The sequence below is a fragment of the Mustela nigripes genome, chromosome 4 (genome assembly GCF_022355385.1).
Source record: "Mustela nigripes isolate SB6536 chromosome 4, MUSNIG.SB6536, whole genome shotgun sequence".
Lineage (NCBI taxonomy): Eukaryota > Metazoa > Chordata > Mammalia > Carnivora > Mustelidae > Mustela > Mustela nigripes.
The window spans coordinates 82,335,506-82,479,684 of NC_081560.1; the positions used below are offsets into that span (position 1 = coordinate 82,335,506).

Sequence of the window (144,179 nt, forward strand, 5' to 3'; positions counted from 1 at the left end):
CCTCCATAATACCCACCACTCTTATTTCTAATGCAAGGCTCATTGCCTTGGTGGCTGCTTTCCCTATAGTTACCCCTTTAACATTCATTTATTACTTTGTCCCCAAAGCTCCTTTCTTATTTTCATTTTTATTATTGCGTCCTAGTGCCTTCACTTGCCTAGGGACTGTGAGATCCCCTTCTGTATACTTAGAACATCTCTCAGTCTTCCTTTCCCTCGCTTAAAGTATGCCTCACTCTGGGCAAAATTCTGTTCTCCCAACACAGATTTGTGGCCCTCCTTGTGATCTCTTTGCCTTTGCTTCCAAAGCCTACGCCCCCTATTAATAGCTCACTTGCACATAAAAGGATAGTTTCCAAAGTCCAAGTGGGATTTTGCATTTGGGTACGTGCCAACAGAGCAAAGAGTCATTGATCACGTTGCTTTCAGGTTTTGTTAAGTAAGCCTCTTGACTGCGTGCATGTTATTAGTCACATTGAACAGTCTGGTCTGATTACCTCAACCTTGAAATTTCTCTCTTTTAGGGTCTTTTTTTTTTTTTAAGATTTTATTTATTTGACAGAGAGAGAGATCACAAGTAGGCAGAGAGGCAGGCAGAGATGGGGAAGGAGGCTCCCTGCTGAGCAGAGAGCCCAATGCAGGGCTCCATCCCAGGACCCTGAGATCATGACCCAAGCTGAAGGCAGAGGCTTAACCCATTGAGCCACCCAGGCGCCCCTCTCTTTTAGGGTCTTATTTTCTTGTTTTTCCAAGAACCTCAGATCCTCCTAATCCCTTTAAATTTGGAATATGGGCAGGGATAAACGGACTTTTATAGTTTGGAACAAATGACTATGAAAACTTTCCTGCACATCTGTGCTACTTTTTGGGTTAGCAGTTGAGCACAATTTCTCCTCTTTGAGCTTCCGCTAATGTCTTCCCTGTCCTCCCCACCCCCACCGCCACCGCCCCCGCCTCACCCCCACCCCCGTGGGTGCAACCACCGGTTGTAACAGCTGGAAGCCTGGGAACTTCGTTGTCTAGAAGTTCTACCAGGAGTTTCCACTTTAGGTTCCACGAACCAGAAACACCTGCTTGAGTCTTGGAGGCAAGAAAAGCAGCAGAAGCCACATTACTGCTCTCCGGCATCGGTGGGCATACGTCCGGGCATCAGCAGGGATCCTACCCGGGCCTCTGGGCATTTTCCTATCTCACCTTGCACAGAGTGGTCCCGCCCGGGGGTTTCACAGCATCCTCAGCATCACCTGGGGACTTGCAGCAATGCCAGTTCTTAGACCACTCTCCAGTCTTACGCATTCAGAAGCTGCGGAGGTAAGTGTCTCACCGCGTCCCCCGAGCTGATTTTATATACCTGTTGACTGAGAAAAGAGGCAGAACTGAAAGAAAACAAAAGCACTTATTTAGGGTCTTAGAATTCTAAATCAGGGAGCAAAGCTTGGGGAGCAATGCAAATTATGTCCCACTAAGGGAACAAAAGTCCGTGAGTTTTTCTTAAAAGATTGAGAGAAAGAGAGACCACACAGGCAATGGGGCGGGGAGAGAGAGAAGCAGACGCTCAGCTGAGCAGGGACCCCCGACCCCCAATGCGGGAGCTTGATCTCAGGACCCTGGGATCATGACCTGAGCAAAGGCAGATGCTTAACCCCCTGAGACACTCAAAGCACCCTAAAAGTCAGTGGTTTTTAAAGACAAAAAGGGAATGCTTGTGTCCCTGGTTTACAGAGCCTACAGAGTCCTTGAAGTATTTGCACTTTGGCCCAGGTCAGAAGTTCATTATTTACCTGGTGATGACTAGCTTAAGGCCCACCTCATTAATAGCCTCCCAGATGATTTTTTAAAACCCCTTACCATGGACAACTCTATTTTTTACTTCACCTTTCATAGATCAACGTTGAGAAGTGTTGAAGTAGTGATCCCAGGGTCCTGGGGCAGAGCCCATATTGGGTTCCTTGCTCAGTGGGGAGCCAGCTTCTCCCTCCCTCCCTTCCCCCTCTTTCTCTCTCTTGCATGAATAAATTTTTAAAAATTAAAAAAAGGGGGGTTGATTATAAGAATTACCAGGAGTGATTATGAAAACTATAGTTTCCTTGGGACTACCACATACCTCCCCATAAATAAGACTCTTCCCAAAAAGGGCCGGTGAATGTGTACCTTTCCAGGTATCCCCAGGTGATTGATTGTCAGGTGCGAGAAGTTGATCATTATTGCTCGGTGGCTTTTCTGGTGTCTTGTATAAATAGCATTCCCTCTTTCCTTGTAGTTGTAAAGGAAAGGGGAAGCCATTACGTTTTCATGAAAAAGCTGTCACTTGGTTGGGAAAGTGTGCTCATTCAGCATAAAACCCCTTTCTGAAACTTACCATTCTATAGTTCTCTGCATTTCTCAGTACCAACCAAGACTGACCTGCGTCGTCAGCACAGTGATCGCACCATCCCTGCTCAAACTGCAGACACCTGGGCTCCATTCAGTCCTAGTGAATTGTCTCTCTGGGCCTGGGGCGTGTTTAACAAACACAGCAGCACACTAACGTTTGAGAGCCACCGAGCAGTTTTTCCATTGTTGACACAGACACCACACCAGAGTGTATCACCAGCCGTGCTCTGTATGCTACAAGGGCACATATGACAGAGGGACATCTATAGATTCCCGGTGTTAGCTCTGGGCCTCTCTTTCCTCGTGGGTCAGTGAGGGTGTGGAAAGAGATTGTCTCTAACTTCTCTAAAGTGATACAATTAGGTTGTGTCTTATCAACCTATAAACAGCCACTTCAAGGAACCATATGATAGGGTTTTCCATAGGTCTCTTACTTGATAATGTCATTTACTGCATTAGCTAGAGGAAAATATTTAAATTTTATTGCCCCTTGTTGGCACGGAGCAAAGGAGAAAGAGAAGAATGCTCTGAATACTTGTTCATATTTTGATCCATTTCTTACAAATTTTTCTTCTTTTCCTCAAAATACTTAAAATAATGATTGCATTCTTGGACAGTCTTAAAAAATGACTGAATTAGATTATACTTCCAAATGAAAATATTGCTTACTTAAACATCAAAAAATAGGTAATATCCAAAGTATTCCATTTTTTTCTTGTACTTGTATGGTTTTAATAGTGAATGTTTTATTATAAAAATATAGCCTATACTGAGGCCCCTGGGTGGCTCAGTCAGTTAAGCATTCAGCTCTTGATTTCAGCTCAGTCATGATCTTAGGGTCAAGGGATTGAGCCTCCTATAGGGCTCTACTCTCAGCGGGGAGTCTGTGCCCCTGCCCCACATGCATGGGCACACTCATGTGTGTGAACTCACTCTCTCCCAAATACATAAACTTAAAATATAGATACATAAAATCTATACTAATATTCAGTAGTGATTGACTAATATTCTTAGTGATTGACAGGACTAAATATTTAACCATGCTGGCTTTTGATTGTTTTGAGTTAAAACATGTCATAAGTAATGATGCATGATCTACATGCTTATGATGAAACTAAGCCTGTGTTGGGAACCTGTCTAGTACCCTATCTTCCATTAGTGTTTAGCAAATGTTTCTTCAGTAGTGAGTAGTTACCCCACAAATTACTTCTGACACAAATGATTACTGAAAACATATTTTGCATGATTTGAAAAAAAGTGAAAGTCTATCTGTGGGCTTACAGATGCTTTGGTTTTCTTTGCCTATGATTTTATTGTATGTTAAACTAATTTCTCATTGCCCTGAAATGCAGAAATGGCTCTAAATAATTGAGAGTTCTTAAGGGCATGGGAGTGACAACTGTCAGATTGCAGAAACCACATTCTTGCTTTTGGAATGGAATTTTGGCAGGTGCAGGAACCATCTTATTAAGGAAAGGTTTATCAGGAAAAATTTGGGTGAAGGTAAAATTGAGAAACCATCTAAACTTAATTAAAATTTCCTGTTGTTTAGGGGTGCTTGTGTGACTCAGTTAAGCATCTGACTCTTGATTTTGGGTCAGGTCATGATCTCAAGGTGGTGGGATTGAGCCCTGAGTAGGGCTTCATGCTCAGAAGGGAGTCTGCTTGAGATTCTCTCTCTCTTTCTGCCCCTTCACTGCTTACACACATTAACAGACACACACACACACACTCTCTCTCTCTCTCTTTCAACAAATAAAATCTTTAAAAAATTCTCGTTTGTTTGATGACTTAATCAGAAATGATAAATAAGCATAGCGGAAGGGAAAAAACCAAAGAGAGGGAGGTAAATTATAAGAGACTCTTAGCTATAGAGAACAAACTGAGGGTTGCTAGAGGGAAGGTGGGTGGAGGGATGCACTAAATGGGTGGTGGGTACTAGGGAGGGCACTTGTGATGAGCACTGGGTGTTAAATGTAAGTGAGGAATCACTAAATTCTCCTGAAACCAATATCACACTGTATGTTAACTAACTAGAATTTGAATTAAAATTTGAAGGAAAAAAAAAAAGGTTGCTTTGGTGGCTTTTCTTGTCAGTTGTTAAGATGTTCCCCAAAGCTAATTTAGGAGTCACCTTATTTCTGGAATATTCCAGTCTAAGTAGGTAAAGTGCTAAGAGTTAATGACAATGAAAGGGCAAAGCCATGGCCAACAGTCATGGTCCAATAAAGCCAAGTCTATTCTCCTTCAGGGCTCAGTTCAGGATCCATCTGTTTAGCCAGATTTTTTCCTAATTGAGAAGAAGTCAGTTCCTTAATTTTTTTTTTTTTTTAATTTTTTTATTTTTATAAACATATATTTTTATCCCCAGGGGTACAGGTCTGTGAATCACCAGGTTTACACACTTCACAGTTCCTTAATTTTAAAAATTGCATCATTTCATTTTATTTTGATGGCTTTACTTTTATATGTATAGTTCCTGTGATATTTAATATTGGTATATTTTTAGAAATAAAAGACTATAATGATTTGTTTTTAGCCTTTGAGCAGATTTCATTGTTAAAAATAATAGTGATGCAAGGAAATATATAGTTTGTACAAAACGTGCCAAACTTATTTTAAAACTCCTATTTTGGGGGCACCTGGGTGGATCAGTGGGTTAAGCCTCTGCCTTTGGCTCAGGTCATGATCTCAGGGTCTGGGATCGAGCCCCACATCGGGCTCTCTGCTCCGAAGGGAGCCTGCTTCCTTCCCCCTCTCTCTCTGCCTGCCTCTCTGCCTACTTGTGATCTCTGTCAAATAAATAATAAAATCTTAAAAAAAGAAAAGAAAAGAAAAAACTTGTATTTTTAATAAATTACTCTATCGAAATTCTTTGCTGTATGTAAGACTTTATTCTGAAATAATAATTATTAAGACTTTATTCTGAAACAAAAGATTCCATATACATAAATTAATAAAAGAACAAAGCAATAAAACTTAGTTCCTCCAGGAAAAAAAATATTCTTCTAAAAAAATCTCATTTCCAAAATGATTGCCTAAGACTAGTGGTTCTCAAAGTCTGGTCTCTGGACCAGCATCCCTTTTGTACTTGTTAGAAATGCAGATTCTCAGGTGCCACCCACACCTACCAACTCAGAAACTCAGAGTAGAGCATATCCGTCTGAGTTTTGACAAGCTCCCCCATAAAATTCTGATGCCTGTTACAGTTTGAGAAGAACTATCTTAGACTATGGAATGTAAATTAACTAAGATAGGTCTGAATTTCTGGGTAGACTCATTGGTTCTCTGACTCTCAGTCCTGCCTACTGATACCATTCAAGACTGTTCTCAAGACCCCAGTTCAGAGCAATGGAATCAAAATTTCAGCCTCAGCATCAGTATTTTTAAAAGTTCTTCGGGGTTTCAAATGAGCAGCAGGACTGAGAAACACTGTGATGAGTTACGTGTACTTATTCCATAGGTCAAGCATGGGCTGTATCTGCAGCATAGACTAATGTGTGGTTAATCCTGCTGCCCTTTACTGTTGACCCTACTTGCTTGCTTTTCCTCCTGATCCCATTAGCTGAACCTACAGAGATCTGAAGAGAGCATGGATTGGCTGCCGGAGTAGCTTACATGAGTTGCTCCTATTTGCGGAACTTTTATGTTTGACTTAAAAATTAGCCAGCTGTCCTTGCTTTTTGTCTTAACCCTTTCAATCAGTTTTCCACAGTATAGTCAACATTATCTTTCTAAAACAAATCTGATCATGTCCAAACCCTTTCTCACATTGATTTTTATTTTAATTCCAGTATAGTTAACATACAGTGTGACATTAGTTTCAGGTGTACAATATAGTGATTCAACAATTCTCTACATTACTCAGTGCTCAGTGTGATAAGTGTACTCTAATCCCCTTCACCTATTCCCCCCAGACCCCTACCCCCTTTCTTCTGGTAATCATCAGTTTGTTCTCTGCAATTAAGAGTCTGTTTCTTGGTTTATCCCCTTCTCCCCACCTCTCCTTCCCCCCCCCCCCTCCCCCCCCCCCCCCCCGTCTTATTTCTTAAATTCCACATATAAGTAAAAGACTATGGTATTTGTCTTTCTCTGACTTATTTGGTTGGCATTATACTCTCCAACTCTATCCATGTTCTTGTAAATGCTAAGATTTCATTCTTTTTATGGCTGAATAAAATTCCACTGCACATATAAAACACCTTTTTATCCATCCATCAGTGGACACTTGGGCTCTTTCCATAACTTGGCTGTACCAGTCTGCATTCCCACAAATAGAGCAAAAGGGTTTTTCTCCACATCATCACCAACACTTGTGTCTTATGTTTTTGATTTTAGCCTTTCTGACAGTTGTGAGGTGATAGGTCATTGTAGTTTTGATTTGCATTTCCCTGACGGTGAGTGATATTGAGCATCTTTTCATGAGTATTTTGGCCGTCTAGATGTCTTCTTTGGAAAAACGTCTGGCCACGTCTTCTGCCCTTTTTTAATTGGATTATTTTTTGAGTGTTGAGCTTTATAAATTCTTTATATATTTTAGATACTAGCCCTTTATCAGGTGTATCATCTGAAAATACTTCACCCAATTTTTTATGTTGTCTTTTAGTTTTGTTGATTGTTTACTTCACTGTACAGAAGCTTTTTATTTTGATGTGATCCCAATACTTTATTTTTGCTTTTATTTCTTCGGTCTTAGGAGACCCATCTAGAAAAATGTTGCTAGCCCTGATGTTAGAGAAATTTCTGACTGTTTGTTCTCTGTAAGGATGTTTATGGTTTCATATCTCATATATAGGTCTTTAATCCATTCTGAGTTTATATTTTTGTGTATTATCTAAGAAAGTGGTCCAGTTTCATTCTTTTGTGTATGGCTGTTCAGTTTTCCCACCATCATTTGTTGAAGAGACGGTCTTTTTCCCATTGCATATTCTTTTCTCCTTTGTCAAAAGTTAATTGGCCATAAAATTTTGGGTTTATTTTTGGGTTTTCTATTCTTTTTAAAAATTTTTTTTTTAATTTATTTGACAGAGATCACAAGTAGGCAGAGGCAGGCAGAGAGAGAGGAGGGAAAGCAGGCTCCCTGCTGAGCAGAGAGCCCAATGTGGGGCTCGATCCCAGAACCCTGGGAACATGACCTGAGCTGAAAGCAGAGGCTTTAACCCACTGAGCCACCCAGGCCCCCCGTGGGTTTTCTATTCTGTTCTATTGACCTATATGTCTATTTTTATGCCAGTGCCATATTGCTTTGATTACTACAGCTTTGTAATATAACTCGAAGTCTAGAATGGTGATACCTCCAGTTTTGTCTCTCTTTTTATAGATTGCTTTGGCTCTTCTGGATCTTTTGTAGTCACATACTAATTTTAGAATTGTTCTAAGCCTGTGAAAAATGTTTTCAGTATTTTGATGGGGATTTCATTAAATGTGTAGACTGCTTTGAGTAGTATAGACATTTTAACAATATTTCTTCCATTCCATGAGTAATTCCCGTCCAAACTCTTAAAAATGGTTTGCTAGGCTGTGCCTAAGTTCTTGCTTCCTCTATCCACCATTCTCTTCCCCAAATTCCTCCTGTGCTGCAGACATACTAAATGTTTAATCTCTTAGAAAACATGCTGGGTTCAAACTAACTTTTCTCCTATCAGCAGATCACATGCTATTCTCTCTACTTTGAACAATGCTCTCTGATGGGTTGTCACCTCACCATCACGCATTCATCCAAGTCTTTGATACGATGTCTTTCAAGAAAACTGACATTGAAGCTTGGGATAACACTCTGAGGTTCCTTAGAATCTGCTTATAGTACTTTGGTATCTAGCTTGCTTACTTATCTCAAATTCCCAGTGGACTGGAAAATTAAAAAAGGTATTGTTCATATATTTATCATTAAATTTTTATTCCTACATCTGGCACAGAGCCTACACACAATCACACACAGTGTTTTCAATAAACTTTTATTAAGTAAATGAAAAAATGATTTTAAAGCAACTTAAAGATTGCGAACACAACCAAATAGCAAATTAGAAATAGACAAGAAATACAGCAAAGAAAAAACAAAAAGGTAATATAGAGTCAGAGTGAAAGTTGTGCATTAGCTGCAGTGATGGACCTAGGATCCAGATGGCAGACCTCCCATGTAAATGGCCTTGTTCCTATACCAGCATGACACATTAACCCTTTTCTCTTCACCTTCCATGAAAATACTATCTTTTGGCAAAACACTTCAGAGATGCCATTGTCTCTTAAAGCAAGTCCACATCTCTCCTACTTGTCAGTATTTCCCATACTTTGTTCCTCAAGCACTAGATCTGTAAAATTTTTAATAAATCTGTCCTATAAAACTGTTCCATGGTCAAATATGTTTGGGAGGTACTAGTTTAAATTAAGCTGTTTTCTTTAGTATAGGCACATTCAGAATGTTTATTATGCTTAAGTACTTTGTAAATCTCAAAAAAAATTTTTTTGAGAGACCGCTTACAGAATTAATTGTTGATATACTGAAACAATTTGAGAAACACTGGCTTAAAAGTATGAGTAAATTTTTCACTCCAAAAAGTTCAGAGAAAAAAGAGAAGGAGGTGTTGCAGAGAGATTGCCTCCATCCCTTAGGAATCTGATCAATTATTTTCTGAACTATGTGAACTTTGTGAGCTCAAAGCAAACATCTACATATAAAAATAGGGACCTATATATATATTTTTTCAAGGCTATTAAAAAGTATGCATTAAGTGTATGCAGCATACAATATGATAAGTATAGGATATTGATCTTTCTATAACTACACACTCTTGTGGAACATACAATTCACTTTGGGCAAAGATGTTCTGCCTTGCAAGGACTATAAATATATACCCGTTCAGAGAAAAAGCTAGCAATATGTCAGCTAAAATGGATAAGGAAAATAAAGATTTAGGAGAGACCTTAATTGGCCCTAAGAGAGAATAGTATGAGACCTTTTTGGAGTCTTGGAACTTGGGGTTGAGTTTATATTGAATACAGTGGAATGAGGCACCATTCATTTCCAAAGTTAGATTTTGGGGGTCAGTGAGTAGCTTTAGTAGGTATCTTTACTCTGTGAGCGCATTTATACTTTTCTTAGGAGAAAAGGTGCTGACGCTTTGACTGGGATCTCAAGGAATGAAACCCTAATTGACTGACCAGAGTGGAACCAGGTGAGTGAATCTCGATTATTCTCAGGCCTGAGTTCCTCAGAAAGAAACTCCTCTCAGTAAGGGAGGCTGAGCCAGGAACAAACACTTGAATTTGCCAAGATCTCATTTATCAGAAGAAAGTTATCTTTTCAGGCACATTGTCCTCTTAACTTTTTAACTGTTCTAAGCAGTCATTCTGCCACTGAGGGAAAATTTAGAGACCAACAATTTGAGAGGTTCATGTCCTAACCATTTCAAGTTTCTTTTATACATGGAGACATGGAAGTGTTCAGTGTAGGATCCCTAACTTGGTTTATCTTAGAGGGGCTTAGTGGACTGTGTGTGTGTGTGTCCACACATGCATGCACATGTGTTTACACTTCATCACTATTTCCACTGAGGAAATATTCCTCTTTCTTTCATGGTGATTCTGAGGCGGCCTGTCAATCACAAAATCCCACCCTCTCCTAGTCACGGGGTTTGGCCTAGCTCCTCAGGATAACCTATCCAGGCAATGAGTATGATAATCTGACAGGTAGACCTGCACATCTTAGTCCTTCATGAGATTAGCTAGATATCAGGAACAAGAGAGGCTCTCTTTCTTTTAGTTCATGAACTATGGAGATAAGGAGCTGAGGCTGACCATATTCCTCTTTCCTGTCCCATAGAAAGGCTTCCATAACAATGAAGTTGTCATGTAGAAGGAAGCAGAGCCCAGAAATAGGGAAACCGAGTCCGACAACTTAGTTGGAGACCCTAGATCTAAATGCTCTCAAAGTCTACCTCATGCTTTTACTTCTCAGGTGCATGAATCAATATTTACTTATTTATTCACTTACTTAAGCTAGCTTGAATTTCCTTTTGGTTTCTTTTAGAGAGAGGCTTTTACTAATAGACCTTTTCACAAGGAGGAGGCAGGAAGTGGCAGAAGTTTTCATCAGGACATTGGGGAGCATGGCACTGGGGATTTAGGAAGAGGTGTCTGATGTACATATGAGCCACAGACTTGAACTCCTAGGGCTTCCAACAAAGTGGGCTGTGATGGGTTATGTCCTGTTGTACCAGGGAAGAACTGCCATTGGTCTCTGGCACTGTCACATGGGCCATGCTCAACTAAGGGCAAAAAGGGGTTTGGAAATGGAGTTTGACCTCTAGGACCCTTACTTGAGGTATCGTTCCCTTGGAGTCTGAAGGGTGAGTCCAAGGACAAATATTTCATAATTTACCTAAAGCAAATGTTGGAAATTTCTAGAAAAACAGAAGTCCATACAAATATTGTAATTTCCGTAAACAAAATTGGTTTAAGTTACAGTTTTAAGTAGAACCTCAGATGATTTATATAGAGAAAGAAGTGAGGAGAGGTTATTCTAAAGAGAAGGAAAACAATAAAATCTTGACATTCATACAACTGTGAGAACCACAGACTGATAAGACAAGATGACCGTTTTGGAGGGGGTCATGAGAAATAAGGCTGGTTCACTCTAGGAAGGCTGGATTATGGTGCAGCTTCTCAGAAGTTTAAATCAGACTTAGTATCAAATAGGGGAGAAGAGAAGGGTTTTTATATCACCAAATGGTATGAATTTAGCCTCACCTGTTTCATTTGCTTGCAACATAAATATAATCACACTTATTTTCTAGTTAGTTGTTTGAGTTTTCAAGTTTCCTTCTACAGTATAAGTTCCTCTCTTTACTTTTTTTGACATGTTCTGCTACACACCCACCCCAACCCCACAACAAATTGTTGAGGAACCAAAGGGCTTACTCAATACGAAGGAAATCAGTTCTGCTTCCACGTATCACACAGGGAGAGAGATCTGTAAGGTCAGACTGGCCCATGTCCACCACTGGTTTGGTCATGGGCATCTCCCACTGTCAGATGCTTCTTGTCACTTCATAAGTGCCCTTGCAGGTCCACATACCTGCCCAGGATGGAGTGGTGACCAGTTTTCAGCTTCAATGGTCTAGATCATTGAAATACTTATTTTCACAGACACTTCCCCAAAACAGGTCCCCGTATACCACAGTAGCGGGGTCTGAATTCTCACTGTTTCACAAGAAAGCTGGAGTACAGGGATGTTCTTTGAGGGTAAACTCAAAATTCCACATGCTCTGCCTCCCAGCAGCTGATCATAGAGTACATTTTGCTGCCCTGCTGCAAATTGGTTACAGGTTGAATGATGCCAAGTGCTCTTGGTGATGTGAATAAACCGCAAGTTTTATAAGATGCTGGTAGGCGTACAAATTGCTACACCCACCTCAAAAAACAATTTCACATTTGGTAGAGTTCAAGATGTGACTGTGCTTATCCTAGGTAATTCTGCTTGGAGATGTGACTATGCTTGTACTCCCTAATTCTCCTTCCTAAGGATCAGCTCAAGACAAGCATGCTCATGGCAGTATTGATGAAAGACGGGAAAATGACCAAAATGTTTAGCAAAGAAGAGTACGTAAATTGATACTGTCCTACAGTGGATTAAAAATCGTGAAAATGAACAAGAGCTACACACGTCAACATTCATAAACCTCAAACAAGTTTGAGCAACAACACAAAAGCAAGTCCTAAAAGAATACGTGCAATCTGACGTCATATATGACATACCATTTCAAAAATATGAAAAACTGAGCAATATATAAACACGAGGTACATGTGTGCTAATTCAATAAAGTAATGCAAAGATTAGTAAATACCAACTTCAGGATCCAGGTTAGCTCTGGAGAGGATGGAGCGCGCCATGGTCAGAGTTAGCCATATGGGGGACTCCAAAGATATTAACTTTATATAACCCAGGTGACGCAAGTATGGGTTTTATTCTTCTTTAAACCATAGACTATGCTCAATGTTTCGTGCATACCTATCTACATACAAACATTCATAATTTAAAAAAAAAAAAAAAAAAAAACTAAAAGGATCATTTAAGTGGGCTCTGTAGCTCCAGAAGTACAAGACCAGTCAGAAAATCTTCTTGGCTCCCTGTCTTGCAAAACTCTATGGCAGTGAAGGATCATTTGCATAAGAACCCCAGGGGCTTTCTGGGAGTGGAAAAGACCAAAATACCAATTCCTCCTTAGCTGTTCTCTGCAAACAACCACAAATACTTGTGATCAGATCACAAGACTCTGGGAGAGTCTCCTCACACAAAAGCCTTCCTGTGGATGATGACCACTCACCTCTCCCAGCACTTTAACCTCCAGGTTTCTCCTTCTCCAGACCTCTAGGTCTCCTCCAGACCATGGCTCTAGCGTGCAGCCTCCCAAGTAGCCATGTACTCTGCATTTGTTCAATGTTTGTTCCCTTCCTGCTCTTCTCCTCTCTTTCTTCACCTTTCCCATTCCTTTTTAAAATTAAAACCTTCACTCTCTATTTGCCAAATTCTTAAAGCACATACTAATAGAGAAGAAATGGGGTGAGAAAAGGACAAAAAGAATAATAAATTTTTCCCCAAATATGTTCTAAATATACTCATTGTGTCCTTGTAGGTGTTTGAAAGCAACAGAGCCTTCCTTATTAGGGAAGTATAGCAAATGTAAAGAATTTGCATCAGGACTTATCAGTGTCTTTAAAACTCTAAGGGGAGGATCTGGTATGCTATTCATTTCCAAATTTGACCAAAAACATCCCTTCTTTTCTACCTGTCTTTCTTGAATAATAATATGTCCTGTGGAGAAATTATGGGAAATACTGAGTTGGAATTATGACCAATACTGTTCTCATAGTAAAAGGAAAAGAAGTCAAATATTTTCTACATGAAATATTAGTAATAAAATATTTTAATTCTCCTGGATTCTTTGTTGCTAGGTGGATAGCAAATTTTCTATGGTAAATACTATAGTTTAGTGAATATTTTCTCAACATAATCACCTTAAAAAAAACTTACATCAAGCTTTCTCCCCCAATACTGAATGAGTATCTGTTCTACATTAGGTACTATCTTAGTGCTGGAAACACAATTGTGAAAAACATAGACCTAACTACTGTCCTCATGGAGCTTCTATGTAAGAAAAATAAATAGTTAGAAAGTAATCCTCTCTTAAACACACTTAAAGTAAAATAAGGAATACAATTTGAAGGCAAATTTAATGTGATATTTTTAGCCCCCAATATATTTTTTAAATTATTATGACTCTACTCAAGTAACTATTAAAAGTAAAAACTATTGCATAGGGAATAAAAAGTCATCCTGTCATAAAAATTGATTTAGAACTTTTGATTTACTTGGTCCCTGCTCAAACATCTCTCTTTTGTTAATAGGAGCACATTGCGCCATAGGACAGTAATACCTTCATCCATCCAGGCTTTTAATTATTGTCTTTGCCTTTTATTACCTGAAGTTCTAGCAAATGTACTCAAATCCACTGTGAAGGCAAATTACTGATGCCACTGAGAATATGAGAATTAACACAACTGATGAAAATAATGATAGAAAAATACTATAATCAAATCTGATACAGAAAAGATCTGGCAGAATAAGAAATGTTAACAAAGAAAAATAATTATAAGAATGATACCAAAATGAATTATTCAGGGGTAAATTATTAAGAGAGATGCTTGAGAAATAGTGTAAGCCCTCTAGTATTCAGAATACCTTTTTGAGATCATCCTGTAAAAGCCAACTATGAAGGTAATCAGACTCTTTTTTTTTTCCAATTTTTAACTTTTTTCTTTTAATTTAATTTTTTTTTCAGTGTTTCAAGATTCATTGTTTATGCTCCACACCCAGTGCTCCACGCAATCCGGGCCCTCCTTAATACCCATCACCAGTCTCACCAACCTCCCAGCCCCCTCCCCTCCAAAACCCTCAGTGTGTTTCTCAGAGTCCACGGTCTCTCGTGGTTTGTCTCCCCCTCCAATTTCCCCCAACTCCCTTCTGTCTTCTTTACTTATTTGGAAAAGTACTATGCCGAAAGTATATATTGTTTTACTCTTTGTTCAACAAATTAGAGCACAGTTGAAATGCAATCTAAATCTTGTTAAATATAAGCTATGTTTTTTTATTCAGAATCTTAAATTTCATCTGTCAGGAACACATCCAGTCAACTTAATCATTATTTATTACTCATTTTTCTTCCTGTTTTAAAAGGATTCACTTCAAAAGCCTTTTCCACTGTCTATTATTCTCATATGATGATTTCCTACACTGGTATTCTTCTCGTTTAAACATAAGTCTAAAAGTCACACTGAAGTTTAGAGCCCTATTTTCTCAGTAAGTGAGTTCCTAATTCTAGTTTTGGAAATTGTAGTTAGATGACTTAGCCATGTGCCTGAGGTTGCTAAAATATTGAACTTTTCATTTTTAATAGGATGGTATTTGGCTCCAAGTACTATGCTCTTGCCACCAAAGCAATGAAAACAATAAGTCTCTGCAGTAGGCAGAATAATGGCTCCCCAAAGATGTCTATGGTCTAATCCCTGGAATCAGTGGATACATTATACAGTGTACAGAACTTTGCAGATGAGATTATGTCAAGGATCTTCACATAGGAGAGAGTATCCTAGTTTACCCAGGTGGGCCCAATGTAGTCATAAGGTTCCTTAGGGAGGCAGAAGGGTCAAAATATTTAAATAGAGGCCAAAGTCAGAGAGGAGAGGTTGGGCTGCAGGGAGCAGGGGCCTGTGAGGCAAGAAACACAGGTACTTTCTAAAAGCTTGAAAGGTAAGCAAATAGCTTGTCCCCTAGAGCTTCCAAGTGACATGCAGTCCCATGGACCAATCAATGTTAGACTTCTGACTCCAAACCCGTAGAACAGTTTGTATTACTTGAACCCACTAAAATTTGGTGGTAATTTTCTGCAGCAAAAGGAAACCAGTACAGTCTTGTTTAGATTTTTTTTTTTTTTCCTGTTTTCTGTTCTGAAAATGCAAGGAAAACTTAGCTTTCCCCTATCCAGGTCCCTTTTAGGAGACACTTGGCAAGGAACAGAGAAATGGCTTTCATTTTCTGTTTTGTTTTTGTTTGTTTTGTTTTTTTAAGATTTTATTTATTTGACAGGGAATACAAGTAGGCAGAGAGGCAGAGCGAGGAAGGGAAGTAGGCTCCCCGCTAAGCAGAGAGCCTGATGTAGGGCTAGATCCCAGAACCCTGGCATCACGACCCAAGCTGAAGGCAGAGGCCCTAACCCACTGAGCCACTCAGGCGCCCCTTTCTAACTGTTCTTAATGGATCAGTTCAAAAGTTTTTCCTCCATGAGGCCTTAAGCCCATCCCCTGGCCTCTCATGCCAGGATGCTTTTATTTCAAGGGACCATAGGTCCATTCTGAAGGTGCAATGGGTGAAATTAATGACTATGCTGGGGAAAGAGGGATAAACTAGAACTGTCCTAGGACAGGTGGTCACCCAGCTTCTATTTCCACCACAGTGCTCACCGCACTTTTGAATTACACTTTTGAACGACAATTAAGCACTTGTCTATCCCGCCACTACTCGCCCCTCTCACCACCAGTCCTTTTGTCGGAGATAAGGGAAGTTTTCCTCTTTCTCTGTTCTCCGTGATGTATTTATCAGCATCATAACCCTCGATGTCCTGATCATTATAATAGCTACAACTCCCATCATACTCACTACGTGTTGGACACACTGTGTGGTAAGTCAGCCCTGGCAACAGCTGGGCAGGATGTCACTGATGTTCTCCTCAGTTTATAGAACTATTATCGAGGCAGGGAGAAGCTAGGCAATATGCTCAAGGTCACACAGTGGGAAATGGCAGAACCAGGAGGCAGGTGTAGATGGCTGGCTTCTTTATCGCTCTTGACTCCCCAAGTAGGACTTTTCACCAACACAGTATATGTAGTCATTTGAAAGGTGAAGGACACAGAATTTGGCACAAATACAACCCTAATTCTAATTGTTAATAGAAAAAAGAGTTTGGGCAACAAAGAATTTCAATGTAATAATTTGTGTTCTATCCAAAGCTCTATGGCATGGGGCACCTCGGTGGCTCAGTCAGTTTAGTGTCTGCCTTCAGCTCAGGTCATGATCCTGGAGTCCCAGGATCAAGTCCCATGGAGGGCTCCCTGCTCAGCAGGGAGAGTGCTTCTCCCTCTGTCACCCTGCTCATGCTTTCTTTCTCTCTCTCACTCTCTCTCAAATAAATAAATAAAATATATTTTTTTAAAAACCTCCATGGCAAATTAAAATAGCTATCCATACAGATGTTGCCCCTGATGTTTTAAGAAGTCAATTGAAATTATTAGAATTGACTTGGGGAAATAGGAGTCACTAGAAGGAACATATGAATTTTTATTTTCCAGTTAAGATACATAAGTGACATACAGCACTGTAAAAGCATATAGCATAATGATTCAATTTACCTATATTGTGAAATGGCTAACAACTTAAAATAAGTTTAGTTAATTTCCATCATTTCATATTTACCATGTTTTTTAAATTAAAACTTTTTTTTTTCTTTGCCATGACAATTCCTAGGATCTGCTCTTCTAACAACTATCAAACATACAGCAGTGTTGACTATAGTCATTATGTTGCACATTAAATTCCCTGTAATTATGTATTTTATTTTTTCTTTAAGGATTTTATTTATTTATTTGACAGAGAGATCACAAGTAGGCAGAGAGGCAGGCAGAGAGAGAGGGGAGATCATGAACAGAGATCAAGACCTGAGCTAAAGACAGAGGCTTAATCCACTGAGCCACCCAGGCACCCCTGTAATTATGTATCCTTCTAATGAGTTGGAAGTTTCTACCTTCTGACCATGTACATCTAACTCCCCTTCCCTTCCCTGCTCATCTCTAGTAACAAGTCTGATCTCTTTTTCAAATGTTTTTCTTTTTCAAGATTCTACATGTAAGTAAGATCACAAGGTATTTGCCTTTCTCTTTTTTTTCCCCTTCTAACTTATTTCACTAATCATAACCTCAAGGTTATGTCACAAATGGCAGGATTTCTTTCTTTTTTATGGTTGAATAATACACCATTGCGATGTGTGTGTGTGTTTGTGTGTATGCGCGCGCGCACGAGCACATGTGTATGCGCACTTGCCAACCACATTGTGTTTATCCATGCACCCATCGGTGGCTGCTTAGATTGATTCCATGTCTTGAGTACTGTAAATAATACTGCTATGAACATAGGGCTCCAGACATTTCTTTCACATGGTGTTTTCATTTCCTTCAGATATATTTCCAGAAGTAGACTTTCTGGATCATATGGTAGTTCAATACTTAATTGTTGAGAAAACTCCATGTTGTTTTTCATAGTGTTTGTTTAATTTGCAGTCCCACCAGCAATGCACCGAGGTTAGCTTTTTACCCCATCTTTGCCAGCATTTTTCTTCTTGAAAATAGCCATTCTAACTGTTGTAAGAAGATATCTTGTCATGGTTTTAATTTGTTTTTCCCTCATAATTAGTAATGTTGAGCACCTTTTCATGTACCTGTTGATCATTTACATATCTTCTTTGAAAAACAAGTCTATTCAGGTCCTTGCCCATTTTAATTGGATTACTGGGGGAGGTTAATGAGTTGTATGAATTCTTGATATATTTTGGGTCTCATCTATCAGTTCCATGGTTTGCAAATATGTTTTCTCATTAGGTAGGTTGTATTTTCATTTTGTTGATGGATATTTTTGCTTTGCAAAAACTTTTTAGTTTGTTATAGTTCCACTCATTAATTTTTTTTTTAATTTTGTTGCTTGTGCGATATTAAAATCTTTGCCACCATTGATGTCAAGGAGATTACTGTATGTTTTCTTCTGAAAGTTTTATGGTTCTAGATCTCATATTCAAGTCGTCAATCCATTTTGAGTTAATTTTTGTGAGTCATATAAGATAGTTGAGTTTCATTCTTTTACATATGAATATCTAGTTTATTGACAAGACTATATTTTTTATGGAGTATTCTTGGCTCTCTTGTCCTATATTAGTAGTCTTTATATGCATGTGTTTATTTCCAGGCTCCATTCTGTTCCTCAGATGTATGTGTCTGTTTTTATGCAAGTACATGAAATTTTGATTACTGTAGCTTTATATTATAACTTGAAATCAGGAAGAGTGATGCCTCCTGTTTTGTTCTTTGTCAGGATTGTTTTGGCTCTTTGGGGTCTTTGGAGTTCTAGAAAAATTTTAGGGTTTTTTTTTCCACTTTTGTAAAAAATGTCACTGTAATCTTGAGGGGGATTGCATTAAATCATAGATGGGTTTGGGCAACATGGACATTTTAACAGAATTAATACTTTTTAACAGAATTAATAGTTTGATCTATGAACATTTATTTCCATTTATCTGTGTCTTCTTTAATTTCTTTCATCAATGTCCTATAGTTTTCATGTAGCAAACTTTTATGTTTGTGGTTAAATTTATTCCTAAGTATTTTGTAGCTCTTGATGCTAGTATAAGTGGGATTATTTTCTTTACTTATTTTTCAAATAGTTTGTTAGTATATAAAAATGCTACTACTTTTTGTATGTTAATTTTGTATCCTGCAACTTTTGGAATTTGTAGATTAAATCTAACAGTTTTTTGGTGCAGTCTTCTTGGATTTTCTATATATAAAATCATGTCATCTACAAATAGACAGGTTTACTACTTCTTTTCCAGTTCATTTTCTTGCCTAGTTTCTCTGGATAGGATTTCCAGTACTATGTTGGATGGGAATGGAGAATGGGGATTCTTGTCTTGTTCCTAATCTTACAGAAAATATTCTAGCCTTTCACCATTAAGTATAGCATTAGCTGTGGGCTTATAAATATAGCTTTTTTTATTTGAGACACATTTACTTTTTACCTGATTTGTTAAAAGTTTTTATCACGAATTGATGTTAAATTTTATCAGATGTCTTTTCTGCATCTGAAATAATCATATGGTTCTTTTCTTTTATTCTATTAATGATGCATCACATTGATATATCTATGTTGAACAATCCTTGTATCCCAGGGATAAATCCTATTCGATCATGATGAATAATTCTTTAAATGTGCTACTGAATTGGGTCTGCTAGTATTTTATTGATAATTTTTGCATCTGTATTCATTAGGGATAGTGGACTGTAGTTTGTTTTTTCTTCCTAGTGATGTCATTTTCTGGCTTTAGTATCAGGATCCCTCACTCTAAGTCTGTGTGTCTTTCAGGCTAAAGTGGTCTCTTGTAGGCAGCATATAACCGGATCTTGTTTTTTATCCATTCAAACATTCTGTGTCTTTTGACTAGAGAATTTAATCCATTTATGTTTAAAGTAAATGCTGATGGTTAAGGACTTCTATTGCCATTTTATTAATAGTTTTCTGGCTTTTCTAGATCTGTCGTAGATTTGTTGTTTCTTATTTCTTGTTATGCTGCCTTTTTTGTGTGTTTTCATGTCTCTTGGGTATCAGTATGTTTTAATTAATTTTTCATGTTCTTTTGTGTAATTGTTACAGGTTTTTGCCTTGTGGTTATCATGAGGATATTTATATAAAATATCTTATAATACTTTCGGGGCACCTGGGTGACTCAGTCGTTAAGCATCTGCCTTTGGCTCAAGTCATGATCACAGAGTCCTGAGATCGAGTCTAGCATCAGGATCCCTGCTCAGTGGGAAGCCTGCTTCTCCCACTCCCCGTGCTTCTGTTCCCTCTCTCACTGTCTCACTCTATCAAATAAATAAAATCTTTAAAAAAATTATAATACTTTATTTTAAACTGATAATTTAGATAGCATCCCTAAACTTTATACTTTAAATTTTCTTCCCCCTTACCTTTTAAATTATTGACATTACTGTATTCATGTTTTTATGTTGTGAATCCAGTAACAGATAATTGTAGTTATACAATTAGTACAAATGTACAAATTTGTACTATTAGTACAAATATTTGTATTATTTGTGCTATTTGTACTATTAGTACAAATAGTACAAATGTACTATTCTTACATTTGTTTTTCAACTTTGAAACTGAGTTATAATAAGTGAATTATGCACCACCAATACTGTAATGCATAATCTAATATGACTATATACTTAATACCAGTGAATTTATGCTACCTTCTTATATTTTTATGATGTTAATCAGTATCCTTTTATTTCTACTCAAAGAATTCCCTTTAGCATTTCTATAAGGCAGATTTATTGGTAATGAATTCCCTCAGCTTTTGTTTGTTCAGGAAAGTTTATCTTTCCTTCATTTCTGAAGAACATCTTTGCCAGCTATAGAGTTCTTAGTTGACAGGAGGTTCCCCCCCCCCTTTAAATTTTTAAAAATATCATCTCATTCTCTCCTGACCTAATAGTTTCTGTTGAGGAATCCATCAATACTCTTATGGAGATTCCCTTATATGTGACTTGTCTCTTTCTTGCAGCTTTCAAAATCCTTTCTTTGTCTTTTGACAATTCAGTTATACTATGTCTTGGTGTAGCACTATTAAGATCCAACCTACTGGGGGTTCTTTGGGCCTCATGAATCTGGATGTCCATTTCTCTTCCCAGGTTCAAGTAGTTTTCAGCCATTATTGCTTTAAATATACTTTTTGTCTCTTATGCTTTTTCCTTCCAGAATTCCCATAATGCATATATTGTTTCTTTTGGATTGTGTTCTATAAGTCCTGTAAGCTTTCTTTATTCTGTTTCACTCTATTTTCTTTTTGACCATCTAATTGGAAAATTTCAAATGTTCTGTCTTTGAGGTCACCAATTCTTTCTTCTTCATGGTCAAGTCTCCTTTTGAAGTTCTCTTCAGTCTTTCAGTTAAGTCATTACTTTTTAGCTCCAGGATTTCTGTTTGGCTCCTTTCTTTTTCTTTGATGGTTTCTATACTTCACTAAACTTCTTTAATATCATTTTGAATTCCTTGTCTGATTGTTCATAGATTTCCATTACTTTAGGGTTAGTTATTGAAGCTTTATTAGTTGCTTTGGAATTTTCATGTTTATGTGCTTTTTTATAATCCTTGATTCCTTATGTTTGTATCAGTTCATTTGAGTAAGCCATCTCCTCATCCAGACTTTACAGATTCACTATGGCAGAGACCATTCTTCACCAGTCAGCTCAGCTTGGGCTTCTGGATGTGTCCACTTATAAAGCCCTTGGGGGAAGTGGAGCTTGTTATCAGTGTCTATTTATAAGTGAGGACATTGCCCATGTTCTGAGGTGGGGGAGGTAGAGTTACTGCTGGCGGATATTGCCCATGTTCTGAGGTGGGGGAGGTAGAGTTACTGCTGGCTGAGAAGAGTTGGATAAAACTCCTGGCTTTGTTCCCTGCCCAAGCAAGGCTGTAGGACAGTCTCCACAATGGCCTGGGTTCTCTAGGTTGGGCTTACTAGATGGTCAGGATTGGGAATTATATTGAATAATAGGTGGGGATACAAATTATCCTCCCTGCCCTGGTGGGGCAGCAGAAGAGGCCCTCAAGGGCCTGCATGGCTCTTTGTTTGGGAAACTGAACCAGGCAAGATTCTGTGCTGAATTCCCTGGTATTGAGGCCACCGGTTTTGCTTGGGGAAAAATCTTGATCTGTGCTTTCTGTTCAAGTACCCATGTAAACATGGATGTTTGGTGGACTTTGCAGCTTCTGTGTGCAATATTGACATTCAGTGGTTGAGTGGGCTGAAGGCTATATTTGGCTATGAGTGGGGCTACAAATTACTTTTCCTGACTGGGCAGAGTAGGAAAACTGGTTCCAAGGCCAGAAAGGCTCTTTGTGGTCTTGACTCAAGTTGACCTGTGCCCCAAGTTCTCTGGATGACCAGGGACACTGGATTTGCTCTGTAAGCAATCAGTCTGCCTCCTGGACTCTGCTCAAGTATTGTTGGGCTATATAATGTTTGAGATGTTTTTGGCCAAGCTTTCTGGTAAACCAGTTCTAGGAGCTACACTTAGCTGTGGGTTGGGCTATGACTCAGCTCTAGGGCCAGCAAGACCTTTATTTGAAGACCCAAATCAGGCAGACATGCATCTTGTTACATGACTGTCTTGGCTCTGCAGATTAGCAGAGCTGTTGGCTGAGACTACAGCTCAGCTCCTGTATGTATGAACTTAGTCTCTCAAGATCCAAACATTGGTTAGTGCATTCTGAGAAAGGTTATTATATATATATGTGCTTATGTATGCTTTTCAATTGACCTTGACAATAACTAAACAAAAGGCATTTTTTTGCCCAAAGTTCAAGAAAAATGACACTTCTTCAGAAAATAAGGAATAGGCCTATTAGATAAACTCTTTTGCCAAATTTGAGAAAAATCATGTTGATCTAGAACCCTGGGCTGGGACTGCAAGCCAAGTGTGTGAAGTCCTTTGCTGCTTAGTAAACAGAGTGACTGTGATTTTGATTATCCACACACTTATGCAAAAACAAAAATAAAAACAGTAACAACCACAAAAAATAGGCCTAAAATATGAAGTTAGTCTCTGAGAGATTAGATCTCAGGATTGATACTGCTGTTTCTTTGTGGAACAGTACTTCTTCCAATGTGAACCACAGTGATTTAAGTAAAAGTAAGTTCATTCTACTGATTTAGTGACATAAAGGGTAGAAACACACGGAATTACCAGAATGAAGTTAAAACTTGTATTCATGTGTGCATGATGATTTGATTAAAAAATTTATTCTTTAAAACATTATATTGTTTGATATAAAAATAGGGAGATAAATTTACTTGATTCTTAATGCCTTTATTGGATATATAAAGATTTAATCAAGCTACAATTAAGTTTATATAAAAATAGGGGTTTTTTCTTCCTAATTGTTAAAGCAACTTAAATAAGGTTTAATCATTTGGGCTCTTCCAAAACTTAAAAAATATACCTAGATATTGTTCTAAAATGCCTAGTGTCTTGATGGTTTCAGCTAATGACAAATGAACTTATTCCCATATTCTGATACTGCTAACTTTTATTTGGTGCATGTTGTGCCACATAGAAAACTGTGGTGTTTCTCATGGGGTGACTTATACATGTATATTCTAAAGAGGAGTGTAGCTAAAATATGCACATATGTATAATAACCTTTCTCAGATTGATGCTATTGAACTAATGAGCTTGAATCCTGAGGGAAGTTTGAGAATCTAGAAAGCTTCAATTGTATAGATAAACAGATGTGATTTTATTAAAACTTTGAGAAAAGATGCGATCTTCTTGCTGACTTTTGTCTTTATCAAAGAACAAAATATGCATCAAAGGCATTGGAATATTTGATATGCTATTATGATTTTAGTCCTGCAGAATATGAAATTCCTGTCCTCCTCTGCAGCTCCAGGGAAGCAACTCTTTCTGAAAAAAGTTCAGAAGCTTTTTTAATGCATGACTGTGCTCAGCCCAGTTCTGTAGGAGGTGTGGAGGAAGAAAGGAATTTGGCTAAGGGAACTGAAACATATTAAAAAACAAAACACAATAACAACATTAAAAAACAACAACAGCAACATATCTTGTGATTTGGCTAAAGAACAGTAAAGAGATGGGTTTGTAAACCAGGGCTTAGTAATTTTCCGGTACCCTGATGGGTCTACTTCTACTCCATGTATTGGAACTAAAAATAACAACAGAGCTAATTTAAAAATTCAGTTTTAGAGTATGGATTTTTAAAGTGTGTATTGCTCTCTCTTATTACAGCTGACATATTTGAAGTGAGAATGAGCTAGGCCCCCTCCGCCCACAGTAAAAGGCCATACTACATCAAACCATACCATTTCAGAACTGGAATAGTCTTCACATCTAAGCTTTTTATCTATGGTATATGCTTCTCTAAAAAGTTGGGAACTTTCCCATGGAATGCAAATCAAGTTGTGGAAGAAAAAAAGTGTTTTACTTTTCAAGTAGAAATATAATTCTAGATGCTTGAATATTTTATATATTGCAGTACCCTCATGAACAATGTAAGAAGAGGTAGAATTCTAAAGATACATTTCATTTAACCCATTGTATCCAAAATGTTAGTTTAACATGTGCATTCTTTTTTGTATAAGCTGTGTGTGTGTGTGTTGCTCCTACTGCCCATCTCAGTTTGGACCAGCTATATTTCACGTGCTCTGTAATCACATATGGGTCATAGCTGCTGCGTTAGCACAGATCCAGTGTTGGGAAAACAGTGGATTAACATGCTAGGCTTCTCTTCCTGCCTTTCCACACTAGACACATTGCCATTTGTATGCTAGTGTGCACCATGCACACTTAGTAATGTCTGCTTAGGCAACAGCATCGGAGATACGCTGCTGTATACCTGTGGCACTCAGGGAAAACATCTTTATGCCACCGCATTTTGAAAACACGGTCAACAAATGATCTGAGGCCCTGAATTTTAGCTTTCTCTGTCACCTTACAAGTGGTCAGCATTCTACCAGATACTTAATCTTTCTTCATTTGTCTCCTTATCTGAAAAAATGGAACTTTAATCAGTAACTTTGCAGGACTCTTCTAAGGACTAAATGAAAGCATCAGTAATGCCCTGTAAATGCCTGTTACTTCAGGCACTGAGTAGATATCATATCTATGCATTTTTAATATATACTTAACATGTTAGAGGAGATATTATCTGTAGTATATTTAAAACTATGTACAGGTTTATGGTCTTGAATGAATCTTATTACATTAGTAAAATTTTTCAAGGGACTCCGTTTGGAACTCTGTTGTTTTAAATCTACACATAGAAGTCTTAGGTGCAGAAGATTAAAGGTGGTGGTCTTAGAAGAAAGGGTCCCACTATAGTGGCTCCAAGTTTTCCCATCTAGCTTCAGTCATTAATTATTAGACTTTAGATAAGCTTCCTTTTGAAGAACAGATGCACGGTTAAAATTAATTGGTACTCTACTGTAATAGAGAATTTTGGAATGGAATAAAATGTATGCCCAAGCCTGCACAAACATTCTATTCATTAGAATTAATTAATTAATTAACTAGTTGATAGAATTAATTAAAGCTGTCTTGCTTGAGAAATGGTCACTTATATTGACAGGTATTTATCTTTTTTATTAAAAACAAATAAACAAAAAGACCTATGCTGTTCTGTAGTAGAATGCTAAAAAGTGAGTCCAGCACAAATTAGATGAATGAATTTGCTGCCAGGATGGTTTGCATTCCACAGGCTACAGATTACTGATTCACATTTTCTTTCTCCATTCATCCATGGAGAAGCTTAGATTTCTTCCATCAACACTTGTTATTTCTTGTCTTTTTGATAATAACCATCATGGTTTTGATTTGCACTTCCCTGATAATTAATGATGTTGAGCACCTTTTCTCAGACCCATCGGCCATCCATATGTCATCTTCAGGAAAATCTCTATTCAGATCCTCTGCCCACTTGTTTAGTTGGATTGTATTTTTGCTATTGAGCTGTAGGAGCTCTTTATTTATTTGCAAATATTTTCTCCCATTATGTAGATTGTCTTTTCTTCTTGTTGATGGTTTCCTTTGCTGTGCAGAGCTTTATAGTTGGATGTAGCCTTACCTGTCAACCTCTGCTTTTGTTGCCTTTGCTCTTGGTGTCCGATCTAAAAAGTCATTAAGGCCAAAGTCAAGTTACTTACTGCCTATGTTTTCTTCTAGGAGTTGTATGGTTTCAGTCGTACGTTCAGGTCTTTCATTCATTTTCAGTTACTTTTTGTGTATAGTGTAAAATGGTGGTTCCGTTTCATCCTTTTTGCATGTAGCTATCCAGTTTTCCCAACATTATCTATTACAGAGACTGTCCTTTCTCTGTCATGTATTCTTGTCTCCTTTATTGTGTGTTAATTGACCATATATGTATGGGTTTATTTCTGGGCTCCCTGTTCTGTTCCTCAGATCTGTTTGTCTATTTTCATGTCAATACCACACTGTTTTGATTACTGTAGCTTTGTAATGTAGTTGGAAATTAGGCAGCATGATGCCTCCAGCTTTGTTGTTCTTTCTTAAGATTGCTTTGGCTATTTGGAGTCTTTTGTGGTTTTATGCAAATTTTAGGATTGTTCATTCTCTTTCTGTGAAAAATGCTTTTGGTATTTTGATAGGGATTGCACTGAATCTGTAGATTACTTTGGATAATCATTCTATTTTATTTGAGTCTTCTTCAATTTGTTTGATCAGTGTCACAGTGTTCAGTGGGCCTCTTTGCTTCAATTTATTCCTAGGTATTTTATCCTTTTTGATGCAATTATAAATGGGATTGTTTTCTTAATTTCATTCTCATAGTTTGTTATTAGTGTATACAAATGAATAGAAATGCAACAGACTTTTGTATGATTTTGTATCCTGCAATTTTACCAAATTTATTAGTTCAATCAGGCAGCAGTTTTTAAAGTGTGAAAATATATACAGTTCTGTGGGACTACAAGTCTGAAGTCTTACTGGCCACCACAGCCAGGTGTCCAAGAGGTGTCCTCTGGGTGGCAGTGGCAAAAGTTAGGTACCAAATGACTGGATAAGCTCCTTTCCAGGAAATACTGATGACCTGGAGTGAGGCAGAAAGAGAATGCATAGAGGGACGGTCCACTGCCCTGGCTCCCTAGAGAGCAGCTCAGTAGAGCCCTAGAAGTGTGCTATATTAGGAGCCTGTCTCTTAGGCTGAGGCTTCAGGAAAAGTAAATAGGCACTTCCAGAAAGACTGTTTTTCAGTCTGTTGTTGGTGTCATACCCCGAGGGTGGTAACTAGCTGAGAACTGTTTCTCCATTTTTTTTAACTCCCATGAAACCCACGAAAGCAAGCTCTCTTGGGCTACCAGAGACAAGGAATCAAGGGGCAACCCCGGGTGACAGTCACAGAAACTGGGACACCAGACACACGTACAAGCTCCCCTCTAGAAGACTCTGTCACTCAAGAGCAAAGCAGAGAGAGAGCACAGAGACAGTGCCAGCTCTTCAGGGTCACTGGAGAGGCTTACGGCTGGCCCTCAGATGTGTGTTCAATTAGCCAGACTCTCGGGCTGGGGGTATGACGAACTAGGGGGCCTCTTTCACAGAGGTACTGAGGGCCTCAGTCTATGGCCTCGTGCAGTGCTCTAGGGGCAGTAGCCAGTTAAGAACACTTCCTCTGTTCCTCTCCTGTGTGAAGCATGAGCATAATAAGCCCCCTGGTCACCAGAGCAAGGTGTTCTGGAGCTGTTCTCTGGGCAGCAGCCATTAAAGTCAGGGCACCAGATGAGGGTATAAACTCCTTTGCAGGAGACAACAACAAGCTGGAGTGAGGCAGAGGGAGGGCACAAAGATGGTGCCTACTGGCTTCCATCTCCAGAGAGCAATTCAGTAAGATGAATGTTGACTTAGATGCCTACCCTCAGGCTGATGCTTTAAGATAAGCAAACAAGCCTCTTTCATAAAAGTCTGGGCACTTTTCAGTCAGCTGTCTGCGCACCGGGTACTGGTGGATGAGTCTGTGCACTTGAGAGCCCTTTAAGAAGTGTGTTCTCCGTTCACTATAGTCTGGTGGGTTTCATGGATGCAAGCCCCTCTGGCTTTCAAAGCTGGATGTTTTGGGGGCTCATCACTCAGGTGCAGGTGTTAGAAGTTGTGGTGCTCAATGTCAGGTTAGTTTTTCACAAAGAAGTATGGGGTTTTGAGATTTTTCCTTGTTGTGGGTAGACCTGCTAGGAATGGGTTTTATGGTGAGATTGTGACTTCATCTCTCCTACCCACTTGAGTATGGGGTATTTTCCCCTCATTCACTCAGTGTTTAGGAGTTGCACAGCTCGTTTTTGGGGTTTTACTGTTTTGTTCTGTATTTTTGTGTTTTGTTTTGAGGAAATTGTTCCATATGTAGCTATAAATTCAGTGTGTCTGTGAAAGATGAGCTCAAGATCTTCCTATGTTGCCATCATGACCTGGAACCCAGTACTATTTAATATAATAAAAATTAAGGAGAGAATTGTCTGGAAATAGTTTTAACTTCACACCTATTTTTATTTCAAAAGTAAGGAAAGGATTGAAGCTGTACTGAGGAGTTGCACAGAAAATAATTAAAATTCGAGAGTGCCTAACATAAAATTCTAGGTAGTATCTAATCTTCCAAATGGCTTACTTTAAGACTAGCTTTACAGTGAAATTGTACAAACATCTCTCAATTTAGTAAAAATGAACTCCAAAATTGCAGATCTAATTAAAAAAAGAAAGTCCTGGTAAGATAGGGAATGCGAATATAGCGTATGCAGGAATAAAATTAATTTTAAGAATCTGTTCAAAGACACTGCCGTTGGAAGAGCTTTGGCCTTAATTCTTAGGTTATCGACAGTCCTGGTCTGTCTTACTCTGCTTTCTTTTAGGTGAGGTGCTAAGCAATCCAGGGGAAACAGCACCACTTTCTTTAAAAGTGGCACTTATCACCTGCTAAAATGGTCATCAAATCAGTCTCTATCTTCTGTACATGCTTTGCTCAACACTACTGTCTCCATTTTCATCAATGAAACCATGCATTTTTAATTTAAAGAACTGTCTCTTGGCAATGGAAGTGTTTGCACTCACTGTTGGTATGGAGCTTAGGAAGACAGCCAGTAAATCAGGGAAGCTGGAACGATCTGTCCTTCAAAATGGTCCTGAGAAGATTTATTACATGGAATGCCTGTGTCCCAGGGCGGGGCTCTTCAGCCCCGCTCTGTGTGCTGCCAGCAGCTTCCTGCCTGTGCACATTTGGGTGTTTCTGTACTTGATGAAATGTGTTTCACAACTTTTAATGTAACTAAAAAATCCAAGTAAATAATAGAAATCACAACAGACACCAAAGCAAGCGGTACTGGTTAAAGGAAAAATGCCTGGGAAACAGGCCAATGGAGTTGTGAAATCTAAAACTCGTGATATAGAAGGGCATTTTAACTATTAAGATAGGGTTTGGGAAAGCAACTAACAAGAAAAAAACTTCCCAAACTTCCCAAATCAACTTTAAAATAACCTAAATCTCTCGTATTTTTGGTTACATGAAAACAAGACGTGGATCCTGAAGTTGAATTAAAAAAAGATACATTTTCAGTCCTGCTTCACTTGTTCCAGTCTATCAATATCCATGTGAGACACTCAGAGGTTTTCACTATGAAGATGAATCACAGTGGTTATATTGCTTCTGAGGCATTTCATCTAAGGCTCATAGCAACAAGCACTGGTCAACACTGATTATGATTTTAAAGGCACCACCAAATTAAATATTCTTTATAATCAGATAACAGAGACATTGATTGTCCCGTGCCAGGCTCACTTCTCAGAGCTTCATATGCATTGTGAACTTATTAAATACTGATAACCATTAAGATTAGTGGTCTGATTAGTTAATCTCTATTTTTTTCAGGTGATAAAAAGGGAATAGATAAAGATTAAATAAATTGCCCAAGGTTACCCAAGGAATAAGAAATAGAGCCAAGATTTGAAGCCAGACTGGATGCCAGAGCCTAGGCCCCCATCACCATTCTCTACTGGCCTCTAAGAAAGCACACTGAGCAGTGAAAATAGTAACAGCTATAACATTGATGACGTTATTAATTAAATTCATTTACACAAGGCATCACGGTTGGTTCAGAAGATCATACATGAAGTAAAACATCTAAAACTGTTCATACTCTTAAGTAGCTTCAAATCTAATGAATGTTAAGATACCATAAATAGGTTGGGTATAAGATATAACAGGTATCATATTTAAGTTTTTGTTGAGATATATTTGACATATAGTATTAGTTTCAGGTATGCAATATAATTTGATATTTGTGTATATATTGTGAAATGATCACCCAATAAGTTTAGTTGACATCTATCACCTCACAGAGTTACAGAACTTTTTTCGTGATGAAAAATTTAAAGATTTACTCTCTCAGACTTTCAAATATGCAATACTGTATTCATTATCATTGTCATGCTGCACATGATCTCTCCATAACATATTTTATAACTGGAAGTTTGTACGTGTTAACTTCTTTTGCTCATTTTGCCCACCACTCTGTTCTGGCAACCACCAATCTGTTCTATCAGTGAGCTTCTTTGTTTCTCCCTCCCTTCCTTCCTTCCTTATCTTTCTTTCTCCTTTCCTTTTTTCCTTTCTTCATTTCCTCCTCTCCCCTCCCCTCTTCTCTCCTTCTTTCCTTTCTTTTAGGTTTACTTATTCATTTGAGAGGTGGGGTGAGGGGGCAGAGAAAGGGAGAGCACACGCAGGGGGAGGGGCGGAGGGAGAGAATCTCAAGCAGACTCCCTGCTGAGGGTAAAGTCCGATGCAGGGCTGGATCCTGCAACCCACCAGATCATGACCTAAGCTGAAAGGAAGAATTGGATGCTTAACTGATTGAGCCAGTGAGGGGCCCCAGTTTCTTTTTTCTTACCTTTTTATTTTTTTTAATCAACATATAAATGAGATCATATAGTATTTGGTCTTTTACTCTTATTTTACTTAGCATAGTGTTCTCAGGGTCCATCAATGTTGTTGCAAAATGCTAGATTTCATTCTTTTTATGGCTGAAAAATATTCATTATGTATATGTATGTGGATATAGATACACACATATATATACACACACACATTTTCTTGATGCACTCATCTGTTGCTAGACACTTAGATTGTTTTCATATCTTGCATATCTTGAATACTGTAAATAATGTTGCAATGAACATGGGGAGATATATATATATATCTTTTTAATTACTGTCTTTGTTTTCTTCAGAAGTGAAATTGCTGGATGATGTTATAGCTCTATTTTTTAAATTTTTTGGAGGAACTTCTATACTTGTTCTCAATAGTGGCTGCACAAATTTACATTCTCTACCAGGAATGCACAAGTCTTCTCTTTTTTCCCCACATTCCCACCAACTCTTATTATTTCTTGTCTTTTTGATAATGGCCATTCTAACAGGTATGATGCAATAGCTTATTGTGATTTTTAATTTGCATTTTTTTCTGATCATTGGTGATGCTGAGCACATTCATGAACTTGTTGGCCAACTGTAAATTTTCTTTAGAAAAATGTCTATTTAGATCCTCTGCCCTTTTCAAAGTCAATTTGTTTGATTTTTACTATTGAGTTATAAGAGTTCTATCTTTTCAATATTAACTCCTTACTAGATAGGATTTGTGAATGTATTCTCCCATTCCCTAGGTTGCCTTTTCATTTTGTTTCCTTTGTGGCACAGTATCTTTTCAGTTTGTAGTCCTACCTGTGTATTTTTGCTTTTGTTGCCTTTTAATTTTGGCATCAGATCCCAAATGCATTGCCAAGACCAATGTTAGGACGTAACCATGTTTCTTTAGTTTTCAGGTTTCATGTCTTATATCCAAGTCTTCAATCCATTCAATTTGTGTGTGTGTGTTTTAAGATAGTGGTCATTTCATTTCATTCTTTCACATATGGCTGTCCAGTTTTCCCAACACCATTTATTGAGGAATGTCCTTTCCTCTTTGTATGTTATTAGCCCTTCTGTTGTAAATTACCTGACCATAAATGCATGGGTTTCTGAATTCTCTAGTCTATTCCTCAGATCTGTGTGTCTCTTTTTATGTCAATTCCATACTATTTTGATTACTTTAACTTTGTAATATAGTTCAGGATCAGGCAGCATGATGCCTCCAGCTTTGCCCTATCTTGTGTATTTTTAATCTAAAAAAAGTGTTGTGGTTCAGATAAACTCAGAAGGTTAAGAGTGGGGGCACACTATTTATACATTTTCTGGAAATAAGGTCACATTCTTAAGAGTTCTATAACAGACATGAAGTCAGAAGCCACAGAAGTTTCAAAGATTTGAAACTTTGATCTTGCTCAACCTCTCTGAGCCTTTTAACCTTATTTTTAAGCCTAATTAACCTCTCTGAGACTTTTCTGGTCTTATGGTTACTTTGCTATTCGGGTAAGAACATACACATTTTATTCAGGACTTTTTCAGTAAGTGATTGAATTCGAATGAATAAGATCAAGCATATAAGTAGTCTTTTAGAAGGGTACAGAAATGAAGGGAATTTTAGAAACCAGAACAGCTTTTAGAAACTTAGGGATGAGAACCGGGACTACAACTGGTTCATTTGGGGTCACATGCCTAGTGACAGTAAATTAGGACTGGTCAGGCTTGAGTCTATGCCATGGAGGACTGGCAACTCTACTAGAGCCATGGAGTTCTCAAAAGGGCAGATTAAAGAAGATGCCAGATGAGTCTAAAAAAAGATATCACAAACAAAAGTCCTAATAAATAAAAATAACATTAGCAGATATGAGTGAACACTTCCCATGTTCTGAACATTGTTTTAAGCATATCGCATATCTCACATTGTATGTAGACAGATGCTTGAGGGAAAAAAACCCAGCCTATGCACAAAGTACTATTAAGATGTAGCGCAAGAGAAGAGTGGAAATGTAATGAACTGGGCTCACATGATGGAAGAGCCCTGAATAGGAAGCGAAGTTAAATTTGATTTTACTGACAGGTCAGAGCCAATGCAGGTCAATGCACAGACGATAACACAGCTGCAGTTCTATATTGGGATAACTGGCCTGGGTTAGAGAAGGGAGAAATGGGAGGCCGGAAATTTAATAAGCCATTTCCTGTGGGAGTTAAGCAAAAACTTGCATTCAGTAGGAATGTAAAGAATGTAAAGATAAAGAAAAAAATAAAATCCAGTGAGGCATTAGATAAGTAGACTTGTGAGCAAGATGGTGGCTTATTAGAGATGGAGATGAGGGCTAAAAAGTTCCCCACTAAGGGATTGAATAAATGATGGTACTGAGTGGGCTACACCCAGAGGTGAGAACTAGTTTAATGGTAGAATGAAGACGGTTTGGTGCATATGGGCTTGGAGCAGGCAGTACATTCTCAGAAGGGGATATCAAGCAGGCAGTCCTAAATGTGACACCATAGTTCATGAGGAAAACTTAGGGCCCAAAAATTTACTCAAGCTTCTGGAGTAGATGAAATTGCAAAAAGATAGCAAGGACACTGGAGAAATGGACTTTCTAGAGAGATACTTAAATCCTCATGCAAAACATGTGTTTAGCCAACAGGTTTGTAAAATTTTAAAAATTTAAATTTATTAGGATTTATTAGTAACACAATTACACAGAATAAAGTTCAGGAATTCACCAATGATGGTCACCAAGATGTGCTTCTTTGTGGCTTTTTAAACAGTATTTCTCGTGATTCAAATTTATTCTTAGTACAGGTGAATCTCATACATAGCTTCACGATATGGATGTTACAGGTCTTTCATCGGTAAAATTAATGAGAACATATCTTTTGTGAAAGGCACATAAAGAATCTAAACTAACACATTTAAGAAAAGTGTGATAACTTCAAATTTCTTTACAAAGAAGAAAAACGAATCCCCAAAATAGAACAGGTGAAAATGTAGTCTGTGGTTACCCCCATACACACATACGTACACATACACGTCAAGAAATACACTCCAACAAAATGACAGCACATAACTCAACTTAGAAAGTACTTATCCACAGAGCTTACTGAAGGACTTCTTCAAGATGAAGACACAAAACAGACGGAGCGTAGGGAATGCTGTTCATGTTGTTGAAATGAGGTCACAGAGACACATTGTGAAGAATCAAAAGAAAAGGCTATCAAAATTCAATATCGAGCTGACATTTAAGACTTATTTCAGGATACATACAGTCACTGACTTTATTAAATACTACTACTCATTTTCTAAGTGTAATTGCCCATTTCAGACTCAGAAATAATAGTATAATTTTAAAAGATTAACTCAAGCAAGTGGAGGAACTCTGAATAGTCTAAGGGAAAAAAGTAATTTTAGTATAGTGCGATAATTAAATTTGAAACGAGTTATACGTATGAATTTAAAGCTTGCATTATATCAGCAGCAGAATAATCAAAGGTCTTTCTTGTTATCTTCCAAATAAGGAACTATCATGTGTTCTAGGTACAAGGGATTTCCCAAAGGAAATACACAAATGAATATCTCAAAATTCATTATGCGGACATATTTTTTACCCACAAAATGCTCTCGATAATCCACCTAAACTTAGTTATAAATAAAAATGTAGTTATTTAAAGTGTATAAAAATTAATCTGGCATCACCTTTTAAGGAAATGCATGAATACCATCCAAATATTAAAATTCAAAGTGAAAACAAACCAACTGAATAAAAATTAAGTGTTTACAGTAAGTCTAAGAGTATATCCTCAAAAATCTGAAATTTTTAGTTTTTCAAACCAAATTCAATGTAGAATCAGATCAGCATGCACTCTTAAAAGAAAAATTAAAATGCATACAATGTTTACATAACTGATCCAAAGGCAGGTATAGTCATCCTCTGAAGAACATTTCAGTAAAACACACTGAATTTAAAGAACAAATCATGTTATTAAAATAGTCTGTGCAATGTTTGTACAAATAACTTTAGAATTATAAGTATACATATAATCAAGATAAGGACTGCAATGTTTCCTATTTTTAATTACTGTACTTAAAAATTTACAGGACAGGAACATAAATAAAGCTGTTTAAAACTGGCAAACAAAATAATAGTCTGTCATTCAGTACAAAGTACCTAATATTTCTGATATTACCAAAGCCATCACGCTAGAATCTTAAGTTGCCACTCTTAAAGCCTAAAAGTAGTGTGGAAAACTAAAGTTATAAATACATGTATACATACATTTGCATATTTACACTTACGCAGAAATCATCAATACACTAGAGCCGAGCGTTAACACTGCCCTTAGTTTCACACTGCAGGACCACTTCTCACATTTAAGAAAGGTCCTTCTGCTCCTTTCAGTTAAAAAAGACACAACAGAACAACTTTGGTCAGGTCCCAGATGCATTTGCCGTATACTACATTCCCGTGTTGCTGCAAGACTCTAGTTTAGAGAGATCCCCATATAAGCACTCATTTGGTTTGAAAATGCATTTTTTCCCCATTAACTGCAAAACTTAGAAGAGACCACAATCTTTTAGATTATTTTTTATGATGACATCTGTTACAGCATCAAAAACAAACTGCACATTCTTAGTATCTGTGGCACATGTGAAGTGGGTGTATATCTCCTTTGTGTCCTTTCTTTTATTGAGGTCTTCAAACTGACACTGAATATATGCAGCTGCCTCTTCATATGTGTTTGAGCCTGAGATAGGAAAAGGCAAGAAAAACACCAGGCGAAGAGTTAAAATGAGTGCATGCTTAAGCAAAATGGACCTGCAAATACTGAAGTCTGTTTCATACATACAAAATATGTGGATTCGGTCCCTGTATTTTTCCTTTGGGGATAAGAGAAATGATTTCTTCTAAATGAAAAATACCCAATGTTAATTACTTTTTCATGACTGTCAGCCAGCCTTTCAAAGAAACCCTACAATCAAAAGCATGGTATTCCATGCTCCCCAGGGTCTCTGTCCCTGCCAGATTCAAGCACCAGATCTCCCTTTCTTCTCCCTTATAAGCTCCATCCCAATACTGAGCCAACTCTCCCTGAGGGTGGCATGTCATTTACTTTCTAACCTAATGGTTGATCAAGGAATGTTGGCTGAATGCTGATCAGAACTTTTTATTCCCTTTTCTCTATACATATCAATTAGCTTTTCCCATTTTTCTTTATTCAAAAATTGTACATGGGTCTACAATGTGGCTTATGGCCATGAGCTTAAAGACTTCTGAGTACAAGAACTGAGGAAGTAGTCCGTATCTAAAGACAATCACACACATACTCCACGAGGCAGCCATAGGATCTCAGTGTGCCCTTGACAGAGCCACAGACAAATGTTCATCAGAAGACCTGTAAAAGACTATTCATGGCAGAACCAACTTCAAGGTTAGGAAACAACCCTCAAGCTCATTAGCAGTAGACTGGCAAATAAAGCTTGTGTAGCTGCACAATGAGTTTCCAGACAGTAATGAGAATTGATAAAGTACTATTGCTATGCACAGCATGAAGGAGGTCCAGAACCACATTGCGGAACAAGCCAGACACAGAGAGTATATAACTGTACGATTCAACTGATGTTTGGAAAAAGATGGAAAACAATCAAAATTGATAAAAAATGATGAAAGTCATAATTACGTGCACGCGCATGCGTGTGTGTGTATGAAGGGTGGGGGTTGTGACTGCTTAAGACTGGGAGGAGCATGACAGGGGTTCTGGGGACCTGGTAATATTCAGTTTCTTGATCTAAATGGTGAATATATCTGCATTTTCATTTTTTAAAATCCAGTGAGCTTCACATTTATGCTAAGTGTGCACGTATGTATATATTTTATATATGTACATATACAATACCTCAAAAATGGTCCTTCTGGAAAAAAAAAAAACTCTCTTTTGCAGTAATAACAAAATTACTTGCTTGGCTTCAGGATCCCGTTAGCCTGCTTGGTAAAGCTATTCCGAGACCCTCTCTCCCCCATCTGTGGCTCACGACGTGTCAGGCAGGACCCTATACACCAACTCCCACCTGTGATACTAAGTGCTTTCCCTCCACTTTCCATATCTTGGCTTTTGTAAAGAATGCTGCAACAGATGTGGCGGTGCAAGTGTTTTCATTCTTTTTGGAAATATTCCCAGGAGTTGAATTGCCAGATCGTATCCCAATTTTTATTTTTTGTGGGACTCTCCATACTATTTACCATAGTGGCTGTACCAATTTACATTCTCACCAACAGTGCAAGAGGGTTTCCTCCTCTCTACATCCTCACCACACTTGTTTCTTTGCTAATACCTGTTCTAACAGGTGAAGTGATAGCTCACTGTGGTTTTGATTTGCATTTCCCTGATGATTAGTGATTTTAAGCCCCTCTTCAAGGACCTGCCAACCATCTGTATGTCTTCTTTGGAAAAATGTCTATTCAAAGCCTCTAGCCATATTTTAGTGTTTTACTATTGAGCTGAAGCTCTTGATAGGTTTTCAGTATTAATCGTTATCAGATACATGATTTGCAAATATCTTCTCCCATTCCATAGGTTGACTTTTCATTTTGTTGATGGTTTCCTGTGCTGTGTAAAAGCTCTACAGTTTGATGTGGTCCTACTTGTATATTTTTTGCTTTTGTTGTCTTTAATTTTGATATTAGATCCAAAACAGCATCACCAAGACCAATATCTCAGAGCCACTGCTTGTTTTCTTTCAGGAGTTTTATGATCTGGAGTCTTAATTTTAAGTCTTTGATCCATTTTAAGTTCATTTTTGTGTATGGTGTAATACTGTGGTCCAGTTTTCCCAGCACAATTTTTTTAAGAAACTGCCTTTTCCTCAGTGTGTGCTCTTGGCTCCTATGTTGTAAATTTTTTTTATCATATGTGTGTGGGTTTTCTTCTAGAGTTTCTATTCTGTTCCTCAGACATATGTGTCTATTTTTATACCAATGCCATATTGTGTTGATTACTACAGCTTTATAATATAGTTGAAAATCAGGGAACATGCTGACTCTGGCTCTGTTCTTTCTCAAGATTGCTTTGGCTATTTGGGTTCTTTGTGGTTCCACACAAATTTTATGATTGTTTATACTGTTTCTGTGGGAAAACAAAATGCCATTGGAATTTTGATAGGGATTGCATTGTACCCACAGATTGCTCTGGGTTGTAGAGGTATTTTAACAGTATTTTTCCATGAACATGGAATATCTTTCCATTTATTTAGGTCTTCTTCTACTTCTCTTACCAATGTCTTGTAGTTTTCAGTGTAGAGATATTTATTTATTCCTAGGTATTAATTTATTTATTCCTCAAATTTATTCCTAGGTATTAATGCGGTTGTAAATAGTATTTTAATTTCTTTCTGATACTTCATTACTAGTGTATGGAAATGCAAAATATTTCTGTGTATATACCATGTATCCTGCAATTTGACTGAATTCATTGATTAGTTTAATAGGTGTTTGGTAAAGTCTTTAGAGTTTCATATATATCTGTCATGTGTAAATAGTGATGGTATTCCTTCTTCCTTTCCAGTATGGATGCCTTTTATTTCTTGTCAAACTGCTCTGGGTAGCACTTCTAATACTATGTTGAATAAAAGCGCCGAGACAGGGATTCCTTGTTTTGTTCCTGATCTTAGTGGATTGCAGTTTTTCACTGTTGGAAGTATGATGTTAACTGCGGGTTTATAATGTATAACCTTTATATACTGAGGTACATTCCCTCTGCACCCACTTTGCTGAGCTTTTATCATAAGTGAATGTTGAATTTTGTCAAAGGGTTTTTCTGCATTTGAGGTAAGACTTTTTAATTTTAAGGTGGTATATCATGTTGATTTGCAAATGTTAAACTACTCTTGTGTCCCTGGAATAAACCCCACTACATCAGGTGTATGATCCTTTGAACAGATTGCTGAATTCTGTTTGCTAATATTTCATTGAGGATTTCTGCATTCATGTTCATTAGGGATATTGGCCTATAATTTTCTTATGTCATCCTTGTCTGGTTTTGGTATTGGGGTTATGCTGTCCTCATAAAATGAGTGTGGAAGTGTTCCCTCCTCCTCCATTTTTTTGCAAGAGTTTTAGAAGGACTAGTATGTATTCTTCTGTAAATGGTGGTAGGATACACCAGTAAAGCCACTTGGTAATGGACTTACTTATTGGGAAGTTATGATTATGAAGTAATTGGTCTGAACAGATTTTCTATTTCTTCATGACACAGTCCTGGTAGGTTGTATGTTTCTAGGAATTTTTATACTTTTTCTAGATTGTTAAAATAAGTTTACATTTTAATGTAACTCAGGTTGCTAGCAGATACCATATACTTTACAAATCAAAATTTAATTTATTAAATCACAATAAGGTTGATATTCTGAATTCCTAAAGCAATAAACTGTGTCTTATGGATAGAAGTTAATGCAACCTGTCAATTAAAAATATGCTTTGGGAAAACAGCTTGCACTGAGTGCATAGCTCAACTTGCTGTATATATTATGGGTAGCTAGACTGCTCCGTGCCAAGAGCTACAAGATATATGAATAAACTCATGAGCACATTTCTCATCTGATTTTAATTAAGATTGGCAAGGATGTGGTGGGAAGGTGACAGAACTTTTCCCCATGCGCTAGAACCGTCATGTATAAAGGCAGGGATAGGTGATAACCTGGGTCACGAATGGAGACCTGAAGCACTGAAAGGGAGATAGAAGAGATTTGAGAAAACAAATCCCATGAGTTTAGTTTGAGTTTCAGGGGCTAAAAAGCATGTACATATTCAACAAGCAGCTGGAAATGGAAGCCTGAGGCTCTAGAGAGAAATGAGAATCGACCTTGGAATATAACATGTTGAGAATAAACAAGACTATGAAAGGAGAGTGCGCTCAAGGATCAGAGGTTGCAGATGGAATGTGGTGAAATGCCAACATATGGATATTTAAGCAGAAGAGGGGGAAAGCGGAGCAGGCAGTGGTAGAAAGAAACCAACCACATAGTTTAGAGGCCATACAGGCTTCTTCCGTGGAAAGCCAACAGTCGTGGGAATTAAACGATGCAGCAAGCAGTGCTTGCAGTGCTGCAGCAGAATCAAAACTCAGGATTATCGTGTCAAGTCCTCATTGCACGCCCTAACCCTGGGCACATGAGGAAATTACGTGACAACATGAGAAATATTCTTGGCGGCTCTGAAATCCCTACTGGTATGTGGTATTTATGGATTCATGGGAGCACTCTGGTAGTATTAGCACAGAATGGCTACTTGATAATAGAAAATGACAAAAATAAACTGGAAGATGAAAGTATAGGCAAAACTGAGGCACACTGGTTCTGGCTAACATCAAATTTGGAGACAGAACTATAATTTTATTCCTAAGAAGCACTACAATGTTTCAGAACAAGGTGACCAGATACTATGACTTTCAAAAAGAAAAACGTTTAAAAGTAAACAACTATGTGAAATAATTATGAAGTCTAACCCTGGAGTACACATCGAAAAACCCTGTAATAATAAATAGCATGATTCTATTTGTCAAAGAACCTTCCCCTTTGGTTCTAGTGTGGATTTAATTGTGGGGGTCTGGCTGTTAAGGGTCTGGGTGCAGGAGTGCCACAGACGTGGGTCTGGACGGTCACTGAGCTCCAGGGTTCTCACCTGCAGGAGACAGATGTGAAGGCACTGCCATCACAGAACTGTTTTATCAGTGACTGTGACAGGGCAGTAAATATTCATTGTACAATGTACTCCCTGTAAGACTGAAATTGTGTTTATAATGAAACAAGTTCTTGAGACTTTAAAAAAAAAAAAAAAGGTGGCACAGGTCAGGTTTCCTGTTCAGCAGGGAATCTGCTTTTCCCGCTGCTCTTCCCTTGGCTTGTACACACTCTTTCTCCCACTCTGTCTCAAGCAAAAGTAAGTAAGTAAATAAATATATAAAATCTTAAAAAAAAAAAAGTCTTAAAAGAAAGGATGGAGTGAGGGTGAATAACTTGTATCAATTAGCTAAATGAACCAAATCCTATAAACCAGTGGTAGTCAAACTCTTTTTATTTGAGGCACAGAGTTCTCCTCACTAAAATAAAATCTTATTCAGAAACCCAAAATGTAAACCAGATTAACAACAAAGTCACTCGATTTTAATAAAAGAGATGCTGTGTGCATGTCCTGGTGGCAGAGAGAATTGTCTCCATTTCTGGGACCCACTTTTCAAATGCAGCCCAAGAGGTTCCAAGAAACACAACTAAAACCAAGTTTTAACTCAACTTCTGATTTCACAAATGGAGTACTGAGACCCAGGTAAATTAATGGCCTTGTTCAAGATCAAAGAGCTCATCATCAGAGGCCAGGACTGTCGCTCAGGCATGCGAACCATTTCCTGCCGCAGGGAAGTGACAGGACCATTAACAGTCTCATTACCAGTGCTAGGATTTCTTGCGAACCTTTGCCTGACTCCCCTGAAAAGTTAAGTAATTTCACAGATTCCTTCTTCAGATATCCCCTACAATTACGGCTCATGTTCCTTTGTAGTAACATGCTGCACTGCTTTAGGGGTATATCGGTGTTTGAGATTCGGCTGTGTGCACAGACTTGTCTTAGGGTGCGTCACACATACCTGACAGGAGATCTGGTCACTGGATAAAAAAACCAGTATTTTAAGTTTCTGAAGACTTGGAGTAATCACAGAAAACGATCTTAACAGCTTTTCCATACAACTATGCTATTTTCAATCATCTTAGTTACACCTCAAGAAACTATCTGTCCTTGAGCATAGTTTAATAATCTACCTTAAAGGTAAGAGTTATTCTCCCTTAAAGGCAAAGACTCAAAATCTATAACTGAAATTTTGCATTAGGGGGACTTTCTCTAGAGATCCATGATTTGACAAGTTATCCACAGAGAGCAGCATACCTGCGTATTCTGGATAGCAAATAGTGAGAGGGCTCTTTTTGATTTTTTCTTCGAAGAGATCCTTCTTGTTTAGAAAAAGTATAATAGAAGTATCTGTAAACCATTTGTTGTTGCATATGCTGTCGAACAACTTCATGCTTTCATGCATTCGATTCTGTAACAGAAAAGAATATTATCTGTCATGAGGGCAAGGATTTGGAGAAGCACTACTTTTTAAAAAGCACTAAAATAAAACAGACCTTAGTCAGCTGAAACCCCGCGTACCATAAAAATACATTCCTGCCATTTAGGGACAAGGACACTTGATTACAGGTGAGGTGCATGTGTTTTGCACTCCACCGGTGCTCATGGAGTGTCCACCACGGGTCACTGGGCCTGGGGACCCCCGGCTTCGGGACCTTGCAGTGTACAGCTGCCGAGTGCTAACATCTGAGGAGAGACCTCGCTGCTACGGGGGGAATCAAAGTTTCCATTAAAAGACAAGGAGAGGTTTTGTAAAGATTAATAAATTAAACTGAGCAAGCTGAGACACAATTAGCCCAATACTCTAAAGATAATGGTGTATCAGGGAAGGAAACCTCCAATCTTGTTTCCAGCCCTTCTAGTACCTGTGTTTTCTAAAAGGGCATGGATACATTTTATAGTGCCAAATTGAGAAATGGATGTATGATGGGATCGTGTACCTACTGCCCTGTAATTGTATGTGCCTGATTTTAAAAACACAAAAGTGACATTGTGAGCTCTTTCCCCCACCCCCCAGTGTGTACTAACATTAATTTAAAATGACAGAATTTTAAATTTCTATTTAAAAATATTTCCTCTAACGGTATGTTGGAACACATCTGAAAATTACACATCAATAGCAAAGTATAACCTGGATCAAAGATAACCAGCTGACAGAAGTAACATTTAAGAAAAATGAGCCTTGGACTATTATGGGAACTAACTTTACTTTCAGACATTATGTAGAGAACCACATACAGGAAATGCACAGTTAAGCACAGAGGGTTGAAGTGAGATTAACTATCAGTCTTTTCATCTTTTGGGGGTCTGTGCTTCTTGAGTGAGTATACTTCCCTTTTATTACAAAAACAGAAGAGCTAGAGAGAGAGAGAAAAAAAACAAAACAAAAAAAAGCCTGAACTTTCAAATAATTCATGCACTAAGAAGAATTACTCAAGAATTTTTCTCAGAAAAAATTCTTGGCAACATCTCCAGCCCTTCAGATTTCACATTTAATCTTCAACAGTAGCTCTACTTGCCATTTCTTCATCTTCAGCTAGAACCAGGTCATAGTCACTGAGCGCCACACAGAAGATGATGGCGGTCACTCCTTCAAAGCAATGGATCCATTTCTTCCGCTCAGATCTCTGTCCTCCCACATCAAACATTCTGGAAGAGAAGCAATGCATTGGACATCACATTAAATGTCCAAAAGCTCTGGGGGGTTCTATAACATCATCAAAAAAGCTCCAAATTGCAGGGAGATGTGGGATGGAAAGGAAGGAGAACATTACAGGAGGAAAATGATGTCAGAAACTGGTTTTCAAAAAGGGAAAAAAAGTCTGGTTTTTAAAAACTGTTGATTGAAAACAAAGCCCAAAATACCCTCAAAAAACAACACATTCATTAACATATGAGAACACTTAGATCGGAACATTAAAGCAGAAACGAATGAGTGGACTGCACTATGAGTAAACATTGAGAAGTCATAGGAAGCAGCCGGCAATGCGGAGATAATAGGGCATATTCAATTTGACAAAGTCACAGAACATTAGAGGCAGAGGACACAGTCCCCTCTTCCCACTACAGAATGCTTCCTCTCTCTCAGAGGCAACAAGTAGGACTCTGACATGGAGAAGAAACCTTGTTCCATAAGAAAAAGCTGAGCAACGGGGGGGAAAAGGTTGCCTAAATTAACAAGTAAAACCATGGTATAGAAACAAAAATAAGAGATGGAATGGATCAGTGGGTTAAGACTACTAACAGTCTTAAAATTTAGAGTAAAAAAAAAGTAGTTATACAATATACCATAGTAGACCATTATAGCTTAGTGCAGGGTAGTAACACAAACTGTATATAGACAGTGATCTTTTCCTTATAAGAGTATATTAAGTTAAGCAAAAGTTGAAATTCACATATTGTTATGCAACCTAGAAATAACCACTTATATAATGGAAACACGATGCAAACTGGTACATTCTAAAAGGGTCCATTTATCTCGATGGTGCACTAATTAAAACAGTCCCTATTTAATTCTCAGGCAAAAAGAATTTCCCTGCAGAGTAGCGCTGGCCTATAAACCAAATCTGAGTGCATCAACTAATATTGTTAAGTGTCCTTCATTCTATTGGGTTAGTTAGCGAATTGTTAAGTGTGCTACATCACAAAATGATTCTACCACACAATGAATTAATATGGGTGGGACACAAAAAAGAGAGCTGGTAATAAAGATCAAATAAGAACAAAATAAAAGAACTTAAAATGATTACCCATTTGTTAAGCTGCCAAGAACACGAGTTGAAAATAAGCTTACCGAAAAGACTATTCAATAACTCCTCTGATCAAATGGCACATATATCCCGATTACTCAATGTAAAATAATAACCCAACCAAACCCATCCCATCCCACAATTTCCTTCTGTGGTGGTGAGTTTTATGTGTCAATTTGGCCATAAAGCTAGTCAAACACTGACGTAAGTGCTGCTGTGAGGGTATTTTATCACCGTAGTTAACATCTCTAATTGGTGGTCTTTCAGTAAAGAAGAGCTATCCCGGCTGATGTGGGCAGACTTCATCCAAACAGCTGGAAGGCCTTAAGAACAAAAACAGGTCTCACAGAAGGAAAAGAAATTCTACCTCAAGACTGCAGCATCAGTTCCTGTCCAAGCCTGCACCTGCCAGCCCCCATGGTCCTAGAAGTCAATTCCTTGGAAGGGACATGAAGTGACTGTAGAATTGAGTAAGAGGGAGAGGCTAGAAGAATCTTGACTTACTCAACAGAAAAAGCCCAGATTGCTCTGAAAAGATGGTCGGTTAGAAACACAGACACAGAAGGTAATAATTTTGGAGATATTCCTATCTTAGGGGATATTTTATCATCATGAACATAATGTTGGGAGGTATTTGAATATTAAAGATGTTTTTGATGAGTTCTCAAAAGGAACTCAAAAGGAGAAAAGGTAATCATTTGCAAAGTCCCAAAATCTTCGCTAGACTGTGCTCTAGTGCTGGGTGTTAGGGGATGAACTAGAATATTAGTTGAGGAAATTTCCAAGCAAAGTGTGCAGGGTATGGTTTTGCTTCTCTCCTTGTTGCTATAGTAAAATATAAGAGGAATGAGAGAGAAACTGACAAAGGAGCCATTAAGCCAAGAGGAACCAGAGAAGGCCATGTGACACAAGAACACCAAGGATTTCTGACCACAACCAGAAGCAGGAAGAAGCAAGAGAGGATTCTTCCCTAGAGCCTTCAGAAAAGGACAGTCCTGCTGACATGTTGTTTTCAAAGTTCTAGGCTCCAGAACTACAAAAAAATAAATTTGTTGTTTTATGCCATCTACCTTGTAGAAATTTGTTAAAGCAAGGTGGAAGGGGATATATTCATTTCCTAGGGCTGCTGTATTTTTCACTATAGCAATTACCTCCTGATAATTATATTTATTTCATCTCCCTCTGCCCCGTGCTTCCCAACAATGTAGAGACAAAGACTTTGTCATACTTCATCAATATTTGTTGAATGAATGAATGAACTCTATCTACAGAATATTTTAAAATACCTTCAAGCAATAACAGACGAGCTTTACAAAATTCAAGATCTAGGTCTTCCAGCTATGCTGTGAAATGTTAAAGGTAAGAGAGCTTTAACTTGATGAAATCAAGTAATTTAACTACACACAAAAAAATCTCTAATTTAGAAACAAAGAACCTTTCATCTAAACCAGTACTTCTCAAACGCTAGTATAAAACAGAATCACCCGAGGGATAAAGTTGATGCTGCAGATCTGGGAACCATACTTTTGAATCACTGGTCTAATTCCTTAGCCAAGGAGCAAAAATGACTAAAATCTGATGTTACAAATGATTGTGCCTAAGGCATTATTTCTTTTTCACACATACGTTAGAATTATCTTTAAATTCTGAACTATTTTTTTAACCAAAAACTGAAGAAAATTATAATACATTCTGCTTCACATGAAGAGATTAGACTTTTTTCTAGCATCAAATAGTGGAATGAATTTGAGTTTCCTTAGGTTTTATTTTTAGGGGGAGAAGGAAAAGGTGCAGGGGAATACTGAACATTCTGAAATGTTATGACTTTCTTCAGACTGTGACCTAACAATTCTGGGACCCAGACTGACTGGTACAAAGCTAGCTGACCATATAAGTCCATCAGCCTTATAACATACTCCAAAACCCATTTCACATTTATAGTACTATAAAAAAGGAAGACACATTTGTCTTATTATTTTATAATAGAAGGGGTATTCCAATTTTGTATTTGGCAAAATTATTAGAGTAAAACTATTGATTTCTTAAAGCAAAATAATCCATGTAGACACTTTCTACAAATGCCTAGTCACAAAAGTGATAATATAGATTCTTAAATTATAATGCTTGATTGCCTCATTTTGAATTTAATTCCAATCATACCAAAACTAAGTGAAACTGTTAAAATAAAACAATGAATTACAATACTAAGACACACTCAAGAGTTCCCAGTAGACTTATTCTAAGTAGATTTCTGCCCTCATTCTTCTGAGACTCATTTAACATACAAAAAGCAAAGTTAGAACCATATGTTAGCAATGATAGTAATTTAACAGAATTCAAATCCAAAATAAGATAAAGTTTATCTCAAGTTCCTGACAAACCTATGTTCAAGGCAGCAAGTGAAAACAGTACCTAAACACGTCCTGTGAAATTCTACCTCACCCAAGGAGACTAGAGATGAATGGACTTCCGGGGAGCAGCATGCTGCGAGCCGGCTTTACTGAATCCCAGCCCTTCTGTAATGACGAAATGACAACTCTGAGAAACCGAGGCTGGAAGGGAAGAGTATGGTCTGGCAGGTGAATGTTTAAGGTGAATCGAACCAAGACTGAAAGTGAATTTTGTACAGACTGCCTAAAGTACTGAATGACTGCACATTTCCTCATCGACAGAGCTCTTCATTTCCCATTGAGGCAATAACCTCATTTGTGTTTACACCTCTGACAACGGGCAAGATGGCAATGCTCTGTGCCAAGAACCTTAACCAAATGGCCACTTTACCTACTAGGGTAACCTGACTCAAGAAGTTGCTCTTGTTAACCCCCAACTCCATGCATTTTCTCCTCAGACTACATTTGTTAGAGCACAGTCATTGCTTGAACAATCAACATTTGCTTTTTTAAAATAAGGCATTTAAAATAAAGCAAAAAGGAAAAATATATGTACATATCAATCAAAGTAAAAAAAAAAAAAAAAAAACGAGAAAACTCTGAAGGCTCATTTTGACTGTGAGTTTCCTTAAAATTATTTTGTAACTTTACAATAAATATGACAATAGTTCCCATATCAATGCCATCTAAATACCAGACTATTTAAATATTAATGTTTTACTATTCCCAGCTTTGGTCATCTAATATCCTAGAAACAGTAAACAGATTAAAAGACAGTAAATGATTTTGGTAAGAGCTATTGCTAGCAGCCAAAAAATGTCCACTGACAGCTTAAAAACTAGTGAAGCAGGGAAGAATTTAAAGCAGATGAAAAACTTGATCATGTATTAAAGTATAAAATTACATGGTCAGATAAAGTAGTTATAATCTATAATTCTGTTTTTTAAAAAGCAGCACAATGTTTGGGGTTTTTTTGGAGAGAAGCTGCCATAGAAAATTAAAATTCAATTTCAGTTTTCTGGAAAATTCAATTACATGAACCAGTGAATATGGGATAAATTAGTGACAAATGATAGTAACAAATGTACCTAAGATACTTCTGGAAAGGGGGTGCCTGGGTGGCTCAGTCTTGATTTCAGATCAGGTTATTATTTCAGGGTTGTGAGATCAGGCCCTACTACTATTTTCTCTCTCCCTCTCCCACCCCGTCATTCACACCCATGCTCACGTGCGTGTGCTTGCTCTCTCTGAAGTAAATACTCATAGAAGGAATCCTAAGTACAGTTGCATATATGTAACTGTACTTCCACAACTTATTAACAGTGAGCTTCTTTATGAATATTTTTAATCTTCGACTAGAAATCTTTTAATGCTTTCAGAAGCTCTGCTTTATTATAACTGTTTCAAAGCATTAAACTGAAGCAAATTCCAACAGATTTTTTTCATACTTTAAAAAAAGAGTAACATAGATCTGTACATTAGTGCTTCACTGAACTTCCCTGAGTCTAGTTCATTCCAAAATGAGTGTATTGGACAAAACGAGCTCCAAGATCCCTTGCGTTTCAAAAAGTTACAATTCAGTGCTTCTCTGCTCAAACCTCAGTAATTCAATATTTGGTACACACTCCAAATTAAATGGCATTTTTCATCATGAAAAAGTGCAAACATGTTTGCATGAATAAAAATTTTCATGAAAAATTTTAAGGTACTCTTGATTTTTAGTATTTCCATAAATAAGCAGATAATCAATAAAATTCTTTTTTTAACCTAAGAATATATAACAATATTTTCTCCAAATATACAATAGCAGAACAATTATTTTCCATTAGGCCAACTATTTTATTTAAATCACTCTGAAAAATATAGACAAGAGATCTGCATGGCCATTTTTTCTTAAATATATAAATATTCCTCCTAAGAATGTTTCTTGTCCCCTTTCACTCAAAATATTTTGTCCAGTCACCTAAGAAGAATGTTTTGTAATTTCTAGCTCTGTTTTTAAAAACTTATTAATTCTACCACATTTCTTTACTAAACAAAGTGTTTGATACCTACATTTGTTAAATGATATGCTTTGAAGCTACTCACTTAAAATGAAGATCTTTGAAAGTAAAATGGGTTTCAACAATTCCTGTCGTTTTCACTCTGGTTCTGAGAACATCCTGCTGAGTTGGGATATAATTTGGTTGTGCTATTCTGTCCAAGTCATTCAAATAGCTGAGGAAATAAACAAAACAATATGCTAATAGTTAATACAGCCATTAAAGATCATCTATACCAAGGAGTAAAACATTTTGATTCATACAGGATTCTAAATTATTAGACATTTTTACATTTCTGTGTAATGATATAATATAACCAATTTGTTTATATGTTATGCAATTCCCATTGAAATGAAAATTTTTATACTTCTCCAGCCATAAAGCTCTTTTAACATTTTCTAGGTATTGTGTACTTTGCTTTCCCAGGACATGAATTAGTAATTGTCCTTGTTGGAAACAGAATAATAACTTCTTAAAAACCAGATACAACCAACTGCACACTAGGAGTTTGTTTCTCTTTATCACACTTTAAGGTAGCACTGTGTTTATTTTCCAGACATCTGTCTTTATTTTCCAGACATCTGAGGATTGAGAAAGTTTTAAGTTTTTGAGAAAGTAATGAGTAAACCTCTAGCCAAAGGCTACATTCACTTTTTTAACCAGCTTTAAGTTACACACAGGAAAACACTGCACATGCTCTTTTACTCTGCATCTTCTTGGATCCCTGAATCAATATTCACATTTTACTTCCCACTGATCTTAGTTACCCACCTATTCAATACTCTCTGCCAACAGTGACAAATATGTTGGGCTACTAAAATGTCATGGTGTCATTTTATATGGTAAATAATGTTATTAACAAAGTCCAGGTATGGAGAGATTAATATGAACCTGAGTGGTTACAGAAGCACTCCTAGACGGTGAGGGTTGTAAAAAGAAATCTGAATGATGGGATGGGAAAAACAGTGCCATCCCACATCAGGGGAAGTAGTCAAATAGTATGGAGGCAGGAATAGTCACCTTGTTTTGCAGAAAGTAAGGCCACTAGGAGGTTGTGCATAAACTCAAAGGAGAAGTCTGGAATTGATCCTAAGGTCAGCTGAGCGTGGGGAGGCATCCCTACAGTGTTTTCTGATACCAGAGTGGAGTGGTCAAAGACAAGTTAGAAATACATCTATGTCTATTACAGTGAGGCACCAACGACTACAACTTTAATTGCTATTATCCTCTGAATCTCTTCCTTAGCCATTTAGAACAGGCCTTGCAAACAAAAGGAGCTCAATAAATATTTGATTCATAGAGATGGAGCTGAAAAGCTATCCAAACACTGAATTTGGAATCAAACGTGTTTTAGAAAGTTAAGTCTAAGTATGTGATAATGATACTAGGATTCATAGAAGATAGCTTGAGTTACACATATTGTATTTATTGAACTGAGAAATAATACTATCTCATTGTTGCACTGGTGATAATCCCCCAGTACTTTAGTGGGTGTTTTTAATTACACATATATAATGTTATACATTATCGTAAGAAAATCTAATTTAATAAACAACTAAACAGGTCATGGCAATATTTTACTAATTGTCCCTCTGAAGCAGTGTGTTACTCTTCTTTAAAATGTGCTCTGATTACTCAGATGCATTTCTTTGCTTAAAATTGCTACAGTTCTAATAGTCTCTCAAAACAATGCACATTGTATTTCAGCAAGATAAATAAGAAAGACAGTCATCATGAAAAATTCCCAATTGTTTTAAATGATCATGAATTTAAAGCAAATAGGTGGCTAGATAGTCCTAAATTGCAACTTGGCAGCATCCCCCCACCTCTAGTCCAAAAACTCAGAAATCAAAATGCACTGTGACCACTATGGAAAAACATATTATGACTTCCTTCATTCTTGAAAAATGCTCCATTATTGCTGTCTTAAGGTCAGAACTACTACTGATGAAATACTGGGGAGCCCACATGACTTATTTATCTCAGTGTACACCCACACATGTGAGCACAGGAAACAAGTCTTGGTCATTAGCCTGCGTGGTCCAGGAAGTCGACCACATGGGGAAATTGATGTCAGTCGATTATTCCTCAGAAGCACCCCTTATTTACTGAAAAAGCTCCCCTTGCTGGGCTCAGCTCGAGCAACCTTCTCAACTAACAGTGATTCCCATTTAGATCTTTCTGCAGGTGCTGGTGGTGCCAAAGCAAATAATGTGGTCTAAGAGCTGTGTTCTTGCTGTAAATAATTTTCTTCTAATTTCTCTTCTAGCCTCTGTATAGTGTATTCATTCATTCATCATTAAACAAGGGCACAGCGAATGACAACTATGTGCCAGGCAAAAGAGAAAGAACAGAGGGTGAGAACAGACCTGACTGAATTTACAGTGTAGTGTCAGAGATAGAAAACAATCCTTTCAATACAAATACAAATCACGTTACCTCAAAATGTACAAATGTGAGTGCTCTAAAAGAATTATTTTGTATTATTAGTATATAAAACAGGAAGACAAAGACATAGTCTGTGAGTCATGGGATATACAGCCTAAGAAACGATGATACCAGTTGGAGAGGGGAGCTACGTGCTGGGTAACACGTTACATCCACATGTATAAAATACCTACGAAATAATGTATGTGGTTTACACACTGTAAAGCACTAAACATACAGATTAGGAAACAGCAAAATAAATATTGGTATGGGTTACACACTAAGGCGTATTACTTACTCCTTCACACGGAATCACTCACGGAACAAATGCCGAGCACTCCTGCTGTGTACCCAGTGACCTGCAGCCGCATGATCACCAGCAAGAACTGCCCCCATCTGTCTGTCTGTTCACTGTGCTCAAGTGCGTGCATTTACCAGACCGCATTACTAATCACCATCTTCTATCTTACCCTCAACGTTCCTGAACACCAATGGCTCGGTCAAGGAAAGGAGTAACATGCAAAGTAAAATGAGTGCACAGCACACGTTTTAAAACTAATTAATACTACTCCTATCCAACATTTTTGAGTATGTATACTACATTATGGGAACAAATACATGATTTTTTTTTTTAACTGTAGCTAGATTACCAAGCAGAAAGCTCCCTGACCAGGTTTTATCACAACTTGATTTATGAGCTTTCTGTAGCCACCACCTAGAAAATCAGGGCAGATTTTTCTTACAAAATACTATACTTAGCTATCTGTAAACAAGGTCTGCTACAACAGGGCACATACAACTGACAACTTCCAAGCTTAGAGTACTTTACTCCATGAGAAAACATCTTGGGGTCAACACACACACCTTCAAAAGGGGTACATCTCATGCAAGGTGCCTGTCACTGGACAAACAACTCTTCTCAGGCATTATTAGCATAATGAAAAGAACCACACCACATACCCTCCCCTTGGGCTAGTCCCAGGCAAACTAGAGATATACCCAAATTTTCAGTGAACTTTGCAAAGTTCCAATTTCTTGGAAACACTCTGCAAATAGTCCATTCTGCATGTTTCAATGAGAGTTACATAAGCTTTGAGTCTCTTGAGACACTTCTGGACACAAAGGAAGTAGCAGCAATGCTATCTACAAACACAAAAATCATGAAAATCTTCAAATACCATCATCCAGAATATCCTGAGTTTTACAAGAACGTGTCAGCCAATTCTGCAATAACACTGACTGGGAGGTATATTTGACTTGCAAGTAATTATTCATGATAGTTTAGTTCTGAAGTTATGATTACTTACTATGCTGCAGAATCATTAAGCTGGTACTCTCGGGATCTGTTGAAACAGGCTTGTACACCACTATCTTTCCACAATCTCTTTATAACTCCAGCAAGTTCTGCAGTCATAAAGCCTTCTTCAGCAGCTCCAGCAAGCACAAAGAGTTGGCGGGCATCATCCTGAACATTCAAAGACCATTTTTTTTTTTTTTTTCAAAGTAGAAAGGGCAGACATTATAGATGAAAAGTACAAAGGAAGGCATTACAGATTTACCAAAAGACACAAGGCTGAAATTTCCTTCATTTCTCATTGGGGTCATGACTTTTGTTTCTCTGAAGCACCACTTAAAAAAAATTGGCTTAACTTAAAGTGCATAATCTTAAATCACGTGTCTATGTTTCGTAACATTAGTAATAGCTGTCAAGGCACTAGGAAACTGGAAGAATGACCTACACCTACACCTACAGTTCATGAGGGGATACGTGAGCCAACTCTGCACTGTCATGCAGTTTGTGGTGCACCGACAGTGATCAGTTTTGGACACAGAAGAATAGTGTATGCCCTACCCCTCCCAACCAAAATGTTTCTCAGAAGCACACTAATACCATTAGAGATTATTTTAAAATAGAATCTCATTAAATGTTGGCTTTCCGATAGTTTCTACAGAAGCAAAAGAAATTCAGAGGGGAAAAACCAACGTGGAGTAAGAAAAAGTTTCACAGAATGATCTGAAATTTTCTAGAGACCCTAAAGTGTGTGTACATTAAAATCAGTGGGCCAGGAGGTGGGAACAGGTGTTTGTTAATGCAGGCACAGGAAACAAAAAACACAGGTATGAAGCAGAAATACGACACATGTTGAAGACAGCATGCAAAATATTTTAAATGAAGGACTGCTGCATATCAAGTTAATTAAATTTTCCTTAAGTTTTGAGACTACAAATACTTAAATCATTCTGATCCATAAGTAATCAAGCACATTAGGTTAGGGCTGTCAAAGGAAATATAACATGAGACACTGATGCAATTCTAAATTTTCTACTAACCATGTATTTTTTTTAAGAAGGTAGAATGTAACAAGATACTTCAACCTATACATAAATGTTTCAAAATGTAATCAAGATAAAATTATTGAGATAATTCATATTTTTATTTATATTTCATCTTCAAAATCTGGCATTTCTTTTATACAGATAGCACATCCCAATTCTGCTTAGATACATTTTCTATTTATTTATTTATTTAGAGATACATTTTCAATAGTCTATAAAACTACAATGCTGGATAACACAACTCCAGTTTTCAGGTAAAAACATAGTTAATCCAAAAATAGGGGAGATGTGAAGTTGCTAACTTCACAGAGGTTCCCTGTACCCTAAGACTTATAACTTTATGTTAATTGGGTGGACAATCCCTCATTTTTCTCAAGGGGCGTTTTCCCAAAGTACTATGGTAAATGTTTATAAAGTGATGACACACATAATAACAAGGTATATAGTAGAGAAATTTTTGGTGACACAGGAGAGCAAAGAGTACTAGCTGATAGTATGAATTCATTCTGCTGCCAATCTGTGCAAGTTTTTTTTTCCCAGATAGAACCCATAGTGAAAAATAATTAAGTAACTCAGTATGGGAACATATTATTCAAGCATATGTTTCCCTTTTTAGTAAATCACAAGAGAAATGCATGCAAGCAAGTAACACATGTACAACAGCCTTAATTAAAAAAAACCAACATCATATAGTTTCAAGTCACTTTAGCTCCACTTACCTAACCACAGTAAACAACTATTCACTTTTTCAAATAATTACCTTATATGAGAAATTTCTAAATTTGGTCATTAACTAAATAACATCAAACATTATTTTCTCTATCCATTTCAGAGAAGTACTTTTCACTTAGTAATTTTAGGCTGAAATTTCCTTCAGCCTTATGATATATTTATTCAATTTCAATACAATTTCTTTTTTTTTTTTTAAGATTTTTTATTTATTTATCAGAGAGAGAGAGGGGGAGAGAGCAAGCACAGGCAGACAGAATGGCAAGCAGAGGGAGAAGCAGGCTCCCTGCTGAGAAAGGAGCCCGATGTGGGACTTGATCCCAGGACGCCGGGATTGTGACCCAAGCCGAAGGCAGATGCTCAACCAACTGAGCCACCCAGGCATCCCTCAATACAATTTCTTGATAGAAAACACTAATGCCTTCTAGTATGGGCCATAAGATCACATTCTCTTCAATCCTTCTAGGAAGAAGCCTGAAGAAAAGACCTGAGAAACTTTGGAAGTATATTTACATACTATCTCAGTTCCATTCAAAAATTTAACTTCTTCACAAAATGTAAAATACTCTCTCTTCCTCGAAAAACTAGTTAGAATATTCACTTCCATGTCATTAGGAGGACATTATCAGACGTCTGTGGATGAGCTTTACGGTAATAAACTTAAGCAGCAAGTTACCTTAGTAATTATTCTACCTAAATTTGTGTTTGGTATAAAAAGATCCTGGGGCACAGAGAAGTTGGGCAAATTCTTTAAAAAGTTTCACAGGTGGGGCGCCTGGGTGGCTCAGTGAGTTAAAGCCTCTGCCTTCGGCTCAGGTCAGGATCTCAGGGTCCTGGGATTGAGCCCCACATGAGGTGCTCTGCTCAGCGAGAAGCCTGCTCCCTCCTCTCTCTCTGCCTGCCTCTTTGCCTACTTGTGATCTCTGTCAAATACATAAATAAATAAAATCTAAAAAAAAAATAAAAGATTTACCAAGTTTCACAGGTAATTGGTCACCCAATCACACCTACCAGCAAGCAACTAATAAGCAGCCATAGCCCAAGGCAAGATAACTGTTAACATTGTACAGTAGCAATGATCCCACCTGGCCATGGGATTAGGTCTTTTCAAAATTTATGTAAAATAATGTTACTTAAGAACATTTAGAAAGCAAAAGATGAGGGTACCAAAACAACCTGATAGAGGATAGAAAAAAGATTCTGATTACTAAAGAAAAGACTGAAGCTTAATCAGAAGGGATACAGGTTAGTAAAGCAGTATAGGTAGATGGGTAGTCTTCTCTGTTGTTGAAAGAAAAGTTGTTTGCCAGGCAATTTCTGAGTAGCAAGGAAAAATCCATGGGTGTGCCACATTAATATGTTTTCAAGCTAATAAGAATGAAAAGAAAATCAGATGGTGGGGAGAATGTACGCTCCAAGTCACATAACTGTGTGCTCTGGGAACTCAGAAAGGAGTTATGAAATGCTTGTGTGTCAGGAGACACGTCATAGGGCCTCTTTTCCCACTGATGGTCAGGAACACTTGGCATGCTGTATTTAGTGACAGCACATTTTATTCAAAGCTGACACCCACTTTATGAGAATTAGGAAGAGTCCTTCTGGGCTGGAGAAGGGAAGACGGAGGGACTGTGACAGCTGTCTTCTGACGTATTAAGTAAGGATCATTAAAGATAAGAGACTTCATTAGTAGGCATAAAGCTTCTATGAATTCTTAAGGCATCAAAGGATATCAGATTTCAATTTTTTAAGAGAACTTTTTAACAAAGCCATCCAAAGAAAACGGGGGATGGGGTGAGGGGGAGTGAGAGACTGAAATTTTTAAACAAAGACTAGATAATTATTTATGGTAATACAGCAGAGAGAATTCATGAATGAAATTCAGGGTTTAAACAGAAAACATGAGAAAGCCCTCTTAAAATACAGACTAACTAATACGATAAAGGAGTCTTAAAAATAGTGACAATTCTAAATTTCTGGCCACAAGGATGATATATTGATGTCCTGATTAATACATGTATAGGAATCTTTAGTTCCAGTGACTTAGCTCTATTTTTTAATAACATTAGTCAACAATACTGAATACCACATATGAGAACTACTCATATTTAATCTACCACATGTCTATAGGATATAATCACCCCCAAAATTTAACACAACTATACCACTTTTATCAAAGTTAGTATACCTTTAAGGAAAATCTGAGAGTAGTGGAGTCACCACACCACCCCCACGGCTCATGGTGCCAATCCCAGACATTTCAAGAATTGCATTGGGGCCACCTGGGTGGCTCAATTGTTTAAATGGCCAATGCTTGGTTTCAGCTCAGGTCATGATCTCAGGGTGGTAAGATCAAGACCCCCACGGGTCTCCACACTCAGCAGGGAGTCTACTTGAGATTCTCTCTCTCCCTCTCCTTCTGCCCCTCCCCCAACTCTCACTGACACACATGCTTGCTCTCTCTCTCAAATAAAGATCTTAAAAAAAAAAAAAGAACTGCTTTAAGAAATAAACAAATTTAAAACATTTCCCCACCTAGAAACACAAATGTAATCAAAGTTAAAATGACTGAAGCAAGGAAATAAGAAGTCATTCTTCTTTTTTCCCATAGCACTACTTAACAGGGTGGGGGGAGCCTAAAAATAAAATAATCTCAGTTAATTTTAACTAAATTGCAGAGAGCAAAATTTTACTAAATTGTAGTGAGCATGAGCTTCTTTATATCAAGAAAGGAGATTACAATAAATGTTAGACAAATATAACTTTTATACACATATTTATGAATCATAAATATGTCTACTTTTTATTTTCAAGTTAATAAAATAAACAATGTTTTAGTGTTTCTTGGATGGACAATAGAACCTGCTATCAAAAGAGATATAAAAACATGTGCTACCTAATATATGAATTGAGGGAAATAGAAAAATACAGTGCTGGAGAGGCACATATTGTATTTCAAATGAAGGTTAATTCTACTTTGCCCCATACATAAATCAGTATTCCTTAGAATGAAAAATACTATAATCCTGTAACAACCTCTTAGTTCTCAAACATAAGCCAGAACAAAAAACTAATTAAAAAATCTATCTGGAAAAATAACAAGTAGAAATAAACTAGGATAAGTATATAGAAGAACACTCTGGTATTAAAGCAGATCAATAGGGAGGAAAAAATCCCAAATCTGAACTTATTATATGATATAGGTGGCAAGATAAATTAGTAGGAAAGGGTATGATTATAAAAAAACAAAAGAAAAACAAACAAAAAAACTCTACTAACTAAATAGCCATCTGAAGACAAAAAAAGAAATAATGTAGTTCTCAACCCTATGCATAAAACGTTTTGGAGTGATTATAGGATAAATACAAGAGTAATGTTAAAACTGACTCCCTAAAAACATTTAAAATGATTATTTAGTAAATCTTTGAGATTTTCGAGATTTAAACACAAGAACAAATTAAACAGAACAAGATTTAAAAACCAAACACCATTAAGATTAAAGGCAGTAAGCAAAACGTGAGAGAAAATTTCTATTAGTGGACAAAGGATTAACACATTATGTACACACAAACAACATATAAACATGTAACACATAAACAACACATACACAGATCATCAAAACAAGAAGACTCCAAGAGATAAATGAGTAAGGCATAAAATAGGTCACTGACGCAAAGATAGAAAAATACAATTAATAAAGAGACAGAAAATTGTGCAATTTACTAAAAATTGAAAATGCAAATTAAATTGAGATAAGATTTACTAATAAATTAGCCAATATTTTTTGACGATAAGACTTCTAAATGTTGGTTTAGGGGGCTACGAAAAGGCACTCTAGTAAATGGGACAAGACAGTAAATTGACACAACTTTTCTCAAAGGCAATCTGGCAATGCAGGCAGAGAGACAGAAACTAACTAATGAAATAAACTACAAAATTAGAGAAACAGAAAAGCGGCCATTATGTGGGAGCATGCTGAAGCCTGGGGGAAAAGGGTGCTCAAAATTTCAGTCAATTCAAGCAAGGTTTTCTGCTCCTTATATCTTAAATATTAAGATATTTTATTTCAAGTAAGTACTTGAATTATTTCAAGTAAGTTCTTCTTAAACTATATGTGACAAAGGACCAGTCCTGTGTTTTATTTCCCAACTATCTCAGAACTATTAGTATTAGAAAAATAAAATTTATGCCACATAAAATATAAATCCATTTTTTTAAACTATCAAAGTTAGCATATAAATTACTCTGCCAATCACTATAAATTGAAGTGCTTACCCTTAATTTCAGAATTCATCTCATGTGCATGCTTGTGGACACGGATTCATGAACCACACTTAGAGAAGCACTGTCTTAAATGGTGCAGCGCCCAAGAAATGCTAACAGGCCCCTCCCTAATGCCTCCCTAACTTCACATTATTAGAAACAATAATTTATCATCCACAGACACTCATTCTGAGAGTTTTGAGAGGATAATCAGCATGAAATCTGATCACTCTATGCCATCCCAGAAAACAATTTTGTTTCCTCTGATTTTAAGTAACTAATGTGTAATCTGCTTTGCAAATCTGAAAACTTCCAAATATGAAGTATTCCACAGCAAATTAGTCACCATCTCTGAAAATTTTACATCTTTTTAGTTAATTCTCATCAAATTAACCTACACACTAAAGTGTAATCCCAATCAAGATACCAACAGACTTTTTTGTTTTGCTACATCAGGGAGGTGGGGCATTAAGTTGATTCTCTAGTTCACCTGGAAGAGAAATGCATAATCACCTTCACACTTTGGTAAAAGAACAATGGGATAAGTGCTCTTACCTGCCAAATACCAATTAACCCTATGAGACAACAGGAACTAAAATAAACTGATTCTGCCAAGAATGACAGTTGCATAATAATTACAAATGGCAAAAACAGTAGCAACAAACATTTAAAGAGCATCTATTATGACAAAGGCATGTGGTAAATGCTTGATGTTTATTATGTCCTTGTGCCTCACAACCCTCTCAGCTGAATGTTATTATTTCTATATTGGTTTTTTTTTTTTTAAAGATTTTTAATTTATTATTAGAGAGTGAGTGAGAGAGATTACAAGCAGGGGGAGGGGGTAGAAGGAGAAGCACACACCCTGCTAAGCAGGGAGCCCGATGCCGAACTCAATCCCAGGAACCCCGGTATCATGACCTGAGCCAAAGGCAGACGCTTAGCCAACTGAGACACCTAGGTGCCCATTTCCAAATTATTATAATGAAAGAAACTTATAAAGGCAAAGTAATCAATAAGTGACCAATCTGGAAAAAAAAATACATCAATAAGGGAAAAATGGAGTTCAGAAACACATCCAATTTGATGCTAAAGCAGCATTTTCAAGTCACTGAGGAATGGAATATTTAATAAATGGCTATAAGGCAAGGGATGATCAGATTGTAAAATACACTTAGGTCCCACCTACCAAGAGACACAAATAACATTTCCAGATGGGTGAAGTGATAAATCTAAAGAATAAAACAATAAACATTCTAGAAAAGTAAGAGTAGTTTGGAAAATAACTATAACTTGAACGAAATCTATGCTACAAACAGAGAAGTCAGAATTGATTGCAAAAAAAAATTAAGTTTTAAAACAGCATAACTACTATTTCAAAAAACTAAAAAAATATATTAAATATACAATTTTAAAATATAAATTAAATACATAAATATATTAAAGAGAATGAATGTAAAAAGAACAAGTAATTTAACAGCACTGAGAGAAAAATACTAAGAGGAATTCACAGAAGAAAGAGAGAAAGTAAAGATTTCCCATCTCACCAACAGTCAGGAAAATAAAAATTAAAAAAGAAACAAAGGAAGACAATACTTTTCAGGCACGAGATATTAAAAATTAGAGTGCAGCTAATATCTAAGTTGGCAAGACTCTGGTAAACACTGATGCACAGTTGTTAGAAAAGATTATTCATGTCGCTTTCTTTCTGAAAGGACATCTGTGGTTCCCATCAAAATTAAATATACGGTTATCCTCCAATTCAGGGATAACAGTTCCAAGATCTGGTACTTTAGAAACAGAAATATATTCAGCCTTTCACTATACTGTTTCTTATTTATGGAATGCATTTTCTTTGTTTTTGTCTAGGAAAGTCTTACACGTTTCAATATCCAGCTTCATGTCCCTTCCTCAAGTCTAGGCCATGTTTAGTGCATCTCTGTTACTTCTTAGCACAATTCCAAAAGTCTGCAAGTATTTTAAGGCTTAATCAGATGCAAGGCAACACAAGCAGACATGGGGCGGGTTGCCTGGGTGGCTCAGTTGGTTAAGCAACTGCCTTCGGCTCAGGTCATGATCCCAGAGTCCCAGGATCGAGTCCTGCATCAGGCTCCCAGCTCCACCTCGAGCTTTCTTCCTCTGACCTTCTCCCCTCTCATGCTCTCTCTCACTCTCTCTCTCTCAAATAAATAAATAAAATCTTTAAAGAATTAAAATGAAAACAAAAAAAGACATGGGCAGACCATCAAAAGCAATGTGAGAGCACGAAGACATCTGTGTGAAGGAGTTAGTAACAATGGCTAAAGCAAACAGAAGGAAGAGTCTGAAGGTAGGAGGCAAACAGTTACTAGGCTACAGCCAGAGAGTCTAAGAAGAGTGACTCAAACTGCCACTAAGTGAAACAAAGAGGAGAAAAGAAGTACCACATGTAGATTTCAAAGCATCAGAAAACCAGTAAAAAATAAATAAATATATTTTTTTGAAGTCTGTGGCAACAGAGCAGTTATTCCCAGTCAATTCTGTCCTTCAGCCCTTGAGAGAAAAACAGGAAATAAAGAGACTCCACAAAATACTGCTTGCACTGGCCCTTCAGTTTCCTCAGAAAATGGGAGGCTACAAAACCGAACTAATAATCACATATAACATCTAAATGTAGAATGCCATCTATGTGTTGGGATGGACGATTTAAATCACCATAACTGAACTGGCATGAAGTACAATCTATATCCATTTCTTCTTCAAGGTGGTAGTCCACTGTAGGATTAAGAGCTCAAAAAGCATTTGCTGAATGAATCAATGATTAGGGAATCAATCAAAGATAAAAAAAAGAAACAATTCTATGAACAGTAGATTAGGCAGAAATGTCTGAATATGATCAAATCCTCTTCCAGAAAAGAAGATTATATGGTAATGAATTCTTATTCAAAATAATCTTGAAATCTGCCTGAACATTTTAATTCAGTATACTAAGTTTTTAAATTTTTGTTTAAAAGATAAAGCTTAGGGCGCCTGGGTGGCTCAGTGGATTAAGCCTCTGCCTTCGGCTCAGGTCATGATCTCAGGGTCCTGGGATCGAGGCCCGAGTCGGGCTCTCTGCTCAGCGGGGAGCCTGCTTCCCTCTCTCTCTCTCTGCCTGCCTCTTTGTCTACTTGTGATCTCTCTCTGTCAAATAAATAAATAAAATCTTTAAAAAAAAAAAAAAAGATAAAGTTTAGTAAATTAATATGGATCAATAACTGACAAAGAAATGTTAAGAGTAACTTATATTAAAAAAAGGGTTATTTTAAATTTCCCCAATATCTTTTCTCATAATGCTTTTATTTTTTTCCTATTAAGAACAAATTGAGTCTCAAAGTTAAAAAAAAAATTTTTTTTTTCTACCAGACACTATGAAGACAAAAAGGAAAAGTTACAGTCTCAATACAGAAACTCCTCCTAGTATTAGCAGGGAGACAGCAAGCATGCACACACATGCACACATACACATACATACTGAATACATAAAATACAAGGGACTATAAAAAAAAAGTAATAGCAATAAGATACCTACTCTGTACCCCCAAAAAATCAAAATTTAAGCTAGAATTTCAGGTATGGTTTGTGGAAGGGTTAAGTTTTATTAGTTATTAAAAATAAATCAGCGAAGAAAAAAAAACCACACACAAGTAATAAAACTTTAAATAATAGATTAAGCAAACAAATGGGAGGAGTGAAATGAAGAAAAAAGTGTCAGAAGGACTAGACCAGGGAAGCTGCAATCAAATGTAAAATGAGTTACTGGACCAAATGAGGAAGTGCCAGCCTGGTGCCCCATTCCCACTAACCATATGACAATCTTTCTGTCATGTCAGGTTCCAGTGTTTTTACTGATCAAATAAAGGGGTGGAACTAGCTTTTCTCCTAAGGTTCCCATCCCTTTAACTCCAAAATCCTGATCCACGTTTTCTAACAGCCAATATTTTCCTATTCAAAAGACAGGCAAGATTTTATACCATTTTCATTATAGGAGATTAGACTGCTTTTTAAGCTGGGCATAAATACAAATAATTAGATCGTTTCAGCATTTCAGATTATGAAAACAAATTCTGAAGAGTCAGCATTAAACTCAGCAGTAACTACCAAGAATCACTATGGAGATACAGGAGTACCCAGTATCACACATTACATAGAAAATACTGCACTGGTTATTGAGTTGTCCAAATCATCTGATGGATAAGAAACAATTCTAGGTATAAAGAGATTACACAATGCTATAGATTCTTGGGTTATCACTTCTAAAGCTTCTGACTCACTTCACTCACTACAAACCTTTTGACTCCTTTTATAAAATGGTCTTGACACAGTAAATAAATCTGTGTTACATAGTTTGGTATTATCATGTAAGTTATTCTGGCCACTCATCAGGCCTGTTATAATGAATTTAACAACTCACCGCCCGAGCTGAGTCACCAAAGTCGATCTTCAACCTCCCCATGGCCCTGATGATGGCAATGATCGACTGGATGGTGTTGCTGTAGACCACTGCTTTGTACTGTTTACATTCCTCCTCCGAATAACCAGCTTCGTGGATAATTCTAATGGGACAAAAGGGAAAAAAAAAAAAAGGCAAAACAACACTTACTTCCTTTGATGGAAGGGTACAGTTAAACATAAAAAACAAATTTAATGTTTTCAATCTACTTACTTCATTTGCTTCACAATTGTACTTTTCCCAGATTCACCGGCACCTAAAAAAAAGTAAAATAAAGGATTTCTAACTTCATCACTTGCACATATCCAACCCCCTCAACACAGCACATTAATGAGTGTGTACACGCACACACACATCTTCTCTGTCTTACAGCTAAATTTTATTGTATATCAAAACAAACTTTTTTTTTTAAAGGATTTATTTATTCGTTTGAGAAAGAAAAGGAAAGGGAGAGAGAGAGGGAGAAAGAGAGAGAGAGAGTGTGTGTGTGTGTGTCTGTGTGTCTGTGTGCAGGGAGGGGCAGAAGGACAAAATCCTCAAGAACAATCCCCACTGAGGGGCTCCTGGGTGGCTCAGTGGTTAAGCCGCTGCCTTCGGCTCAGGTCGTGATCTCAGGGTCCTGGGATCGAGCCCCGCATCAGGCTCTATGCTCAGCGGGGAGCCTGCTTCCTCCTCTCTCTGCCTGCCTCTCTGCCTGCTTGTGATCTCTCTCTGTCAAATAAATAAATAAAATCTTAAAAAAAAAAAAAAGAACAATCCCCACTGAGTGAAGAGCCTAATACGGGGCTCAATCCCACAACCCATGAGATCATGACCTGAGCCAAAACCAAGAGCCAGACGCCCAACTGACTAAGCCACCCTGGAGTCCCTATATCAAAACAATCTTTAACATATAACATATGGAAAAACTCAAAAAGGGTCCCATCAGTTTATTACTTCACAATACTTCAACTTAACTGAAAAAAAAAGGCTTTTATTGATGTGTGCATTCTCTAAACCATTAAAAAATTCAATCTTCTATAACTTAAAGTACTATAAATTAGTTTTATTCAAAATTTTGCTCTGTCTTGAAAGATTTTTTGTTTGGTCAGTTATCCTAATTTTAACCTTTGCTTCTTCCTAAGAATGAAGTGGAGGGCAGTGGTGCCAAGAAGCCATATAACGAATAATTGAAAAATATTATGTTGCAACAGCTGTGTCTCATGCAATATATGTCCAACCAGCATCATTAAACCTCTAACAAACAGCCGACATAACTGGCTAGCATGGGGGATGCAACGGGATGTAGGACAGAAGTGTCTCCCCCACATTCTTCTAGCCTCCCTATCACCCAAGTCATAAACCATTTTCAAAACACTCCTTCCCTTTCTACATATGCAAGGTCTCTTCACAGTCTGGGTCCCTAGAATTATGCCACCATAACATAAAAATATTACCAATCAAATGGCCCTTTGTAAAGGGAGAGCCGTCCTATCCTTCACATTTAACAGTAACTAGTCTTCACGTATCACATTATATCAATTACTTGTCAGGCTCCTTCCGATAGCCAGAAGCAGAGAACATCTGAGCACAGGACACAAAACAAAGAAAATACAACAAGTCCATCACTTGCCTTCGTGTTGTCTTTGGCCAGGGCTACTTATCATAGAGGTATTTATCACGGTTTCAGAGACACAGCCAGGATTTATATTATCTGGGCCCCATATCCAGCAGGACCGAATACCTTACAGTTCCAAGAACACCTACTGTGATCACACCACAAACCTTCAAACATTCTGTTTCCCCTGCCAAAATTTAATTTGCTCTGCTGCTGCTTCTTGCCACCCTGCTTATCCTCCATCAACCATGAATTTACCCCTTCATCAACCACCTTTTCCTGACCCACTCCCCCAAGGATCCCTGCTGCCCCTCACTCTGCACATGTTTCTTGAATTCTGCAATATTTCTTGAATTCTTGAATTCTCAGCAGCTAACTTGTGCTAGACACAAAATCAACCAGAAATGTACATAAATTTATTTAAGCTACTTGTGCCTGTTACAATCAGAGAGCAAACTTCTGGGCTTCGTTCCCTTCATCCCATCCCCTCTAGCTACACACACACAACACACACACACACACAATCCCAAATCATCAGAGGTATATGAGAACAAGTCATTGTTAAATGGCCTATTTGAAAATCTGGGGCGGGTAAAGCTGCTTAAATTTTACTTGTGACTTGATATTCAAGAAATTTTCCCAAGATACCAGCACATTAAGTAGAAAAGCAGGAGCTGAATAAACAATGAGGGCATTCTTCATTTACAGACAGCCTTTGAATGTTTCAGGGCATCTGCCAATAAAAACAATTCCAAGATAAACAACCCATTATTTATTAATCAACAACAGTGTACTTGGCTCTGTGAAAAGCACCACTGTAGCCATTGTGGCTCACACATTTCTCTCATGCAAGAGAGATCCACCCAACTAACATGTCCTAGGTAGTCTGCCGCAGGAGCTATCTTGACGAAGGCCCTCTTGGTTTCTACGGAAATGTACACTAAGTCAGCAGCAACCATGCTGTGATGATGAGACCTTCTAGATCCCTGTAACCACACACAGAAGTGGGGATTCCATTGGTATAGTGAGCTCTGATGAAAAGCCACCCAAGGATCGTTCTTTCAGTGAAACAGGTCAACAACTGAAAGGCCCAGAAAGGCTCACATGATATAAGCCAGTTAGGTCTGAGAGCCAAATGGGGTAAAATCAGAAATAGTGAAAAAAAGAAAAAAAAAAAAAAAAACCCAACTACCAGTTCAACTATGTATACAGATAAGAATTTTAATAAGAAAAGAAAATTTCCTGACATTATCTTTATGTTCTAATACACTTCACATCTCTTAAAATAATTGATAGCAGGGACACTTAGCTTTCTTTGCAATGACCATCTTAAGTCAATGGCCTGTGATGCAAAATATCCTCAAATCTCTTTAACATTAAAGATTGAGAATGGGAGTATTATTAATTGGATTTTTACCTAATTTATTTGCTAGTCACAAGGTGCTCTTTGAGGAACAGATATCCTAGAGGCAGAAATGCTGAAGAGTTTAAAAGCTTAGCAATTTCATGTAATTAGTTTTCAATTCTCACTTCCATGCAGAGACTCCTAATAGGAAAATCAGAAATGCTACATGATCAGGGTTCTAATATACTAAATACTGGTATTCTTTCCACACAGCCTACAGGAAAGAGTTAAAGGTCATTCTCAAAAATCTCAGTATAATCATGTTTGAGACACTGACAGGAAGCAATATTATTTGAAAAAAAAGAAGAGGAGGAGGAAGAAATAATCTCAGACCTAGTGGACAGGCAGGGGAAAGGAAAAAAGTGAATTTTACTAGTAATACTCAATTAGACAGTAGTGTTTTCCCCTTAAATCCAGAAGTGGCATTAAAAAGGGTTGGAAGCACCCTTCTCTCAAGGAGAAACAAGGAATATAGAACATGTATGAAAAGAGCAAAGTGTGTGGCCACTGTGGTCACAACATCAGGCTGGTCAAGGTGACTAAATCATCTACAGAGTAACTGTGAACAAGCTGGTCACTGTCAAATGAGAAAGACTTCAGAGTACTAGGAAGGGAGATTTTACTCCCAAAGGGCAAGAATGTGTACAATATAGTCATGGTAGACTAGTAAGCTAATGCGCTATAAAGTTAAAGGTGGGATCACCAAAAAGGCCCCTTGGCCTCTCTCTTTTTAAAAATTTATTTATTTCAGAGAGAGACAGAGAGAGGGCAAGCATAAGCAGGAGGGGCAGAGAGTGAAGGAGAATCTCCAGCAGACTCTTTGCTCAGTGTGCAGCCCAACACAGGGCTTGATTTCATGACCATGAGATCATGACCTCAGCTGAAACCAAGAGTGGGATGCCCAACTGACTGCACCATCCAGGCACAACCCCCTCCCACTGCTCCTTCAGATCTCTCTCTAAGGAGGAAGTGGCTAATAGAAAACTACTTCTCTGAGGGCAAAGAGTAAGCTCAGCAGGAGTATGAAGCAGAGTTCTGATGGTAATGCACAGACAGATGGTGGAAAGTCAGAGAGCATCACCATGGTAACACCAAGAAGCAACTCCTGGCGGTTGAGGGTCAACAAAGAGATTCGGGAAAGGGAAACACATCAAGTAAGGACAAGTAGGGGGAAGGAACCAAAACACAAACAGTATCCAAGTAAAGGAAACTTGGTTAGATAGATTTTAATTCTAGACTAGAATTACATAATTTGCCATTTAAAAAATAATAATCAAATAGTGTCTGCCCCTGATTTTGTTGAGGAGCAGTATAGGAAATCTAAACTTTTAACTGCAAACAGTTTAAAAACAAAGTACCTCTGACCTCAGAAAACAAATTACCACCCCCCCAAGAAGGTTCTTCATCCAATTCTCCTGGCTTCAGGATTTCAGCTGCCCAATATCAGAGGCTATTCAGCTATTAAGATGGCAATTTCATTATCTTATTCTGAATTCCTGGGCTACCAACTCTACTTTTAAGGAATCCTAAATGTTATATGGAATTTAACAACTTCAAATTTTTACAGTGAATAAAGCTACAGCATAATTTAATTCAAACTGGAATAAAACCAAATTACATGTGAAGTCACTTTTGTTTATCACACTGCAGCCACACAATCAACAAGATTAAGGTCCTTATAAGGTCCTTATATAAGGTCCTTATATTTACGACAGAAGCAATAAAGACAGAAGCAAGTATAAATTAAAAATATGAGGCTTAATTAAACCTGTTGAAAGTAAGGGGAAAGATAACCCTCCCCTCCCTGTCCTTAGAACATTTACTTGAGAAAAATTATAATTGTAAATACTTTCCCTCTCTTTCAAATGTGTGTGTGCACATATTTTAGAAAACAAATAGGCTTTTTTTGTGGGGGGGGGGTCAGCTTTATAACCCAAAACATCCTTCTTAAGAGATTGGGAGCCACTTCTTTGAAATGTGAACATCAAAGAAGACAGCACCCCTATCTCCCAGCTTCTGTGGAAGGGTAGGGGTCTAACTTGGATGGGTGCCTTGCTCTAAGATGCAAAACTACCTCATGTCATAAACATAAGAGACATGTTTCTCCTTCAGACAAGGCCAATTAGCTAACCCCAATGATCTACCCAATGAACTGTGTGCATAAGGTGTCAAGCCTCTTAAGGACTAGTTAGGTCTAACTTGAAAATATGTATATAGTACGTTGTATCGTTTAGCTGTATAAGGGGAGGAGATTCCTGTCTTTGCAAGATCTTAGTGCACTGCCTGTAATATACACCACACTCTGGTTCAATGCTTATTCAAAAACAAGTGTTTTTTTTGTTGTTGTTTTGTTTCTGTTCTTGTTTTTTTCCCCTCTGATATGTTTACAAGGAGGATTTCTAGGTTGGGAGAAGATTTTGTTTCTAATTTTATTCCTCAACAGGGGTCATAGCCTAAAAATCCTTTTTACTTACCTACAAAAAGCTCTGAATTTATTTAAGTAAATATATACATATTTATGGGGCATATCTGGCATTCTAGGATATAACGATAACTGGATAATGACTATAAACACCAAAATTTAGACTCCCCAAATGGCCAACCTTCTCATTGTTAACTCTCAATAAAACTAATTCCTAAGGCTTTCGTGCTTGTAAGAGGTTCCATAGAATGGCTCAACCAGAGGACCCTGGCTGGGATCATGACCCGAGCCAAAGGTAGTTACATAACCAACCGAGCCACCCAGGAACCCCAAGAAGGGTCACATTTTTTTCTTGATTAGTGATCAGAGTAACTGTAGTCAGTTAATTGTTGACTACCTATAAAAAACATAAACTAACTGTATCTTCCTCCTCCCCTCAAATGTGAGGTAAGCAATATTGTCTTACATTTCTGCACACAGTTTATTAAAAGGAACCTGGCTTCTCTATTCTAATATATACCTCTGCATTTAATATGGTGCAATTACTTACTACTTTGGTTGAAGTATATAAAGAAAATCTGTTTTCACATAATTGTGTAGTTAGAAAAGGAAAGAGCAATTTCATAGCATGTATAGATGACTGTGGATAGTCTTCTTCGATTCTATATCAAAATTTGAAAAGGGTAGCTTAAAGACTGGTTAATAATGTATTTCTATGAACTGTTCATAGTTCTGAGAGTTTAAAGTTCACACATCTCCCTTGTACTTGGATAGGTATTTTACCCATGTCTGATTTGGAAATTAGTTCGCTGAGCTCTGCAGAACTCAACATTGATGTATTTTCAATACAAAATGGTAATGACATAGTAAGAAGAATATATATTACCTATAGTATATGTATTTATTTAATTACTTTTTTTTAAAGATTTTTATTTTTATTGAGAGAGAATGAGTGAGAGAGAGCACGAGAGAGGAGGAGGTCAGAGGGAGAAGCAGACTCCCTAAGGAGCTGGGAGCCTCACGTGGGACTCGATCCCAGAAATCCGGGATCATGACCTGAGCTGAAGGCAGTCACTCAACCAACTGAGCCACCCACGCACCCTTAATTACCTTTTTAATATTACCTGTAATTTCATCAGAAAAGAGTCTAGATCTTGGGAAGAGATCAGGCTCTCAGTGCCAGGGACACATTTTTTTAATTTCAAAAAAATTTTTTGCTCAAAATCTCTAATTTTATTATTGGCAACTAACACTGTTAGCTGTTTTCTTTGAAGTGACAAACTAACTCTGCCAAATCCCAAAGTTAGGGCTAACCATAATTCCTTTCAAGTCTAAGTGGTATTCCAAGAAAAGAGCAACTAGTTCAAATCACAACTCAAGCAACCACACAACTGTTTTTCCTCAAGATAATCAACATGCTTTGGAACATGGCAAAGTCCTTTGGGCACACTTCCTGTTTGGTTACACCATGTATTACACGGACATTACCTAATGGTCATGATTTCATAAAAATACTGATTTTTACAACTTTAGCATTTTTTATCACAAGTGCATAGTAGTGAAGACTACAAAGACTGCTGGTACAATTTAGGTCCACTGACTTGACTTGGTAGTCTAACTGATTAGTATTTTGGCACTATCATAGCAAAGGACAACACAATTACAAAAGCAAGCAACATCTTAGTATTATTATGAAAATGGTCTCAGAGACCCCAGGGTCCTAGAATCGCTGATTTAATGTCTCTCACAGGTACTGAACTATAAGCTATGAAGAAAGAAAGCCCTGTTTTGCTTTTAAGAGTTTATTTATTTGAGACAGTGAGCCTGAGCAGTGAGGGGACAGCAGAGAGAGGGGAAGATGTGGAGGGAGCGGCAGAGGAGGGGCAGAGGGAGAGGGAGAAGCTGACTCCCGCTGAGCAGGGAGCCTTCCCAACCCAGGATCCCCAGACAAAGTCAGATGCTTAACCAACTGAGCCATCCAGGCACCCCCAGTGATTTTTTTTTTTTTACCACAATATCCCCAAAGCTTTCTCCTATACTTAGCATATGGCAGGAATACAATAAACACATTTTCTGGCAGGCAGGAAGGAAATACACCATGAAGAAAGTATGACAAAATGTAGCAATATATCCATGAACTACGGAAAGGGAGAATTCTGGACTGCAAAGAAAAAAGAAAGTGTGGTGGGAGCTTGTGATTGCCCATTAAAACAGGTTCTCTTCTATTGTAACAGGAGTACTAGCTGAGAACATGACAGCTAAAGACCGTATTTTCCATCCTTACTTGCTGCTAGGTATAACATCACCACATTTCCCATCAGAGCATATGACGTGTATAAAAGGAAAATGCAGCCTTGGCATCTCTCTCCTGATCCTTTGTATGAGCCAGAAATTAGATATGTCTGTGGTCTTGTTCTAACTATATGGATTAAGACAATGCTGGGGCAACAAGAAAGAAGAAACTTGGGTCCCTGAATGCCTATATAAGGAGAGCACCTCAACACGACTTAACCTCAGATTTGTTACCTGGAAGGAATAAGCATCCATCTTCATTAGGCCATGGTCAGATTAGGTTTCTTTGGTACAGAGCTTGACTTTATACTGACATAAATTTTTTAAAATTTGTTTAGGTTTAAATATATAAGCAAACATATAAGTATATATATATAAACCAAACAAAGAAGTCCCCAAACCTACAAACATTTTTTTTTTTTAAATCACCATAATGAAGTGGAAAGGCAAAGTACAGAATAGGGAAAAATATCAGTGATAAAAGAGTATCAAAACATAGATCTAACGCATAATGAATTAAAATTAATTGACAAATAAAACAATTTATTTGAGGAAAACCAAACATACCTTTTTAAGCTATATGTAAATATATATTCACGCAAAAAATGTATTTATTAGTGCCACGGTCTAACCAACTGAGCTAACTGGCCAGCTAGTGCGAAAAGAACATTTAAAGAGGTATAGCATTAAATACTTGTATCTTAGGCAATTTTATACTTCAAATATTTCTGTAATTTCCGAATTTTTATGTTGTCTATAACACTGACTTAAAATTGTGCAATTTATTTAGAAAAACTTGGTCATATCTCTCTCATGATCAAATCTGAATAAAATTATCTTTTTGAATCTCATTTGCTTCAAACCCACATTCCCTTATCATCACTCATGCATATAAATCTCACAATCTAATCACAGCAAATTACTTTTATTAACAAAACTTTCATGACCATCCCTATCTTCCCCTACTTTATCCTAACTAGAGCCCCTTACCAACATGGAGACTAAAAATGACCACATCATGTTTAGGGAGGGAAGTATCTGAGGCTGAGCCTTTCCGACCAAGGTACTTCCAATTTTCAGGAGTGTGGGAACTAAGATGACAGACACTGGGTTTAACAGATGGCCCATATGGCAGGCGGGATAACCACAACCCTAGAGAGACTTAGGTGACAGATTATCAGGCCACACTTAGAGGCAGCTCAAGCAGGAGGGCTCTCCGCAAGCCATGATTAATAGCACGAGACACTTCAACTGTGCTGCCAGGACCACCTAGGTAAGAGCCACTGTGTTCAAGACCAGAAGAGGCAGAGCATAGCACATCTAAGACTCTGGACCTGCTACAATGAGTTGGAGTAAGTCACTCTGCCCCTTCTTCCCTCTCACACACTGACCCCCCCCCCCCATACCAATTAGGGATAACAGCCAGGAGTGTAGGATGGCAAATGATAAAAGATTTTCTTCTGGAAACTACATAAATGGGCTGTTTACTCAACCATCAAAAAGAAAGAAATTTTGCCATTTGCAACATAGATGGACCTAGAGGATGTTATGCTAAGTGGAATAAGTCAGAGAGCGAAACGCTAATATGATTTCACTTATATGAGAAATCAGAAAAACAAAAATAAAAACCAACCAAACAAAAAAACAAATAGACTCATGAATACAGAAAACAAACTGGTGGTTGCGGGGTGGGGGGAAGGGGAGGCATGGATGAAATAGGAAAAGGGCATTAAGAGATACAAACTTCCAGTTATAAAATGAGTAAGTCATGGAAATGAACAATACAGCATAAGGAATATAGTCAACAATACTGTAACAACACTGTATGATGACCACACTTATTGTGGTGACGGCCCAGCAATGTACAGAATTGACAAATCTAGGTTGTACATCTGAAACTAATGTAACATTGTATGCTAATAATAATTCAATTAAAAATAAATGGGCTATTTAAATAATCTGATTGGACTAAGGCTTAAGCAATGTTGAACATTTTGTAATTTTCTCTACTAATCAGTAGGTAGGAGTTCAGCAGGAGGTGAGTTGATTTTTGGCTAAATTAAAACAAAAATGGTGTACATTAACTCCTGTAACCCTCACTATTAATACGTAAGTAAGGTTTCTAATCATATTTAGAAGGAGACATGGATATTATACTTTCTCCTGTATCCACCCCAAATTTTACCTACCATCCACAGCCTGCTCTGAAGAATTATCAAAGGGACTTGGATGACCATGTGTTACACACCTGATGTGAACTAAGGTCATTCTCTCACCACTTTAAACACTTCCCTCAAGTAATCGGATGCATATACTACCATTCTATTTTTCTATTTTCACCAACTCAGATTAAATCATTTCTGTGTGACACCATGCTTTTGGTGGAATGGAATAGAATAGAAAAACCTAGAAATAAACCCAAAGTTATATGGTCAATTAACCTTTGACAATGGACAAATGACCACACAATAGGAAAAAGACATTCCCTTCATCAAATGGTGTTGAGAAACTAAACAGGTAAATGCCAAAGAAGGAAACTAGACAACTTCTTTCACCAAACACAAAAATAAACTCGATATGGGTTGAAGACGTAAGTGTGAGATCTGAAAACATAAAAATCCTTGAAGAGAGCACAAGCACTATTCTCTGACCATAGACCGTAGCAACATTTTTCTAGATAGGTCTCCCGAGGCAAGGGAAATAAAAGCAAATAACCTACTGGGACTACATCAAAATAAAAGTTTCTGCACAGTGAAGAAAACCATCAACGCAACTAAAAAGCAACCTACTGAATGGGAGACGATATCTGCAAATGACATATCCAATAGAGGGCTAGCATCCAAAATACACAAAGAATTTATACAACTCAATATCCAAAAAACATGTAATCCAATTAAAAAAGGGCAGAAGACGTGGACAGACATTTCTCCCAAGGAGACTTACAAATGGCCAACAGACACATGAAAAGATGCTCAACATCACTCATCATCAGGGAAATGCAAATCAACACCACAATGAGATATCATCTCTTACCTGTCAGAATGGATAAAATAAAAAAAACACAAGAAACAACAAATGTTGGTGAGGATGTGGAGAACAAAGAAGCTTTGTGCATTACTGATGGGAATGTAAACCAGTGCAGCCACTGTGGAAGAGTGTGCAGGTCCCCCCACAAAATTTTTAAAAATAAAACTACCCTATGATCCATTAATCACACTACTAGGTATTTACACCCCCCCCCCCCCCAAAAAAAAAAACTAATTCAAAAGGATACAAGCACCTCTATGCTTCTTGCAGCGTTATTTACAATAGTCAAACTATGGACACAGCCTAAGCATACATCAACAGATGAATGGAGAAGAGCTGGTATGTTGGAATGGAATGGAATATTTTATTCAGCTATAGAAAAGAATAAAATCTTGCTATTTGCAACATCATGGATAGACCTAGAGAGTATAATGCTAAGCAAAATAAGTCAGAGAAAGACAAATAATTTAACTTCACTTATCTCTGGAACTGAAATGAAACAGCCACATACACATACACACACACACACATACCCTCCAAGAAATAAATTTTAAACCACAGAGAACAAACTGAAGGTTGCCACAGGGAGGTGGGTGCTTGGGGTTTAAAGTATTCCAAAATATTTTGGTTCAGGCAAAGGAAGTGATCTAAATAAGAAAAAGAATGGCACCTCTCCTTCACATAGCAGTCCAAACATAGGCAGTTCAGAGGTCACAGTCAGCGTGATAATGTTAGGAGCCCAAGTGCCTTTTCGCCTTACTACTCTGCCATCTTCACAACTTCACAGGCTTCCAACTCAGTGTGGTTGTCTGTCTGTGATCCCACCTGTACACAAACTTTGCAGACAGTGGGAGGGAGAACAAGCAAGGGAAGTGGAGGAAACACTCTTTCCTTTCAAGTGTGTTAACTCAAAAAATGTAACCATCATTTCCACTCACATCCCCAGGAGCAGAATCTAGCCTCCTGGCCTCACTTGGCTCCTTGCTGTGTGGCCATATTCTAGAAAATAAATACTGAGGGACAATGGATACTGGGGATAACCAGAAGTCTGGGCTGTACGCTTTAAGTCTATTCTTTTCTTCCCTTTATGATCCGTTTATCTTTTAAGAAATTTTTAAAAATTAAATATTATGCCAATCAACATATACAAAATAAAACATTTCAGGGTTTTTTTGTTGTTGTTGTTTTGGTTTTCTTCTAAATTCGATATTTCAGAAAGACCCAATAAAGCAAGCTCTAATCAAGGCTACTGAATCAAGTAAGCCATGAGTTACTGTTAAATGGAAGGGAAAATATTTTTAAATCTAGTAGGATTCTTCATTCAGATTCCTTTGCAGGTATCTTTAAATTCTGACTTATAAGAAATAGAAACCGGAAATAAGAGGTCTATTTCGTATATGTAAAAAGACAATTCTGAACTGTAATACTCAAAAAAAGGGCCATAATCCTTCAGTTTTTCACTACTAAGTATGATGTTGACTGTGCATTTTTCATTCAATCCTACATCAAAAGATTGCTAAATAAAAGTACACTACATATTTTTTAAAAAAAATATTCAAGGTATGTTTGCATTTTTTTAGAATTTTCCCTTAGGTAGTTTTTAGGTTTTTTTTTTTATAAAGATTTTATTTGCCAGAGAGCACATGAGAGAGAGTACGCGTGAAAGAGAGTATGCCGACGTGGGGTAGAGGGAGAGGAGGGAGAAGAAGATTTCCCTAGAAGGAGGGAGGCGCGGTGCTGGATCCCGGGGTCAGATGCTTAACTGACTGAGCCACCCAGGCATCCCAAGACAGTCAGTTTTTGACAAATACGAATCCCATCAGTACAGAGGAAACTTCCTCCTACGTATCAACATATTCAAAACTTAATTACCCAATCTCCCAATTTTTATACTCCTTCCAAAACTGCTTTTCTCAAATATTTAAATTTGTATCAACTCTTCAATGCAAATTTCTTGGCACAGCATCCCAAAGATCCTTGGATTTTAACCCAAGGCCTTGTAGTGTCCCCTCTTTCCCATGCCTGCAACCATTTTCCAGCTGTGTCAATGTTCAAAAGAGTCTATCTTATCCATACAACCAGAATTCTAGCAACTTGGTGTCAACAAGTATGTCAAGGGTTCTGATTCTAGGAAGGTGTGAAGGAAATGAATAATCACGGTGCTTTTTCTTTCATATGTGAAGTACCCCCTATATGGCAGGCTCAGTGCTGGACATAGACGACAGAGTGAGTGGAAATAAGAGTTGTGGTCCCTGGTCTTACGAGTGGAGAGAAACAGGCTGCAGGAGACACTACAGACTGTGTGGTAAGGAACAGCTACTCAGAGGAAGTGATTAATACATGCAGTTGACTTAAAATATCAACACCTGCTACAAATGTAGCTTAACAAATTAATGTATCCAGTAATTCCCTGGAAGAACTAAATTAATAAAAAGAAAATGAGAGTAAAAAGTTACAGAAAAGTTAATACAAATAAAACATGTACAAGCACGTATAATTCCAAAATATAAGAACTATACCCTATACTTTTCCACTACTCCACTAATATCTGAAATACTTTTTAAACTACTGTTCTAGAAAGGATATTGATAAATGGGAGTATATCCAGAGAGGCATACAGGTCTATGAACTGCTTCATTCAGAAAAAGGCTGAAGAAGTTAACAGAAGAAAAACATCAAGGAAAACAGGCTGTCTGATAAATAGCTGAAGAGCCCTCATGTAGAAAGAGAAGTTACTGTGTGACACTCAAGAAGGCTGAATTAAGATCAATAACTGAAATTACATAGAAGCAAATTTTCTCAGTAAAAGTAATGATCTATTAATAATCTGATGCTAGATCTATTAAACAACATCATCTGTCAATGGAACTGTTATTCTGACCAGTTCTCTACTGTAGAAGGTATATATATATATATAAAATATGTAACATATATATAGTTTTGTTAGATGTCACTTTACATCACATACAAATTAAAAAGAAATGGGGCAACTCCACATTTCCCATAGTTAACAATACTGTATTGTCCACTTAATTATTTTGTTAAGAGAATTGATCTCATGTTAGGTATTCCTATCACAATAAAAAGACAACAGGAGGAGGGAGAGAGGAAATGGGCCACAACAGAACTCTGGATTACACGGCTGGAAATGATTAAAATTATTTGTACCATCCTGACTCATGCAGTTGTGTTAACATGTAGATTTCATATAAACAACAATAATAAATTGTTTTTAATTCTGGCTTTCTCGCTGTACCCAGTTTCTGTACTGGGTCAAAGTTCCACAGAGATCAATAAAAGACAAGGAAGGCCTCACTGCTTTTTCTCATCAGCCGTCTCCACCGAATGAGGGTGAGTCTAACAATGATAAATGACCAAGCAGCTTTAACTAAATCCCTGCACTCCTTCATGCACACGGACACACAGAGATCTCAAGTTTATAAAAAAGAAAATAGGCAAAAGTCCCTGAATAAATATCAAAAAAATTAATGTTTTACAAGGAAATAGGGAATTAGTTTTTATTTAAAAATGGGGATAAATAAAGCACCAAATCACCAGCTAGAACATGATAAAATAGCTTCACAAGTACTGGCACACTAATCAGAAGGTTTAAAAAAAGTAAAAAGGCTTCACACCACGAGCTACTCAGAAATTTAATCTGATGAAGTATAAGAGAAAGAATACTTGAACCTAACTTGAGAATACTTTAGGTTCTATATGAACAAGTTGCTCCTGGACTATAGAACCATAATCAGTAAACTTCTTAAATGTCTAGATTTTCTTTTTTCAAGCTGTTTTTACTAAAGCCATATTACACTTGGTGTATGAGGCACTCATATCAAAGACATATCTGATAAAGGATTAGTAGCCAAAATCTATAAAGAACTTATCAAACTCAGCACCCCAAAAAATAATCCTTTGAAGAAATGGGCAGAAGACATGAACAGGCATTTCTCCAAAGAAGACATGCAGATGGCCAAAAGACACATGAAAAGTTGCTGAACATCACACTCATCAGTAAAATACAAATCAAAACCACAGTGAGATACCACCTCACACCTGTCAAAATAACTAAAAATAACTCAGGAAACAATAGACATTGATGGATAGGGGGAAAGGGGAACCCCCTTACACTGTTGGTGGGAATGCAAACTGGTGGACTCTGGAAAACAGTATGGAGGTTCCTCAGAAAGTTAAAAATAGAATCACCTGATGACCCAGCAATTGCACCACTAGGTAATTATCCAAAATGTATAAAAATACTGATGTGAAGGGGCACATGCACCCCAATGTTTACAGCAGCATTATCAACAACAGCCAAAGAATGGAAAGAACCCAAATGCCCACTGGCTAATGAATGGATATAGAATATGTGGTGTGCGTGTATAAATACATACACAGTGGACTAGTAGTCACTCATCAAACAGAATGGAATCTTGCCATTTGCAATGGTGTAGATGGAACTAGAGTATATTATGCTAAGCGAAATAAGTCAGAGAAAGACAAATACCATGTGATTTCACTTATGTGGAATTTAAGAAACAAAACAGATGAATAAAGAGGATGAGAAGGAAAAAAAAATAAGATAAACACAGAGGGGGAAATCTTAAGAGACTCTTGACTACAGAGAACAAACTGAAGGTTGCTGGAGGGGAGGTGGGCAGGAAGATGGGTTACACTGGTGACAGACATTAAAGAGGGAACTTGTTGTACTGAGCACTGGGTGTTCTCTGTAAGTGATGAATCACTAAATTCTATTCCTGAAACTAATACTACACTATATGTTAGCTAATTTCAATTTAAATAAAATCTTGGAAGAAAAAAAAAGATGCAATGTGTATCTCTGAATTAATGAGATATGATGTGTTCCCTTGTTTCATCCTCGCCAATGGATCTAAATACCAGGTTAGGGCTTCTACTAGGGATTTCTTATACTTTAAGTTTGAAGAGTTAATAAACATGAAAAAATACTCAGCATCAATAGTTATCTGGGAAATGCATATCCAAACCACAATAAGATGCCACTTCTCACCCATCAAAATAGCTAAATCAGAGAGAGTAACAAGTATTGGGGAGGATGTAGAGAAACTGGAACCCTCATACACTAGTGGCGGGGATGTACAGTGGGGCAGCCACTTTGGAAAATACTCAGACAGTCTTCAAAATGTTAGAGAGTTATCATTTGATCCAACATTTCCACTCCTAAATACATACCCAAGAGAAATGAAACATAAGCCCAGGTAAAAATCTGTACTTGAATGTTCTTGGTACCATTATTCCTTAATAGCCTAAAGACAGAAACAACCTAAATATCCATCGACTGATGAGCAGATAAACAGAATGTGGCATATCCATATATGCAAACGATAGATATTACTCCATCAGAAAAAGACATACTGATAGATGCTACAACCATGAATGAACCTTATAAACACTATTCTGAGTCAAAGGGGTCAAACGCAGGCCACATATTATGAAATTCCATTTATATGAAATGTTTGGAAATGTCAAACTTAGAGACAAAAGGAGATTAATGGTTGCTTAGGATTGAGGTGGGGTTTAGGGGAAATGGAAGGTCACTAATAGAGGATATGGGATTTCTTCTGGGTAACAAGGTTCTAAAATTGGTGATGGTAATGGCTCTACTACACTGTGACTATACTAAAAATCACTGACTCATACAACACTTTAAATGGGCAAACTGTGTGGTTTATATCTCAGTGAAGATGTTTTTAAAAGTTAAAGAAGTTTGGTGAAAATAATTATAGATAATTTAAGAATATTTTAAAAACTTGATTACAGATATTCTATTTACTTCCTTCCCAGGAAATCATCCCAAGACTTTCAAAAACATTTTGTTCTTTGCTCAGTAAAACCAAACCTTTTCTAAATGGAACATTCATACCAATCCCCCCGCCACTTCCATTGTGTAGCATTTCTGACAGCACAATTTTCTGAAAGATTCGTGATTTTATCTAAAGTAGAAATCCAAAGATTTTATACCTAAGCATACAGGTGTCTTGTATGAGAAAATGATGTATTTCTACTACTTCAGTATGATTCTAGTACTAGCAAAATATTCCCTCAGGAGGAAATTTTAGCCTATAGGTCTTTAGACTGCTCATTTCAAACACAGTCATTCTAAAGCTTTATTAAAGAGAGGCAGGAGCCTCTCTTAATGAAACAAGTGGCTAGAAAAAGTCACCCTAAGTGCCCAATGTATGACATTGAATCTTCCTAAAATCATCATCTCTCAATTCATAATTCTTGTTCCCTATTTTTTCCTTGCTCCCTATTTTAAATCCAAGAAAAAAATATAATATACTTTAAAAAATTCTGACAATAATGAAAATAAAAATAAATGGGGAAAACAGCACAGAAAGATGGTGATGAAAAAGTTAACACTTAAAATAGATGAGATGATGGGGTACCTGGGTGGCTCAGTCAGTTAAGCATCTGCCTTCAGCTCAGGTCAAGATCCCAGGGTCCTGGGATCAAGTCCCAACAGGGCTACCTGCTCAGTGGGGAGCCTGCTTCTTCCTCTCTCTCTCTCTCTCTGACCCCCCGACCTTTGCATGTGTCAAATAAATAAAGTCTTTTTAAAAAAAATAAAACAGATAAGATGAAACCAATAAACAGAATAACGAGAGAACAAGTAACAATAAAGAAATAAAAAACAAAGCACAGGAAGAAATTACAAGCTCTGTAAACATAAAAAAAGAGTCTATCATTCAAAAAAGGGGGTAAAATATTTCTAATCAAACCAGTAGGGTGACTTTTAAGACATGGTGTGGAAGTCTGAATATGCTTATCTACTATTACTGATAATTGTTACAACCTTTCAGAAGACAACAGACAATATATTTTTTAAAACCTTTAAATATTTTTAAATTTTCTAAATCCAAACACTATGATCCTTTCTAGTCTGTCCTTAATACATGTATGCATTTTAACAATACAAAAAGAATATAGTTAACCTAAATGTGCAGGAAGAAGGAGTTTATTAAACAAGTTACGATAGAACCATATGAATATATACATTTTTCTCTTTTTTAAAGATTTTATTTATTTCTTTGACAGGGAAAGAGATCACAAGTGGGCAGAGAGGGCAGGGGAATCGGGCTCCCCATCTAGCAGAGAGCCCGATGGGGGGCTCAATCCCGGGACCCTGAGATCAAGGCAGAAGCATAACCCACTTAGCCATCCAGGCCCCCCTGGATATATTTTTATATAAGCATTAAAATTTGACAATTCTACATGAATCAACATAGAAAAAAGTATAGGATACCTAATGTGGAAAAAAATACAGGCTACAAAAGTGTGTGAACAGATCAAATATATATATGAATACGTACATATCTAATCAATCAGTATCTGAAAGGATATACAATAAATTGTTATCCTTTGAGGCTAAGATTATGTATTTTATTTTTTGACTTCCTTTTACAAATTATTTTTATAATAATCACAGATCTTGTAATAAAAATAATAATCTTACAATGGAAAACATTATTGAAATGAGGTCTGTATGTATCTGGTGGCAGTAACAAAAGGTAAGAGAAAAGAAATAGGATAGTTGAAGAGAACGTTGAAAAAGAGACAAAGCTAAAATAATTTCATAAACACACAAAAATGTGCACATCTTTAAGAATAAAAATGATGTCATAACAAATTAGAAAAATAAGCAGAATATTTTAAAAATTAAGTAGAAAAAAGTAACATGTGCAAAGGAGATTAAGACATTGAAATGGTAACATCACTGAGACTATAACAACAATTCTGAAAGTTGAAAGTTAAAAACCTAGTAAGTTAGGTATCCACATGCAAAAAAACAAAGTTGGACCATAATCTTACACCATATGCTAAGGCCACCTCAAAACATTTCAAAAGCCTAAATGCAAAGGATAAAACTATAAAACTCTTAGAAGAAAACATGGGAAAATCTTCACGACTGTGTATTTGGCAGTGGTTTCTTTGATATGACACCAAAATGACAAGCAATAAAAGAAAAGAACAGTTATATAGGATTTCTCAAAAATTAAAAACTTGTGCATCAAAAATACTAAAAGAAAAATGAAAAGACAGCCCACAAAATGGAGAAAATGTTTTCAAATTATATACCTAACAAGGGATTAATATGCAGAATACCTATATATTATATATACATTATTATACAACTATATATTATATATAATATATATTAATATGCAGAATATTTCTCTCTCCTACAACTCGATAAAAAAGATAAATAACCCAACTAAAAAAATGGACAAAGAACCTGGTTAGACATATATCCAAAGAAGATACACTTCTTATAAGTGTAATAACTTATAACTGGAGAAAGCAGAACCCTTGTACTCTGTTGGTGGGAATGTGAAACAGAACAGCCACTATGGAAAACAATCTGGCAGTTTAAAATAAAAACAGAATTTTTTATTCTAAAAAATAAAATTACTACGTGATATGATCTAACAAATTCCACTTCTGGGTACATAACCACAAGAACTAAAAACAGTCTTAACGAGATACCTATCTATACCTGTACCACCCACATTCACAGCAGCATTAATCACCACACCCAAGAGGTGGAAAGAATTAAAATGTCCATCAATAAACAAATGGATAAACAAAATATGGTAAATATATGCAATGCAATATTAGCCCTAAAAGGGAAGGAAATTCTGATACATGCAACATGGGTGAACTCCAAAGACATTAGGCTAAGTGAAGTGAACCAGACACAAAAGAACAATTACTGAATGATTCCACTTACATGAAGGATACGAAACAGTCAAATTCATACAGACAGAAGGTAGAAGGTAGTTGCCAAGGGCTGGGAGGAGGGGGGAGTTATTGTTTAATAGGTACAGACCTTCAGTTTGGGCTGATGTAAAAAGTTCCAAAGATGCACAGTGATGGTGCTTCAACAGCAGTATGACTGCTCTTTTTTTTTTTTTTAAAGGGGGAGAGAGGAAGGGACTGAGAGAGGGAAAGAGAGAATCTTTAACAGGCTCCATGCTGATCCTGACAGCGGGCTAGATCCATCTCACCACCCCGAGGATCATGACCTGAGCCAAAATCAAGTCAGGAGGCTTAGCCAACTGAGCCACCCAGGCACCCCAACCATGTGACTATTCTTAGTGGCGCTGAACTATTGCTAAAAAATTATTAGGATGGTGAATTTTATGTTATCTACATTTTTATCATAATAGAAAAAAATTTTCAAGTGTATCTAGGGTTCTGCATGTGGGCCTTTTATGCATGGGGGCTTGTTTCTAATAAATTTCACAGTAATCTTAAAATCTAGTAAATTAGTGAAAAGGGGCTAAGTAGATAATTAGAGATTTCCAGAGGACTGTCCCTATGCATTGACTTATGTTAATTAAGTTTTTTGACCTAAGGTAGCTCCTAGGCTCTAAGTTGCTACATGGTGTCCCACTGGAGTCAGCACCGGATGGTGATTCTCAAAAAGGACAGTACTGCCCACAGGCAGCGTAATGGAAATTTATGAGAGCATTTTTGGTTTTAAGAGTGGCCGGGTACAATATACAGAACAATCCTATCAATGAAACATTGCCCTCGATGCTGCCCAATTTTCAAATGACCCTCTGGACATCTCTGTTGGTAAAACAAACAAACAAAAACACAGGGTTATAATCTGAGTCTAGAACTCACTTTGCATATAAACAAAGATGATAAAGATAAATTTCTGCATGCCTTAAATATACACCAAATTTTTCCAAGAATGCAATTACTTATCCTCATCACTTAGAAGTTTCACTAGAGCTGAGCATCATTTCTGACAATGACATTCTCAGAGGCAGACCTAATGCAGATTGCATGTACAGCAAACTACGCATGATTCTACATATGGAAAAAGTATTTGAGTTTTATAATGACTTATAGTTGTAGCTGAGCATTCACACTGAAAAACGTATTATAGATTACTTTTTTACTTCTCCAATACATTAGTTAAATGTTATACTGACTGGTTTTAGTGGTATATATAGATAGGTTACAATTATCTATACATCTCATCTCAGGATATTACAGGTGACATTAAAATATTAAAATTAATTATTTAATATTAAATTAATATTTAATATTAACATTAAATATTAAAATAGTTTAATATTTGCTACAAAATGGATGTATATTGCAGATACTGTAAATGTTTTCCACAGAATGTGAAGCAATGAAGGGAAGACCTTTTTTCTCTTCTATCTCTCCATATGCAGGGCTCAGAATCAGGATGAGATCTAGAATGCCAAGAGGGCGTTCTTACATTCACTCTAAGGCTGGACAAAGATTAAATCCAAGATTTGCTCCAACTCCATTAAGAGGTCTATGAAACTATCAACAGTTCTCAAGTGATTTGGGGTTATGAAACACTACCATTCATTAATCCACTCATTCCCACTGGTTATCATTATTTTTATTAACATATAATGTATTATTTGTTTCAGAGGTACAGGTCTGTGATTCATCAGTCTTACACAATTCACAGCACTGACCATAGAACACACCAATTCTACCTACCTCATCAGTTCTCACACCCAACATAATGCTCCAGGTGACATACACCAATGGTGACAAATAAACTTGTCATAAAATCTCTACAGAACACATCAACTTATAAACCTGAAGACTAAAAAAAGAATGTCATGAAGACCTGGTTGGGGTAACTATAGCAAATCACTTAAGAACCACAGGTATACATTTTTATAGAGCATTATGTGTACAAGATCCATATCCATCACTAACCAATGACATTAGGAATAATGGGGGAAATGAAACTGAATATAAGTATGTTTTTTTTTTTTTTAAGATTGTGTTTGTCAGAGAGAGATTGAGAAACAGTGCACAAGCAGGGAGAGCAGCAAGAAGAAGAGGGAGAAGCAGGATCCCCACTGAGCAAGAAGCCTGATGTCGAACTTGACCCCAGAACTTGGGGCTCATGACCTGAGCCAAAGGCGGACGCTTAAAAAACTGAACCACCCAGGTGTCCCTGTATTATTTTTATAAATATGCATCATTATCAGAACTCCCATAGTTTGAAAGCACTAAAATTAAATTATAATATGTACAGTTAAAGAATATTAGAATGAAAACTCAATGAGTAATCATAATGTCAATCTAGAATACTAAATTAAATCAATATGCAAATATTCACAATGGTATTCTTTGTGAGGCTCTAGACTGCCGATAGATTGAGAGTCAAGCAAATGCAAAATGCATTTCTACTGCTAATCCTATGATTACTATGTTTACAAGAACAACTTATCAATATACTCTGCACACACACACACAAAAATCTGAACAGCACTTTTTTAGAAACAATTTGGAATTTCTGTTGTTCCCAACAGCAGGTAAAGTTGGGTATTATCCAACTTCACTTTCTGAAAGACTACATTTCTGTGGTCACTCTCATTATCACAATTACTAGTTTCTACCTATGTTTCCTATTTAAGTATAAGAGCTCCCCCATAGGAAAGACTGATTTTCTTCCTCTTAAGTGCTCAGTGTCTTGTATAATGCTTAGTAAATGGTGGTAAGCAAACCATATCTGTTTTTGTTAATGCATAAAAATGGCTACCTTTATAGTTCTTACTGTGTGACAAGCACTAATGCTAAGCATTTTGCATTCATTTTTATCATCAGTCTTACTAAGCACTGTGACATTCCTATGTTCTATCATAAGTGGTAAAACTGAGGCTTAATAAAAATTAAATTGCTCAAGATTTCCCTACTTGTAAACAGAGATCAGGAGCCAAAGATTTCATATAATAAACCTTCTCTGTCTTTAATTCTCAATGAAGTAAAATGTAATGAAAGTCAAATGAGGCAACACTGTCCTAATGGTGCAGTAACTGTTACGAGAATATTTTACACAGTTACTTCAATATTTTGATTATATCTATAGCTTATTTCACTTCTAAGTTAAAAAAAAAAATTAAGGATAATATTCCCAAATGGCATCTGTTCTTTTGGGATACATAATATGACATGCTTAAAGAATAATCTAGTTTTCTGAAAGTACTATAGTATTTCTTACTCCAGTTATAGAATAATTTAGCTAAAAGAACAAACTAGTAATGACATATTTGAAGGAGAAAATAAAAATAAATGAATGGCATATCCAATTTCACAACAGACACAAAAAATACTCTTGTCAAAGCTCTGAAGATAAATTGAAAAATAAAGTTGGTCACTAAACACAAGTACCTAGTGCCATTTAAATTAGTGAAATATTACGTGAGGTCTTTCTACTTTATATAAACATAGAGAGTTTTATTTTTACACTGAGAAGAGCACACTAAACTGCACAGTCACTTTTCCATTAGCAGATACATGATGGAATGTTAACAGCACTTTAAATGACAGAGAAAGAATAAAAGTGACTCTAATGCAACAGATCTCTAGATGTGAAGTGAGATTGTGAAAAGACAAAATCACTGAGCAAGAAAGAACTTGTAAAGGTCATCGAGTATCTTTGTTAGCCTCTGGGAGCACAATAAGACTACACCATTCCTGAGAAATGAAAAAAAATCTCTCATTTCTGGACACTACGGAGAAAAAAATCTACTTCCTCCAAAAAGTCACTCCAGAGATCGACAATGTTTAGAATCCTAAAATTCCTAAGAATGCTCAATATAAACCCCTGAACTGTCCCGCCTAAATCCATTTCCTTTTGTTTGGTCTTTGTGAAATATGCACAACAGTTGACCATTACAATACAGCCTTACTTATAAAGCCTTCAGCCTTCTCTTTTGGGGGGACAAATAGGTCAGCTTTATCTTCTTCTCATAAGCTTTATTTTCTAACTGCTTATAAATCCTTTTCCCTGATGCCCTCCATTACTCTTAAAAGGCAGAATGAAGAAGCAAGTGGTACTCTAATGCTCTGAAATGTCAATCAGCTATTATTAAGCCATCCTTCTTCCTCCTCCAATTCCTGGTACTTTTGTAAAATCATCAAATGAAAACTAGGAAATCATGGAGAATGTCAGAGAAGGGATCGGCAAGGAGGGGTGGGAAAACGTGGGGAGTCTGGAATCAGTTTCTGAAGGTTGTGAAAACAACTCATTAAAAGGTAAATTGTGGGCACGTAGAAAAGTCACCCGCATGAGGATGTGGCCTAGGTTCACTAAAAAAAGCCAGCCCTGTTTTGATAAGGTTATTAGAGAAAAAGGCCTGAGTACACCTGAGACTAACTTAATTTCAGCAAAGCTTTAACAATATGCCCCATAATCTATGTGTGCTCAATACAAGAATATAGGGCTGGACTTCAGTTCATTTAGGCGAGTGTGTATCTAGCATCTATTTAAAGAATACTGATTAATTACTATCAGCGTGTTAATAACATGCTACAAAATCCATTATCTTAATCATGAGGTGGGCAATAAAAACCTCTATCTGTAAATATCTTAAAATGCAGAACTAATAATTTCACATATGTTAAAATGGACATGAGAAATACAAGTTAGATGGAAAATGTCCCATTTCTCAAATGTGTTACTGGTTTGAGCTAAGGAATTACATTATTAATTTCAGAAGAACAGAATGAACCTGCCAATGGTGAAGAGTTTACCAAACACAGCAGACTGATGAAGAATCTACCGGAAACAGACCATACTGTGAAGACATCTGGAGATGACACAAGGTCTAAATATGTGCCATTGTTCAAATATACCTTGTTTTACAAAAGGCATGGGCCTACACGCAGAAGGGCTCCTAGGACACTAAGGTTATCTGGGGGGCAGGAGGTTGGTAATGTGATAAAGATAATTACAAAGCTAAAATTACTTATCTTAGATTTAAAAATGAAGAATTCTAAGATAGGGACCATTTTGTACTTCAAACATCTCAAACCCATTCAGATGCTCTGTAAAAGGGAACAGACACAAACACTGCCAGAGGGAAATGCATACAAGGACTACAAAGACAAAGGCACCTAGATGTGTCCATCTCAAGTCAGCTCTGAGCCTCCCTCAAAGCTGTAGTCAGCACTTGGCCACATTCCCTAATAAAAGTCCAGCTTCACAAATTATTTTTTAAAGTTTAAGAAAGACTTTGTGGGAAGACGAGAAATAAGAATTGGTATCACACCGTGCATCCCAGAAACCTAACAGTATTACCCCCCCTCCCCAACACACACATCCATTCCTTCTTCCCCTGCCTCTCTTCACTGGAAGTCACTCCAGCTCCCTTCCACTCTGTTCTCACCTGGTGTCTCCACAACCACCCACCACACTGTCACACCAAACCCTAGTATGTGACTGAATAATGACCACTTACTTCTCTCCATCAACCTGAGGAGCTATTCAAGGTATTCATTCGACCCAAGAAGAGTTTCCAGGTGGACAGATTTCCCTAAACTACCGACCTACTGAGATGACAGTTCCAGGAGCAAAACCTCTTTGAAAACATGAAACTGAAGGGAATTCTAATGATTCTGCTTGTGCGTCAACAAAGCCAACTCAGGAAGATGTAGCACAGTTCTCTTCCTGTGGTTTGTATTAACCCTGGCATGCAGGTGTGTACACACTGTTTGAGAAGAATACATTTCCTGATTTAACTTAGCAGGAGAAGAATATCTGTTTCTTGATCTACAAAATGAGGATATGCATACACACGTCCTCACAAGTTGCTGTAGGATTTTATAAAGTACCTTAAAGATCCAGGCCAACCACCTGGCACATTAGCACACACTCAGTGAGTATTAATGAAACACACTGGTATTTCTACAGATCACTTCGGAGGCTGCCTGGCAAACGGCCAGCACCATATAAGTACCTGTTAATAAAGCAAGTGAGCACCTTTACAGTGACTTCCAATCATGCCATACACTTCCATGGTCTACTAGAAATGTTGCAGGGATAACTCCAGCTTTCTGAGAAAGAGGATGGATGAAGTAAGGGACAACAAAAATCTCTTTGGACTAAACTTCCCATCATCCTATGATTCGGTGTATTTTGGATTGTGCAGTTCACACGTTATAAAGAAACACAGCCCGCCTTAACAAACAGTAACATTATAGATTAACTTGTATTTTTAAATTAAATTTATTAACAACCCCAGAGATGTTATATTGCAGAGCCATATAATGCATTTCTAAAAACACATGACATTCAAAGAAATTCTTTCTTGTTGACACAAACATAATTAGGGAGTGGAAAATTTCACTAGCACGCCAGTGATAAATAGTTGACATTCTTAAACTCTCATTCTCTAAATCAATGTCTTCTAACAGATTTCTCTTTAATCACCAAAGCCATTCTCAATTAACTTCTCAAATGCTTCTCAAAACAACATGCTGCTGCTGATTTAAGATCTAATTTCCTTCTCAGCATAAAATAATCTCCAAGGACATTTATATGTGCCTTCATAATGTTGCCAGCCAGTTTCTCCAATGCTCCTAATACCTGCAACATTAAAACAATACCTAACAGGGTTGAGAGGATCAAATGAGGTAATAATGTAATAGCACTTTATAAACTGTGAAATACTATATATGAATGAGTTTCTCACAAACCGTAACCTTGCAACACTGATATGATGAAGAATGCCAAGAAGTGTTCTGTGCATACCAGGCTAGTGTCATAAGTGTTTACCTTCTTTTTGAGAATTCACAATGCACATCCCAATATTAAAGATTCAAAAGTGTCCTATAGTAGAACTTCTTAGATGTGGGAAGCCAATTTACCTGATGTACAGAAATTCTGTGTTCTGGAGAAAAGTGGAAGATACCATGCCATACGACATGAACTACTATGTTAGCCATCAAAGCATTTTTTTGGAAAAACAGTATTACCACATGGAAAGAATATTAAAAATGTACTTCCTGCCTTTCTTAGGAAATACTCAAATTGTTTTACCAAAATATCCTCTTTAATAGATTTTCACATTGCTCTCAAGAATATAATGTACTATAACAATTCAAGGTAATATTCTTCCTCTTAAAAGTGTTAACGGGTAAAATCACTCCAGATAACACATTGGCAAGTAACTTGAAGACTTTGATCTTCAAATGAATGTCACAGTATTCATTTTAAAATAAAAATCTCTGAAGGTCACAACCAAAAGGGGCTGGAAACTGTCTGATCAATTTCCAAACTCTGACTTCTACTGAGATTCTCCTGGACACTTAATTACTCCATGATGGGAATCCCAGAAAATATCCTTATATGAAAACCACCTTCCTAAAATACAAAATTGAGCACAGATCTTAGAGAATAACAGATTTTTTCAAACAAATTAAAGTTCTTAAAATATCACCTGGTTCATTCCTGCCATTTTTCTTAATAACTAAATTGAGGTTCAGAGAACTACAGAGGAACTGGGCTCCATGAACTCCTGTGTTTTAATCTACACTCCGCTATCATATGTTCACATCTTGTGCAAACAGTTCTAATGCTATCCCACATATTTTCAAAGAACACTGTCTGCAGTGAGCTAACCTAAAAGAGAGGCTACATATACTATATGCAAACGTCACTTGTGGAGTAATGGTGAAATCATTTAAAAAAAGAAACTGTCATCTTCCTGAGAGGCTTGCCAGGAACCAAAACGCAACAGAGCTGTCTCCAAGCATAGATCTCGGAGACAAAGAAAGGGGAGGGCAGACTTACTTACTGATGGTTAATGAGTGATCCAAACAACTCAGGGAGGTCAACATTAACTAGCAGGTAATGAGCATCTCGTGTGTGCCCAGCACTTGACACATGTCTAATCCTCATTACAATCCCTATGAGACAGATGTTTTCTGCCAATTTCACAGATGAGGAGGTTGAGTTCCCCAGAAATTTAGAAATGTGCCATGGTCACCCCACCAGTTAAAGAGCTGAAGTAGAGATTCAAACTGAATTCTGCCTGTTTGAAGACTGGAATATTTTAGTATAGAAAACTGAAAAACGGAGAGAATCTACCTGGCTATAACCACAAATAAAGATTCTTGGCCATCCAAACAGGAAACAAAGATATTTCAAAATATCGAGAGACTGCTGAAAATGAAAATAATAAATAGAAATGTCTCAAGTGTCTGTGATGAACCACCCACTGAACGTATTACCTGAACTCGAGCTGTGGTCATCTAGGATTCAGGTTTTTCTCAACACTACAAGACACTACTTCAAAAGAAACAGAGGAGTAAGGAGAAATCAAGTCACACACTCTTGGCTCGAAAACAAGGGAGACCCAGAGCTATGGTTCTTAGTGTCATTTGGCCAAGCCTATCTGGATTTGTGCCAGAACAGGGCACAAGAGCACTGTAATAAACAACCTGTAGTAAAACCTAAAAAGAACTGTTTCATAAATGTGTCTGTGGGACTGTGAGAGCACAAAGCACCAGCAGCAGTGGCCCAGAACAGTACTCTTAACTTGACCCACAGAAGACTTGGTGAGGCTACAAGACAGAAACAGCACCCTCAAGGCTGGGCATCAGCAGTCCCAGCATGTGGGGGGTGGGTGATAAGCAGTGTCAGGAGTTAGGCCACCTCTAACCTCAACAGCTCGAGAAGACCTCTCCATGGTGAGTCATGCCAAAAGCAGAAGAAAGGGACAGAGTCCATGGAAAGCCAAGAGCAAAAGCTCAAGAAGACTTCCTGACAAATCTCAGGATGGATTAGGAAGAATGTGAAAGGATAGATTTCTGAGGCTGGCAAGATCAGCTTGGTGCACACTGAGAAAATAGGCTTCACCACTGGCAATGCGACTTATATTCATTTAAGGGTCACTCTCTGAAAAAGAAAAATTTAATTAAGTCTAGAAAAAACTGTTAAGTATTAGCAGACTGATGAAGCATATAAACCCCTCATTAACAGTTTTGGAATCAGAAAGAAATTATTTCAAAAGTTCTCCTTTAGAGTAAGTGTTTTTTGTTTTTGTTTTTTCGGTGATTTCAGTAGGTGCATAAAATTGACTCAAAGAAGTGTAACAGTCTAGGTTCACCTACAACTTGAGTGTTCCTCTTCAGGAGATTCTGTATGTTTTCAACTTTCAACTGAAATAAACAGCGCTTTCTGTTTTGAGTAAGGGCAAAGTGCCACAGTGTGTGGTTATTCAAATGTTTGATAACTTAAAAGAAATTTCAACTTGGTTAATTCTCAAGAAGTTCTCCAGAGTTATCTATTTGCTTTGCCATTTATAATTTCATTTAGGAATTTGAGATGGATATACTTGGCTGTGGGAATATGAAAACAATGTATATTTGAGTTCTAAAACCACTGTGGATTTAATAGACTTCTAGAAAGCCAAATTAGATACTATGATCAGGTTGTCCATTCTCGTTCCCTCCTAAAATAAGATAGTTGAGTTTCCACAAAAGTATTAAGAGCCAGTTCTTGGAAAAACATAGAATCCCTGAGGAGTGATATTAATTCGCAAAAAAAAAAAAAAAAAAAAAAAAGGGGGGGGGGGGGTCAGTTAATATCACTGAATGAAGGCTCACTGATTATGTACTATAAGAAGGAACCTTAGAATTTTAATGCTTCTCAGGGCCTCAAAGGTAATTTAGATGAAGAGTTTTCAATCTTCATTTAAATATAAACCTTTTGCTTCTGATGTGGACTTTCACTGAAGTCCAATTTCCTATTTTCCCCTAGTTGGATCCATTCAAACCACAATGGTCTCCTCACTAATCCTAAATATACCAGGCATATTTCCACAGTAGGGCCTTTGCACTGGCTGCTTCTAATCCTCAGAAATTCTGTCCCAGCTGTTGGTGTAATTTACTCCATCATCTCTTTTAAGGTATATGCTCAAATGTTACCTTCTCACTGAAGCATTCCTTGAACAACTATTTAAAATTTCAACTCCCAGTCCCAATACTTATCTGCAATTCCTGCTTCATTTTTCTCCAGAGAATCTAACACCATACAGCATAATATATATTTAACTTGTGTATCTTTTTGTCAGTCTTTTTTTCCACCCTTTCTCAGCTTATTTTTATCCATTCTGTTTTTTTTTAATTCAATTTATTAAAACTTAAAAAAAAAAAAAAAAGAAGGGAAAAGAAAACAGTTCACCCATTTCTCTGTCCTCCCCATGATGACCCAAAACCATAGCCAGACACTGAATGGACTAAGCTACCCAGGCACCCCATTTTGAATTAATTTTTGTGTATAGTTTAACACAGCAGTCCAGTTTCATTCTTTTGTATATAGGTGTCTAATATTCCCAACATCATTTATTGAAGAGACTGGCCTTTCTCCACTGTATATTTTCAGCTCCCTTATCATAATCAATCATGTATGTGTGGGTTTATATCTGAGCTCTCTATTCTGTTCCATCAATTGATGTGTCTGTTTCTATACCAATACTATACTGTTTTGATGACTATTGCTTTGTAACATAGTTGGAACTCGGAGAGCCTGATATGCCTAGCTTTGTTTTTGTTTTTCAACACTGCTTCGCTATTTGGGATCTTTTGTGCTTCCATACATATTTTAGAATCATTTTTTCTAGTTTTGTGAAAAATGCCAGTGGAATTTTGATAGGGATGGCACTGAATCTGCAGACTGCTTTGGGTAGTATGGACATTTTAACAATCTTGATTCTGAAAATCCATGAGGACGGAGTATCTATCTGTATTCTATCTGTGTCTTCAATTTGTTTCATTAATGTCTGATAGTTTTCAATATACAAGACTGACTTTCACTTCCTTGGTTAAAGTTATTCCTAGCTATTTTATTCTTTCTGATGCAACTGTAAATGGGACTGTTTTATTAATTTACCTTTCTGATAGTTCATTATTAGTGTACAGAAATGCAACAGATTCTTTAAGTTGATTTTTTTTGTCCTGCAACTTTACTGAATTTGCTTATTAGTTATAACAGTTACATACCGGAGTCTCCAGAATTTTCTGTGTATAATATCATGTCATCTATAAATAGTGAGTTTTACTTCTTCCTTTCCAATTCAATGCCTTTGATTTCTTTTTCTTGCCTAACTACTCTGGCTAAGACCTCCAATACGATGTTGAATAAAACTGGGAAGAGTGGGCATCCTTGTCTGATTTCTGAATTTAGAAAAAAGCTTTCAGCTTTTCACCGCAGCGTAAGATGTTAGCTCCTTATATGGCCTTTATTATGTTGAGGTAGAATAAGTGTACTTATAATGTATACTTGGGGATTTATTTCACCTTAAAAGGGATACCTTAAATCCCTCACTCACCACTAGACCTAAGGTACAAGAACCTTGTCTTTTCTTGTTTTCTTTCAGTTGTTACAACAGGATACATGGCACACAATAAGTACACAATATGTGCTTACAGACTACAACATATGTATTTAAGACAGGGGAAACGTGTTTGGGAGAATTATGCAAATGTACATGGCATCCTCAACAAGTCCTGCTCCAACAGTTCTTTGTTAAGAGATGACTAAGGACAAGCTCCAATAGACTTGCCTGCTCGTAGGTACATCAGCTTTCTAATAGTCTACTCAGTGACAGTGAATTTTTTTTTCTTAAACATCTAACTACATAACTCTGTTATCATTCTTTCTGGGATGCCATTGCTACTTAAAATTTCAAAACCTCAATTATAATCACTGATCTTTAATAATAAAGATATCAGCCTACTCACTGACTTTGACACCTTAATGACTAAGAGTGCAAAGTCTTAAAAACTAGACTACATAAATTATATTTAAGGAAGGTATGCACATAGGAGTTTTGTTTAACCCTGATGAAATCATGTGATTTCAAAATAAAAACAAATACTCCTAACAACCAAATTCTGAAATCTCTAAAACCTTTATTATAGACTTGGTGCACACACACCCCCTCAGAAATTCAGAAATTCATTTTTATACTTTATATATGTGTTACAGAAATATAGATTTGGAAATCACTTAAATTGGCAGTACTATCTAAGAAAGTTTTGTTTCCTTTTCTATGTAAGAAGAAAACAATTCAGTCATGATGAAAATATCCAAAAAGCAAAATAAGTTATATGTTTGATTAAGAGCAAACGCTGAAAGGTTTGTTATTTGTGGAAGGAGACTCAAAGCATCAAATTTTCTTTTTACCAAAGAAAGTTCAATAATTCAAAAGTTTCATAATCCTACTTACTGAGTCAGTAATTTGAAAAAAATCTCATACTTTGGTTAGAAATACAACATTTATCCATATAAAAATGAATTTTCAAAAGCAGGCTAAAATGGAATAAAAAATAACTGACCTATTTATTTTTTTTATAATAGGTAATAGGTATTCCTGCTGCAGTAATATTTCTCACTGAAGATGAAACTACATCTTATAAAAATAACCTACTTTAAAAAATACTGTATTTGTAGCTTTATAAGTTGTAAAACCACATCTTTCACAATTAGACCCCACAAATAATTCTGGAACACAGCCCAGAGAGCTATTACTGAGGTCAAAGCTCTAGTTAGAATAATTGAAATCCTTCTAAGTTCTTGCAACTGAGAGAAAATACCAATTTCAAAAGATATTTTATAGTTTTCTCCCAAATGTAAAACATACCCATCATTTGCTTTATTATAAAGATAACAACCCTAAACAATTATGTAACAGTTGAACTGTGTTACTTGTCAACCATAAACCTAAATAAAATTACTCCAATAAAGAATATAAATTATGGTAGAAGTTTATTTATCTAAGAAGTATCCAAATAAAAAAAGAAAGCCCCAGATAATTTCAGTCTGGAAATTAACAAACACACTCGAGTTCACAAAATCAGGTTTTATCACCCCATCCCTGCCACTCTGTCCAGGGCAAACACCGAAATCTTTGGAAAAGATTAAAGTTTTATTTCTAAAGTCTCTCTGCAAAGAGTTTAGGCCTACCTTACCATTAACTGCCCTAAACACAAAATTTGCTCTATTTTCACAGGGGCTTAAAAGTACACACTTAACAAAACATTTACAATCCAGAACTCAAATAAACAAAAACTTTATAATCATAAAAATAACAAAATAAAGGTGTGCTTCTTTATTGCTCTCTTTAAAAAAAAAAACAGTTTAGTGAGTACATAAGCCTGATTTCCATAAAGCTGGTTGCATGAAATACTTCTAGGAATTACAGTATAGGAAAGAGAATAGAAGTCACAAAAGATTAACAAAACTAGACAATTTCCTAAATGCAAGGAAAAAAAGTATTATTTTCAGCTCACAATTTTTTTTTTTCCTCTCCTTCTTGCCCAAGGCACAAAAGACAGATCTCTTTTTCGTTGTTTCTGAAGTAAAGTACCCAGGGCACTGTTTAAGGATGGTAAGGTCATTTAATATGACCCCTCAAAATAAGACAACCAGAAGCCCTCCTTTGTATATTTATAATATTTTACCATTTTGGATGGAATAAGCACAGTCTATCCCAGGCACCTGTGAGTTGTTTATTAATCATCTCACTCTTTTTTTTCAATTTTATCAGAGCGAAAATACCTCCAACATATTCCTGGTTCACTTGTAGAAAGGGAAATACTCGGGGCGCCTGGGTGGCTCAGTGGGTTAAGCCGCTGCCTTTGGCTCAGGTCATGATCTCAGGGTCCTGGGATCGAGTCCCGCATAGGGCTCTCTGCTCAGCGGGGAGCCTGCTTCCCTCTCTCTCTCTCTCTCTCTGCCTGTGATTTCTCTCTGTCAAATAAATAAATAAAATCTTTAAAAAAAAAAAAAAAAAAAGAAAGGGAAATACTCTTAACTTCAATTTGAAGTTGAAATACTTCAACTTCAATCAGACCTATTGGTGTTCAAATATACTTCCAAAGTTATTAGAAAGATACTTTATAGGCATTAACTACAGCTTCCCATTTTTTAAGATAAACCTATTATAATCAAAACCTTAAAACAGGAATGTAAAACTGTGTATTATGTATGTATCAAAGAAAAAAAAGAATGCTAAATTAAAATGAATACTTGGATTCTTTCTGAAGAGTACATCAGACATGACAAGCCTGATTAATTTAATCGGCCCTCTTAGAGTCTCTGTCATCATCAAGCTGTGGCCGGCTTATGAATGATAGGGATATTTTTACATTGTGGCACAGTCTGAAAAAGTTAACATTTTAGTTACTTTGCTTAATAGGGAAGTCACTGACATAGAAAAAAAAGTATCTCTAAAATATAATGATCCAAATTTATTCTTTGGTAAGTACAGTTTTTAAGTATAATTAACTCTTTCTTCAAAGACTCAGGATATTTAACCGTACCTGTATCTTAATATATATATATATGTATATATATATGTGTGTGTGTGTATATATATATATATTTCATTTTTCATTTGAAATATTTCAGCCCTAAATAAAGAAGATGTAAGAGTCGAGACTGAATCTATACTAATCCCAGACTATATCCTGAGGATGGTTTCTCTCATTTTTACAAAACAAAACACTGACACTATTTTAATATACAGGTAGGAGTTATTCTCCACTTTAAAAAATCCAGTTAAAACACCTGATCACATATTATCAGTTAATACTGGTATTCTTAGTTATAGTTATTAATTCTTTCAACATAAGATAGAACTAATTTATTCAACCAACATTTATTGAATGTCTACTCTTTACCAGGCTCTGTCCCCCTAACAGAGGGGAAATATCCTTTAATTTCACAAATGCAAAAGCCCACTTAATATAACAAGAGAACATAAGCTTACTTTAGTTCAAAGTGTAAGGAAGTACTTGGCAAGCAATATACCAAGAGGGTTAAGAACTTAGGATTTGATGAGGGGAGAGACAAGACCTAGCCTGGCCACTTACTAGTTGTATAACCTTGGACATATTACATGTCTATCTAAGCCTCAATTTCAATTTCATCCTTTGCAGCATGAAATTAATATTACCTACCCCAGTTCTAAAAAAATTGAAAAAACAGGGTCCATGAAAAAGAAATGAGAGGCAAGGAAAGAAGAATGAAGAACATAAATATAAAAGTAGAGACATCAACTCAATATAAACATATCAACATAAGATTCTTGTATGTGCACTTTAATAGCTGAAGGGCTGAATAGTTAACAGCTAGAACTTGAAATTCAAGTGCCTCTCCTTATAAGTTCCAAGCCCACTCCTAGCATTTGTTCCTCCCATAACTAATGTTTCCTTTTGCTTTACTTTGCCACTGAACTCCCTGAGAGCAGATCCATGTTTGATGCATGTTTGGATCCACACACCTGACACAGCCCACAGCTGACAGTAGCTACTTAAAGATTTATTGAATATCTGCATTAAGGTCCTGAGATATATTATCTTTATGTATAAAATCAGACTATATGGTAGGAACACCACTGAGCCTTACAATTCATGATACTCACAGATGATTCCTCAATGAGGCATTTATTCCAATGAAGGTGGGCACATCACAGGAATGAGGGTTTTACAAGAGCTCAATTACAGAAAGTGGAGGAGAGAATTGAGACATCTTGTGGCATTTGGTAGTACAGGAACGCCAAATGCAAAAGCAGTCTCTATCGGATTCATATCACAATCAGCACAGAACAAGTAATGTTCGTAAGAACTGTATAGTTTGTAAACTTGCAATTTTTTTTGGCTTTATGACTGCTTAGAAGTTAGAAACATATGACTTTTACACCTAATTACATGCTGCATAATTGTATAAGTGGTATCACAATATACATAAATCAGTATTAGGAACCTCTAAGAATTGTTTCCTCCTTATTAAAGACAGATTATTCAATTTTGACAAATATTGTCCAAAACACACATGGACAGGGCTAGAAACTGGTGAGGATGGAAAGGTATTCCTAGAAAGAACAGCATGAGCAAGGGTATCAAAGATAAGAAAGCACGGGACGTCCTCAGAGATTGCCAAGGGATAGTCATGGGAAATCTGGAAGGCAGAGTGGAAGCCAAACCACAGAAGTGCTAATAAACAGGGTGAAATTCTGTAAATAACTGGAGCTACTAGAGACTTCTGAGAAATTACTGATAAGATCAAAGCTGTCATTTACGAAGATTAATTTAGAATGGAGGGCGGAAAGTGTGTAGGCAGGAAGACCAGGTAGGAGGGTATTACAGCAGACTAATTTATGTGAAAATGGGAGGAGGACGAGGATGGACAAGGGAATGGAAATGAGAGTAAACAAGGCTTGGGAAACAACCAGATGTGGGAGCAGAGTAAACAAAGATGCCAAAATTGCAATGAATTAGCATCTAACAAAACTTCTGTTTACTTATGAAATATTTCAGTCATACGAAAGTATCCAGAAAATAAGAGAACAAACATCTGTGCATTCAGCACCCTGCTTAAGATTGAAGACATTACAGCACCCTGGACACCTCTCCCTCACCTACTTCCCTTTCTCCCTTCCTTAAAATAACCAACACTCTGATTTTGATGTTTAGCCTCGCCAGGCACTTCGTTATACTTCTGTTATATATGTTCTACCTATAAACATATAACATAGTTTTTTTTTTTAAGATTTTATTTATTTATTTGACAGAGAGAGAGATCACAAGTAGGCAGAGAGGCAGGCAGAGAGAGAGGGGGAAGCAGGCTCCCTGCTGAGCAGAGAGCCCGAAGTGAGGCTCGATCCCGGGACCCTGAGATCATGACCTGAGCCAAAGGCAGAGGCTTAACCACTGAACCACCCAGGCACCCAAACATATTATAGTTTTGAACATTTTTTTAACATTATATGAATGTGTCATAGAACATATCATTTTGCAAACTGCATATCTGACTTAACATTGCCACTAAGATTTATCACACATTTACTTTCTCTGTATAATATTTCATTTGCATAATCATCAGGTTATTTCATTTTTAAAGATATACTCTACTCATTGTTTCGCATTTATTCACACCTGATGTTGAATAATTTAGGTATTTCAAATTTGCTATTACAAGCAATATTGCAAGGAAAATTTTTCTCACTAAAACCACAGTACTTTCTCTGGAGTCTGTACCTGAGAGTGGGATTACTACATTACTACAGTGGGGTAAAGATCTGTATCTTTACCCAACATGCTTCTAACAACTAATGTTCCCACCCAAAAGGATATTAAAGTTGTCCAGGTTAGCATTTGGTGTTGTCTGATTCTAAAAGGCATGAAATGGTATCTCATCTTAATTTGCATTTTCATCATAAGAGGTGGCACACAGTATGCTTTTTTGCCCCACTTTGTTCATGGTACATATGTCATCAATGTTATCATCAATGAATTAATCAATTTTGTCTTCTACAATTTGCACTTTTCCCTTGTTTTTTAAGGAAGTCTTCTCTACTGCTGATGAGAAAGCTCTCAGGCTGTATATTCTGAAGGCATATATAATTAAATTAATACCAAAAAACCATTTGTCAAAATCACTCAATGCATAGTTACTGAGCCAACAACTTAAGCAACTCTATATCTTCTTACTGAACTTGAAGTAAAACAAGCAATGTATGTCTAAAAGCAACAAAATCCAGAACCACACAACAGGGAAATTATATGCAACATATATGCAAAGTATTAAAAGGCAGGTTCTCATGAACCTCAAAATGGACCAGACTCACTTCCTTAGAACAGTCCTTCCACCACCCCTTCGCAAATTAAAGTAGATTGCAGATTACAGTAACAATGTGAAGCCATTTTTACTCATCAGTTTAGTACAGATAATTACAAGAACCCTCAATGCTAATGAAGGTGATGTTCCACCTGCAGGGGTGGAAACCAGAATGTGTGCGGAAAGCAGTCTAGCTGTACACATCATCTACCTTAAGTCAGTTCAAGCCTTTTAACCCAATAATTTACGGAAATAGTCAGGAATACACATAATGATATATGCATAAAATACAGTCATCATGGCAGAATATCTGATTATAAAACTGAAAGGCCTCAATTTTCAACATTAGTGTGATTCAATAAATTATGCAGATCTATAAGTGGATTATTGTGTAGGCACTAAACTTGAGACATACTGGAAATACTTAATGAGAGGTTGATATATGAGCCACAAAAGTACACAGTTAAATACATATACAGTATCATGTAAACTATTCAAAATGCAGAGAGGAAAGAAACTTCTCAAAGGTTTATTTTCCCAAATGTTCAAAGAATACATGTAATAATAATTAGATGATCAGCCTTTGAAGATAATTAGATACTAGAACAAAAGGGATCAATATCTATATTTTCTTTCTATAAAACAGTAATGCTGTATATAACTAAAGATATTCAAGATACATTGAGATATTAGTAACCTCTCATGTAAAGCTTAAAACTAAACATCACAAAGCATGTAAGACAATGAACATACATGTCATTGCTGATGGAACAGTCTCATAAAAAAAGCCTCTTCTTTGTTCTTTAAGAGGTCATAAATAAACTATTTCTTTGATACTAGATGTATAAAAGTTTTGGAAGCAGCACCAAACTTTTTTGTGTAACTAAGCCTTTCTTTCCTTGGCCAAGGACCAAGCACCATGGTCCTGCCCTGCTCTCCCACCACAGCTGCCTGAACTGAAGAGGACTGTGTTTTTGACCAAAAGGTGGCCCAATCTCCACCTGCCAGAGGCTGAAGACACTACAGCAGGGGACAAAAGGTGAGATGGGCAGGATCAGAGTTCTCTCACTTTGGAAAACTAAGAATCTGATGCAGTGAGTAGTATAAACTGAGTATAAAACTTACGGAGTGAGGAAATCAGAAGGCTGGAGGGAAACCACCATGGCAAGGCCATCAGCTCCAAAGCCAAAGGCACAGTCTTGTTCCCTGTGCACCAGCTTTCAAGTTTCAGTGTTGGGTTTCCTTTGAGGTGTCTGCCTCTTAATAGACTCTGTGCTGAAGCTAGCTTGAAGAGTATCTCCCCAACACAGAAAAAGCCTTACCTATAAACAGGGGCACTCTTCACACACTTACCACATCAAGATGCCATTTTTATAAGAGAATAACATATAAATATTAAAGATAAAATTAGAAAAACAGATAGGAAGAAAAAATTAGAAAAACAGAGATAGTGAATATTTTATGCTCAAGAAATTTGCAAAATGTATCTTTTATGAGATCTCTGTACTGAAGTTACCACATCACTGTTGTATTAAAAATACAAAACTATCTTGGATCTACACCATACAATCCATTATTAGAAGAAACATATTCAAAAACACAGAATCACTAGATAGTAACAGAAATGCTCCACTGAATGCTCCCCTTTAAGGGTTACACGTATCCAGTTTCAGAATCTTAATAACAAACTAAACCTTGAAAATGCAGCAAAGGTTAAATGACATCTCCATACCCTTACTCAAAATGTCCTATTTAAATGCACTGAATATCTTGGTTCTTGGTTGCAAACTTATTCATATAATATTTAATAACTAAAACTACATAAATATAAATAACTAATCTTAACTTTCAGAAACCCAGACAAACCATGATGCCAAATGATTTCTAGAATACCACACAACTCTGAAAATATTCAAGTTGAGATCTCAACTCAGCTCCTCATGTCTATGGGTTCATTCTACAAAAACTTCACAAAAGCATTTTCTACTTCTATTCAGAAAAAAACAAGTTGTTTATCTGAAAGACTCATTTTGATGTTTGAATTTTCTAACATTTCTGGTTTGGTTTTTTTTTTTTTTTAAATAACACTTGCTCACTGATGAACAAAAACATACACATGCCCAAATATATTTCAAAATCTACACAAGTCTATGAATTATAAATTTCTGCTGACTGGCTCTCCAAATATAGCCATCTAAGAGTCTGTTAAGAGTTTTCTATTCTTCAGAACTACTCTCTTTATACTGGTTACTTTTTTTTTTTTAATTTATTTGACAGATAGAGATCACAAGTAGGCAGAGAGGCAGGCAGAGAGAGAGAGGAGGAAGCAGGCTCCCTGCCAAGCAGAGAACCTGATATGGGGCCCAATCCCAGGACCCCGGGATCAGGACCTGAGCTGAAGGCAGAGGCTTTAACCCACTGAGCCACCCAGGCACCCCTATATTGGTTACATTTTGTATCTAACTTTAAGGCATCTCAAATATACTGCTAAAACTTCCATGGGCTATGTTGTTGGTTAAACTTTTCAAGAAATTAGTCTTAAAATTCTAAGCATGGCTATGTGAATGGTATAAATTACTTTGGAGTTCCTTATTTATTCCTTGATCTGGAAGTTTTTGAATAATGTTTGGCAAAAAGCAGTAAAATTCAACCTGATGTATAAAATGCAATTATCCAGGAAAGCCTGGGTGGCTCAGTGGGTTAAAGCCTCTGCCTTCGGCTCAGGTCATGATCCCAGGGTCCGGGCATGGAGACCCACATCAGGCTCTCTGCTCAGCAGGGAGCCTGCTTCCTCCTCTCTCTCTGCCTGCCTCTCTGCCTACCTGTGATCTCTGTCTGTCAAATAAACAAATAAAATCTTTATAAAAAAAAAAATGCAATCATCCAAAACAAAGTTAAAATGATCTACTCCAAAGACACAGTAAGACAAAAGAGAAAAAAAACAGAACCCATTTTCTTAAGCTTTAAACTTTCTAGTAAACAAGCCAAAATAACCATATTGCTTTTATTCTACATTTCCAGTATTTTAATACTTAAAACACTTGAAGAATGTTTCCTCTCTTTTAATTAATATCAGCTTCCAGAGACTGTTCCATTTCCAGATACCTAGATAATGCAAGCCATAGAGCTAGCATCTATAAATATTTATTGAATGAAGTTACACGTTTTATAAGAACCGGGTATCATAACTAACTTAGAGTTAAGCCTAACCAGCAAATTAAAGGAAGTGATAAGTCATTTATGCTATATTTAATCATAAAATGTTTCATATTTTGTAGTACTTGACAGTAATAATTAATGGAAAGAACAGTTTTCTAAGACCAGAATTGCCTTTTAAAGAAGGCAATAGAAACCATGTTGTATGTGAGGTGAGATTAGGAGAGATGAGGTTGCATAAAAATAGCATGATCAATTATTTCAAGACCAATGTCTATAAACTTTCTTAGAGTTTGCAACCATCCTTTATTTACTTCTGAGAAAGGAATGTCATCATGAATATTACTAGATGAAAATGTTCATAAAAATATATTTATAAGGTCACATTCAACCTGACTTGAATAAGCATATCATCAAAAGAAGAAATCCATTTTAAAAATACTTGCTAAATACACTGACGACTCATTATGGCTAATTACAGTTTTTGATCACTCTCCAGGAAGTGCATGTTTCCATGCAAGATCATATCAAATAGTTTTTCTCAAAATATTCTACTAAAAAACCATTTCAGGTTAACACTAACAGCTTAAATATGTAAGTGTGACAGGTGTTACATACGCATGTGAACATGCGTGTGTAAATGGTAGCTCTTTGTGCAAAGCACTGTTTTAAATACCTTAAAGATGAGGTTATGGGAGATTTCATGAACATGGCAAAAATGGCAAAAGTCTTGAAAAATGCTTATCCAGTGAATAAATGGAAAAGACCCAGGAGGATCACCAGCTCTAGAACTCTGCTTGCCAAAGTATGGAATGGCCTGGGGATCAGTGGCAAAGGCAGGCCCTGAGAGCCTGTGAGAAATGCAGAATCTCAGGTTCCATCCCAGACATAGAAAGGAAATCTACATTTTAAAAAAGATACCGACTTATTTCAGTGCATATTAAAGTTTAAATTTCAGAAGAGCTGCCTTAGGAAAATAAGGTTAGCATACTTGGACCAGCAAGAGCATACAATAATGACAAGTGTGAAAAGGCCTAACTTCAGAGCAGGAATGGAAAGAACAACAGAGGATGTAATGCTAGAAGTATTTTGAGAATTACTGATGTGTTTTTTCTTTTTTTCTCCTTTGCATTTACATGCATAATGAGAGAAGAGGCAGACGGGGTGCGTTAGTGTCATCAGATGAAATGGATGGGTACAAATGCTTTACTTTCCAGGCATCGCATGGCAGAGACCGTTAGCCTGGTAACCAGAGGGTCATCCATGGCCTAGTAGCAAATGTAGGAGGCAGCTAGGGATGAGAGAGGTCGGGAGTCACCTCTATCTTGATATCCCATTTTGAGCCACAGTTTTGGAGGTGACCAGTAATGTCAGAGAAGATGAAGAGATTGCTCAAGGCAGAAGAGCCTATGTGAGATCCGGGGAGAAGAAAGCCCCTGAGGCATCTCTCCGGGGCATATCAGCACCACTGCAAAATGCATAGGACATATAATTTTCAACATGCTTGATGTGACCAGAGAAGACAGAGCACTCAAGGTAGCCACGAAAGAGCCTGGCTACCAGGACTGGCTCTGCAGCAAAGGGCTACGCAGGAAAAACAGAGATCAGAAGGTCCACAGCACCCATGAGACACAAAGGAGGGGCAAGACTGTAAGAGAACTGTCCTGGCCGTGAACAAAATGAGCCATAACAGACCAATAGGCAGTGGACGCTGGCAGGCAAAGAAAAAAAACTGGCTGCCAGGAACAGGGACACCATGGGAGTTCATCATAAGTCCAGAACAGCACTGGAAGAGCCAACCAGGTTCACGGACATGGACATGCACATATACACACACGTAATCCTCACCTAAACAGAAACCACATGAGCAAAGGGTGGTTGGCGGCAAAAAAAAAAAAAAAGAAAGAAAGAAAGAAAGAAAGAAAACTGCACAGGAATGGGAATGGAGAGAAACCCTGAGTTTAGTGTTGCTGGATGATAAAATGTGAGACAGGAAAATAAGCAAAATATTTACAAAACAAAGTCAAATTTACAAATTTACAAAACAAAGTCAATGGAGCTTTTGACTAAATGGGTGTGAAAGCAAATAAGAAATCAAGGATCAGTGGTGCCACCAACTAAAATAGAGCCAACAGCAAGGAGGAGGAGGAGGAGGAGGAAGAAGTGGCTGGGTAAGTGGGTGAGAGATGGGGCCTTCCGTTTTAGAATATTGTGATAATAAGGTAAGTAAAGTAAATCTGCCCTCTACCCTCACCCCACAAGACTAAGAAAAAACTACAGCCAACCTGGGGTGCACAAAATTCACACAATGTGCTGGTTACCATGCGCTCACAATAAAAAATTACTAGAGCACACGATCTACCTTCTGTGAAATACAGTCAACACCCTACAAATATGTGAACTGTTAAGAACTTTACATAATAAATCTTTCACAAAGAGACTATGAAGTATGGTATGATGAAAGTGACTATTTTAAAAAGCTACAAAATATAAGAATGGAAAAAACTATTTCCAAAAGATTATTTAGAGTTCCTAGAAACACAAATATTACTAATAAAATTAAAAACAGTGTTAAAAGGCAGATTAGTTTATTGCTAAATAGATAAAGTAAACTAAAAGATATATACGTAACATAAAAAGGAGATTAAAGAAGAAAAAACTGGAGAAAAGTTAAGAGATAGGAAGTCAGAATGAGAGGCCTGACCTAATTATAGAAGGGACTAACCATAAGATAGTCTCTCTTTAAAAAAATATATTCATACAGATTACAAGAGTGCCTGTTTTATTTCTCAATATTCCTATATAGTTGAAAAACAAGTTTTTTAAATAAAAAGCAATTTAAAGAGCAAATGGAAAGTGAAAAAGTAAAAATGGAATGCAGCCTGATTATTTTGAAAAGTTTAGATGGAAAATAAGAGATTAAAAATGACTGAAGGAGAGTATGGACATCTTGCTTGGATGTTATTATTTTTAATGCTGGGCATGACTTGAGAATGTTTATGGACCAGGACGCAGGAGTCTTTAGAGAAATATGAAGATGGCAGAGAGAACCAGGATAGGATGGAAGGTTCTGGGAGGCTGAGTGGGAGCCAGTGCACCAGCTCATCAGTTCCAGACTGGCCAGACTGGCAACTGGTTACAGTCACAGCATAACCCTTGTCTATAATTCTTGATCTTGTTGCTGATTACACTGACTGCTCAGTTTGTAAAAACTCAGTAGATCAATTTTAAATTGCACTGAAATAAATTTAACTCTGGAAATTAAATTAACTTCAGAACTACCAATAAGGAGGTTTTCTTCTAATTCCTATTCTATTACATTGATCTTGGGTGCCATTTACTTACAGGTCCAATGCTTCTTAAATATCATGGAAGTCTGTCAAATAAAAGACATGAGTCCAAACAAACAAAAAAATTACAATATAGATTAGATAAGTAAATTACTAGAAAAAAATTCAGACTGTGCCTTAAAAAGGCACAATAAAAGCAGAAGGAATTCCAGGTAATTCAAGACTAAGTCTTAAGAGACTCCTCTGAAATATTATTAAAAGAGACAAATACTATCACAGAGTAAATGTTCCACTGTTTCTATATCAAGGTTACTACCACTTTCTCAAGAGATGCTACTTCTTTCTTAAAAGTATATTCATGGTAATTTTGAAATTTTATTAGGAATCTGTTTGAGTCACCAGTACAGAAAGTTTCGAAAAGGCTTTAAATTCATGGCAACTAATCATAAATTCACCAGAGAAATGGCACATTCATTTGAGTCAACTCAAATAATGTTTCAAAACTTACATTAACAGCCTTGTTTTATTTTCAAGAAAGATAAAAAGGAAAGTTTACAGGAAATTAATACATTTACTCTAAAAACAGGTAATAAAAGGGAGAAAAAATTACTTTTAAATCATCTGTAAAGTTTTCCAATTACTTAAAATCTACTCTCTCTAGAATTCCTAACAGCACAGATATTTACCTGGTCTTTTCCCAATGAAGATACTGTTAGCAGAAAGCCAAGTCCCACAAGGAAGCCATGGCTGGATCAGAAACTAGTAATTAAGATAGGCTTTATACGTCTCGATATCTTTGCTATGTACATACCGTTGGCTAAGAAGAGCCAAAAAATTATTTAATATCTACGAACATAAATGGATCAAACCGGAAGGAGACGGAGAGGGAGGGCAGACTCCAAAGAATCTCTGAAGTATTTATCTTATCAGCTTATATTTACTAAGAACTGCTGCGCCATGTGTTACTCTAAGTACCCTGGATGTATTAGCTTACTTTGTCCCCCAGTGAGGTAGGTACATTTACTATCCGGAATTTATGGAAAAGAAAATTAAAGCTTCAAGAATTAGGATAACTTGACCAAGATCTCAAGAGAAACATTTTACTGCCAGGTCAACGGCCCTTCCCTGTGTAGAGAGTCTCTGCACAGAGCTAAATAAACCTTGGAGGGCTAAAATTCCTTCTATGTGGAGACTGTAAGAAAACTACGTCATAGATAGCAAAGTCTCTTCTAGATTGCAGGTTTCTGTATAATAGAGCTTACAGCCAGGCAGGATCAAAAAATAAGCTCAGAAATGCATGGAAATGGACAGATTTAAAACCACAGTTATTCTGAGAGGTAATTCCTGAGAGGTACATAACCTCCACCCTCATCTGTGATCAATAATGAAGACACCCAGTGTTAAAGCTCACCTCCCTAGTATCTATTATTATACCATTTCTTCCCTATTTACCATTATGAGGAACTACTTTTATGTATATATATCCCTAAGTAAATTGTAAATTCTCTTAAGGATTTGGTAAGCCTAAGGCATAACTCAAAACCAAAAATATACAAAGCACTTTGCAAATGCCCCAATGACAATTCACGCCACATAAAGATAGAAAAGACATAAAGAATAGACTGGTCAGTTTCTGAGCACTCTAACTTTGGCTCCAGAAAGCCAAAGTTACAATCTCATTGTCCTGCTGTGAAAGCTATGATTGTGAGAATACATCTGATGTCACGCTCTATGACTGCAGGCCTTTTAAGAAAGCGCTCAAATAACAGGTGAAATAGCAATGCAACAATCCTATTAAAAACAAAGTGTCCACGAAGATAAAGAAAAAGAAAAAAAAGAAAAAATGTCCAGGATACGCAAATATAAAAATCACAATTCACTCTACACCTAATTTCCCAAGAGTCATAGTATGTTTCTGATCATGCAACAAGAATTAGGTATCCTAAATTAATTTTAGTTTTTAGAAGAGTGTGAATAATAATGTAGTAGGTTTTAGTTATAATAACCAGCAAGATATGAAAGAAATAAATGAGAATACACTGGGCCAAAACTCATTAAAAATATCCAAGGCACAAGAAAAATGTATCAACTTTTTAAAAGATTATTAATCAAAATTAATGTTCAATAATTTAACTAGTCAATCATTTAATCAGCATTTATGGAAGGACTACTCTGTGTCATTTGATGATAAAACAAGTCAGACAGGATTCACGCTCTGAGGAAGCCAACCCTAACACGAGGCGCAACAGACAATAAAAAAGTAAATGCACAAGATGATTTCAAAATGGTGTAATTAGGAAGGGAGAGGAAGGAAGACAAATTTAGACTGGATGGTCAGGAAAAACTTCACTGAAGCGGAGGCAAACAAAAATATAAGTCTTATTCTTTAACACTATGCCTGGACTGAAATATCTCGGGTTCAATATGAAGCACTAGAAACTGGTGATTTTGCTGTTACCATGATAGTCACGCAAATTGCAAAAGACTGAAGAAAATGAAGTCATAATCATTCTGCATGCTCTAAGTTATATGTGAGATATCAGTGATGCTGCCAAAAAAAAAAAAAAAAAAAAAACACAACATTCGGAAATGGGTTTGGAATCAGGCAACAGGCAGAGGCTGAATTTTGAGGAACAAGGTTGTAAAAGCCTGGATTGTCCCCAACACACTATTAGAAATACAGATGTTAACACCTATATTAAGTATCTGAACATACATTAGAGAAAACATAGGAGATCCTCAGGAAATATTTTCATTGCCATGAACATGCTGCTGACAGACATACGGACTTTAACTGTGCTGCTGGCGAGGATTTGGACAGAAAGGAAGAACGTGTTATAAACTAGCAGAAAGAGGTTCCTTGCTACCTAGTGGCAGAAAGCTTAAGTGAATTATGTCCTGTGGTTATGTGAAAACAGAACATATAAGCTATGTGCTTGGGTATTTAGATGAGAAGATTTCCAAGCAAACTGTTGGAAGGTGCAAGCTGTTTTCTTTCTTGCTGATTATTATAAAACAGTAAAGGAAAAAAGATGAGAGAGTCCAAAAACCTATCAGGTCACAAGAATTCTATAGGCAAGAAACTGGCTGATAACATTACTCAAGCTGCAAACATGGCTACCTTTCATTAAAAGGAAGAGTGGGGTCTAAAACGCTAAAGGTAGAGAGGATCAGAGGATTATTCCCAGATCTTGAAACCTAATGTAGTTTGGACAGTGCAAGGAACCGGATGACTCTTTTTTGGTTCCATTTTCTTTCTGGACAGGAAGATCTGTAACTGATACCCTGTGCTTGTCCCACCATATTATAGGAGCAGATGACAGGTTCTCAAGTTTCACAGGTTCACAGGCAGAGAGGAATTTTGTCACAAGATGGATTATACCCAGAATCTCACCCAAAATGAGTTAGATTATGAGATCTGGATGAGATTTTGGACACTGTGCTGAGGCCGTAATGGGTTGAGACTGTGGGAGATGTTGGGATTCGGTAAGTACATTTTACATAAATCTTTGGCAGCCAGAGGGCAGACTGTGGGAGGCAGAATAATAGCCCATGAGATGCCCAAGGATGTCCATGTTCCAATCCCAGGAACTTGAGAACATGTCAGCCTACATGGGAACAGAAACTATGTGGAAGGGATTAAGACAAGTCTCCTGAAGGAAGGGACTTATCCTGCATCATCCAGGTGGACCCAATGAAATCACAGGGTTCCCTGGAAGTGAAAGGACTAGTACAAGAACAATGCTACCTGAGAAAGATTCCACCAGTCACTGCTGGTTCTGAAGATGGAGAAAGTTTCCCATGTACCAAGGAGAGCAGGGATCCTCTAGATAGAGGCTGGAAAAGGCCAAGAAAAAGATTCTCCTCTGAGACCTCTAGAAGAAAATTAGCCCTGCTGACATCCTGATTCTAGCCTGGTCAACCCCATTTTGGACTTCTGACCTCCAGGAACATAAAGCTAATTACATTTTACATTGTTTAAAAGCCACTACACTTATGGAATGAACATTCACCTTAAAATGAGGTTTGCCTTATTTCTGCTAAGATTTTTAATTAGTATTTAACAAGTTATGACAGAAGGCAGTCTAAGCACTACAAGATTAGGTGCTGCTGACCTTAGTTCATACAGCTCAAATGCCATCTGGGATCTGAGCTTCACCAATGTCACACTGTGGGAACTCACACATTGGGTAACTGCATATGCCAGAACATGTGACCAAGAAATATGTGACCTAAAAGTGCAACAAATACATTCAGGTCCTCCCATGGGAATTTGTGGTAGCTTGAACTTTCCAAAGCTGAGGCATGCAAAACAAGGAGCAGTAAGATTGTGGTTGGATGCTCACTTTTTGTTTAAAAATTTCTAGCAATCATTCCCAGGTTTAAATAACATCTCCCACTAAATCCTAGAAAACGGGCATTACATTTCCAAACATCTTCTAAGTCCTATAATATTGGCACTAGATTTCCCATCACTGATAAATTTAATAAGACTTATGCTCTTTATTTATGGTTAAAAGAGGCCAAAAATAAAGATCACAAAATAAGATCTGTACAAAAGAAAAAAAAACTAAGGAATAACATAACAACTGCAACACAGCAGACTTTCCTCCATTGAATATCCACTGTCATTTTTCTTTAATTTTTTCTAATTTCTCAAATAATATAAGGACTGTGAAAAATTCACATAAAAATCAAAAAGAATTCTTAAGCGAATCTGCTTTTAGATAACATGTGTTTATTTTGGTCATCACATGCTGTTAATATTCCTTTTTGGTTTACTTTGGCTGGATAATTATTCCCATCAATACTGAAAATGGCCAAGTATATGGTTTATACTCTAGATGAAGTCCTAATTCTACATAAGGTATTAACATAATCAGTAACTAATTAAGCATATGACAAAGTAAATGGTTGTTTGGGATGCATATAAGTACCACTGACAATGATTCTGCCCCTGAAGTGCTCACACTAGTCCGAGAAACAGGCAGGGCACACAGCTAAACCAAACTAGAAACCAGAGCACAATATGCTTCACCATATGCCAACTGTTCCTGTCTGGAGGAGGAGGGTGCCCTGAGGAGAAGAGCATAAGGATGGAGGGAAGCGAGGTCTAGAAGAAAGTTTTTTTATGCAGGCAATGGAGAAGACAACAAAGGTTTCTGAGCAAGGAATTAGCACAATACCAAGAGTAGGCAAGAGGCGAAAGACCAGACGCTGGAAAGCCTTCTGCAATTAGGCTGCCAGTGGCATCAGAGAACTTGAACTATAAATTTTAAGAAGGAGAAACAGAAGATACAGAAAAATCAGCCCTTTCAAAACACACTTTAATACCACCTGTAGTGACTATCAAAGTAATCGTTAACCTCAAGGTAGGTGAGTGAGAGAGAAACATAGAACCCATGTTGAAATACAGGTCCATTTACTCAAGGAAATGGGACTCCCAACATGTAAGATCCTGAGCCAATGCTAAGGAAATAGCTAAAGCAACGCAAAATCCAACGTCCTGCAATGCCAGAATTTCCCAACGAAGGAAGTCACAGGGCAAGTATAAAGGAACAAAAAGATTAATGATGTAGCTTCTCAAAGAGCTGGTTGCTGGTAGCAATGGAAAAATATTCACCAAGCAGAAGAGATCTTATCCCTCTCCTCATTTTCACTTACCCTATAGTATTTAAAACCACCTACAGAAAGAGAAAGGGTGTGGATTTGTGTTTGTCTGAGAGGATGAGTGGAGCGGAGAGGATAATGAGATGGAGGGAAGGAGATTCAAAACTCCGCTTCAGAGTGCAATGTTATGAAGAATGCATGGAAGTTCTACTTTTGTATAATCTAATCCTTTATATCTGTGAAAATTATAATTAAGAAGTGTCCATATGCATACTATAGTCTCACTGTAAAAACAGTCAAAACCTAATGATACAGACCTTAAAAAAGGATAAATCGTAACATCCTCAAAGATATGACAATAAAAAATGTTTTCCCCTCAGGCAATTAGCCATCTATAATGGGAAGAAAACTTTCATGAAAATGGGTTTAATTAAAAAAATGGGTTTTTCTATTTAGGATTATTATTCTCATATCAATGCCTGAAAACTAAACCTAAAGACTTGAACCACTCTAATGATGACCTCATTTCCCTTAGGACAATGATTAGACTAAGTCCTCTCTTTTTTAAGTCCTAATTCACTGTTCCTAATATGGATAGTGAAATAGCTCTGATTTTTAAAAAAGTTTAAATTATAAGACACCCAGTACCTTTTTTTTCCCCAATAATGGGCATAGCATACCTAAAACTTTCAACCCAGATGTTTAAAATACAATACAGATGCACCTCAAGAAAAAATGCAATACAATGAACTATTTATTATATTATCTTAAATATACTTTGGGAGATTTCTGGCATTTTTAAAAGGAAAAAGTTCATTTGATGAAAAAAATAATAAAATAATTGAAGAGAAAGACCTGATATAAATGGAAGTGACAGTGGTTATTGATTACCCAGAAAACCATTTTGTTTTTCTAGTTGATTCAGCTGTCGTGTTTTATATGGAATGATTTCATTGAGCTACTTACACATATGCCTTTAAACATCCATAAAAGAACCAAAGGTCAAAACTTCACTGCTAAAGACAAATTAGGGGAAAAAAGTGTTTTGAAACATTCCAAGAATAACATTTATGAAATAAGCCAGCATTTTGTTTATAGGATCTAGAATGCTGGGACCCTGAGCAAAAGGGGAGTAGGAGTAAGACAGATAAAGAGGAAGAAGAAGGAGAACTGGGCCCACAACAGGGGTGCAAAGGGATTTCTACAGAGAAAGAAGATGTAGGGGGAAAAGCAAAACACCAAAGCTAGAAAAGACAACTGAAGGAATTCAGTTACCTAAAAAATATTAAAAATCATTTTGAAATCTTTCTAACATTAGTGGTATAGAAAAACAAAATCTCATAATTTCTTCTGAAAAGCATGACTCTGCTACACCTTCCTCTAACTCTTACTGCAGCTGGTTGTAGAGGGGCAACTTTTACTTCTACATTATACAGCCACTATACCTGTCAATCTAGGTTCTCATCAGAGATTAATTTTTACTCCCCAGGGGAGTCTGGGGACTATCTGGAGACATTTTCAAGGATCAAAGGTTAAGGGGGCTGCTCTTGGCATCTAACAGGTAGATGCCAAAGAACATCCTGCAATGCTGAACATCCCACAACGTACAAGACAGCCTGCACAACAAAGGATTACCGTGCCTAAAATGCCAATAGTGCTAAGGCTGAGAAACACTGACCTCTTCTGAATATAAGCAAAAACCAACTCCTCTGACCTTTATCCTAGGCCATCTCTCTCCAATAGACATCTAATTAAAGCGTAAAACAACACCAGAGGACTCAATTTTTCAATTGCTTTAAACATGGTGGATGGCTGGCTCAAACTAGAGTCACACTAAAATACACTGAATGAATACATCAGAGCAGGAGTGCAGAAACTGCAGGAAGAGAACTTTGCAATCTTCCTTTTGTTTCATTTTTGTCTCAAGCACATCCACATCAGAAGAGAAACATCTACACGTTTCCATGTCAAGGTGTGTCTCTTCTATGTTCAAGACACTAAAAACACACTGACCCAGGCAAAATATGTTATTTCTTATTAACATAAAAACTTGGGTAAACAGTACTAATTGAGAAAGATTTATTTTGGAGGAAAGGGTGAAGAAAGTCACTCAGGTCTTTAAAATGCAAAGTTATTTCACAGTTTGCTAGCAAAATGACTCAGATCATTATTAGTTTTAGTCATGCCAACTTTGCTGCTTCTAAGCCTACTAGTAATGGAGAAAAAAACCCACCATTTTTCCTGCAGTCATTAAACCAATGAAACAGAAGCTTACTGAAAACAGGCTTGTGCAAGATTCCTTTTATTTTAACTGTTCTAAAACAAAAGCAATCGCTGGAAGCGCAAATAAAGATTCTGAAATCTTTCACCTACCTAAATAGCTATAGAGTGTGTATGTTGGGGAGGGGTGGCAAGCAAACAAAAGAAAACCCCAACTCACAGATCTACAAATCTTAAACTGTGATTATTTTCCTAATGTATTCTTCAGTCAAAACCCTGGCTTACTCTTTTTTTTTGGGGGGGGGGGTCTCTCAAGAAGCTGGAAAAGACCTCCCCAGAGCGTTCCACCAAGAGAACAATACTAAGGACAAATAAAAGCCTGGCGTGTACCTGGCAAATCTCATTCATCAGAAACCGTGGCGGCTGGGAGAGAATTCGTTTTCCGCGTGACCCTTTCGCACCTTTCGCATAGGTTTCTCCCCCTCGAGTATCTGCCTTGCCTACGACCGCAGCACACGTTACCCAACTTTGATGGTTGCCACGTCTCCGCAGTAATAAAAACCAAGCATCCAGCAGAGATAGCCTACTTCCTTGAGCAAGGTAAATATAGTCGGTGCTCCCTTTACACTTGCTGAGTCGTCATAGGAAGTTAACAGGAAGGACCCATCTCGATCCCACGGAACCTCACAAGAGGTGCACTGATTTCACAAAACGAGGCACTCTAGACAGGGGAAAACCACAACCACGATACGACACCTCGTAACGAAGGGTTTTCAAGGGGGGAGGGGTGGTGGGCTGTTTTCTCTCCACCCCCCCCTCGCCGCGAAAGCCCCCTTCATCTTCCGAAGGCTGAGCGAACTTCAGAGAAACCGGGCTTACTCGCGACCCGCTCCGCGGTTCCTCGCGGGGTCCACACCAACGCCTGTCAGTGGACGGAGGCTCCCGCCGCCCGCGGGCGAGCTCTCCCCGGCCAGGGAGAAGGCAGGCAAGGGGACCAGGGACGGGAGCGCCCGCCGCGGCTCCGCACGGCACCGGCCGCGCTCTCGCCCGGAAACCATCCCCCGGCGCCACGAGACGCGCTCTCGGCCGCTCTGACACGTCCGCTCTGCGTTTCCAAACGCGAGGGGCCCGTAGCGGCCACCGCGGGGCGCCGCGCCCAGCAAGCCGCCCGACCCCAGGGCCCCCCGGGACGCGCCTGGCCGCCCTTACCGAGCAGCAGCAGCTTGACCTCGCGCGCCGCCTTCTCGCCATCCTCACGGAGGTTCCGGTCGATCATCTTACTCCGCTCCACCGCCGCCTTATCCTCAGCGCTCAGCGTACAGCCCATTGTGCCAGGAGCGAGAGCTCGCCGCCGCTCCCTCCACGTCCGACGAGCTGCCTTCAAACACAGGTGAATTCTTTCTTTCCCGGCGCGGGCGTTCCAATCCTTCCCGACGCCGGCCACGAAACACCCCCACCCACTTCCTAAGCGGAGCGAGGAAAGCGCTGTCTGCAAAGGCGCGAGCTGCACCGCGCGGCTCTTCCCCGCGGCCGGGTTCCGCTCCTGCGTCCCTCAGCGCCCCCGAAATCCTAGGTTTTCAGGCTCTGGATACCGTGGCTGCCGCCCTCCCGCTGGTGGCCGCGCCGCAGCCTCAGGAAACCCGGTGGAGCTCGGCGTCCGCGCGCCGCCGCGGCCCCGCCCCTGCCCGCCCCGCCCGCCACTCGGCGACCACTCCCCGCGCGCGCTCCCGCGCACGTGCCCTCGGACAGCGCCCCCTCGGACGGGCGCGCGCGCCCGCGCGGCCACAGACCCCCCCCCCCACGCTGCGGAGCCCCCCAAGGGCTCGGCAACCCCGCGCCCGCCCTTTGGAAGCGCCCGCGTAACGCCGAACTGCCCGGCTCGCTCCCCTACCCTCGCTTCCTCCGTGGGAGTGGGTGAATTTCTCCCCGCTTACTCACACCGAAGGATCTGTGCGGACCTGCCCCTTCGGGGTGCGGGTGGGAGAGCTGCCAAAGTTGGAAGCTGAAAAAAGCCCGTCCTGGGCGTTTGAGCATGCCCAGCTCCGGCAGCCGCGCAAGGGTTTTCGAAATGTAAACCCCTGTCGGCTGGCCTTCAGGGTTGTGGGAAATAAAGGGAGCTGGGAAGGGAATGGAGCCATGGCGAAAGCAGAGATGGGGACGGTGGGGAACAGAAAAGGGGAGGGGGCTGGGAGGTTAACTTACTTCCTTCAGGTTTTTCTTTCCTTCGTTGTTTTCCCTCCTTCCATCCATTCTCACGTTTCTTTTCACAAGCAGAGAACATTTTGATAGATTTTCTCATAACTTGAGAAAATGTGAGACAAATATTCAGAGTAGATTTTATAACGACAGGAGCAATAAAACACACCTACACAGATAAATGTGCTCCGCACCAAAACCTACCTCCTATGGAGCATCCTGTAAGCTTCCACACCAAATTTTGAACCAATTTTTATCACCTTGTTTGTAAATCCTAAGTCACTAGGCATGGTATTCCCTTTCACAGGCCTTACTTAGTCTCCTCCACCGCCGCCTTATCCTCGGCGCTCAGAGTACAGCCCATTGTGCCAGGAGCTGCCTTCAAACATAAATGAGTTGGGGATGATCCATAGTATGGCTCCAACCTTCTAGTGCCAACTGGTCTGGGGGTGGAATAAGCCTGTAGGACCCTCGGAGGCATTTCACCCAGAATGGAATGAATGAGCGCAGGTTTAAGCTCTGGTCTCTTCTGTCAGTTACACTACACTTTTCCCTGACGTTGCAGTAGCAAAAAGAAAAACATCCTCTTTAATGTATTAAAAAATTAGGAAATTGCTCTTTGGTTTCCACCTAGAAGTCTTACTTTCTACAAAGTGTTTGTTAAAAAAAAAAAAAACACAGAAACAAAAACCAAACTGGCTTGAATTTTCCATGAAGGTTAAGGTCGAACTGATGCTCTGGGCAGAAGTGGGTCACTGAACCCGGACTGGGGAGCTAGCAAAGGCTGCAGTTTCCTCCTTATTGGATATGCCTTTTCCTGTCCTCCCACAATAGTCAAACCCGCTGGGCTCAAGAGATGCAATTTCAAGAACTGCCCCAACTTTTCCTATGACCTTTTGTAACATAACGACAAAAAGGTACAAGCTTTAAATTGTACTTAATCAAGTGATTAATTAATCACCATATTTCTTGGTGCTTTAAATGTTGACACTCATCAGAAACTCTGGAGTTAAATTTGATGGAGTGAACTTTCAACATAGTGTTTAAATATTAGCCATTTGGGATTATTGGCTATGAGGCCTTTCCTATAAGCTTTGGGCCATACTCAGTGTAGGGCCAACAATGGCAGGAAAGGAGGAAGCAGCCATGACTTAATACTGGAGGTAATGACCATAAAATTCATATTTTGGAAAAGGTGCAACAAAATTATTCACATTGCATCTCTCATTTGACAAACTTGTCAAGTAGGTGAGGAGTTAAAATATAGTACATAAGTGAATAAGAACTGAATATTAGCTTTATACGAAGCTAACCTTCTTTGAGAATGTAGAGTAATGGAGTAATCAGTAAGGCGGTGGGGGGGCAGGTCCAAGAGAAAGTTACAAAAAAAGTTAAAAAAAAACTTTGGAAGGAAGCCATAACTGGGATTAGTGAAGGATTTCCAGGGGCATATATTGGTCAGCTGGGGCTACCATAACAAAATAGGACAGATGGGTGACTTAAACCACAGGAATTTATTTCTCACAGTTGTGGAAGCTAAGAAGTCCAGAATCAAAGTTCTGGCCAATTCGGGTCTCCCATGAGGACTCTCTTCCTGGCTTACAGGTCGTCTCCTCCTTGCTGTGCCCTGGCATGTAGAGCTCTAATCTCTTTCTCTTCTTATAAGGACTAATTTCCCACCATTAAATTCCCATCTGTAAGCCCCAGACTTACAACCTCATCTAAACCTAATTACCTCCCAAGACTCACCTCCAAATACCATCATATTGGAGTTAGGGCTTCAACATACGAATCTGGGGGAGAGGGGAAAGGGAAGACAGTCTGTAACACAGTATATTTTGTTTGAGAGGAATATCCAGCTAAAAAGGTTAATACATAAAATACATGTTGGGAAAAGCAAGTGTTTTATCATTAAAATGTAGTCTGGCTGTGAAGAATGATAGGAAGTGTGGGGCAAAGTTGGAAGAATGCTTTAAATATTAAGGTGAAGTGTTAGACTTTATGCAATGGGTGCTAAGTGTTCCTTACATTCTCCTGAGTTGGGTAATAAGTGTTTAAAAAAAAAATTGTCTTTTACCCCACAAAACAAATGAGTTACAGTAAATGGATTGTGTCAGTGATCCAGATATGAGGTGGTGAGAGTCATTCAAACTAATAACTTACATAATTATGATGTTGCAAAGTATGATTCAACAATCCTGTCAAGGAGGTGGAGTAGATATTATTAACTCATCTGTTTTATAGAATGAAATTGAAATACAGAGGTTAAGGCAATCTACAGCAGAGTACGGTTTTCCCTTCTAGACATCATATTTTTAAACAACTATATTGAGATATAATTCACACACCATATAATTTATCCATTGAAAGTGTACAATTCAATGGCTTTTAGGATATTCACAGAGTTGTATAACCATGATGGCCATCAATTATAGATTATATTCATCACCCCAAAAAGAAACCCCTTAAACCATAGCCTTATCCCCAATTTTTAAATTCCTGACCCCAAGTCTAAGCAACCACTAATATATTTTCTGTCTCTGTAGATACATTCCTTCTGGAAATTTTATATAAAAGAAACCATATAGTATGTGACCCTTGGGTCTGGCTTCTTTTCACTTCACATACGGTTTTCAAGTTTCATCCATGTTGTAGCATGGATCCGGACTTCATTTCTTTTTCGTGCTGAGTACTAATAAGCATCATATGTTGAGAGAGTTAATTATACACCCAAAACTAATAAAACATTGTTTGCCAACTACACTAGAATTTATTTTTTTAAAAAGTTAGGGACATGTTAAGACCAATTGAGACATTCAGCTGTGGGCATCAAGGTCTTAAAGTATCTCGAAACTGTGTCATAACTCAACACTGTCTGACTTTAAGGTGGTACATTAGAGGTATTGAAAGAAAACTATAGCAAATAAATTTTATTTGGATGTGAGGGAAAATGGTGTACAATTCCCCTAAAAGGAATAGGTGACTTTGGAAGCTTCCTCATTCTTGACTAAGATATAAACGTCTAGACTGGATGATTGCATTTAGGGAAAGATCTACAAATAGGTAAACTTTAAAGATACCTTCCAACCTTGAGATTCCGTATCATTCAGGAGTCAGATGGGATTAGTGTCAGAACTGAGAGTTAAAATTCAGAAACTCCTTCTGGCCTCCAGCCTTGTCCCTACTTATCTTGCTATATGACAAAACACTCAAAAGTGGGAAAAGGCAGTGCATCTAACAGGTGTTGGCTTGGTGTATTGACGGATTAGGCGCAGGGATAAGGAGGAACCAGAGAGGAAGACAGAGTCAAGACAAGCTGACATACACGGACACACAAAGGGAGGGAGAAAGAAATCAGAAGGGCAATGTGTATCTTTGGTTCACAAAGGTGAGAACAGACGTGGCGTGTGGATACTTTTCCATTGCCTACAGTGAGGTTATTGCTTTCTAAGTGAGAAGGGAAGAGTTTGGTTTGGGGAGGGACTAAAAAAAAAAAAAAAAAAATAGAAAAACAGAAGGGCTAGCATAGCATGTATACCCCTCTTTTGCTAGAGATAGAAAAGCCCAAATCAAAACCATTTCTATTAGAGTAGTGGGATTCTAGGCAAAGGTTGAAAAAGAAAAACCCATTGAATTATTACTGAGAGACTTTACTGGTCAAGTCACATTCTTTGGGTGTGCAAGTTACATGTGGGCAGAGATAATGTAAAAGGAATCATCTCTGCAGGGAACATACCAAGTCCCAGGCACCTGCACACTGAGGGACTAAAACTTCTAGAAGCAGAGTGTGGGTATGGGCATTCACCTTTTCCCGACGGGCACTGTGCCAGTGGTAATCCCCAGTTTCCTTCAAGGAGCTTCACAGACGGAGGCCATGACAGAAGGAACTGAAAAAGAAGAGAAAAAAACGTGAAGGATAGTTTAAAAAAAAAAAAAAGTGACTTCAACCAACAGGCTGGTCTGAGAGCACATGTGAAGGCCACCTTGGTTGGACTCTTGGAAATATTTGGGAAACATTTTTAGGAGGCTTAAATTCCTGCTAAAGCAGCAAAGGTTTGAAGTCCCTGTTGATGAGGCCAGGAGAAATTGAACAATGTAAAAGGACAGAGTGAAGGAGGGAAAGGTTTAGGGGAAAAGGGTAATATATGATTTCCAAAACATCACAAAATATCCCCCCGGACAAGTATAAAGAAAAAGAACTGGCGATAGTAACGGTAGAAGAAACTCTATGCAGATAATCAGATAAACTTAGAGCAGTTCAAAGCTCTGTTTTCAACTGTGTATTTGTCTTTGAAAGTCCCTTCGCCTCTCTAAACTGCAGCATCCCAATCTGTCAAAGTGAGTTTATGGAATTAGATCACCCGCAAGGTCCCAATAACTTTGAGTTCCTATGAGTGTATCATTTCCACAGGAAGTGGTTGACAAAGATACAAAAGCACTTTGATGTACTGTTGTGAATGGAATCCATGCTATGTAAAATTCCACGTTAAGTAAGTGCTGTGATTGCAGAGCGTAATGCGGAAACATTTAAGAATTTTAATCATGAAGAGCGGCAGACACATGGGATGGTAGATGGAGAAGTAGGTTTGAGATTTATTGTTTCATTTTAGCCATGAGTCTTCCCAGGCATTACGCAGGGGTAGGAAAGGCAGTGCTTATAAGGGAAGGAACACAGCTGCCCCACTTTTGAACCTCAGGCTCTGATTTTTTCCCCTCACTCCCGGTGATACCTTCTAGTCACCAAACTTCAATGCCATCAAGTCCTTCCATCCACTGAGCACAGTCCTTTCCCCTGTCCCTCATGAGCTGTCATGCACTAATTTCTCTCATTACGCAACTTATGTCCCATCTTCCGCCAGGATCGTCATACTTTTGCCACATACCTTCAAAACACCACCATCATTGTATTCAGTGGGGAAAACCTCCAATTTGGTTAATCAAGTCTTTGCCTGAACGTGTCTGTACCTGCACAGCTGAGCTTGACTGGAAGAAACATGGTAGTTGGCAAAGCCACCCTTCCATTTGCTCAGGCCAAAAATCAAACGTCAGCATTGCTTCCTCCCACTTCCCCAAACCCTATATATCCAGTGTGTCAGGAAATCCCCTTAACTCTGCCTTCAAATAAATCCAGAATACGACTCAGCATCAACATCCACTGGTTCAGATTGTCTACGGAATATTGCAATAGCCTGTGGCGACTTCCTCTGCTTCTCCCACTGTCTCCTGCTATCGTCTAGCTAAAAACTGGAGCCAATCCTTTAAAACTGTCAGTCAGATATCTTCACTCTACTCAGAATCATCCATTCACTTTTCGTCTTACTTAGAGAAAAATCGTATCTCAAGTCGTCATGATGACACACAAGGACTCACATAATTTATCAAGTTCACCTCCTTCACCCCTAGTATTTCCTGCCATGTTCCTTCCCGCTCTCTGTGGTTCAGCCTCACCACCTCCAGGCTCTTCCTTGAACTTGCCAAGCCCACTCCATCATGGGGCCTTCACACTTCTGTTCTCCGTGACTAGTGCACTCTCCTGCCAGATATCTTCTTGGCTCCCTCCCTTATTTCATTCACATCTCTGTGCAAATGTCACCTAATCAAGGGAATATACTCTGTCCCTCTTCATTCCCTTCCTATGCACTACCACTTCTTTGTAACTCTTAGCACATCACACACATATTTTTGTGATCGTTTATTGCCCGTCTCTCTCACTTGAACATGAATTCGGAAAAGCAGAGACTTTGTCTCTTTTGTTTACTGTTTTATCTCCAACAGCTAGAAGAGTAAATACCTATTGTAAATGGATAAATGGAGAAACTAGATTTAGAGCATAAATCTAGTCTTCTAAACCAGTCATTAATTCATTCAGCAAAATTAACTGAAGGGCTATCATTAGCCAGGCAATGTTCTTTAGCAGACTGGGAAAGAGAAGAGATTAAGGTAGAGAAGACGATTGAGAGCTTTGAGAGCCAAGACAAGGGATTTGCATAAGATCCAAAGAGGAAAGATTAGGTCATAGTCAAATCTGTGATATAGTATCCATTTTGTATCTTGATGGCCAATCCTAAATTTTTAGAATATATTTTTGTGACTCCTACCTGCTTTGACTTTTCGTGGGTCTCAGGTTTCCCACTTCTCTTTTTGAGAACAAGCCCAGGAATGGGCACCTTATCTTTTTCTTTCTCCCACATTTGTTTGACTTTACCAAAATTCCTAAAATGCTGCTCTGATAAAGAATCAACTGAACCTTGGGCCAAGCTTGAAGCAAAGGCTAGCATCTCAAGGATAGAGCTACCTAGCTTTATTAAAGTTTATGTGTTTATTTACTACATTGGATTTAAAAAGATCTCTATTGACACCTCCCCCTCAGTTTATGCTCCCTGCTGGCTCAGCTGTTTTTTCTTTCACTCTAGCTCTCTGTTTCAGCTATGAAACTGACATGTGTGTCTCTTGGTCTGCTCAGCAGGAAATGCAACAGAAGGATTGATCAGGACTGGGAGTAGGAGCCAGGCCAAAGAGATTCAGGGAAGCACTGAATGCCTTTTTGTCCTAATTACAGTTATTGGCAATATTATTCCAAATAAAGGCAGTAAGGAGTTTTGCAAGCATTTGTTCAATATCGCCACCTTATTAGGTTATGTATGGATTAGGGACTAAATAGGACAAAATAAGCTTCATATTAAGTTATTAAGAAAGGAGCTTTTTGTATGAGTTCAGGGTCACTGAATGGGGGAAGAAATCACACGAGGGACTTTAAGACATGAAACTCTCCAGATTTTCCATGTACCCAATTATAGCAGCAGGCAAATTGGAGAGTTTATTAGTCAGATGTGAAGATCAAGTCCTAAATGTCCTGCGAAAAGAAGGGCATAAAATATGTGTATTGGCTTAAAGCCTGCCTAGGGTACACTGTTTTTTTCACAATTAAGCCTGAGCATATTGGCCCATGAATTGTTTTGTTTGTTGTTGTTATTCTTATTTTTTTTTTAAAGATTTTATATATTTATATAAATAAAACCTCTGTCTTTGGCTCAGGTCATGATCCCAGTGTCCTGGATTTGAGCCCAGCATCGGGCTCTCTGCTCAGCGGGGAGTCTGTTTCCTCATCTCTCTCTCTGCCTGCCTCTCTGCCTACTTGTGATCTGTCAAACAAATATATAAGTATTTAACAGGCGCCCTGTTGTTGTTGTCTTTAAGTAGGCTCTACTCCTAGCATGCACTGTGGGGCTCGAACTTACTACCCTCAGATCAATACTTGAGCTGAGATCCAGAGTCAGATGCTTAACCCACTGAGCCATGCAGGTTCCCCCAACGCACCAACCCCCTCAGATTTTTTAATATGTATTCACTGGGAGGTGCTGCTGACCCTCGAGCTTCAGCCCCAGTTCAACCTCCTCCTTTTACAAAGCTCTACTTGGGATATAGAGGCTGCAGGGCTACTGACAGTGTGGGACTTTGATTCAAAGTGCTCCTACTCCTTTTTGAATTAGCTCTTTGAGTAAAGTTTCTATTGCCAGGTCACTTTCAAGCATTTCTAGGTCCTAGAAAGTAAAATTTCAAATAATTTCAAAGCTTTACCCTAATCTCTAGCAATTCTCAAAGCAGAGATGGACAACCGACCTACACTGTGTTGAGCCATTAACAATTGCTTTTCCTCAAGAAAAAGATTATTCGGACACAGAGCCAGACTATTGAGAAAGGTAAAGTAGGGCATCGGCTTCTTTTCAGAAGTTTGGCTTCCATAAAATTGTTGACACTTCTAACAGAAAGTGACTCACTAAAGAGCATTTTGGATAGCACAGGAAAACACTGAAAAGAAAATGTAACAAAAGTACTGTGAGTGCAGTGTGGTCAGTGTTCATGTTGATAATTTTATTTGTCCTGACTTCATGGAACTATGATATAATCCATGTGTAGGATTCACATGGATTTAACATAATCACAAGGATTGTGCATCATTAGCCCTAATTTCAGGACATTTTCATCACTCCAAGAAAGAAACCTTCTGTCTCCTTTAGCAATCATTCCCAATTCCCTACTCACCCCAGCCCTTGGCAACCACTCATCTGTGTTCCATCTCTATGGATTTGCCTGTTCTAGACATTTCTAGAACATGAATTTCCATTCATGTAATTCATTTAAATGGAATCATACAATGTGTATTTTGTATCTTAGCATAATGTTTTCAAGTCTCATCCATGCGGTACAGTACTTCATTTCCTTTTATTGCTCAATATTATCCCATTGTATAAATACACCGCATGGTTTAGTTTACCGTTCATCTGCTGGTGCATATTTGGGTTAGTTCCACTTTGAGTTTCCATTTATTGCAAAATGGGCTGATATGTATATGTATGTGCACGTATTTGTTTAAATACCTGGTTTTTCTTTCTTGGGCATATACCTAGGAGTAGGATTGCTAGGTCCTATGGTAACTCTATAGTGAAGTTTTTGAGAAACTGCCAAGCTGTTTCCAAAATGGCTGCACCCTCGTATTCCTAGCAGCAGCAGATGAGGGCTGATGTGTTTAGTATGAGATTTTTAACTGTTTGGGTCTGCTGCTGAAACCAGACCAGACTTTGTGTGGCACTGCAATTTCAAAGAAAACACACACACACAATCAAGAACATTGAGAATTGCATTGGTCCTTTAATCAATTTGCATTGATCTATTTAGTCATTTTCTTTCTCAGTTTTGTTTTTTTTTTTTTAAAGATTTTATTTATTTATTTATTTATTATTGAGAGAAAGAGAGAGAGAGAGAGAGCAAGTGCACCCAAGCAGGCAGAGTGGTAGGCAGAAGCGGAGAGAGAAGCAGCTTCCCTGCCAAGCAAGGAGCCCAAAGTGGGACTCCATCCCAGGACCCTGGAACCATGACCTGAACCGAAGGCAGCAGCCCAACCAACTGAGCCACCCAGGCGTCCCTTCTTTCTCAGTTTTAAGATTCATTTTGGTCAAGCTATTTTTACTCATAATAAAGAACTATCACAGGGTACCTGGGTGGCTAACTGGGTTAAGCCTCTGCCTTCAGGTCAGGTCATGGTCTCAGGGTCCTGGGATCGAGCCCTACATCGGGCTCTCTGCTCAGTGAGGAGCCTGCTTTCCCACTCTGTCTGCCTCTCTCTCTACCTCCTTGTGATCTCTCTCTCTGTGTCAAATAAATAAATAAAATGTTTGTGTGTGTGTGTGTTGTTTTTTTTAAAGAATTATCACATATCACAATGCTGGTCACAGAATAGGAATTCAACAAACACCTATTAGATGAGTGGAGAAGAGGTAATCTTAGTGGTTTCATTAAAAAGCATTAAAAAGCATGAAAAGCATTTCATTAAAAAGAAATGTCTTCTTTTCTGGTCCATAAAGTGTGTTACCACTGTTCTGTTGTCATAACATCTGGAGGAAGGAAAGTAAATCCAATGCAGTAACATGAGCCCAGGAGTGAGGAGACACCTAGGCTTTAGCTCTGTTTGGAAACTAATTTGCTATAAGCCATTAAGTAAATGATTATCTTCAGTTTTCTCATCTGTCACATGGTAATGATAATCTGTTTTCATCACTTGACAAGTTGTTGGGCGGATCATAGGAAGTAATACATTTATAACCCTGAGTGAGCTGCTGCCTCCCTGCCCTCGAATGCCTCTGATTCTGCTTTTCTACATTTCCTCTATTTCTTAGTGATTTGGTCCAGACATGCTTAATTTACTTACACACACACACACACACACACACACACACACACACACACACACTCTCTGTGATGTCCACAGAGCAGACATATAATCCAAATTACTCAGAAACAACTAAAAATCACATATGGGTTATTTCTCTTCTTAAAGGGCTTTTGGGGAGTGGGTAGGTAGATAGGAATGCTCGGGGTATCCTACAACCAGGGAGATTCTTTCTTCCGTGGAGCTTTGTTGCCCAGCAGCTCTTGCTCCCTTTGCTCCTACCACCCCCACCCCATGTCCTCCCCTCTTAGGAGAAAAAATCTAATACTTTTCATTTTGCCAAGCAGAGGCCCCTTCTGTACTCTTTTGTCTTTGGGATTCAGAAGGCACCACAAACTCTTTAAATAGCTTGCCAAGGTATTTTTCCTCTTAACAAAAACAGTTCTGTCCCTCAGAGAAATTCTGTTTCTATCTGTTAATACAATAGTTCCTCCCCACACCCTCCACCCCCATTTCATTCACATGAAAAAAAGGGCTTTGGAAAGTTTAGGATAGCAATGAATACTTTAGGGATTTTATGTCTGACAATCCCTTTTCCTAGGAGGGAAGAAGTATCTCTCTTTCCAGTCTATTAGAAAATAAAATCGAGAGCAGTTCTCACCAGCCATTTTAACTTGTCCTTATTGTTCATCACAATACGGGACTATGGGTGGGCATGGAATCCGAACATAACAAGATTCCCTGTGAACCTGTCATTGGAAATGAGAGATCAAACATCTCCAGGCGACTGGATCTATAAAACAGATGCTCTGGCTTTATGGGTAGCCACATTTTCATTCAAGGAGAAGAAGAAATCTATTTGTAGGTATTTTTCAACAAATGCTTCAGGGAAAGAGAACAAACAGAAGAGAGACGGAGAGCTGACTGGTTCTAGTTCTTGGTGACTTTGATGTGCTCCTGGTTTCGGATATCAGGAGATGGTTTTGTATCCCTATAATCTAACCCTCTGTCTACCTTTGGCTTCCCCCTTAAGCAAGTTGGACTTGATCTCTATAGTTTGCAATCACAAGATTCCTAATAAATATTTACCAAATGAGAATTTGATATTAACATTTTTCTAAGCTTCCAGGAATAATACATCTTTTGGTTTGTAAATGTATTTATATATTTTACCTCATTTGATTCTCATGACAACCTGTGATGTAGGCAGCATAAGATCTATTGTCCCATTTTATAAATGAGGAAATTGACTTTCTGAGAAATCAACTGACATACCCTTGGTGAAATAACTAGCAAAGCCAAAAAGAGAGAACAGAGCTTCTGGCTACTTCTGTGACCCTCCAGGAATGATGTAAAGAGGAGTGGCTTTTGACTGAATTTCCAGTATACTGACATTAAAGGTTTAACTGTTGGAAACTTAACAATTCTTAAATCCCACTTATTACACCTTACATTGCAGGAAATCGTAGTAAAATTCCAGTGTAAGACATAGGTGGGAATCCCCCTCCCCTTTTTAAAAGATTTTATTTATTTATTTGACAGAGAGAGACACAACAAGAGAGGGAACACAAGCAGGGGGAGGGGGAGAGGGAGAAGCAGGCTTCCTGCAGAGCAGGCAGCCTGACTCCAGGATCCTGACCAGAGCCTAAGGCAGACCCCTAAGGACTGAGCCACCCAGGCACCCCAGGAGGCAAAACCCTTATTAATGAAACAAATGATTGAAAAAGACTCTACTGTACTGCTCTTATCCAAGGAAGTCACATGATTTTATTTATGGAGTAAGTAGCATGATGGGTTCAAATTTGAAAAGACTTTTTTCTAGCAATGTTAAATACAGTATGTATATTTTATTTCTATGTAATACCATAAAATAGTTCCTATTCTGCATCTATAATTTCCTCTGTATTAAAATTGAATCTTTTGCAGTCTAAGAACCAAGCAATGGCCTTGGAACACTGGGAATATGTAATTCACACAATACAGAAACACTAAGCACAGAGCATACTAAGAGTATAGTATACTTAGTATACACAGAGTATACTAATTAGCATTACTAAGTATTATTTAGTATACTAAGAATACTTGGAAAATCAAGAAAGAACTACTCTGTTTATTTCTCTTAAGGTAGAGTGCATCCTAAGTTCTCTGGAGATAACATAGTTACAGACTGTTGATACCTGATGCAGATCTCATAGGATGGAACACAGGGACCTGAACTGGGCCAAGAACAATTCCATTCCACATCCCTCCACGAACGCCTGGGACTGGCCTACATAGGTGGGGAAACATCACACTAGAGATAACACACACTTCTCAGGAGGGCAGGACCAGGGGACCAGTCCCTGTAGGCTCTGTGTCTTCAGAGACTACTCAGACATCTCAGAGACAGGCAAAACTGACAGGTTAAGGCCAGAGCTTTCTGTGCCTTATATCCATGACCTTGTATTCTGTTTTTTAAAGAGCAGTATTTATCTAAAATTATTTTAAAGTGTTCTCAGAGTGAACTCATCATATAACATATTTTCCCAATTAGAACTATCTTACATAGATTTTTTAAAATTAGCTATTAACAGAAATCTTTATAATATGCTATTTACATCATGTCATATCAATGAATATTTACATTATGTCTTAAACGGAAGGTATGAAACAGGTCAGATCTCATTTATTATCCTTAGGAACTTCTGTCTATTACAACAATATGTGCAGGAGTTGGGTAAAGTCACTTGGACCAAATACCTTCAGACAACCCTCCTGTCTCTGATTTCAGCCTCTGTTGGTGCTCCCTCTGCCACTGAAAACTCTTCTTGCCACGACTTGTGCTCCTCCTGGAACGCACTGTGACCAGTTCTGCATCCCATTCTTGCCCCTTCGTACCCAATAATCCACTATTGCTTTGGCTTTCCATTATTCTCATTGCCTTAATAATTTTCTAAAAATTTCTCCTGGTTTTATCCAATTCTTTTAACACTTATTGTAAGAGGTACTTGGCTTTTGTAAGCATCCCTCACAAATAAAAATATCCCTTAATGTGTTTCTCCTACTTGTATATAAAAGTGAAAATTTAGAAACCATCTACATGGTCAGTAAAAAAGTATGTATCTAGTATTCCACAGAGTGAAATACTAAACAATCATTCCAAAAGGCTAAATATAGACCTGTAATTATTGACTGCAAAAGATGTTTATACAATAACACTAAGGAAATAATTTATAAAAGAACATTTTATAAAAACAGATGTGAATATATATATATGTAAAAGTCTTTGTATATACAGAAGTGTTATTAAATAGAAATATAATGCAAGTCATACATGTAATTTAAATTTTCTTGTAGCTACTATAAAAAAACTAAAAATAAGTAGATTACATTTTAAAATATATTTTATATAATCTATTATATACAGAATACACATGGAATCCACAAAAAAGTTATTACTGATTTCTTTGGCACTATTTTTTATATTGTCTTTAAAATCCAGTGCATATGGGCACCTGGATGACTCAGTCAGTGAAGCATCTGCCTTCAGCTCAGGTTGTGATTTCAGGGTCCTGGGATCAAGTCCCACATCAAGTTCCCTGCTCAGCGAGAAGCTTCTCCCTTTCCTCTATTACTTCCCCTATTTGTGCCCTCTTTCTGTCAAGTAAATAAATAAATAAATAGATAAAATCTTTTTAAAAACTCCAGTACATAGTTTACATTCACAGAACATCTCAAGTAAGACATTATATTTTCATTAAAGCAAAATGTACTCATAACAAACAATAAAGTGGTTTTTGGAAGAAACATTTTATACTGCTTTAGTTTTAATTTTGATTTTATTAAAAATAAATAAGTAAATTAGCAAACTAAAAATTCATTTCCTCATGTGCAATAACCAGGTTTTAAGTGCTCAATAACTGTATGTACATCTCCATGGGAAAAGCCTGGAAAATGTCCAACAAAATATTAATTGAGGTTTTAATCAGTTGATGGATTAGCAGGTTAATCTTATTTTTCTTATGTATGTTTTATAAGATTTCTACAATTATATATACATTTCTTTGGAACTTTAAAAAAAAGGAGGGAAGAAGGATCCTTCTAAACTTAATACGTTTGTTTTATTTTTATTCTTTTGACTGTCCGGTTATTCCAGGTCATCTTGGATTATTTTTATTTTCTGGCTTTTTCATACAATTGATGGTGTTGGGACACTTAGTTTGGGTTAGAGTGTGATGCTATACAATTTCACATTCCTTGGCCTTTGTCATATAACAAATATGCTTTATAAATAATCTACTCATTTAGATGTATGTTTATTCAATAATGACCTCTCGGGTGCTATATAGGGCAGACGCTGGCCTGGGCCTAAGAAAATATAACACTGGTCCAGAGAAATAATGTAATAATGTCCCTGTTCTCTGGGAGCTTCCATTTAAATGGACATTCACATGGATAGACAGTGAACGGGACACCAAATAGAATGTTTTTGGGTGGTGGTCAGTTGTGATCAGCAAAAAAAAAAAAAAAAGAGAGAAGATAAAGAGTAAAGACAGAGGCCACTTTAAATGGTATGGGGGAGGGAAGGAGTCTTCAAAAGTGAGAACTTGAAGCTGGAGTATGATGGATGAGAATGAGGCTGGTGAGGACGGGAGGGGGGAGAAACTCATGTCAAGCAGGGATCAGGAACATGGCTACCAGAAGAGCAGGATGGAGGTGAGGTGGCTGAAGCCTGGAACAGAGCCCAGAGGTGATTCCAGGGACCTGTTTGCAGAAGTGAATAAGAGCTGGATGATGGAAAGGCAAACTAGGAAACAATGAGAAGAAAATAAATGGAGAAGCGATGCGATCTCATTTTATTTCTTAAAAGAACACTCTTGCCACAATTTGGAGAATGGAAGAACTGTTAACAAGGGAGAGTAATTAGAAAGCTTTTGCATTATTTTAGGAAACACAGGAAGATAACTTAGAACAGGGCACTTCAGAATTAGAATGGCCATCTAGTAGATAAATTTAAGAGTATTTTAGAGTTAGATTAACAAGACCTGGTAAACAACTGCATGTCAGGAATGATGGTGTGGAACAGAGAGGAATCAAGCATCGTTTTTAGATTTTGTTATTGTTGTTGCTTCAGTAAATGGCAGAGCCCTTGCCTAAGATGGGGAAGCAGGGAGAGGAATGGGTTAGCAGGGAGACTGATTCAATTACATTTTGAATATTTCAACTCAGTTAGACCTCTAAGGGAAGATAGCAGGCAGGCGGTTGAACACATTTGTCTAGAATGCATGATCTAGAATTCCCCCGGGTCTGACCTGGACAAATACATTTAGTATGTGGAAGCACAGAAATGCTATCTAGAGCTACAACAAAGAAAAAATAACCTAGGAAATAATTGGATAATAAAGAAGAGGAGGCAAACTAAATCTTGGGTCAGAAATAGAAGGAAGGATATAAATCAGAGTCTGACTTTGAGGTAATAGGGAGGCTGGAGGAAAAGCCCAAAGCTGTTGGGTCACAGAATTCAGGAGGAAGGGTTTCCAGAAGAGCATTGCCAATGTGTTGAATGCTGTCAAGAGGCCGAGTAGGATAAACGCAGAGAAATTACTATTGGAATTGGCAACTCTGAGGTAATTGGTGACCTTGAAAAGAAGAGTCAGTGGAAAGGGCAGATAAGTGAAATGTGTGTAGTTTGATGGATGCACTGGAGAAATAGAGAGTTGGAGAGGATAGGCAACTAAATAGAGAAGGTCTGCGAGGAGGACAAGGAAAATAGGACAGTAACTGGAGGAAATGAGGGGTTAGGGAAGAGATTTAAAAATGGAAAGAGTGGGGCGCCTGGGTGGCTCAGTGGGTTAAGCCTTTGCCTTCAGCTCAGGTCATGATCCCAGAGTGCTGGGATGGAGCCCCGAATTGGACTGTGCTCAGCAGGGAGCCTGCTCCACCCTGCTCCCCCGCCTGCCTCTCTGCCTACATGTTATCTCTGTCTGTCAAATAAATAAATAAATAATCTAAAAAAAAAAAAAAAGTTGTGATGGCAAACATCATTTTAAAAAAATGGAAAGAGTAGAGAACATCTGTATGCTGATGGAATTATTCCAATAGAGAGGAAAAATGGGTGATGGGAGATTGAAACGACTGAGGAGGTAGGAAAGAGGAGGCATGTCTGAGGCATGTCTGAGGCATGGAAGTCCTCGAAAAGGCAAGAAGGGATAGAATCCAGCACATACAAGAATCGACTTGAGGAGCGCCTGGGTGGCTCAGTTGGTTAAGAGTCTGCCTTTGGCTCAGGTCAGGCTCCCGGGGTCCTGGGATTGAGTCCCATATTGGGTTCCCTGCTTAGAGGGGGAGACTGCTTCTCCCTCTGCCCCTTCCCACACTCTTGTGCTCTCTCTCTCAAAAGTCAATAAAATCTTTAAAAAAAGAAATAGTTTTCTAATAACTGTTAGAATCTAATTGATTCTGTTTCCACTTAGGTCATTTATTTTCTGATCCATCTATAGTACTCTGGGAAGAACTTGATTATCTATACATATTGATATCTGGCCAGATTAAATGTCTAAATATCTGTGATAAAGAGTAATATTTAAATAGAATTCCTCAGATACAATAAGTCTTAGGACTAAAATTTACCGTCCTAGGGACACCTGGGTGGCTCAGTTGGTTAAGCTGCTGCCTTCGGCTCAGGTCATGATCCCAGCGTTCTGGGATTCCCAAGTCCCACATAGGGCTCCTTGCTCAGCGGGAGCCTGCTTCTTCGTCTGCCTCTGCCTGCCTCTCTGTCTGCCTGTGCTCACTCTGACAAATAAAGAAATAAAATCTTAAAAAAAAAAAAAAACTTACCGTCTTATAAATTCAGGCATTATATTATTAAAAGGTCTACATCATATTTTCCACAAGGCTTTTCCAAAATATGTACATGTGCACACCCATGATAAATTTTCAAACTATCCAAATAAATGAATAAAATAAAATATAAAGTAATTTAAAATCTTAAAGGAGAGAAATCACAAAAAATGTGGATTTTAGAAAATCACGACATTACATGAAAAACCTAATGTGTGCGAAAGCAGTATCTACTGTCTTACTAAATAGATCAGATAAATAAAATTAACCAGATTAAAACTTAAGTCTTTAAAAAAATATATTTAAAATGCCAGACTGATCCAGCTTTACAGGTTGTATCTGTGCATTCTCATCTGGGATATTATATGGGCTGTGATTTCAGTATACGTGTGTGTGTGTGTATGTTTTCATGGGGAACTAAATAAATCAACAGAGAATGCAAATATATTAATTTTTAACTTCCTTAGTGCATAGAATTCCAATGGATTTATTACTTAGTTGAATTATGCATTATGTTTACTGGGTAAATGGAATTATACAATTATCTCACTGGACTCTTAATTGATTTGCCTAGGTCTCACAGAAAATTAGTATAAAGGAGAGTATTTTTTTTAATTAACTTGTAACTTATCTGTCATACAAACATAATTACAGAAAATGTTATCTCTTTCCTAGCCTTGTTTTAAAACACCTAAAATAAGTACATTCAGAGGTTTCAAATGAACAAAACTCTGTACATTTGATAGGAGAAATACCTTTGATATGGTTAGTTAGGGAAGAAGCTGTCCTTTAGTTTATATCAAAACCATGACCATCTCTGGGGCTTTAGACCACCATCAAGAACCTCAATGTCTCTTGATACTCCCATCTGAAAACTAATCTCCTGCCAAACTACATACCTTTCTTCCTTTTTTTTTAAATCCGGTGAAGGCCAACAACATCTAGTAACTTATGAGTTCCACTTATCAACTAGTTCTACTAATCAAAAATATAAAAACTGGAGATGTTTACTTAACTTTCTACTGACTTTTCTTCTTAAATATAATCAAGCACTATCTCTATTTCTGACAATTACCAGTTATCTACAAAGTTCAAATGACTGTGACGTCATTCCTATATCACTGAAATATAGGTTTAACCATTTATTTTAAATCTCAGTCTGGGATAATTTTGAGAATGAAAGAGGATATCAAAATAATTACATAACTTTTTTAAATATTTGTTTCTCTATCCCCCAAATTATTTTATTATTATAATGCTGAAACTATATAATGATTTCTAGAAATAAAAATAGCATCTATCCATATTCATTAAAGAAATTTAACATTTATTTATATTGATTATGTGACTATTACAAAAATAGAATAATTATTCTTGACACATACATTCTTCAATCAGTTTGATTAAAGATGCCATTGATGTTTTTCTTTTCTTTTCTTTTCTTTTTTTTAAAGATTTATTTATTTTAGAGAGAGAGAGTGATTGACAGAGAGCTTAACCAGCTGAGCCACCCAGGGGCCCCATTGATGTTTTTCTTAGGAATGTATTTTTTTAGCATTTAAAAAAGAATATCTTAATTATTTTCAGTTTTCATGTAATTACCTGCAATGTTCTTCAGCGTTGTATTTTATGGTTACTAAATTTGAAATTGTTAACAATTTTGATTACTATTTCTCTGTAGATCATCCTCTTTTTAATTTATCTCTTTATAGATGCTAAGATTCCTGGTAATACTTAAGCAATTTTTGCTAAATGGAAGATACTATCAATTCTTTCTTTTATTTTTGCAATTCAAATTTGCAGATATTTAACCTAAATATTTGGACAGGTTTTATCTTTTTGTCTCCATTCAGAAAGCCTCTCTTTGATGTATATTTTATAAGAAAAAACTTGATAGAAAAAACTTATCAGACAGGTTATCTCTTTATTATTTTTTGGTTATTTCACCATATTTAAAATTATAGCACTTTCACTCAACTTTGATAGAAATTATACATTTATCCATGCAGACCTTTATCAAATGATTCATCCCACAAACTGACATCTTCCAAAGTACAGCTATAGAATTCAAACCATAAATCTTGTATCTTGTTTGAGCTGTCATCATTAATTTATTCAATCTTTTGCTTGTTTTTGTACAAATACATTATAAGCCTTCCTGATTTTATTTTATTTTTTAAAGATTTTATTTATTTATTTGACAGAGATCACAGTAGGCAGAGGGGCAGGCAGAGAGAGAGGAGGAAGCAGACTCCCTGCTGAGCAGAGTCCAATACCGGCTTCTTCTATCCCAGGACCCTGGGATCATGATCTGAGCCAAAGGCAGAGCTTTAACCCACTGAGCCACCCAGGTGCCCCCAGCCTTCCTGATTTTAACACTATTCTCGATAATTTTATTTTTCTAAAACCTTGAAAAGGTATCTTTTTTATTGTTCCATTTGCATTCAATATTTTCAACTTTAATTTTCAACAAAATACAAGCAAAATTTAGAGGATTTTGTTGTTGTTGTTGTTGTTGTTTACATGTTTGTAAAGAATTTCAATTCTACTACAGGACTTTTAGGTTGTTGTACAAAGTCTGTCTTCCCAAGTCACAAATATTTCTTAAAATCCTACAGAGAAGTGGCACGTGAAAACATGTCCTTCAAGGTGAAGGCATGTTTACATCTATTTCACATCAGTTTTATCCCCCAAAGTTTGTACTTAACTCTGTGAACAAACATTAAAAGGTGTAAGTTTTGACCTCTGTATCCTCTACTTTGACTATAGAGCATCGCATTCTTAGGGGTTCACTTAATTATGTGTGACCACAGCCAATAACAGATCTCGTTTCGAGCTCATTGCTTCTAAACAGGTTTGAAGATTGAATGATTGGCCCAAATCTTTGCATCATTTTTTGTATGCTCAGCCTTGCCATTCTGACCAGAATTCTCTTCCCTACCCTTGGACTTACTTAGGCCAGTGGCACGTGCTGGTTCTGAGCCTCGGCTTGGCTTTAGGAAGCTTACAGTTTTTCTGCTTGTGGTCCAGAGCCTTTACCATCAGCATGAGAAAAACAGGTCCTTGTCTAGCCCACTGGGCCCATGAGAAAGAGGAGAGACATAGAATAGAGTGTCAGTTGCATGGAACCCCGATTAGCTGACCCTGAGCTGCCACAGTCTGAAGCAAAGCTGACCTATACATGTAAATCTAGTTACTACCCAGGTCCCTACTCCTTTCATCCCAGCCTGAGCCACCATCGCTTTACTCCGGATCACTGCACTAATGTATCAGCTGGTCTTCCTGCTGTCTGCAAATCACACATCCATACAGATCAATAATTCGTTTTAAGCCACTACATTTTGGGATAATTTACTAGGCAGCATTAAAGTACCAATGGCCAACTGACACAACAGGTTTCTTAAATTAGCCAGAACTGTTGGTTTTTTTCACAGTGCTGACTCCACCCAAGTTTGTATTTACATAATCATTGTAAAAATAAATAGCTGTATCCTCTATGTTGAACTTTTTAACCTGAATTTACAACTTTTATGTAATTTGCAATTGTCAGATGTTTCCCTTTCTCTGAAATTTTCACTTTGACTCCATAAATAGAATGGTAAAAATTATGAAGCATTTTTGGAATTAACTTACATGAATTCTTAGCATTGCTATTGCTTTACTTTTCATATGTTCCCAAGAAAAATTGGGATTGAATGGTAAATTAAATCAGAAGAACACTCAGTTGATCTAAATGAAAACTCGTGCTTCTTGGCATAAAATGTATGAGTTATGGGTACTAGTTTATTATCTTTGGAAATACTCTTCCTAAAATAAGTATTAACTTTTGAAGCATATGTTGATATTTCTTTGAGGACTTGTGTTTTCTGGCTCTGTAGTGACTACTAGATTTACTGTGGTGAACGGTTTCCATTGATAAGTTGTGTGTGTGTGTGTGTGTGTGTGTGTGTGTGTGTGTGTGAAGTAGAGATTTAGTACTAGTTTTCCTTAAACATATTTTTCATATTTTGAGCTCACTGCTGCCAAAAGTCTACTAAAAAATTAATAAAAGCTTTACCAACAATAAAATAAACATTTGTAATTCACAGTATTCAATAAATGATGAAACTACTATAGCAAGAGATTTTAAAGTACTGTCTTTAAAAACATAGGCAGTGATCTCCTGGTCATTGTCCTTAGTGACATATTTATAGATATGTCTCCTCAGGCAAGAGAAACAAAAGCAAAACTAACTGCTGCTACTACTGCAAGATAAAATGCTTTTGCACAGCAAAGGAAACCATCAACAAAATGAAATGGCAACCTAGTGAATGGAAGAAGATTTTTGCAAATGGTATCTCTCATAAGGGATTAATGAATATATAAAGAAGTCATACAGCACAACAACAGCGAAAAGACAAAAAAAAAAAAAACAAAAAACACACCTGATTTAAAAATGGGCAGAGGACATGAAGAGACATTTTTCCAAAGCAGACATTCAGGTGGCCAACAGAACAAAAAAAGATGCTCAACATCACTAATCATCAGGGAAATGCAAATCTAAACCATAATGAGAAATACCCTTATACCTGCCGGAATGGCTAGAATCAAAAAGGCAAAAAATAAAAGTGTTGGTAAGGATGTGGAGAAAAGGGAACCTTCATGCACTGTTGGTGGGAATGCAAATTGGTGCAATCACCATGGAGGAGTCTTGAGGTTTCTCAAAAATTGTTAAAAATTAAAAAAAAATTAAAAATATCCAATAATTCCACTACTGGGTATTTACCCGAAGAAAATAAAAACACTAACTTGAAAAGGTACATAAACTTCTGTGTTTATTTGAACATTATTTATAATAGCCAAGACATGGCAACAACCCAAGTGTCCACTGATATAAGAATGGATAAAGAAGATATGGTACATATATACAATAGAATATTACTCAGCCATTAAAAGGAATGAGATCTTGCCATTTGCAACAACATGGATGGACCTAGAGGGCGTCCTGCTAAGTGAAATAAGTCATACAGAGAAAGACAAATACCATATGATTTCACGTACATGTGGAATTTAAACAAAACAAAACAAACACAAATAACAACAAAAACCCAGACACTTAAACACGGAGAACTGGTGGTTGCTGGGAGTGGAGGGGTTGAGGGGGAACAGGCATGGATGAAATAGGTGAAGGTAATTAAGAGATCGAAACTTACAGTTATAAAATAAGTCATGGAGATGAAAGGTACAGCATAAAGAGTATAGTCAATAATATCATAATCACATTGCAGGATGACTGATGGTGATTACCCATCATGGCGAGCATTGGAAAATGTGTAAAATTGTCAAATTCATGTGTTGTAATTGTGAAACTAATATACATTGCCTGTTAATTATACTTCAATTTAAAAATGAAAAAAAAATAAGCACTGTCTTTATACTATAGAAGTATTATGTATATCTACCCTTAAATTTTCCATATGTCATGTTGACCCTGCAAACTGTTGACTGGTAGCTCCTGGGCCCTCCAAGCATCTGGCAGAAGCTGCAGCTTCTCCCACCACCATCTGAAACTGCGAAGAGTGAACTGTCCCTGGCCATTCAGGTCCAACTGTCCTTGGTGTTATCAGAGAACATCCCCATGCAGTCCTTGAAAAGGAGGTGTTAGTTACATTGAATTTGAAAAGGCACAGGAAAAGGTAGGCAGTTATTAAAGGTTGTTTTAAAGGTATAACCACATTCCTGACAGTGAAAATACAAAGAGGTAATCTAACAAATTCTTCCTGATGATTAGTGATTAATATAAATATTAATACTAATATATTCCATAGAAACGAAAATCCTGGACAAATGCTAAGTAGGTGTAAATGTGGCCTGTTTTGGCTAACATGAGACATACAGACACACACAGACACACACACACACAGACAAGCAGTAGGCTCTTTTTTTTTTTTTTTAAGCAGTAGGCTCTTAATTGAATTGGCCTCTCTCAGCCTATTCTTCCTTCCATTCTAAGACTTTCTCCAAAAGAAAGGAAAAACAAAAACAAAACAAAAAAGAATCAAAAGGGTAAATTGTAATAAAATGCCTCTTGTACTGATCAGATGAAGATTTGCCTTGAACCCAGAAAAACCATATATCTATTCTGTGGGTTTAGTATATTCTTATGGTAAAAAGCTATGTATCAGGGGCGCCTGGGTGGCTCAGTGGGTTAAGGCCTCTGCCTTCGGCTCAGGTCATGATCCCAGGGTCCTGGGATCGAGCCCCGCATCAGACTCTCTGCTCAGCGGAGAGCCTGCTTCCTCCTCTCTCTCTGCCTGCCTCTCTGCCTACTTGTGATCTCTGTCTGTCAAATAAAATAAAATCTTAAAAAAAAAAAAAAAGCTATGTATCAGTTTTTCAGGCTTGCTGGCACTAGCCATTATAATCATCCATCTAATGTCTTTGGCTCACAATAACTATCTGATTATAATATTGCTTCCCACACATATTTGCCCCAGGAAAAGAATGTGCTGATCAGCAAACATGAGTATCCTTTCTTCTCAATAATGTAATTCTTACTCTGAAATAACAAATTGCCTTCCTGGTTTTATAAACAGTCTAACAAAAACACTTTGAATGTATCTTCTTTTTGGATATTGCCCTATATCTTTTTCTGTTACAGTCTATTCTAGGAAGACTAACTAGTCTTTGTCTCTGATTCAACCTTGATTCATTCATTCATTCAACAAATGAATGAACTTAATACATGAAGGAAGAAAGCTTCTAGCTCTACATTTAGTGAACTGTCAAAATAGGCCCAAGTTCTATGTACTTTCCATTGTCTTACAACTTTTTTAGATTTGGGATTCTTTTCAAGTCATGCAGAGAGTGAGCAGACTATTCAATTACTTGAATACTTAAGAAATTTTACATTTAGTTCTATGAAAAATTGAATGCTATTGAAATCATAATTTCATTTTATTTTATTTACTTATTTATTTAGTCTTAAACATTTTATTTATTTGACACAGCCGGACACAGTGAGAGAGGGAACACAAGCAGGGGGAGTGGGAGAGGGAGAAGCAGGCTTCCTGTCCAGCAGGGAGCCAGATGCAGGGCTCAGTTGGGCCCTGGGATCATAACCTGAGCCTAAGGCAGCCGCTTAAGGACTGAGCCCCTCAGGGGCCCCTGAAATTATTATTATTATTTTTTAAGATTTTATTTATTTATTTGTTAGAGAGATAGAGAGCAAGAACAGGCAGACAGAGTGGTAGGCAGAGGCAGAGGGAGAAGCAGGCTCCCCGCCGAGCAAGGAGCCCGATGTGGGACTTGATCCCAGGATGCTGGGATCATGACCTGAGCCGAAGGCAGCGGCTTAACCAACTGAGCCACCCAGGCATCCCTGAAATTATTATTTTAAATGATGAAAAAATGAACCAGAAAAATTGATAATCACTTGATATATTTTTCTATTTTCTTTTAAATTTTCCAACCTAGAGTACTGTGTACATAAAATTTCATTTCTACCCAATTCTGAACCATGTTTCTTTGTTTAAACTGACTCACTCAACGACCCAATTGTAATACACTGATGCTGAAGAAAATCCAAGATATAAAAAGTAAAGTTGAATATGATTTGAGCTACATTTCCTTGGAATTTACTTTCTTTCCACACCACCTGGGACCTTTAAACCTTCTAGTGCACTAGGTTGTTAATGCCTTCAGCATTTCTGCTCAAACTCAGTATGCATGCAAATCACCCGAGTACCTTGTTAAATTAAAATTATGATTTAGCAAGTCTGGGGTGGAGTCTGAGGTCTTCCGCTTCTGACAAGCTTCCAGGAGATACGGATACTGCCGATCTAATGGCCACATTTGAGTAACAAGATTCCGAAGACAGACCAAGCTATTAATAACTTGGCAAGTGTTATAATGAGAATTCTTACAAATAAGAATATGTGCAAATTGTGATAAATAATCTTTTTAATAGATAACGATTTGTCTTTAGGGCCTAAGCAGTGGGCCCAGCCTTGCCCCGAGATGCAGAATCACTGAAACGAGCCTGCTGTACACTGAGCATTAACCCAAATTACAACAAACCAGTAAGTTAGTCATTCTAAGTTAATATCAGGTATTTAGGTTTGGGCAATTGTGTTAATTACCGTAAGTGATAAATGTATAGTTTATCTGAGTTTCTTAGCTGCAAACACAAAACTCAGTTTGCATACCTTGCTTGTGGAAATTATTTTAAATGCAGAAAACAGTCAAGAATTTGAGAGCAATAGCATTCTTCATGTCTTATGTGTTTATTCTTGTCCCATTACAAAGTGTTTAACATATTACTATGAAGGTTTATATTTTTCCCTGCAGTATAATTATTACATACTGAAAAGAAAATTTCTATTGCGTAACATAATTTTAAAAAATTATCTGTATCTGGGGCACCTGGGTAGCTCAGTGGGTTAAAGCCTCTACCTTCGGCTCAGGTCATGGTCCCAGGGTCTTGGGATCGGGCCCTGCATCGGGCTCTCTGCTCTGCAGGGAGCCTGCTTCCTCCCCTCTCTCTCTGCCTGCCTCTCTGCCTACTTGTGATCTCTCTCTGTCAAATAAATAAATAAAATCTTAAAAAAAAAATTATCTGTATCTGGGGCGCCTGGATGGCTCACTCAGGTAAGCATCTGCCTTCGGCTCAGGTCATGATACCAAGTCCTGGGATCCAGTCCCACATTAGGTTCCCTGCTCAGCAGGGAGCCTGCTTCTCTCTCTCCCTCTGCCTCTCTCTGCTTGTACTCTCTTGCGCGCTCACTCTCTCAAATGAATAAATAAAATCTTTTTTAAAAAATCTATGTCCTCTTTTTAAAAGAAAATGACAAATCTAGTATAAAAGTATAAAATATCATGAAAGTAATGTTTTATCATCAATTGTTGATTGAAGTGTTCAGGGTGTTTCAGACCACGTACTACTTCCTGTACCTCTCAGTGCACCTTGAAATGCCTGATATCACCCTGCTGTACTGAGAAAGGGGGCATTTAAAAAACTCAGTTAATCTATTTTTATGGTAATCAGAACCCTCAATTTCAATCTGATTTTTTTAGTCAAAGCGTTCTCATTTACATGAGTACAATAAACGTTTTGAAGTGTGGCTAGGATCATTTCCATAATTCTATATTTCTTATCTTGCTTTAGTCTTCTTGAACCTGACATTTTGCTCTAATTTGCAAAACTGAACTCCATTCAGAAATAAAAATCCTTGGTAGAAAAAGTGAAAATCAAGAAGACAAGCACCATATTTAATGCAGGTTTTCTCCTTCATCATTAACCCAATGGGCAGGAAGAAAAGCTCACAAAGTAGTTCATCATAAGGGCAGGATTGATTAATTTGCTAGAAATAGACATCATTTTCATCCAAGTGTAGATTGGCTCCCACCAAGTACTGTGTGATTTCACTTGGAAGTGGAACCAGCTACAAGTAGCTACATGCCTGAGCCGAATGCAGAAATTGTACCTGTGCCATCACTCTCCCGTTTTGTCTAGGACGCTCTAACCAACATAAAAAGAAAAAGGTTGCAAATACTAACTGCAATACTAAAGCACTCTAAAAAATGTTTTTTTTTTTTTTTTTTTTAAATTTAAAACAAATGTTTCTTTGCATCTGTGTGCTTCACAACAACTTCTACACACTTTTTCCAAACAAGAGTCCTATTCTGTGTGTGTCTTGGCATTCTGGCAAGCATTTATGTCATGTTCAATTATGAATGTGTTCATTTAATTGAGAGGATTGAATAAATCATATGCTCAGTTGATGAAAGCACTTCCTTTTTTAAAGAAACAGATTGACATAAAATACTTCAGTAAGTCACTTATCTATATTTCACTGACTTTGAAATTTGTGTCAGGAACTTCGATGTATCTATGGGAGCTACATCCTTAATTATGTTTTTCCCCCCGATAAGGTAGTCTTACCAGACGAAGTCAAATACTATTTCCACACAGCTTTTTCTTACACCCCAAAAAGCAAACACTTAGGCAAGTAAACTAACAAGTGTGCCTCCTTGAGCCACATCCTCAGTGCACGACTTAGAGCGAGCACTTTCAATTCTGTAAATGTAAGCCGGGTCCTCAGAGCCCACAGAGATAAAACGGCTGAACCTACCAGTCTCACGGCATCTGAAACCACAGTCTGTACCAGTCACTGGCCGTTTTGTAAATGAATTGAAAATAAAAGATTGATGGGTTGTGTAAAACCCATCATTTCTGTTAATGGTCTTCTAAGCAGCTGTGTGTGTAGAACACTGGATATCACTCAATGTCTCTCCCCACCGCCCACCCCCCCACACCCCTCCTTAGTCCTTTTTTCCTATTTTGACTTTGAAGTAAAATAATAAGTGTGCTTATTAAATTTAGTTTCTTTCTTTCTTTCTTTCTTTCTTTCTTTCTTTCTTTCTTTCTTTCTTTTTTAATTTATTTGACAGACAGAGATCACAAGTAGGCAGAGAGGCAGGCAGAGAGAGGGGGGTAGGAAGCAGGCTCCTCCCAGCAGAGAGTCCGATGCAGGGCTTGATCTCAGGACCCCAGGACCATAACCTGAGCTGAAGGCAGAGGCTTTAACCCTCTGAGCCACATAAGCGCCCCTAGTTTCTTTCTATAAAGACTCTCAGCACATAATTTTGCTTTCTAACTTAATTCCCTGAAAACATCCACGTATGCCGATCAGTGTTCTTTCTAGTTTCCAGGGCCCAAGTTTATGTCCAAAATGAATGCTAATATATATCATTGTCTGGATACTAGGGTCCCATCCTGCTCAGGAAAGTATCTTCACTGTTCCTCTCTCTCTCTCTTTCTGCTGCCTTTCCCGTGCCTCCCTTTCTCCCTCCCTCCCTTCTCTGTCTCATCTCCCTCTGTCCCTCTGTCCTGTATTTTCAATTTCTTCAGTTCCACCTGCTCTTTCTTTTCAACTCTTTCCTTTCAGAACATAAATACTCCCAGTCTCTTGTTCTAAAACTAATATCCTATAACGGACTTCGCTTTCCTTCCTTTCAAAACCAAACTTCTTGATAAAGTGAAGCACTCCCCAATCCATTTCCTCACCTCTAATTCAGTCAAGGGCCTACTGCAGTTTGGCCTCTGTTCACAGAAATCCTCAAGGCACCAAAGATGGCAGCAACTCCCTCTCACTAAACAGTTTCCAGGCAGGATTTTACTCAGAGTTTGTGGCATTTAATCAAGTTGACTCTTCCCTTCCTATATGCATTCCTT

The 144,179-nt window shown here is 37.6% G+C and overlaps 1 protein-coding gene across 2 annotated transcripts; it reads right to left on the reverse strand.

Moving 5' to 3' along the window:
• Nucleotides 1-33,369: 33,369 nt before the first annotated feature.
• Nucleotides 33,370-116,306, reverse strand: GNAI1 (G protein subunit alpha i1). Of its 2 annotated transcripts, none has more exons than XM_059396957.1 (9): nucleotides 116,218-116,306; nucleotides 115,489-115,657; nucleotides 63,010-63,052; nucleotides 62,758-62,899; nucleotides 52,307-52,464; nucleotides 48,619-48,747; nucleotides 42,911-43,040; nucleotides 41,649-41,802; nucleotides 33,370-35,466 (listed from the first exon to the last, which is right to left on the reverse strand). In XM_059396957.1, the coding sequence occupies exons 2-9, from the start codon at nucleotides 115,604-115,606 to the stop codon at nucleotides 35,276-35,278; spliced, it is 1,065 nt and encodes a 354-aa protein (XP_059252940.1). In that variant the 5' UTR covers nucleotides 115,607-115,657; nucleotides 116,218-116,306; the 3' UTR covers nucleotides 33,370-35,275. The 2 variants fall into 2 exon arrangements, with proteins under 2 accessions (XP_059252940.1, XP_059252941.1); XM_059396958.1 differs by having other exon boundaries at nucleotides 116,171-116,257.
• Nucleotides 116,307-144,179: the final 27,873 nt, after the last annotated feature.

Excerpts from the sequence above, each read along its gene's own strand:
- GNAI1 (XM_059396957.1), bottom strand. The coding sequence starts at position 115,606 with ATGGGCTGTACGCTGAGCGCTGAGGATAAGGCGGCGGTGGAGCGGAGT. Across the intron at positions 52,465-62,757 it reads TTGGTGACTCAGCTCGGGCG|GATGATGCCCGCCAACTCTT; the intron begins GTGAGTTGTTAA and ends TTGAATGTTCAG. Across the intron at positions 48,748-52,306 it reads CTTAATGATTCTGCAGCATA|CTATTTGAATGACTTGGACA; the intron begins GTAAGTAATCAT and ends TTATTTCCTCAG.